The sequence below is a fragment of the Pelodiscus sinensis genome, chromosome 3 (assembly GCF_052426305.1).
Source record: "Pelodiscus sinensis isolate ZL-2025 chromosome 3, ASM5242630v1, whole genome shotgun sequence".
Taxonomy (NCBI): Eukaryota; Metazoa; Chordata; order Testudines; family Trionychidae; genus Pelodiscus; species Pelodiscus sinensis.
Genome location: NC_143054.1, coordinates 31,512,227 through 31,656,405, shown reverse-complemented (window position 1 = coordinate 31,656,405; position 144,179 = coordinate 31,512,227). Strand labels below are relative to the sequence as shown.

Here is a 144,179-nt window from a genome sequence, read left to right as displayed (position 1 = left end):
CCAACAGTCATCAAATAAGCACCAAAGACTGGAAAAAGGCAGCAGCATGGCTCCATCATCATTTGCATTCTACACTCATCACTCCCTCAAAAAGGCATTTAGATTGATCCCTCAAAAGCACCCAATCAGTTCTTCTATCACCCCTTTCCTCCACATTTGACAGTTGTCCTTACTTGCTTTTTTCCCCATGATGGAAGACCTTTTCCTCAGACAGATAGCTTCTTGACATTATTTCCACTGAGTTCTACTTTACTCAATCTTCCAAACCGCCTCCCCAGTCTTCTTTTGGACTCCTTTACGAGAGATTTATCACACAGGAAATGGAATCCTTGATCCAGCTAAGAGTTATAGAGCCTATACCTCTCAAGAAGATGGGGTTGAAGGTCAATCCTGGACCTCAGACAGCTAAACATCTTCATCCATCATAGGAATTCAGGATGGTTACATAGGCCACCACTGTCTCATCACTGAATGAACACGACTGCTTATGGTTCTTGATCTCAAGGATACATATTTCCACAGTGACATACACCCACCCCCCTAGAGTTTTCTATACTTTAGAATGGACATGTACCACTTCCTTTTCAAAATACTCTTTGTGCTGTCAGCTGCCCCAAGGGTGTTCATAAAATTCATGTCAGTGGTAGCAGCCCACTTCAGCAGATTCCACTATCACAGATTTCACTTCTTAGATGGCTTCTCAAGGGTCAGACCCCCCAGAAAGTACAGTCAGCAATGACCACTCCACTGGATCTGTTCCAGTTCATCAAGTAAATCCAAGAAAATCCAACTTTAACACACACATAGACCACAGAGTTTATTGGAGCAGCTTAGGATTTAACCAAGAGCACACTGAAAAGTTTCTGGACTCTCAAGGAGTCCACATTTCATATTCACTTGCTAGAACTATGGATTATCTATGATGGGCAGATGCTTCAAACCCATTATTCAATCCACTCAGATCCATGATCAGATTTGGCAACAACACTGCTTTACAAATCAACAGGGAGAAGCAAAGTCCACACCTCTAGGTAGAGAAGTGGTATGACTATGCACTGGATTAAACACCACTGTCTCTTCAGTACATCTTCCAGAGAAGCCGTGAATTTGCTGGCAGACAAGCTCAGCAGACATTTCAACAAAGATCATTAGTGAGGAGCACAGCTATTCAGTGGTCCAACAGTGTGGGTGCCCATCCTGGGACATCTTTGTTCTCTGATAATTATGAAATTGTGTGTGTCCAACTTTTAACCATTGCAGTCTTTTGGACAATTATAGATGTACAAACTCTTCCCTCAAATAAAAGAGATATGAAAGGCAGTAGACATTCTGCCATCTAGTCATGAGGAAAATATTTTTGTAGTAAATATCAGTGGAAATGTTTGTGAATGGTTAGGAAAATTTGCATGGGTTCAGTCAATGATGTGGGGAAATGGTTCATTCATCACACTATATTTTTCTAGTGAGTTGTTTGTATGCTAGGATGTTTTTAGAGTTGATGGAACTTTTATTATGAAGCCCCAAACCATGTGACTTTCTCCTGATTTCAGTTTTTGTTGCAGACTTGTAAATTTGGTCCTTTAAATTTGGCACAATCTTTGTCCCGATCAAGAGCATTAGGGGTTGATTCATGATTTTGAATTGAAGACATGTGAAGGTAAACCTCAGGAAGAAACTCTTGGGCTGTGCCTAGACTAGCCAGTTTTTCCGGAAAATCAGCTGCTTTTCCAGAAAAACTTGCCAGCTGTCTACACTGGCCACTTGAATTTCCACAAAAGCACTGACTTCCTACTGTAAGAAAACAGTGCTTTTTGCGGAAATACTATGCTGCTCCCGTTTGGGCAAAAGTCCTTTTGCACAAAACTTTTGTGCAAAAGGGCAAGTGTATAAAGCCCAGATTTTTTTTCCACAAAAAATCCCAGATCGCAAAAATGGTGATCCGGGCTCTTTTGCGGAAAAGCGCGTCTAGATTGGCACCGATGCTTTTCCGCAAAAAGTGTTTTTGCGGAAAAGCGTCTGTGCCAATCTAGATGCTCTGTTCCGAAAATGCTTTTAACGGAAAACTTTTCCGTTAAAAGCATTTGCGGAAAATCATGCCAGTGTAGACGTAGCCTTGGAGTACAAACCCATAGAAGTCATAGCCAGAGAAAAAAACCTGCATGAAACTTTACCCCAGTCCATGCCCCCCATCACATCTTAAGTGGGCTCCTCTTTTTCCCCATAGGTTTGCAGCCTGTCAATTGTCCTAAATATGCATCCGTGTTGTGTGCTTACTTGTAAGGGTAGCCCATTCCTGTTAGCAGTGTATATTTGTCTTGCCATGTTACAAGTTTAGCTTCTACCATGTGGGATCCTTTGACTGAAAAACAAAGTGTATTTCACTGCAATCAGCCAGACAGTATGTTGCCAGAACTATAACTTTTATTCATTGAGAACAATCAGAGGCCTATAGAGAATTCAATTTGGTACAATTTAGATGTGTAACAGTAAGCAATCTTTACAACAGCTGAGGGTTAGAGAATATGAGCTATAGGAAGGAGGTAGTCAGGAAGATAAATGAGTATGAATGGTTTATTAATGAAACAAAGCTCCTGCCAGAACTGGAAGATGAGACAGCAGAAAAGAAGGTCCAGAAGAGAAAGTTTAAGAAATAATTATTGGAGGAAGTAGCAGATAAAGGAACATGGATATAGGGAATGTTTGTACAGGGCAAGTATCAGAGCAAGCGGAAATACTAATAGATAAAATAAGCCTGGTTATTTTTGGTTGTGGGGAGTTTCCTTTGTACATTTTGGCTTATCTACATGGAAATTATTACACTGGAGTGACTTATGATTGTAAGCTGTGTTTATAGAAGATGCAAAAAAGGACAGCTATTGTAAGTTAGGGAAGAAATTAAAGGCTGGATCCTTCTCTCATTTACACCTGTTTGTAAATCTTTCACTCATTTCTCACCATTGAAATAAATGAGTTCCAATAATGTAACAGTCATGTAAATGAGAGGCTAGCCATATCCTTTGAGTTTTGCATGTGGCCTGTGCAACATGACAAAAACTATGTAATAGCAAGGGTTAACTGTATAGAGAAGGGCAAATTTCATGTTTCATTAGGGCATGTGGGTCAGTCTTGATATTAACACCATAAAGCACTCTCAATACACAGTAGAAATCTCATTAATGTCATTGCAATTTTGCTTACAAGACAGGATAGGATGTGATTCTCAAAAAGAAATGAAACCCAGTTAGTAAAGCTAACATTTCAGTAACATGTTGAGGAAAATATGATTAAGCTAATCTTTAGAAGCAACCCTATGTCTTCCCTTTGTTTTTCTTTTTCACCCATTTCCCATTCTTCCTTCTCTCTTTTATTCCCATCTTTGTGTGTGAGTATGTATGTGTGTTTCTCTGCCTTTCCCTGTTCTCTCTTGGTCTTTCTCTTCAATCTTTTGTTGTGATTTCCCCCCCTTCTCTTGAGTGGCACTCTCCTGCCCAATTTCTCCTGCCTTTAACATCTGCATTTCCACATCAAAAGCTATAAATGGGACACATCCAGCCCATTTAATTAGCCTCATTAACATGGGTCTTACAATTGACAGGTACTTCTTCTGCTGTTATATATATATATATATCTTGGTTTCTGTTATTTCCACTCCAATTTATCTGATGAAGTGGGTTTTACCCACGAAAGCTCATGATTCTTTATATTTTGGTTAGTCTCTAGGCTCTGGTCTACATTAGGGAGTTATTTTGAAATAACCCCACTTATTTAAAAATAATAAAAGGGAGTGTCCACACTACCAAGCCCATTATTTCGAAATACCAGGCTGGTTATTTTGAAATCTGTACTTCTGTTTTCCTCTGGGAATAAGCTTATTTTGAAATAGTTATTTTGGGAGTTATTATTTCAAATTTAATTATTTTGAAATAATTTCCTAGTGTAGATATACCCTCCGGTGCCATGGGAATACTCATTTTTTTTAAAGTTACAGACTAACAAGTTATCCCTCTGAGGCTTTCCCTCCCAGCAAATCTTGGTTTCCTCTCTATGGCTATGTCTAGACTACAAAGAACAATCAGAAACATAAACATACCTTTTCTGATTTACTTCCAAAAGAGGCTTTTCCAAAATTTGGCCCATCTACATGGAGCCACAGATAGGGAAAAAAAACCTCTTTCAGAACATCCCTTCTTCCTCGTAAAACAACATATTTTGTCAGAAAAGCAGACACATTCCTTGGACATGGCAGAGCTTTTCTGGGATTCCAGGAGGCATCCCAGAAAAGCTCTGCAGTCTAGATATACCCTATAGGTTGTACTCTGTAGAGAAAGCTTTATATATCTAGCAAATTCCTTGAGTTTTATGTTGGGTTCTAGGAATCTGCTGGGCTCTGAGGTGAGAGTGCCTTTTCTATTGGTTAGGGAAGTGAAGCCTACTCTGCAATGGAAATAATTGGAAATGTATCTCACACAGGCCAAAAATGTTACTCCATCAAATCTTGTCACCTAACTAATGGGGGAAAACCTACTATAGCAATATTGAGCAAATGTGCTACGTAAGTCAGTCTTTATGAAAATAATAATATATGGAGATATACCTATCTCATAGAACTGGAAGGGACCTTGAGAGGTCATCAAGTCCAGACCCCTGCCCTTATAGGAGGACCAAGTACCATCCCTGACAGATTTGCCCCCTCAAGGATTGCGCTCACAACCCTGGGTTTAGCAGGCCAATGATCAAACCACTGAGCTATCCCTCCCCCCATAAATGTTGACTTTGTTTCATTGCTCCTGTGAACTGATTTATTTGATACTAGCATTAAGCTCTATCAATTGCATGGAAGCTTTCCTGTTTTGAATAGTTAATAAAAAAGCACTAACTGTAAGTTTGGCTGTGAGAGTAAACAAGCTTGGGAAAAAATTGTTTTCAGTCGATGTAAACTGGCCCTCTTAAACAACTGCAAGCTAGGTAACAGTATCTAGCTAATCGAGGCAAACGTGGATTACAGTTATCCTTTCTGCTGCCCCATTAATTTTGTTTTCTGTTATTTATACAAAAAAAGACAGAACTGAGTCTTTGATTTTTGTGACAAGTCAGGCTACTTAGCAATATCTTCTTTTCACTGCTTTCCTTCACTCACGTATGCTTTCCTTCATACACATATGGTAGAGTAAGCTGTAAGCCGACGTAGCATTAAGTAGGCAGGTGGCGTGTGTCTGTATGCATATACATAAACGTTTGGTCATAGATTACAGTGGTGATTGCTGCTGCCACATAGTTGGTCTGAACTATTTCTGAAATGCTCAGAATGAATTTTGGTTCCATTAAAAATAATGAAACCAAAAGTGGAACAGATTTTAAAACTACAAATATGAAATGAAAATAAGCAGCACTGTTGCTGTCAAAAAGGGTCCTGAATGTAGTCAGAAATGGACAGGGTTGCTATATAGACAAAATTGTTATTATAGGAAATACAACGTAACAATAGGCTTATGATCAGTGCCAATGTACCTTTCTTCTTTCTACACACATGGGTCCTCCATTATGGGTGTGGCTCAGGTCTTGGCTCAATGCCATGGCTAAGATCCAATTCCAAGATCCATTAGCACTCTTTACCTCTTGAAACACCTTTACATCAGCCAGTGTTCATGATAAGGAAATTATACATTAATTTGCTAAATAGAATTTAAAATGAGTTACACCAAGATTGCCCTTGGCAACAGACCTGAACTGACCGATACTAACTGGACCCTAATATATTTTATTGTTCAGTGTCACTTGGCTTAATCTTACTAACAATGGTATTCATAACTTTAAAAATGTTTTTGAAAAAACCTCTCAGTCAACCCTTTTTATACAAACTTCCATGTTGTAATGATCTACTGAGTAATTTAGAAGTTAAATTGTATCCACTTAGCTTATACTAAAGGGCTGTGTCTAGACTGGCAAGTTTTTCCGCAAAAGCACCTGCTTTTGCGGAAAAACTTGCCAGCTGTCTACACTGGCCGCTTGAATTTCCGCAAGAACACTAACTTCCTACTGTCTGAAATCAGTGCTTCTTGCGGAAATACTATGCTGCTCCCATTTGGGCAAAAGTCCCTTTTGGGCAAAAGTCCCTTTTGCGCAAAGCTTTTGCGTGAAAGGGCCAGTGTAGACAGCTCAGATTTGTTTTGCGCAAAAAAGCCCCGATCGTGAAAATGGCAATCGGGGCTTTTTTGCGCAAAGACGCGTCTAGATTGGCATGGATGCTTTTCCGCAAAAAGTGCTTTTGCGGAAAAGCGTCCGTGCCAATCTAGACGCTCTTTTCCGCAAATGCTTATAACGGAAAACTTTTTCGTTAAAAGCATTTGCGGAAAATCATGCCAGTCTAGACGTAGCCGAGGTTGTTTTGGTGCATTTTCACTTAGCAGAATGTGATGTGGGTGAACCATCTATTACCTCTTCAAGTCAGCATATCAAACATGGCTGAATGAATCGTACACTCAAAACAAGTCTTGGATGAGCAGGAGTCAAAGCCCAAACTTCATGCCTAATCATATCTTCTCCCAAATGAATTTGGGAGACACAAAGATCTTTTCATAGGGTCTCAAACCTTCCCCTGAACGCGTATTTACTGGAGAGCTCATAAGGTGACATCTTCTTTATTTCTTTCCCATTTGCACTGAGAACTGTCCCTTGTGCTCTTTCAAAAGATATACATGCATTCAGTTACATCCCTAGGGTCTATTTTAGGGGAGACTGGTACAAAGTTAGAGAAACCCTTTATGAATGACCTCAAAGAAAGCTAAGCTTCCTTGTTACCACAACCTGTTTACCATCAAGTTTACAGCACATAGCAGCAACCTCTTCAAAAGAAGGCTCCAAGCTTTTCTACAGGCAGGAAATATGTTTGTGGTAGTCTTTGTGTGCTCACTCCACCATTCCCAGACTTTTTTCATTTTGAAGATTTTAAGTTCCATATGCTTCCTCTTCTCCCTTGAAAGCGCTCCCCATGCAGCAGTTAGCAGCAGCAGCAGTAGTGGTAGATATGTAGGTGCACCTAGCAGTCTTATGCTTAGTCTTCTTTGTCCCACTGTGTTTAAAACTACTGACCAGTATGTCTTTCCTATTAGTTTCAGAGGGGAAGCAAGTTATTCTGTAATTGTAAAAACTTAAAAAATCAATCAATAGTCTAGTAGCACCTTAAAGACTAACAAAACATGAAGACGGTATCATGAGATTTCATGGGCAAAACCCACTTCTGAAATAAGCCCTCCCCCCAGAGAAGTGAAAAAAACAGATTGGCAGAGACAAAACAGTACCCAGACATGAACTACTTCAAGACAGGCCAAAAAGAATAGAATTCCACTTGTCATCACCCACAGCCCACAACTTAAACCCCTCCAACACATTATCAACAATCTATAGCCTATCCTGGAAAATGACCCTTCACTCTCACAGGCCTTGGGGGAAAGGCCATCCTCACCTACAAACAACCCCCTAACCTCAAACAAATTCTTTTCAGTAATCAGGCAATGCACCTCCATCATAATCACCCAGGAACCCACCTCTGCAATCAGTCCTGGTGCCAACTCTGTCCATGCATCTACACAAGTGATTTCTTCACTGGATCCAACCACATCAGCCACTACATCAGGGGCTCATTTTACTGCACATCCACTAATGAGATCTACGACATCAAATGCCAACAACGCCCCACTGCCATGTATATTGGCCAAACTGGACAGTCTCTACGGGAAAGAATTAATGGACACAAATCAGATATCTGAAAAGGCAACACACAGAAACCTGTTGGAGAACATTTTAACCTGCCCGGGCACTCATTAATGCATCTCCAAGTTACTGTGTTGTTTCAGGCCAGTTTCACAAGCCAAATACACAGGGAAGAGTTGGAACATAACTTCATTTACAAGTTTAATTCTTATCAGAATGGAATGTACACATCCTAATGTCTTAACCAACCAACCAACCAACCAACCAACCAAACAAACAAACAAACAATGGAGGTGCTAATTGTTCTTACCAGCCTCTTGTAACCTGAACAATCTATTCACTGTCTTTTTTCTTCTTTTTTTCCTTCCTTTCCCCTCCCCCCCTTCCTTTATTTATTCTTAGATCTGGACTTTTATTACTATAGTCATCTGAAGAAGTGTGTTTCGCTCACAAAAGCTCATGATACCATCTACATGTTTTGTTAGTCTTTAAGGAGCTTCTAGACTATTCGTTGTTTAAGTTTTTCCATATTAGTGACACTCAATGTGCAATGCATGGAATCTTCAGAATTCAGAGCATTTAAACATATGGGCTACGTCTACACTGGCCCCTCTTCTGGAAGGGGCATGTAAATTTCACGAGTCGTCGTAGGGAAATCCGGGGGGATTTAAATATCCCCCGCGGCATTTAAATAAAAATGTCCGCCGCTTTTTTCCGGCTTTTAAAAAAGCCGGAAAAGAGCGTCTAGACTGGCCCCGATCCTCCGGAAAAAGTGCCCTTTTCCGGAGGGTCTTATTCCTACTTCAAAGGAATAAGACCCTCTGGAAAAGGGCACTTTTTCCGGAGGATCGGGGCCAGTCTAGACGCTCTTTTCCGGCTTTTTTAAAAGCGGCGGACATTTTTATTTAAATGCCGCGGGGGATATTTAAATCCCCCGCGGATTTCCCTACGATGACTCGTGAAATTTACATGCCCCTTCCGGAAGAGGGGCCAGTGTAGACGTAGCCATGGACAACAAAGCCCAAGGGAAAAGCCATCACACTAGAAGAGAAGAGGTGGTGGGATGTACATTCACAGCTATTTTAATGTAATCTAAGCTATTTTTCTCCACTGCAAATGACTGTCAGAGCGTTATTAAGAGCTGTACTATACTAGCCTAAAATTAGCATTGAGTAAAGCTTGTTTCAGGAGTGGGGGGTAGAAATAGAGGCACCATGGATTGTTGGTGCATTGGTCATTTCCATGTTTCCAACGAAAACACCTTTTGTTGCCTAAGATCATTTTGGAATGCATCCCCATGGTATCCCTCGCAGGCTACTTACTCGCCTCATGTTCAAAGTTTGTATCTTTTGTGGTGGCTCTTTGAAATTCTGACAGCCTGGCCTCCAAGCTGGCACTCTGCGTGCTAGTGACTGACATGGGAACAGAGCTTCCCCAGCTGTCTGTGCATCTTCAGTTAAATGAGCCCCTTGAGATGCTCCAGTTTTCTATTTTAGAAGTCCTGTTGGACTGCCACTTTTCAGTAAGCCTATGGACACTGCAGCTTGAAAGCAGAGAAAAACTAAACTCAGAATAAAAACTAAAGCAAATAACACGTTCCCACCTGCAGCTGCACAGAATGGCATCCACTCCATTTCTTGCACAGGCAGGCCCTGTAAGGACATTTTAATAAAATTAAACTTTTAAAATGCTCAGACTGGTTATGAGATTTTTTTTTTGGCCATCTGGAACCACAACCTGTCCAGTTTAGATGCACATATAGAGAGCATATTTACTCTTTTCATTGGCTTCCTGCCTGTCTTACTGATCCAATTGAGGTTTTCCATGCTGGGGAGGCTGCTGCGTTTTGTTTTGTTTTTTTATCCCTCTTGAACCTTTATAGTCTGTGCCATTTGGTTTGACTCTTGATACATTGTACAATTGTTCCCTGATCTCCTACACATGCTTTTAAAATGATGCTGCTTCAGCTGCGTTGACGCACTTATGTACGTGCTTGCCTTCAATTGTCTTGGTGTCACTGTTTTTAGAATGTCATTCTGGCTCACATACTGGAATTACTTCCACACTTTTGGGGGTCAAGGAGTACCTGGCAATTTTGTGGTCTGTTGATTCATTCTTTGTTGTGATCCCTGTGCATTTAAAATAAAAATGTAAAAAACAAATGAAGAAATCAAATTTTAAAACCCTAGTTACCTTCAAAAATCTAGATACAGCACAAACAATGAATTTAGAATTAAAATCCACACTGCCAGTCTCATGTTAACTCCTGCTCTTGTGCTAAGGTATCACAGCACACCCCAGTTATACTGTGATCAGTGCATGCCAAAATATATTTATAAGCCTGTGTTATCAATGAATTCAGTATTTTTGCTTTTAGTTTCAGACAGGTTGGCCAATTGTTCTTCTCCTCAGGTTTGAGGGTGAACTAAGATATACAGCCATCCACCTATGTTCTTGTCTCTTGACCCATGAGTACTTTTCCGGCATCACAAAAAATCCAGTGGTCCAGTGTGGAACCATATAGAGCCATGATGATATTTTCCAATATGTATCTTAGTAGTTAGTAGACCTTTTTAGCACATATATTTCATCTTAACATTCTTACCTGCCTGTTTTATCCAGGCATAAGTAACCTGTATGGATGGGTAGGGGGATTTTGCTGTCACTATCAATGACATTAATTTGCTGCCAGCAAATTTCTGCACCTTGGTGTTACAAAATATAAAGTAGCCATGTGCCAATGGCACAGGGACAATTTTTAGAGTAGAGGGTGCTGAGCAGTGTCCTCACTACCTCTGTACGTTCCCTTCATCACCCCAGACTGGGGCCACAGCTGCAGAGCTGTCACCCATGGCCAGGAACATAGCTTGATGGCCAGAGGCCAGGACCCTGGGCAGTGGCAGTCAGGCCAATGGCTGGGACTCTGGGCAAGAAGCTGGGGACCAGCACCCTGGAGCTGGCAGCCGAGCCTGGCACAGGGCTACAATAAGTCCAAAGCCAAGGAGTGCTGAAGCTCCCCCTGCACCTCTATTGCCCATTCCTATGGCATAAGCACAGTACACAGTAGAGGAATGTATCATATCTCAGACTGAAATGGATGTATTCCATATACTATGGGCATTTACTACAGATATATAGAATGAAGTGTTCCTCCCAACTCCTCCCATAATGGTATCTTGAGTGGGTGTTTCTAACCATTGTCATTTGCTATCTTTTTTATTTATTTTTTTTATTTTTTATGATTGGCTGGCCTGATCCTGTAAGGAACTACAGTAATTTAGGCAACTCATTTCAGGACTAAATTTGGATTTTGGTGGCACTTCTTTTTAACTCTTTGAATACAAAGACAAGAACAAGGTCTGATTCTGCACTCAGTGCAACCCCATTAATGCTGACTGGAGATCAAATACTTATCAAAAGATGTAATTTGGACCCAGAGCCCCATTATCTGGTTTTAGTTTTAGCAAGCAGCCATCGTACACCCTTGGGATAAAAAATAAATTGGAAGAGTGGACAAGGAGGAAATATTTCATACTCCTTTCTAATTTGTCCAGTGCATATGAGTTAGTTTCCATGACAATCACAAACATATGATATTTAGTTTTGACTCTCAGCTGCTGGAGTCTCTGACATTGTGGGTTTTTTTTGTTTGTTTGGGTTTTTTTGCTTAATAAAAATGTTCAAACTGTAAGCATCTTACTGGAGGCATAAACAACAACTCAATCAAGAAAAGGTACTTGCGACTTAAGCAGTATATTTGAGTTTTAGTGGATTTTTTGGGAGGAAAATGAAGTAAATTTTGGTGACTTTTTCTTAAATGTTCAAACTTTCACAAAATGCATTTACACACACAAAATCTGAGAGACTGCAATAAAATGTATTCTCAATTCTTACATTGCATGTTTTGTGGGTCTTCAAGAAAGTATGTTTTACTAAGGTACGTTTACACTGCATGGATATTTCAGGATACCAGAGGTATCCCGAAATAGCAACCCCACATCTTAACAAGCCGCCCATTATTTTGAAATATTTTCAAAATAATGGGTGCACTATTTTGGCATCCTGGTAACCCTCTTTCCATCAAGGTTAAGTTATGTCTTGAAATAGCACGTTATTTTGAAATTTGGCACTGCATAGACATGCCAAATTTCAAAATAGCCTATTTCAAAATTCAATCTCAGTAAGATACACAATTTGTGTAATGCAAATTGCATATCTTATTTTGAGTTTAGGGTGCTGTGTAGATACACCCCTAGAGAATAAATCAAGGAAGCCCAAGTTTAAGTACACAGCAACATTCTGTTCTCTGCACTGGACTCAAATAGAAATGGATGGGAATTATGTATAGAAATTGATTATAGCCTTAGGATCTATCATCTAAATGGACAAAAAATTGCTATTTGTTTATCCAAAAAATTCTCACTTTCCTATTTCAAATCCTTTCTGAAGAACCCATTTCTTTTCCCTTGTTATCTATAGCTGATGTTCATTTCTCACAACTTACCCTCCCTCAATCTCTATCTGAATATATCAAAAACTATAAAATATTCTTGCACTATAAGGACAATAAATTTTGATTATTTAACTTTCATCTTTCCATTCTCTTCGTGTTAATACTCTACCTCATTCCTTTGTCCAGATTCTGCTTCTCTTACTCATGCTGAAGATCACCCTGATTCACAAAGAGCCCCATTCTATTCAGTAAGGGTATGTCTACACTGCGCAGCTATTTTGGGATACCAGAGGTATCCCAAAATAAATACCCCACATCTTAACAAGCTTTCTGTTATTTCGAAATATTTTTCCTGGTGCGCTGTTTTGGCATCCCTGTAACCTTTGTTCCAGCGGTTAAGAGGTGTCTTGAAATAGTGCATTATTTCAAAATTTTGGTGCTGTGTAGACACTCCAAATTTCAAAATAAGCTATTTCGAAATAGAATTGAAATAAGATGCACAATTTGCATAGTGCAAATTGGGTATCTTATTTTGAGTTTAGCGTGCTGTGCAGATGATTTTGAAAGAAAATCGAAATAATGGAGGGCTTTTTCCGAAGTTAGTAAACCTTATTCCATGAGGAATAATGCCTCTTCTGAAAAAGCTCTTTCAGAAGAGGGTGGTGTGAGGATGGTCCACTGCTGCAATGTTGAAATAGCTCCTCACCAGGGCCATTCTAAAGTTATTCCTTTCCAATACCTCCTGGGGCTCTAAATCAAGATAGCGGATCCACTTAGGGGAGCCTTTCTTGGACTAATTTTGAGGCTTCCCAGTAGTGTGGTTGTTCTATTTCAAAATAAGATAGTCTGGAAGATATCTTCCGGAATAGCTTCTTCTGAAATAAGCTTGCAGTGAAGATGTATCCTAAGACTGTGTCTAGACTGGCCAGTTTTTCCGGAAAATCAACTGCTTTTCCAGAAAAACTTGCCAGCTGTCTACACTTGCTGCTTGAATTTCCACAAAAGCACTGACTTCCTACTGTAAGAAATCAGTGCTTTTTGAGGAAATACTATGCTGCTCCCGTTTGGACAAAAGTCTTTTTGCGCAAAACTTTTGTGAAAAAGGGCCAGTGTAGAAAGCCCAGATTTATTTTGCGCAAAAAAGCCCCGATCGCGAAAATGGCGATAGGGGCTTTTTTACAGAAAAGCGCGTCTAGATTGGCATGGATGCTTTTCTGCAAAAAGTGCTTTTGTGGAAAAGCGTCCATGCCAATCTAGATGCTCTGTTCCAAAAATGCTTTTAATGGAAAACGTTTCCGTTAAAAGCATTTGCGGAAAATCATGCCAGTCTAGACGTAGCCTAAGAGTGTACAAGGGGGATTGGCAGAATCAGGATCAAATGCCAGGCCTGTCGATGGTTGGGGGGAAATGGGGGCAGTTGCCCATGGGACCTGTCAATACAAAAGGGCCTGGTGGGTCTCAGCCATCATTGCCGCTACTACAGGATCAGCAATGGCATAAGCTCTGGGCCTTTAAAATCACTGCTGGAACACTACAGTTGGTTCTGATGGCTGCCTGGAGGGGCAATACAGTTCCATTCTTTCCACTCGAGGCCCCACTGCTGCTGGGAGCATGGAGCCAGCTCCCTCCACCTTGCCCAGAGGCCTGACAGGTCTGTTGGGTGCCCCACCAAACAACCTTAACTCTGTGTTAAAGTGACATAATGAAAGGGGAAAATATAATGTGTCATTAAAAATCAGTTGAATCTGGGACCATTACAATTCCTTAATCATAACTATATGGTTATTGCATGTCCTGTTATTACTGGACACAGTTAAGGTTATTTAGGTGCCCTACCTGTGCATTTCTATACCTCAATGTATTTTGATTGATTTTAAAATGAATCGCATCTCTGAATGCCCTAGGTCTCTAACAGTGCATTTGGGGATAGCTATAACATCGCTATAATGCAATTTTTGTCTGGTAAAACTATTGTTAGATATTTTAAGAAGTTCTAGCACCTCAACAGTTGGTGGCAGAGACTTGAAATTTGGCTGTGAGAATTCCTACATCACATATGTTCCCCTTGATTGTCTGGTGAAGATTGGCTGTAGCTTGTCAAATTCATAGGAGTTTAAAAATGTATTCCTTGTGAACATACTACAATATATAATATATTCCATCAAGAGACTGTCAGTGTTCTAGTGTGTCTATGCATGCATAGCTTAGTAAACTTTGTAGGGGAATGATTAATTTTTCGTATTGAATGAAAGAAATCAGAATGGGAACATAAGAGCCAAAGGTCCATCTAACCCAGTATCCTGTGTTCTGACATTGATCAATGTCAAGTGCCTCAAGGGAATGAACAGATAAGTAATCATCCATCCCATCTCGCCCATTCCCAACTTCTGGCAAACAGAATCTAGGGACACCATCCAGCCCATTCTGTAATAACCATTGATGATGCTATCCTCCATTAACTTATCTAGTTCTTTTATTAACACTGTTATAATCTTGGCCATCACAAAGTCTTCTGGCAAGGAGTTCCACAGATTGACCATGGGCTGTGGGGAAAAATATTTTGTTATTGTTTTAAATCTGATGCCTATTAATTACATTTGGTGATCAGTCTTCCCTCTACGATTTTCCATCCATGAGTGGAGTGAGTTTTGTCTTGTGCACCAATATTGACAGCATGTGTGCAGGGTGTACAGCCTCACTGTGGCCCAGCTCCAGCTGTGGCACATGGGACACCCCCCTACCCACGGCCAAGGCTGCTAGCCACTGGACGACCACTCCCAACACAGTGACTCCCACTGCTGCCAGGGACTTTCCCCAGCAGACCCACTGCAGTCTGGGACTCCCATGTTCCACCAGGGATGTGTGATGGCTGCATCGGTGTGGGGCCGTGGTGCTATTTTTAGGAACACTGCCATAGCTCAGGAGCAGCTGCGCTGTTGCCCTAGCAGCAGTCCCGGAACAGAGGGCAGCCATCCGCCATGCAGCCCAGCTTGTGGGAGCAGCTGGGGCTATGGCTGCATGGCAGTTGCTGGGGCTGGGACTACAGTGCTATTTTTAGTACTGCCTTCTGGGCCCTAGCAGCTAGCATGCAGCTGCCGCCCCAGGTGCTCCTGGGGGTTAGGCCATGTACCAGGTAGCTGTGGCAGGACCACAGTACTATTTTTAGTACCATACCCCCAGGAGCAGCTGTGGCCATGGCTACTAGGGCCAGGAACGCAACTGGGGTCATGGTGCTATTTTTAGTACCACAGCCCAGGCTCCAGTTCCCAGCTGCCATGTGATGGCTGTCCAGTTGTTCCTGGAGCAGGGCAGTCACCCACCACATGACCCTGGCCCCAGGAGTACTGGGCAGCAGCCCCGCAGCTCTATTGAGGAGGTGGGCAGAACTGAAACAAAGAACCCTGTTTGAGACCACTAGTTTTTGTGTTATCAGGGAGTATATAACATTTCCTTATTTATTTTTTCCATACCAGTCTTGATTTTATATTCCTCTAGTTGTCTCTTTTCGAGGTTGAAAAGTGCTAATCTTTATTAATCTCTCCTCATATGGAAGCCATTCCAGGTAACCACAGGTATATGCAGTATACAAGATGTAGATATAACATGGATTTATACAGAGGCTATGTGATATCCCATTTCTTAATGATTTCCAACATTCTGTTCACTCTTTTTTCCCTGCTGCTACACATTAAGTGGATGTTTTCAGAGAACTAGCCACAGTGACTCCATTATCTCTTTTGAGTGGGTAACTGTTAATTTAGACCCATCATTTGATATGTATAGTTGGGATTATGTTTTGCAATATGCATTATTTTGCATTTATTAACATTGAATTTCATCTGCCATTTTTTGCCCAGTTATCCGGATTTTTTTAGTTTCCTTTATAACTCTTTGCAGTCTGTTTGGGTATGTCTACACTACAAAGTTAGTTCGAACTAACTTTCATAGGCGCTACACTAGTGCTCCGTTAGTTCGAATTTAATTCAAACTAACGGAGCACTTAGTTCAAACTAGGTAATCCTCATTCTACGAGGATTAAGCCTAGTTCGAACTTACTAGTTCAAATTAAGGGCTGTGTAGACCCTTAATTCGAACTAGTGGGAGGCTAGCCCTCCCCAGGTTTCCCTGGTGGCCACTCTGGGCAGCACCAGGGAAACTCATCTGCCCCCCTCCCGGCCCCGGACCTCTTAAAGGGGCACGGGCTGGCTATGGTGCCCATGCCAGGTGCAAGCCTGCCAGCACCCAGCCAGCAGACCCTGCACCTGGCACGGATCGAGCCACCCACCCGATGCTCCCCAGCCCTCCCCCTCTTCCCAGGACCAGGCTGGCGGATCCCGGGAGCTTGCCCAGGACCGCAAGAGGCGGGCACTCGCCTGGGTTAGTGCGGGCATCGTGGACCTCGTCCACGATCTCCGCACTAGGCACAGGAAAGTGGCCGGCTAGGGCAGGAGAGCTGCCAGCCTGGCCACCCAGGAGCAGGTATGCAAGAGAATCAAGGGGGTCCACTGAGACCCCCGACCCTGAGCCCTGAGCTTAAAATGGCCGTCCTGGGTCAGACCAAAGGTCCATCTAGCCCAGTAGCCTGTCTGCCGACAGCGGCCAACCCTAGGGACCCTGGAGGGGATGGACCGAAGACAGTGACCAAGCCATTTGTCTCATGCCATCCATCTCCAGCCTTCCACAAACCTTGGGCAGGGACACCACTCGTACCCCCTGGCTAATACCACTCCATGGACCCAACCTCCATGACTTGATCTCACTTCCCTTTAAACTCTGTTCTAGTTCTAGCCTTCACAGCCTCCTGCAGCAAGGAGTTCCACAGGTTGACTCTTTGCTTTGTGAAGAACAACTTTCTGTTACTAGTTTGAAGCCTGCTACCCATTCCTTTCCTTTGGTGTCCTCTAGTCCTTCTTTATGGGAACTAATGAAGAACTTTTCTGTATGCACTGTCTCCACCCAACTCCTGCTTTTAGAGACCTCTATCCTGTCCCCCCTCCGTCTCCTCTTTTCTAAGCTGAAAAGTCCCAGTCTCTTTAGCCTCTCTTCATATGGGACCTGTTCCCAACCCCTGATCATTTTAGTTGCCCTCCCCTCTCCTAGCCTCCCTTTTCCCCTCTCCCACCTCCTTTTCCCAGTCTCCCCCAGTTTTGTTCAATAAAGACAGATTCCATTTTGGAAGACACGTTATCTTTATTTTGTACATCAAGAAGAGGGGCTAGGGAAGGGTAAGTGGCAGGAGGTGAGGGAGGAATGCGGCACGAGCCCCCGATGGGAAGGACTGGGCTGGCTCTGCGGGCTTCTGGGGGTGGAAGCTCTCCTGCACCCCCCCAATTGTCCCCTCCCCCCAGATGGCAGCCTGCGGCAAGTGCAGCCGCGCTGATGGCCGAGTGATGTGATGTGCCCAGTGTGGGTAGTCCGGGCAATCCAAGCCAGGGCTGCTTTGCAAGCGGGGCACCCCTGAGAACTGTCTGTCCGGGGTGGGGGTCAGGACCCTGTACGCACAGCCCTTGGCTAGCCTGAGACAACATCTCTACGCTCTAAGTCCTCCTCTGATGCCCTGCCGGCACTGCTTCCGGCCATCCTTAACCCTGGTTCAGGGTCCACGTAATGTGGACATGCTAGTTCAAATTAGCAAAACACTAATTCGAACTAGTTTTTTAGTCTGGATCCGTTAGTTCGAATTAGCTTAGTTCGAAGTGTCTGGATCCGAAGTGTCTCATTAGCATCCCTTTTCCGGAAAGGGATGCCAATGTAGACAAAGCCAGAGTGTAAGACAGCTGAGAATAATAGAGTTGGGTGGGAAGTAATTTTTTTGTCCTATGAAACTTTTTGAGATTAAAAAAACAATCCCTGTCCTGAATTAATTTTAAAAACCAAAAATATTTTTGGGTTCTGGAACTCTCCCCCCTCCCCAATTCAGTTTGGGTCAATCTGATGCCTCAGTTTGATCAAACACTTTATTTCTATGTTTATAATATTTTCTTGATATTTCTTTTTAATTCTAATTAGCTTAAATTTAAAAACAAACATTTTATTCAAATAGAAAAATTGGGATTTATTATTTTGCAAATATCACAATAACTTATTTTGACCATTTTAAAACTTATATTAAAAAAGAACTGAGAAATTCATCAAAACTGATTCCATTTGGAGAAATGCTTCAGTGCATATAAACTGGCATTTTTCATCAAAAAACACTTTGTCAGCAAAATAAAATAATAAAATAATAATAATAATAATAAACATCAGCTTTCCTGAAGAATCATAAGATTTATTTTCTTGCATATTATAACTTTGCAGTAGCCCCAATAAATAGCATTTATTTCATTTTTAGTCCTCTTCAATGTTCTTCTTATTTATTAATACTAATGTATCTCCTAGATACTTCCATCGGGCTCCATTGTACTAGACTGGCTGTGGACTGAAAATAAAATGATAGTCTCTTCCCCCAAAAATGTATGCAACTCTTGGACAAAACAAACAGAGATGGTAAAAAAGAGAAAGAGGAGGTAACACGTTTAGCATGGTAAGCAGTAGTCACATCTTGCCACCTGCCTGTACATGATTATTAGTCAAATTGAGTGGAACAATTTAATTAGACGCTTGCAATAGTTTATCATCCATACTTCTCTCAGGGCCTTACATTACACTAGAGCCTGAAAATGCTGTGATGCAACAAATTAGGTCTGCATTCATTTTTTTATTTTAAATTGACAGCTGCATCTTCAGATGCAAACATCCAGTTTGAGCCATAGGCTTCAGGAGCAGTGGTCTTTGGTTTTTATAGAGAATTTTTAAGCAACATTTGTTTCCAACATTCTATGGCTTAACAGAGGAAGGAACATCATCTATGGAATTGACTTCCTTGCTTTGGTTTTTCAAAACTCAAGTGTAATGAGCTTTCGGTTCCACTGAAAGCCTGACATTCTCCCAGGCTGTGTAAGGACAAAATGAATAGACAGATTGAGAGAAGCTTTACTTTGGTGGGACAGTGTTATTTTTGGACACTGAGTCCCAAATACTAATTGATATTTTTACAACAAATGTATATTCACCCAGAGAAATAAATGAGCACATTTTTGTTTACAACTCATTGCTCCTCTTTTCTTTACATGCAAAAGCCATATATAAATTCAGAGCAAAGGAGGACATTAGCTTTCAGGAATAAAGCTACTCCATTTCCATTGCTAGAGAACAGCAGATATCCCAATGGCTATTCAATTCTGTTTTAGCCTTGACTTAGTGACAATATTTCCCTGTCAGAAATTCTGCTCCCAATCTGTTTCAGTCTGCAGCACTCAACAATCATATATAGAAATGCTGTGTGGGACCACTCATGGGAGAAAATTTACTCAGCTTTTATGGACTAAGTAGCAGAGTCTTTTGTGACATGGAGTTTATTCATTTGAAAATCTTTCCCACCAGATCTGAAGATTATTACTTTCATTTTTACCAGTATACAGTTTGAAAACTCTCCACACCTCCTTATTAAAAATTGCCAGATTTGTACATGTATACTGAAGAAACCTGAATATATACAGAAGTAGCATTAGAAAACTAAAACATATTTCAGGAGAACAAAAAACAAAAAGGAAAAAAAATCTCTTCAGTTTCTCTGAGTTGAGGGATTTTTGTAGAACAATCTGTTTTCGAAGCCATGTAAATTTTATGAATCTGAGACACACTGATTCCAATAAGTCTTTGGGCTATAGACATAGAAAAGATACAGAATGTAAGGTAACATATCATTATGTATGAAGCTATCATTCAAATGTAGCTTGCAGTAAGTCAATAAACCTCTACTGTATTAAAGCAGCTGAAGTGTAGGAAATATTCATGCAAAATATGTTTATTCAATACATATGAAACCTATTTTTGTCTAAGCTTGCCAAATGTGCCTGAAATATATTGCTAATTTATCACAACAAACCCACTAACAATGCAATAGATGCATTAATGGAAGTGAGGAAAACAGGGCAAGGACAGGTTTTTTTTCAGGTGGTGTCAGAGGCCTTTCTGTTTATAGTGCTGTTGTAAAAACAGCCAACATAGTACTGTGAATGTGAAGATTTCAATTTCTTTTGAATTCCCTTATGGCAGAGGAAGCTGAGCCAGCTGCTTATGTGTGGTCTTATGCATTATTACCTGTTCTGAAAAAAAAAGTGTTTTCAAAGAAGTGGAGGACATGAATGCATCTATTGCATTGTTACTGGACTCCATGTGATAAATTAGCAATATATTTCAGGCACATTTGGTAAGCTTAGACAAAAATAGGTTTAATATATTCTGAATAAACATCTTTTGCATGAATATCTCCTACATTTTGGACACTCAAGGTATGTTCATACTACACCACTATTTGGGGATAGAGGGCGTATTCCAAAATAGCAACCCCATGTTTTCATAAGCCACCATTTATTTTGAAATATTTTTTTAAATAACTGGCATGCTATTTTGGCATCCCAGTAACCCTTGGTCCATGAGGTTTACGGGATGACTCGAAATAGTGCATTATTTCGAAATTCAGTGCTATGTAGACATGTCAAATTTTGAAGTAGCCTATTTTAAAATTCAATCCAAATTTGCATAGAACAAATTGTGTATCTTATTTTGAGTTTAGGGTGCTTTGTAGATGCACTCTCAGTGTCCATGTACCAGCTTGTCTATAGTTTCTGAGGCCCATATCCCCAAAGGTATTTGATCATAGAACCATAGAGCTGGAAGAGACCTTAGAAGGCCATCAAGTCCAGCCCCCTGCCCAAGGCAGGACCAATCCCAATTAAATCAACCCAGCCAGGGCTTTGTCAAGCTGGGACTTAAACACTCTAGGGATGGAGACTCCACTACTTCCCTAGGTAACCCATTCCAGTGCTTCACCACCCTCCTAATGAAATAGTTTTTCCTAATATCCAACCTGGATCTCTCCCACCACAACTTGAGACCATTGTTTCTTGTTCTGCCATCCATCACTACTGTAACAGCCTTTCTCCATCCTCTTTGGAACCTCCCTTCAGAAAGTTGATATCAAACTCCATTTGAAACCAGGAGGAATTAGGCTCCCTAGTACCTTTCAGAAAATGAGCCTGAGTCACTACGGACTTTTGTGCCTGATAGTGAATGTTGTATATCCTAGCAGGCACAGAACTGGGAGCTTTACATGACAATGCCCTTATGAGACAACAGGTAAATATTAGTATCCTCATTTTACAACATAGAAAGATCCACATGACATGACCCAGGGCATAGAAGAAGTCAGTGTCAGAGCTTGAAATAGGGTGCTGGATTGTGAAACATCAGTTGTAGCAACTTCATTACAGAACTGAGAGTAGCCATCATCCTTTGATAATGACTTCCTCTCACATGTTTGATTTGACCTCATATGGGCAGAGGCAACACTAAGTGCTCAAAAGAGAAGCTATCTGAAGGAAGCTTGCCGCTGTCTCAGCCCAGGGCTGCTCAACACGCAGCCCTTTTTGCGGTCCATAGTTTGTGGCTTGTGGTGCAGTTTAGGTTTATGTGGTGCTCAAGTCATGGCCCACGGGTGGGATCCAAAACAAAAAAGTAGTCAATATAATGGTCTTCTGTTGATATGCGTTTTAGTAGTTAAATTCCTGGACTGTTATTGCTCATTAGAAGTGCTGTCATATGAGTGGAAATTGAGTAAATATTGTGTTTTATTAATATCAGCAGAACTGATTTAAATAGTGCCTGTGTGTTGTGTAGTCTTGCCTTAATCTTTGTATTCATGCCCGTCAGTGTGAAAGAAGTTTTTTGCATGTATTTGCATGTATATGCAACCACATTTAAGTTGCAGCCCTCAACATGTGCTGTGAGTATCATTGTGGCCCCCAGGGCTTCCAAAGTTGAGTAGCCTTCTCTTAGCATGTTCAGTGACACTCTTTTGCTTATGGAGAACCTGCACCACTTCCTACTGGTTTAATGGGTGCCTCCTTGTCCCAGTCAAAGTCAGCAAACTATTATATTTCTCTGTGGCAGCTGGCTTTGGTTTAAGACTCTCAGAAGTGCCTGGCTGTAATGAGGAAGCTATGCTGGTGTCATTGTTAGGGCTGGTCCCTTGCATCACCTGGGGCTCAGAAGTCTGCTTGGCAGAAAAATGTCTCCATCTGCTGCTACTATAACCATTTCCCTTCAGCATGTGGCCATGATACATAAAGGCTGTAAGGCTGTAAGTACATTATATAGAAGACAGTACTTACCATAGCAAGGAAACCAAAGCCTTTCTTCAGAGCCCTGCTACAGAGCAAGGACCAGTTACAGCTACGATCACGCACACAGAGAAAATCAAATGTAAATTCTTCTCCCAGCCAGTAAATTTTACAGTCTTTTAGTGTTGCTAGGAAAGACACAGCAGAATTTTTTTTTGTGGTCCTGAAAGGAAAATGTGTAGAATTTGTCTAAAATTCCCTAAACCAGTTTTTTCTGCAGAGACATAAGTGTCTCTTAAGCCACCCTCCAGAATAGATTATTAGAATTACCACAAAGAAAAAAGCACTACCTGCCTGCTTGTAGATATTATGTCAATATTTGAAGAGAACACACAGAAACTCATGTAATCTACTATATATTTGGGAGAGTTTGTTCGTCTGTGAGTCTATTTTTTTCAAGAAACCCTCCTAAACAGCAAGAGCTAGGACCACCACATTCATTATACAGCTTCCTCTTAACATAACTTAAAGCAAGGTCAGGGTTTGGTTGTGCCAGAAAAATGGGATTTACCTGGAATGGGATTGGTTTTCATAAAACCATACAGAAAAGAGACAGAATGACCAGGCTGAAGAAAGGGGCTGACTGAGGGTACACTCCCCTGCCCAGTCTGAGACTGCCCCAGCCCTGAGCCTCCCACTCCTCAGGCACTTGTTAGGGAGGTTAGGGGACTGAAGCTTTCTCTCCTCAGTTTACATGGGAATATTGCTGCCTGTTTCCCTGTGTCAAGGAACAAGGGGGAAGTGGATAGTTTGCTGCATTCCTCACTCTGGTTGTGAAGTGCAGAAGTCAGACAAACTTGGACCTGCCCCAGACATGGGACATGTATCCCTCTATGGCTGGAGATGCAGTGGCCATGGAGGGGAGCTTCTCACATGGCCCCAAGGTGCTGTAGTGAGAAAGGGTTGCGGTTGTCCTCTCTCCCTGGGGCAGCCTGCATACTCAACCCCTCATCTCCAGCCCCACCCCAGAGCAATGATTTAAATGAAGCATGTACATTTTCATTTTATTTTCAAAAAACAAAAATTAACAGTTAAGTAATTAAGAAGTAAAGGATTCATGCAATGCCAGGTAAATCTCCTAGTTGAATATATTATTTATTGTGAATTATTATTGTAAGAAAGTGCTTCTATGGCGTTAAGGAAACTTGGAGAAAGGTCCAAATGGAGAATGGAAAAAAGAAGTGCTACCATCATGAAGTAATTTCATACTTATTAATTATTTGCTTATCGGTGTAACATTCTTTATGTGAACTTACAATGATATTACATTGTCTTTCGCTGTGTTAATTTTTTAGTGAAGGAGTAGAAAACAAACAAGCCAACCATTTTATAAAATCCAATTTTATATCTCACTCAATGGTTGTTTCAGAGAACATTCTGACAAACAGAATGCATGGGACCAGGGGCAATTTAATTATAATTTCATGCGTATGGAGGTTCACCAGATGGCAAATATCTTTGCTGCAAGAAGAAATCCTTGAAGACAGAGAATGTACAAGGTTCATATGATTTGATATTTTTATGTGTCTGATGTTAAATAGAACTGGAACTAATGGTGAATGACCTAGTAAGAAAGGTTCAAGGGTGAGGAAAAAAAGATGTTGCCACTGGTGAGGCCCCTTAATTGTCCTCACATTTTTCCCTCTGAGGAAACACATTATTAACTCCAGCCCGGGTGTTCATACTAGAAGGGTGGCATGTGACTAGATTTAGATAATGTCAATAATAACCTGTTTGTACAAGACAGAATCCTCTTAACATCTGTCAATAATTTAGTCACTGTTTTCCCAGGGGGGAAAAATATTTTCCTGTAAATGACTTAATGCCTTGAATTATACCATGCTATATTCCATACATCATTGTAACAATCTACTGCTACATCCCGTATTGCTTTACATCTATGTTGCAGCCTGCTGAATGTTAAAGAATGTTTTCCCCCTCCCCTTTTCACTAAGAATTTTAGACTCAAAATAGATGTGAATCGGAGGCTCAATTTGAATTTATCATGGAAAAATCATAAATCAAAGCACCAGTTAGTTCAGAAGTAAGTAGGTGCAATTCTCATTTACTTGTGGTGGAATAGTATAAGCCCATTCCTGACCCTGGGCTCTGATGTGGATGTATCATGGAGGACACTAGGTCCTGAACCTAAATAAAGCTTGATAAATACTGCAAGAATGTCTCTGTGGCTATTCATTAAATACTTTAAATAAATTAATTTAGACTGTTTTTGCATACACACCCCTTTCAGTTCACTTTCCAAACCAGGTTTCTGGAAGGAATTTTGAAATAAAAGAAGTGTAACAGACAAAATCAAATTAAAAATGCTCTCGAAACCTAACTATCTCTTACACTCATCCAGCTAGAGAACAGAAACATACCCCGAGACCTTATGGGTATTTGCATACAGCTATGCTAGATTTTGCACAGGATACAAAGTAGAATCATGACAGTAGCTACATGGTACGTTTGCTCTCTCAATAGCTTCTCCAATTTACACTGGTTGGTAACAGCTCTCGAGGGATTACTCTCTCATTCAGAATTTACCAGATTGCATTAACATTCCAGCCATGCCCTCTCCATTCAAGGCATGCCCCCCAGCATTGTTCTTATGTCCCAGGTGGAGTGGTGGTGAGGGTATTGACACAGAGCCAGACTACACCCCTTCTCACTCATTCTTCAGTGCACAGGGTAGCCAAGGTGGATCAGCATTACCCTCATCCAATGAGGATCTTTAGGTGTGGATAGCTGTCCCCAAAATACAATTCTCAGAAACTTTTATGCAGTTGTTAGAAAGCAGAGAGATAAAGAGCTCAGAATTCAACCTTGAGAGGAGGTATGAATTATTATAATACCTAGTTTATGATGCTCAATGATATTTTTGTTTCCCCCATTGGTATCTTTCACTCAAGTCTTTTGGCCTTTTCCATTCTCCTCCATACACAAGGAACACCCTTCTTATTTCAGTGGATCAACTATCCAGCTTGCTGAAGAAGCAATTCCTGCTTTACACAACACCCAAAACGCACTGCAACAATTACAGGGTAGCATAGGATGGATACACTGCATAAAGAGGCTATAGCTATACTACTGAATCATAGTAAATTCATTACAATGATACAATATTTACCCCTTCATAAGAGCAAAATAGCACTAATATTCAGAATAAGAGTACTTTCCGGAACAAATACTCTCACCAGTGTGTGATTTAAATTTTGGCAAGCTATACAACACTGCATGAAAGGAAAGCAAGATTAAGAGTGACTTTCTCATTTTGAAAACTCACTGCTACTTTTAAACAATTCAGTTTTCCACATATCCAGTTGATTCTTTTTTAACTAGCACTTTTTTGTTGAAAAGAGCAAAGTTTCTTATTTATTTTTAGAAGACGAGCAGAGCACTGGATGTCAGGGACAGCTGGAGTGTGTGGGATGTGGCATGCTATTTTTTCTCCTCCACTCTGGGAATGCAGCAGATGGGTGGCTACTCTATTATATCAGAGTCCATGTATGGTATCTTCCAGCTGTTACCCACATGATCAATTCTACTATGGGCAAAAATAGTTTGTGCCTGTATGCCCACATTTCAAAATGTTGGTTGCTCCCAAAAACACTATTGCTAAGCTGCAGATTCACATCTGTCTTGTTTTACTGTTGGAAAAGGAAATGTGTGCTTTAAAAAAGAAATACAAATGCTTTTCATATAATTTCTAAGCCTTATCTTTGCATTTACTCTTGTAGCAGCTTACAGTCACCTCTATTCTAGTAATGCTATGTACACTTTAAAGGCATAACCAGGCACAGAACATTTGCAATATATCAGAACTTTAAAGCAATGCCAAAGAGAGTAGACAGAGGCAACAGGGGAGGGCATTATTCAGCCTTCCCTAAACAGAACCAGTGTCAACAGCATTTTTTAGGAGAACTGAGCTAGGAACATGGAAATTAAATCTAGATCTGCCCTCTGAGTGAAGGTGCTGCACACTAGAGCTCCTTAAACATAAATCCAATGCTCTTACTTGGCCTGCCACAAACGGCCACTTCTACACATGACTATTTTAAACCAGCTCCCAACATACCCATTCCATCTGCTTATGGGCATAATGTGCAGAGGATACACTGAGGCCATATGAGGAAGACCTTGCCTGGCCTTTTGAAATCAGCTGAATGACTTCATCACAAATAAAGCCTTGTCATTACTGGATAATCCAAAGATCCCTGCTTCTGTCTAGACATTCAGTATATTGAGGCCTGATCCAAATCCCATTACAATGAATGTGACTCTTCCCGTGGACTTCTGCAGGTGTTGGATTAGGTCCCTAGTGCTAAAAGAGAGTTATAAAATATAATGTAACAATATTAGCCTGGAATTTCCCTCTACCCCCACACCTTTTCCCTCACATATTCTTTCCATTTCCTCAAATTTAAAAGTGTTTACGGTTTGGAATATGTGATGTTCACCATCTTGAACAACACACAGGGACCTGGAGATCTGAAACAAATAATCTTTACCTCCTGAATCAGAGAGCCAGGGTCTGTACCAGACTCATATCTTCTAGCACAGACAGGGACATGTAAGGCACAGAGTTACATACTTCTGGAATCTCCTCTAAAACCTCTGAAATCCATACCAGCTGGAATCCTAGTCAAGACCCCAATTACCATGATGCCTACCATATTGGCCAACACACAGAGGAGTGAAATGGGGGCTTCCAGAGGTGTAAACATAGATCTTCATAATTTCAGCTAGAAAGCCAGACTCTGAGCTGGGGCTTATAATAGATCCATCCACTCAGTGCATCAGAGGATAAAGCCTAACACATATAAAACCAGATATGCGCTATCTCCTGTTTCAAACACATTATGGGACAGAGCCAGTGTAAAAATCTGGTAGAAGTTTCTCCACTGACAAGCAGGTAGTCAGGGTGGGTGCAGACTTGATTTTACAAGTACATCTGTTCTGTTTATTTTTGCTTCTTTGCAGCATTATCAACTTCTGCTCCATATGGATAATCCATATTGTGCCTTGGTGAAATGATACCACATTATGCTTTTATGCTTTTATCATCAAACACTACTCATGAAAAAAATCACCAGGTTTGCTTAGGTTCATCTGTTCAATTTATTTTCCCAAAACTTTATTTTGAATAAAACACCTACAGTAAATGTGATTTATGTAAATGAATAAAACAAAACAGTTATATAAGCTTTTGGAATCATTCATGTTCTTTCTGTTGCTATAAAACAATAAGAAATAATTTAGCAATATATTTTCTTTGGATTATTTCATTTCTGAAATCTAATAGTTATAAACATAAAATTATATGGCAAATACAGTGGCTTTAATATTTTTTCTGCTTGTGTTTTTCAGTCTTTCCATATAGAGAGATTCAAATATTTCAAGGCATTTTATTTTTAATTTTCTTTCAGTCCCTTTTCAAATGCCTATAGCAATCCTCCCTCTCTCTCATCTTGGGAGAACAATCTTTCTCTCTTGTCCTCTATTGCCTATATCCTCCCCCGCCAGATGTAACTCTGTTTTTTCCTGTCTGCTTTTTTCCCTCCATCTTTTTTCCTTAGGCTCAGTCTTGCGTAGTGCTGCCTTCCCTCAGTTCTCACTGACTGCTGTGCAATTCTGGAGTATTCTGCCCTTTGTATTTCCAGGAACTGTCTTTCCTTTCTCTTGTGTTTAAAATAATAATATTAAGTATCCAAATGCAATGTAGAAAAATAATAACTTCTAATTAATACAAAAATAACAATAACCAGTGTTTAATTCATCTGTACACAGAGAGAATTCTCTGTGAACTATGCTATATCTTCACAATCTTCTGTGAGAATGGCTCAGCATGTAGCTTCACCACCAGAGAATAAATTGTGACTCAGAGTTACAATTCTTCCCCATGTCCCCAGTTTGCTTTGGGGGAGATGTTACCTCCCCCTTTTGGTGGAGTAACTTACTCCCTCTTGAACCCCCAGCCAGCTACTACTTAAGGGAGGAAAGGGACAGAGTGCTCCACCTAGGTCCTGTTCCCACTCTGCTCAAACCCCACCCTCTCCCTGCTGTCTTTCTTTCTATTCTGACATGCAGAATATTCCTAATTAAAAGCACTAAATTTGGGAATAAAAAAAGTCAGTCACAGAGTTTTTTGATATACCCTGAAGTTGGTCAGAGATTTATTTGCAAAAACTTTGTATTAAGGGTAAGTAAGTCAGCTGTCCTGGGCTGCGTCTAGACGGGCAAGTTTTTCCACAAAAGCACCTGCTTTTGTGGAAAAACTTGCCAGCTGTCTACACTGGCCGCTTGAATTTCTACAAGAACACCGATGATCTCATGTAAGATTGTTAGTGTTCTTGTGGAAATACTATGCTGCTCCCATTCAGGCAAAAGCCCTCTTGCCCAAATGCTTTTGCGCAAGAGGGCCAGTGTAGACAACGCGGTATTGCTTTGCGCAAAAAAGCCCCGATCGTGTAAATGGCGATCGGGGCTTTCGTGTGCAAAACCACGTCTAGATTGGCATGGACACTTTTCCACAAAAAGTGCTTTTGCAGAAAAGCGTCCATGCCAATCTAGATGCTCTTTTCTGCAAATGCTTTTAACGGAAAAACTTTTCCATTAAAAGCATTTGCAGAAAATCATGCCAGTCTAGACGTAGCCCTGGTGAATACAACATTAAATTATTCAGAAAGAAATAACAAAATGTTTTTTAAGTACATTAGAAGCAGGAAGCCTGCTAAAAAACCTGTGGGTCCCCTAGATGATCGAGCTATAAAAGGAGCAATCAAGGATGATAAAGCCATTGCGGAGAAACTAAATGATTTCTTTGCTTCAGTCTTCACGGCTGAGGACGTTGGGGAGATTCCTGAATCTGCACCGTCCTTTGTGGGTGATGAATCTGAGGAACTGTCCCGGATTGAAGTGTCATTAGAGGAGATTTTGGAACAAATAGAAAAACTTAATGTTAACAAATCTCCGGGACCGGATGACATTCATCCAAGGGTTCTAAAAGAACTAAAATGGGAAATTGCTGAGCTATTATCTGTGGTTTGTAACCTATCCTTTAAATCGGCTTCCGTACCTAATGACTGGAAGGTAGCCAACGTGACACCAATATTTAAAAAGGGCTCTAGAGGCGATCCTGGCAATTACAGACCGGTAAGTCTAACTTCAGTACCGGGCAAATTAGTCAAAACAATAGTAAAGAATAAAATTGTGAAGCATGTAGAAGAACATAATTTGTTGGACAAAAGTCAACATAGTTTCTGTAAAGGGAAATCCTTACTAATCTGTTAGGAAAGTCTTACTAATCTGTTAGGGTATGTCTACACTACCCTCCTAGTTTCAACTAGGAGGGTAATGTAGGCATACCGCACTTGCAAATGAAGCCCGGGATTTGAATTTCCCGGGCTTCATTTGCATAAGCGGGGCTCCGCCATTTTTAAATCCCCGCTCGTTCGAACCCTGTGCCACGCGGCTACACGCGGCACGAACTAGGTAGTTCGGACTAGGCTTCCTAGTTCGAACTACCATTACTCCTCATGTTTTACATTTTCACTGTTTTACATTTTCTTAATCTGTATTTCTAAGCTGATTTTATATTTTAAATGTAGTCTTAAGCCTTCATGAGGTAATCATTCCAGCTTACTACATACAGTAAAACTCCAATAGTCCAGCATCCAATAGTCCGGCACTCCTGATAGTCCGGCATCAAAATGGCAAGAGCCTAGTGAGTGAGCTTCGGCAAAAAATTAGTCACAAGGTAACAGCGGCGGCAGCTCAACTGAGCAAAAAGGGTAAAAAAGGCTTAAAAAAACTAAAACATTACAGTATACTGTATACAGTATGTACAATAAAAAGGGTTAAGAACACTTTATATATAGTATATAATGTATACAGTATATATATAACCAGTTTATAGTAACTCCTGATAGTCCGGTTTATCTGATAATCCGGCACCGCCTAGGTCCCATAGGTTCCGGATTATCAGAAGTCTACTGTATTTAACACACTGAAACAAAGACATTATTTTAAATTAATCAGAGTGGATGTAGTGTATTCGTAACAAAGTTCATTGCTTTTAGAAAAAGGGAACACTAATTTATTCTCCATAAGAATATATATGTTATTGAAATGCTATATTTTTAACGTATGCTTGTTAAAATATTTTTCTAAAGATTTTAGGCATTACAAAGAATTTCATATCTTACTAAGGTACTGATTTTGGTGGAGGGTTCTCTTAAAACTAGTTCATCAAATAGTTATAAATAAAGAAAGGGAATCTCATTTGTCCAGCTATCTGGAATAAAAGGGAACATGTCCCTTTAAGGGCTCTCTTCAACAAGGGGATAAAAAAAGGAGAGTAAGGATGGAACAAAAGAACAGGAAGACTTTGAAAACAAATATTTGTACAATAGTAATTAAAATAAAATGTGCATTTTACATAAATATGGTATTTGAAGAATTTATTTAAAATATGTCTGATGATCAAAGTATTTAAGGCTAAAGCTGAGTACTCAGATTGTGCATCTAAAAATCATGCAAGGAGTTTTTAGAGTTGTGATTTTATAATCTTCAGCAACAACCTAGTGAAATGTTTAAAGCAGATTTTAAGCTAAGGTCATATAGACATTTTAGACTAATGCACAACGGCTTTTGTCAGTAAATTCAGATGCTGACAGTATATATAGTCAGGTTGGCACATGCCTCTTAAATGGTTTCATTACCACTTAAATCATTTTTGATAAGATCTATGTTATACTAAGAAGTCTGGTAAGGCTTTTCACTTTTAAGATAATAGATCTACTCTGGGGGGAAGACTTTCACCAAGCTGCAAGAACCTGCTATGGAAGTAAGAGGTGAGAAGTTGAGCAATGAGACCCAGGGAAGCCATTGCCTCCCCTTGCTTCTAATACCCACTGCCCATGAGAGTCAAGGCTTTTTCCATTCCTTATCCCTCTTTATTCCCTCCCTGCTTTGCTGGGGGAGAGATGAGCTGAGCAGGTGCTGCTCAGCTTTGCACCATGGCCAGAATCACAAGGTTAGAATTGAGAGAAACAGTCCAGAAAAACGATGATGGGTGTGGAACAGCTTCCAATTGAGGAGAGATTTAAAAAATTGGGACTGTTTAGTTTTGATGACTAAAGAAGGATATGAGAGAGGTGTATAAAATCATGAATGGGATGGAGAAAGAGAATAAAGAAATGTTATTTACCCATTCACATAACACAAAAGCCAGATCTGGCCCAATGACATTAATGAACAGCAGGTTTAAAGCAAACATAAGGAAGTACTTCTTCACACAACACTCAGTCAACCTGCATAGCTCATTGCCAGGAGATGTTGTGAAGGCCAAAAGTATAATTTGGTTGAAAAAAAGAATTGGATAAATTCATGGAGGACAGGTTCATCAATTGCTGTTAGCCAAGGTGGTCAGGGACACAACCCCATGCTCCAGGTGTCCCTAAATGTCTGACTTCCATAAACTTCGACTGGATGACAGGAGATAGAACACTTGATGAATTATCCTGTTTTGTTCATTCTCTCTGAAGCAGCTGGCACAGGCCACTGTCGGAAGACAGGATACTGGGCTAGATGTACCATTGGTTTGACCTAGTTTGGACATTCTTACATTCTTAAATGAATTACTGCTGTGACACAGTATGGCAATTTTTATTTTCCTGCTCTCTAGACATTAATCTGAGAAAGTAGAAAACATAGCAGGGACTCACTCCTGATGCAGAACGTATCATAGCAACAGGAAATGGATACTTGGGTGAAGCAGTGATTTGATAGGGTTTTTTTTTATTGCCATAGTACAACAGGAAATTGTGGTTTTAAGCTAAAAAGCAGTCACGGCGACATGGATATACTAGTTCTGATCTGTACCATGCTCTTCTAATGTCACCTAGAACAGTAGTAGGTGGGTACAACAGCTACCAAGCACTTATAATTAGCACTTCTGTTTAATGTTTAGTCCATTGGTTCATAATTCATCCTCAGCACCATTTCAGGATTGGCATTTCATAATAGTGTAGGGAATATCAATCATCCTTTTCATTCTTTATACAGCAACTGAGGCACTCTCAGCACTATGGATGTAAAATAAAATTGCATCAGTTAACCGGTCAAATGTTAGGTTTAACTGGTTCGGGGCTAGAGATTGCTCCAGCAATATGGGGAAAAGCAGGCTGGGGATATAGCTGCACACTGCCTTTACACAAAATGGGAGTTTTTGGTATTCAAAACTATGTTTTATTACTCACCTGTGATATCCATCTATGGGGCATTCCCAACATAGCCAATGTTGTTAATTACTCTTTCAATGCAGATGCTTTACTTTCTGGTCCCTAACTGGATGATGAAAGATTTATAGAGTATTGATGAGTCAAATATATAAGCCCAATGGGAATGCATGTATTTGTTAAATCATCCACACACCAAAATTTTGTGTCTTGGCAAGTCCTAAAGAATACAAATGCAGCCGAATTGAATGGCAGCCTTAGTATTTGAATTTGTGTGTGTGCTTGAATATATCCTTCTGGAATTCAACCAGCTCTACTATGGTATGTAATATGCAAAGTGAAAAACAAACAAACAAAATGTGTCTGTCTTTTCACTACCCCGTATTCCTCCATCTCCCCCACTCAATATACCACTGCTCTGTTTGGCAGACATTCATTTCCCTCTCCCCCCATGCTTTCAAATATTTCTTCTTTTCTCTCCCTTTTTGATTTGGTGTCACACAGAGACACTGACTTCCTAAGTTTGGGGGGGGGGGTGAGGGGTTCTTGACCCCTGATCTGCTCCAGGCCCCTCCCCTACTTCACTCCTTTCCGCAAATCTCCACTCTGTATCGCCTCTTCCCACCCTGTTCCACCCCACTCTGCCTTTTCCCCCACATGGCCTACCCCCTCCCTGGTCTCTGCTCCTTCCTCTCCCCAGCACATCCTCATGCTGCTGAACAGCTTATCAGGAGGGCAAGAGAGGCAGAAAGGAGGAGGAGAAGCTGATTTACAGGGCATGCTGGTGAACTGGAGGGGAAAGGGAAGGAGCTAATCTGCTGAGTTGCTAATACACATTGAGCACCTATATATTTTTTGTATGGGTGCTCCATCCCCAAAGCACCCATTGAGTCAATGCATTTGGTCTCACATTCATTCTTTTCTTCTTTTGGTTAACTGGCCCATGTGGAGCCTCCTGTTCATGATCTTTCCTACTTGTAGTTTTATCCATCATCTTTCTTCTTTTCAGTGGCTCTAGTGGCTATTTCTACCCCTCCTGCAGTTTATAAAAACCCTTCAGAAGTTTCCTTTTCCTTTGAAGTGCCAGGTATCAGAAAACAGGGAATCCACTATTCCATTGTGCTGGCCATTTCTCGCAGACCTAATTTATACAGTAGAAAATTACAGGATTGTGTATTTGTTTCTTTGAATAATATCCATTTAATTCAGAACACTGCCTGGAAAAACAGTCACTGCAAATCTGTATGATTTCTATAAAGGTATGCTGCTGACTGTGATGAAGTGATCATGGATTCTTAGATTATAAAGCCAGTAAAGACCACAGTGATCTTCTGGTCTGCCCTTTACAACCTAGGCCATAGGATTTTCCTGATTTAATTCCTGTTCATCTCTTTTAGGAAAAATACTTAGCCTTGATTTAAAGATTTCTGGTGATTCCCAGGGGTGAGGAATCAATCATAGCCTTCAGTAAATTGTTCCAGTGGTTCATTACCCACATTTTAAAATGTGTGCCTTATTTCTAGTCACCATATGTCTAGCTTCAGGGTCTAGCCATTGGATCTTGTTATACTTTTGTCTACTATATTAAATACCTAATATTATTGAATGCTAGTTTCCCACATAGGTACTTATAGATTGTGATCAAATTACCCCTTAACCTCTTTAATAAACTAATTAGACAGAGTGCCTAAAATCTTTCTCCGTAAAGACTTGTTAATCCTTTAGTCATTCATGAGGTTCTTATTGGAACTCACTGCAATTTGTTAACATCCTTCTTGAATAATGGACCCCAGAAGTAGACACAGCATTCCACTTGCAGTTGCATCAGTGCCAAAGACAGAGGTAATATAACCTCTAAACTCCTACTTGAAATTCCCCTTTTTATATATACGAGGATCACATTAGGCGTTTTGGCTGAAGTCTCGTGCTGTGCTCTCATGTTCTGCTAATCTTCCCCCACATACACGTTCTTTAAAATGGAATGGCCTGAATTTGATCCATTCCTGAACACTTCTCTAAATTCTGTTATTTCATTTTCAGATACATCTACTCTAGTAGGCCCTACAGTCTGAAGGCTGAACTTATGTCTGGATTATGGAGAGCTGTGCTGTATGTGTGTAAGAGGAAGGGTGCGCAAGAGCCAGCCAGTTAGGACTGACTCTCCTTCTAGTATCTACAAAGCAGGAAAGGAGTACAGGTTGAACCTCCCTGGTATGATACCCTTGGGATTGGAGTGCTAGACCTGAGGAGGTCAGGCATCCAGGCTCTCCTGGGGTGCTGCCCCTGAAGAACCTGCAGGCCTGACCTCCTCTGGCCCACCTGCCTGGCTCTGCTGCTTCCAGCCTGCTCTCAAGACTCTCCTCCTTCCCCCAGGCCCATGCGAGATAGCAGCTGCTCCTGGGCTTCTCCAGTCCCACACACAGTGGCAGCTGATCCCAGAGTACCACAGACCTGCCCATGCATAGCAGCAGCTGCTCCTCGGGTTCCCAAACCCAGACCCAGTTCTCCAACCCTATGCACAGTGGCAGCTGTTCCCAAGATTCTCATCCCACACACGGCAGCATCTGTTCCCAGGGCTCTTTACCCTCAGATCACTTGTCCTGCAGGCTGCCACAGAACAGACTGGCTACGCTCCCAGACAGTCTCAACAACTGCAGCTGGAGCTCTCTGGTTTAGCAACACTCGTGGTACTTCTGGACCACAGACATTGCCGGAGCTGAGTGTCCCAGACAAGAGCAGTTCAACCTGTAGTAACATTGTACTCCTCTCCATACATGCATGCACACATATGGTAACAGAGCAATAGCCCTTTACAGAAAAGTTTCAACTACTTTTAAGAGAGGGGTTTTTTTTCCCATGACTTTTTTAGTTACAACTGACCTAAACCCCAGTGAGATGTCTAAAGAATCAGTGCTGACAGGACAGAGAAGGACAAAAATTGATTTTGAAAGCTAGAACAGTTGTTCCGTTTTTTTAAGATTACTAGAGGGACAATACATTTGGTATTGGTAAAATTGACCAGTAGATGTCACAATTGTTCCATGAAAATACACTTGTGAATGCATTTTGTGTGGCTGTAAATAAGGTAGTCTTCAAAGAAAGAAGATCAGAAAAGTCAGTTTGGGGAGTGATCTCTAATGATTTCCTGTCTGTTTGGTCCCTGAAACATGTTCAGATAGAATCCCTGAAGGCACCATAGCTATGCAAGTAATGTGACTCCACATCTTCCTGCTTGAACTGTATCATCATGTCAATTTTTCTTTCAAATCAGTCTTCCTTTGTTATACAGCAAGTACACAGTAATAGCCTTAGACTGATTTACCTTAGAAACCATTCAATTATCACATTTTACATATGTAAACTGAAGAAAACCATTAAGATTTGGGACTGATTTTTCTGAGGCTTACATTTTTTTCTCTCTGCCACATTTAGCCTTTCAGATCGATACTTCTGGACAACAACCTTAATAGAGGTCAAGTGCTTTTTTAGCCACACAATTCTTTCAGGTGACTTGGAGAAAAGTGCTTAACTCAGAAAAGACTTTAGCAGGAATTATTTCTTGGACTATAGAAAGCTGCTGAGTATTCCCATTCACCGAAAGATTTCCTGATATCATCAGCCCACGCTTTCCTCAGTCCTCAGAGGAACTCTAATTTCCTCTCATGTGGCCTCTGTATCGCAAGTGAGGGGTTTTGTGCTTTATTTATTTATTTTTTTAACATTTCAAATACTTGACAGCTGGTGATGGTTTTCCTTCCGCCCAGAGAAGGACTTTTTAGATTTCATAATGGAGTGCCAGTGCTGCCAGGGCTTTTTCTCTCCAGCTGTGAGAGTGGCTTTTTAAAATGACTCACAAAAGCTGCTAGCCAGCTGCTTCACCTCAGCCTTCACAAGGGCTCTGCATTCTAAACAGTGGTAGTGCTGACTTACTTTAGAAGGGCTCATTTATTTGGACGTTGCAGATGTATTCTGCACACAACCGTTGCTCCTAAAGAGACCTCCATTCAGGCAGGTGAGTCATGGGCTTACATCACTGCAGGTGGTGACTTAGTGTAAATGCTGTGAAAAGAAAGCATCCCATGGGTTAGTCAGTAATCCTTGGACCCCCTCCAGGGAGCACACAAAGCAATGTATGTATGCTATGCTAATTTGAAGTTACTGTCTGTACTGTATGTCTTAAGACATCTTTAATATCAGTGTCATTGGTGTCATTTTTCAATATGTCCCAAGCTTTGCAATTATCAAATACAAGTGAATAAATGCAATGCAAATGGTCACAAATCAAATACAAGAATGATAGCAATTAGAGATTGGGAAGATCTCCTAGATTATCTGTTCTAGGCCACCTCAGGGGTGTTCCCTACAGCATATTTTCTAGTTCACAGGTGTGGAGAAAGATAGCTATGCTGACATTTTTCTAAAGTCACCTAAGACTCTAAAATTTGGTCTCTGACAAAGAAAATATAATTTTAAAGTTTGGGTGGTGGCCTCATTCTTTTAAGTAGATTAAAATTAAATATCATCATCTCTATTTCTCTGCACGGTATGTGGTGTTCCTTCTCTTACTGTGCTAGAGTTCCTTTTTGTTTGTTTGGTTGGCTGGGTGGTGGAGGAGAAGGAACGGAAGGGATTGATTAGCATGTCTAATTCTCATTTGATTTTAAAGGTTTTGATTTTGTCCACACTTTAAAATAAATTAAAAATCCTGTGCCACAGCTTGTAAGACTTTCAGTTAGAACTTAAGTCCAATTCAAATAACAACTTCTTTACTTTGACATTGATGAATATGAAATCTTGTGACTATGAAATCTTGATTGGATGACTCAAAGTCACCAGCGTGATTTAGTGCTGCCTGCCCTAGAGTGCTCATTGGACTGCATCCATTAATGTTTTGTTCTGTATCTCCTCCAGGCCTGTAGAGAGTAGTCTGAGACTAAAAAGCCTCCACACTTGGACCATTCAGTCAAAGTTGCATCAAGTACTTCTGTATGGTTCGTTGAATGTCTGTACATGGGCCTGTTTCATTATGATTTTCATCTAACTAGCTTTCTAGTTGAGCTGTTCAGAATCTTTTCACTAAAACAATTTTGACAAAAATATGTTTCTCCCTCATTACATTTTCCACAGTTTCGGATTTTCAATAACATTTGTTTTTTAAAACAAAGTGGTTTTTTTAACTAAAAACTAGTTTTTTGAAGTTACAACTGTTTAGTTGCTGGGTTTTAATTGAATCTCACCATCCCGAAAAGCATCTCCGGGAAAGAAATAAAATAAAATAAACCATTTTCCCTGAAAAAAGGTCATTGGCATTTTTCCATCTGCTCTACTGTTTACCACTGATGACGCTACTGAAGCTACTGAGCAAGGAAAGTTGTATTTCACGATTAGTAATAATTTGTACTGCAGTAGCTCCTGCAGAACCCAACCAAGATTAAGCCCCCCTTGATGCTAGGTGCTGTACAAACACATACTAGGAAGAATCCCTGTCCTGAAGATCATATGATCTAAATAGAAAAGGAAGGCAAAAGTTGGGAGAAATGGAATACTATTGTCTCACCTGTGAAAGGGGGAACCAAGTCATAGAGAATGATAATAACATACCCAAGGTCACATAGCAGCTCAGGGTAGAACCGTAAACAGCAAATATCTCCTGAGTCTCAGGCTAGTGTCTGGAGCACATTGCCTACCCAGAGTAATATAGCTTGAAAGGCTATGTGCAGGCTAGTTAGAAGAAGCTTTGTTACCCAGGCACTGTCATTATCATTGGTGAAGGATCTGCTGATATACAAATGTAAACGCTCTATTCTTTTCCTCCTGTGTCAATAACTGTATAAACTGTTCAGTCCCTTTTCTTCCACCTATTCCTGAAGTAGCTCATTTCTGTCTGGTAAATATAGAGTTAAGAAATCTCAAACTACCTCAGCTCAGATCCACCTTGACCCTAATCCACAGTCAGATCAGTGCAGAAGAATCCCTGAGCCTGTGCAGAGTCCACCTGAAGTTAATGAAGCTCAGCACAAATGCCAGGGTCCGCACACATGTCTCTCCTTAGGCCTAGTTTGGGATTTTAAAAAATGCCCAAAATGTGATGAAGATTCACCAAAAACATTTGCCTTGCTAAGTGAAGATATGGGCTGAGTGGACATACTAGAAATGACAATCAATTTTTTGCCCTCAGTGTAGAAAAATAACATTGCCTACGTGCAATGCCCTGCTATTTGTTTTACAGTTACAAACTAAATATACACTTCAGTAATCTCACACCTTCTTCTAAGCAGCAGCCCTAAACCCCTGATATGTTGGCCAATCTCTCCTACCTCTGCTGACAGACCTGGTGAAACAAACAAGCTTTGCAGAGTGCCCTGAGAATTGACAAATTCAGGTGAGTTTGGACCAGGAGGGCATTTTGGAGTCCCAGGGCTCTAATGGAGTATGTCCTGTCAGCACCCCCTCTCAGTCATATAAAGGCAGATCTCACATCACTGTCTGCACTGTGCCAGACTCTCATGGGGAAGGAGGAGGTCTCAAAGGCAGAAGGGCTTCAGAGCAGTTAGGATTTTCTAGGTATAAAGCAGCAGCCTCTGGAGGTTCTCAGATAGGTGCAGGTGCCAGAGCACAGGTATCATGTGCTCACTGTACGATACACTATTTATCAAGTGCCAGTCTCTGAATCAGATTCAGATGCCACCTCTGTAAAACATTTTAAGCACCCTTTGTACAATATTAAATTGAAAGCAATAGAAGCATTAGCTGAAAGCAGCAATAGCAGTATTCTGATGCAACATCTTATTCTTCATTTCCTAAAATAACTTAAAGGGAATTGTACTAACCTTAAAAAAAAAGACAGACTTATAATTTAAAAAACTGCACGATAGGAAGTTTTGTACAGATTCCATGAATTTCTGTCTTTGAAGCGCTTCAAGTTACGGTTTGTCAAGGATAAACAGATGCAGTTGTCCTATACAGTATACAGCTGCTGCTTTATACCTAGAAAATCCTAACTGCTCTGGAGCCCTTCTGCCTTTGAGACCATCTCCTTCCCCATGTTACATTTAAAAAAAATTCTTGATCTTACACAGGTTTTTCTGCTTTCATTCTTTAGTATGGCATTTCTTTTTTTTCCAAATGCAAACAAGTAGCAGCCTACACTAGTTTCTAGAAGACTTTTTAAAGACAATCATACACACCCTGACATGTAAATAAGTGATTTTTCTTTTAGATGGTGCACCATAATCAAAAGTAATTGCTTAAAAAAATGTGATTCCTAAATATTTTTACAGTCCCAGTTGTTCAGCCTTCTAAACTTGTGGATAATATCAAGGACAAACACTACCAAGTATATATATATACCAATACAATGATTAGATTGGATACCACAAGAGACATTCCCCTGGCATATTGGTTAGAACTCATTTAAAGCCAACAAAATGGAGTGGATCAATGGATATTTCATTATAGCAAACTCAGCTGCAAAATAACAAAATGGACTGCACTTAGCCCTCCATCTCACAAATGCCTGATGCTGAAAGGGGAAAACTGGGCCTTTTTGGTTATGTTGTTTATTTAATTTGTAGGAGCCTAATTGCCTTTTAGAATGTAGCAAATATTGGAGGTTTATTCTTTGGCTTTTTTTTCCCAGAAGAAACATGGCACATTGTATTCAATGTGACCTACTACGGCAAAAAAAGCTCTCTGTGTGGTTTTGCTGAACACCCACACACAAACACCTTCTATAGAATTTACAATAATAAGTCATTCTGGCTATGGAGCAATGATTTTTCAAAACAAACCTTAAAAACATATAGTATGTGTACATTAAGCTCTTTCTTGAAGACATTGTTTTATTTTGTTTTATAAATAGAATTCTTTACACTTGCATGACAAATTTCAACAAGTAGCTGAGGAATCATCATTGAAGGGAGATGCTGCTGGTAGTATTTCACAGGGATTAGAATAAGACCCAACATTGTTGAATATTTTTGTCAATGGCGGAGTCTGGAAGTAAAATATTAGAGCATTGCTGCTATCACAAGGATTGACAGAGCGAGGTTTCGACAGCCATGTAAAGCAATCTGGATCACTTGGTGACCTGGGCTTGTTCAAACTAAATTTTGGGCTCCTTAAGAACTTTGTCAAATGAAAAAATATGCATCTACTTATAGAACAAGGTACTGTCCTGGAAAGCAGTGACACTGGAAAGGACTCAAGAGTCACACTGGACAAGAAACTGAACTTGACCGCTATGACCAAGAGGGTAAGTGTGATTCTTGGCTTTATATATAGGAGAGTAATGAGTAAGAACTGGAAGGTGATTTTATGTCTGCATATGGCATTGGTGAGACCAACACTGTAGTGCTTCATACAGTTGTGATGTCCATATTTTTTAAAAGATATTGAATATTTGGAAGGGTACATAATATAGCCACAAAAATGACCCAACAGATGGAGAAAATGCCTTACAGTGTGAGAAACTTAAGCATTTCAATCTTTTTATCTAATCCAAAAGAAAATAAAGAGGTGACTTGATTATGATGTATGAATACCTTCATAAGGAGAAAATATTGGGTGTTAAAAGGCTTTTTTAATAAAACAGAGAAAGGTATAATCAAAAACCAAGGGCTGCAAGCTGAGAACAGGCAAAATTTGACTACAAATAAGGCAAGCATATTTTGCAGTGAGCAGGTCTGCTGACCAGAGGGACAAAGAGGGCAGCTGCCCTGGGGCCCAGCAATTTAAAAGGGCCTGCAGTTCCTGAGGCCTCACCTCTTTTGGGATCCCTTAGCTGCCCTCCCCTCCCCTCAGTTTGCCCAGGGCCTGGTGGAGTCTGTCAGCTGCACAGATAGTGAGGGTGATTAACCACCAGAACAAACAATCAAGGGAAGTTGAGTATTTTCCACCTCTTCAGACCATATCTAGATAACTTTCTGAAGGATAGCTTTAGCCAGACACACGTTTTTTGACTCAGTAGAGGGGTAACAGTGAGAAGTTCTACAGCCCGTGTTATACAGGAAAGCAGATTTGAAGATCTAATGGCCCCTTCTGGACTAAAAAAAAATCTATGAATGTATGACTCTTCAAGGTATGTTTCAAATATTAATTAGTATAACCATTAGTATTATTTTTTTTTCCATTTTACAGGTGTGGCAGCTGAAGCACAGAGAGATTAGCATTTTTTAATATGGCCAGTTGACATTAAATACCAAAACCATATTTAGTCTCTTAAATAAAAGTGAATAAGAACTGCAGGCACTCAGCTTCCCTACCAAATCAAGGCATATAGATAAATGTTTGGATATAGAATGAGGTGCTTAACTAACTTTAGGCACTGAAGCCTGAAAAGTGCCCTAAATAGTTATCATAAAATCACACATCTATCTACTCAGTGACAGAATCTGGAGTCCTGATTCCCAGCAGCTGACTCTTTTTTTTTTAATGTATATTCTTCAGTTTTGTTGGTCTTATATTTACTAGCTCAGATTGCCCTTTAAATTGCAGGAAAAAAACACTGCAGAAAGTAGAGATAAAATTCCAGACATTAAATACACCTAGTACACTACAACTCTAAAACTCCTATATGGATGAATTTTGAAGCTCACTATGTTTACTATAATGGAACTGTATAATTATATAGTTCACTTATGCAGGGGTGACACATTTACTCATAAAGCAGATTAACTCCTTATCTTCATAAAGTAACATTTCACTTGTAGCTTAGAGTAATTGATGTTCTTGCACATTAAAATGCTACCTAATTATTTTTATTTTTCTATCCTAGAGGGAGAGAAATGGAAGCTGTTTAATTTATGAAGACATTTTTGTATTAGGTTAATGCCAAACTATATTATGTTCAGTTAGTTTGTTGCTAGATTGACTCCCTCCTACTTTTATAATACTTGTAATTTGGTTTAGCTCTCTGTCTATCTATCATGGAGTGTCTTGTTCTGTCAACATGTTGTTAAAACATTCCCTAAAGGGAGCATTTTGTAGTTCACAGGATCCTCTAGTAAAGAACATAAGAATGGCCATATCGGGTCAGACCAAAGGTCATCCAGCCCAGTATCCCATCCTCCAACAGTGGCCAATGTCAGAGTCCCCAAATGGTGTGAACAGAACAAGCAATCATCAAGTGATCCCTCTCCTGTCATCCATTTCCTGCCTGTGACAAACAGAGGCTAGGGACACAATTCCTACCGATTCTGGGTAGTAGCCATTGATGGACTTAACCTCAATGAATCTATCTAGCTCTTTTTTGAACCCTGTTAAAGTCTTGGTCTTCACAACATCCTCTGACAAAGAGTTCCACAGGTTCACTGTGCATTATCATACTGAAATAATATATATTTGAAATTAAATGTCAATACATTTTGATAATTTGCATTCTCTTCACAGGAGAAATTCGGAAGTTTTTTTTCTTTCAGAGATGGCTATTGTAGATAGAAGCATTCAGCATCATATGCAAATGATCAACGATGAGGATTTCATTTTTTGCTTAGCTTTATTGCTAGCACTACAGTAATGTCTAGAGATGCCATCCAAGAATGGTACACCATTGTGTTAGGCATAGTTTATACACACAGAGTTAGTCCAGCCCCAAAGAATTTAAAAACTAAAAGGGAGAATTGAAGAATAGTGTATTCCAAGCATACTGATCAAGAAACAGAGGTGCAGAGAGATTAAAAGATTTTTCCAGTCACACAAGGCATACAGATAGTTCGGAATAACTACGAAGTTCGAACTATCTAGCCCGTGCTGCGTGTAGCCGCGCGGCACGGGGTTCGCACTAGCCGGCTTTTAAAAATGGCGGAGCCGGCTTTATGCTAATGAAGCCCGGGAAATTCAAATCCCAGGCTTCATTAGCAAGTTCGGTATGCATACATTACCCCGCTAGTTCGAACTAGCGGGGTAGTGTAGACATACCCTACCTGTTTCCATAGACAAGGAAGTGCAAAACATTTGTAAGAGGTGTCAAACATCTCACGCTAGAATGGATTATTAGTTCTAAATTTAGAAATGTGGTAATTCAGATTTCTGTATCTTCAAATATATTATTGACCACTGAGGTAATTTATACCACTAATTGTGCTACCTGACTAAAGTTAAAGTGGGAATCATATGAGCCATGTCATAGTTATTGACTTCCTCGTCAGTTAGAGGAAGAATCGTCCAATTGTTATGGTGGTAGATTGGCACTGAGGAGATCTAAGTGAATTGCCTGCACTGCCATGGCATTTTTGTTTGACATTGGGCAAGTCATTTAGGCACAGAATCTCAAAAAGCAATGTAAGTTACAAGTATAATACCATTAAGGATATGGGCCTTAGTTTCTCATCTGTGAAATGATGGTAATAGTGTTTCTCTCACTGATAGGGCTGTGTCTAGACTGGCAAGTTTTTCCGCAAAAGCAGCTGCTTTTGCGGAAAGACTTGCCAGCTGTCTACACAGGCCGCTTGAATTTCCGCAAGAACACTGACGATCTCATGTAGGATTGTCAGTGTTCTTCCGCAAATACAATGACTCTCCCATTCGGGAAAAAGCCCTTTTGCACAAATGCTTCTGCGTAAGAGGGCCAATGTAGACAACGCGGTATTGTTTTGCACAAAAAAGGCCCGTTCACGAAAATGGTGATCGGGGCTTTCTTGCGCAAAACCACGTCTAAATTGCCACGAACGCTCTTCTGCAAAAAGTGCTTTTGCGGAAAAGCATCCATGCCAATCTAGACGCTCTTTTCCGCAAATGCTTTTAACAGAAAAGCTTTTCTGTTAAAAGCATTTGCGGAAAATCATGCCAGTCTAGACATAGCCATAGATGTTTTGAGAATAAATATATTAACATTGCTAGGTTCAAAGATATCACAGTGCTGGAGGACATATAAGTACCTTAAATATATTGGCATATATGTCTGGTCTTCTGGGAGTAAGAAGGAGCCACTGGAAATTGCATATTGCACAGCAAATAGCCCCAGGAGAGATCATGATTACTTAAGGTACAATATCCCCAGAGTTCCTCCCAAAACAATCTAGACATAGAAGAAAAGAAATCCATTATGAGGAACAATCTTCTTCAGATGTAAAGCCCCAAACCTGCAAATGCTTACCCACATGCTTAACTTGTTGTCTGTGAATAATTCCAATGAAGTCAAGGAGACCTATTCTCATTAAAAATATTAACCGTCTGTATGTTTGCAGAATTGGGGCTTGTATCATTTGGAATTTTGCCATTTACTTTAATGGGTCTGACCCAAAGTTCTCTGTAATCAGTGGAAAGACTAGCATGAAAAGAGCTGACCTATCACAATGGAGAAAGAAGCATCAATATAAATAGTTTTTAACACTGGGGATGAAATATAAACCATAGCAAGAATGAATTGCCTGTATTGGTGTGTGTTCATCCGTATGCCTTTTCATCTTCCCTAATTAGGATGAAAATGCCTAATCATATATATAGTAGCCCAGTGTCTGAGAGTCTGTAATGCCGAAATGCTGGCTGTTCCCTCTGGGCGGTGCTGTTGCCCGAAATGCTAGCTGTTCCCTCTGGGTGGCGCTGTTGCTGAAATGCTGGCTGTTCCCTTTGGGCAGCCCTTGCTGCATGGGGAGTGCGGGGCCCAAATGGCCGCTTGCTCCCCTGTGGCACAGAAGTCAGCCGAGCTCCACGGATGGAGGCAAAGGGGGGTGGGGTGGTGACGTGCAGCATGACAGCGGCTCCAGGCCCCACCCCCTGGCCGTGAACGTCACCGCACCGCCCCCCTTCGCCTCCCACCGTGGCGCTCGGCTGACTTCTCTGCCATTCAGCCGGGTCGCCACGTGGGAGCAAGTGGTGCAAGCGGCCATGCAGCACGGGGAATGAGGTGCCCAAATGGTTATTTGGGCTCCGTGGTCCCCCGAGTGAGAGGCAGAAGAGGGAGGAGAAGAGAAAGAGAGAGACAGAGAGAGAGGCAGAAGGCGGAGGAGAGAGAGAGGGGGGGGAGGCAGGAGGAGAAGGAGAGAGAGAGAGACGGATGGAGCGAGAGACTCAGGAGAGAAAACCAACATGGAGGAGAGACCTGAAAATCCCATCTTATAACGGGCTAATTGGCTAGTAAGGTTATAAAAATCTACCATTTAAAATATCTTGTATAGTTTGTATTTGATTATTGTTTCCTTTATCTCTTCATTAAATCAATACCTGTTACCATTTTGATTTTTAAATCTAATTTTACAAGACAAAAACATGTTTTCATCATTTAGACATTTCCAAATTGTTTTCATTAGTTTTCCATTCAGCCACATTGCAGTTTTTTTGCTAGGTTTGTCAGTTAGATGCTCTCTGTTTTTCACTCTTTCAGTTTGTGTGCACGCACACACATGCATACACACACACAAACAAACAGACACACACATTCTTAATTTGCTTTGCTTACCACAATTTTAGTATGACATATGGTGCTAAATTTTGGGACTTCCACATTTTAAAATCGAAAACTTTAAACACTTTGATGTTGGCAATAGTCAGATAAAACAAACAACAACAAAAGTTTCTAAACCATTTTAATGATAAGAGGGAGACTTGTAGGTTAGGGAGACTTATAATTTTTCCATTAGCTCAACTTCAGAAGTTTAACCTTCATGGAGATTAACAAGCTAAAAATGTTGATTTTTTTTCAATTGCTCCTGTCTTCTTTTTGTTTTAATGGGAAAGAAGTTCTCTGCCTCCAGTCTGTAACTCTACTAATGTGCTGTCAGTCAGAGATGACCCACCACTCTTGATAGCACAAGAAGCAAGGAGTTGATAGGACAAGAAGCAATGGGCTTAAATTGTGGCAAACATGGTTTAAGTTGGATGTAAGGATAAACTTAAATTTAGCCCTGAAGTAAATTGCCAAAGAGGATGTGGAATCTCCATCACTAGACATTTTTAAGAGTAAGTTAGACAGACGCCTATCAAGAATGGTCTAGATTATACTTAACCCTGCCATGAGAAGAGGGGACTAGATGAGCTCCAAAGATCCCTTCCAGTCCTATGATTCTGTGATTCTATGATAGTGATGCCTTTGGGCCTTTTTTCACTCTCCCTGCACCTTACACAGCTTCTCTGAGCCAACACCAGCTTACCCTCCTCCCCTCACAGCTCCTTCCCTACAGACTTCTCCTATCACACCTCCTCTGCAGGTGCAGAGTGGGCTTCAGGTACCTACTGACAGGCAGCTAACTGTAGCTGTGGGAACAGAAGGGATGGGACTCAGCAGGCATCCATAAATCCCCTGACATGGAGCTATGCTGCCAGCCCCATCTCTTTTCCCTGCTCCAGGTATTTCCTAATGGGACTCAGTGGTAGCGCTAGGTCCTGTGCCTTTTCCATGTCTCCAGATGTGCTTGCACCCTTGCATAAATCTGAGGGGCACACAACTTTGCATGACCCCACAGTGCATCACTTCTGCTTTCAGTGTTGAATGTTCCTAATAGTGGGAAGATTCCCACCAGCTTGGAAGGGCAATAAGCACAGAAAAAGGCCTGTCTCCTTCTGGAAACAATGTTTCACACTTGATTATTGTCAGCCTGGGAAGTATCTGAGAACCAGGCCTGGCTTTGGCAGTATAATTATTCAGGGGAATTTAAATTGTCATATAATAAAGACTTATTCTAAAGCCTTCAGAGTCTTATTAGGTTCAGATTCAGTGCAGGGGGTTCTAAATTCCAAGGTCATTTTTCTTTTGGTAATACTTTGCTACTGATGCTATGTGACACAGCTTTATCTGTAAACCAGTGCTACACCTTTTAAAGGCATGCTTCTTATTTTTCCATTATTGGTCCAGCTACAGAGCTTCTCTCTAGGATAAAACTGGTATGAAGGCTCCCACTCTTATGAGGTCAATTTCATCCTTGAGCATCATATGCTCAAGGTGATAGATACCTTAAAGGAAGTGGAGAGATGACAGCCATTTGCACTATTAACTTACATTAGCTCTGGGGAAGAGAATACTGTGTCCTTTCAGAGTTGATGTAAAGTTCTCACTCCAGCGTGCCCTCCTTCTGAGCTGAGATAGGACTACTGATTTTACCAAAGTTCCTGCCAGGTTGTTGAGCAAAATTTCATCTGTATTAGATAGGGCATATTTTGAGAATTATTTAAAACATGTTTTCTTTACCCAGTGGCATTTTCCTCAGCAGACTGCCATGGCATCAAAGACACTATTGTGGTATATAATACACAAATACATCTTGGAACTTCTGGAAATTATCTTTTTGACCTAGTGTGACACAATCATTTAGGGTGCATCTACACTGCACACGTAGATCGAAATAACATACACAATTTGAGCTAGGCAAATTGCGTACCTTATTTCAATCTAATTTCAAAATAGCTTATTTCAAAATTTGGTGCTGTCTACACAGTGTCAAATTTTGAAATAAACTGCCATTCCAAAATGTCCCTTAACCCTTGTGCAATGAGGATTACAGGGATGTTGGAACGATGAGCCAGTTATTTCAAAATCTATTTCAAAATAATGGACTGGTTTAAAAGGCGCAGAATTTCTATTTCAGGATACCTCCAGTATCCAAAAATAGTGCATACCTTTAGGCTGTGTCTACACTGGCATGAATTTCCGGAACTGCTTAAAACGGAATACTATTCCGTTTTCAGTTTTTCCGGAAAAGGAGCGTCTACATTGGCAGGCTGCTTTTCCAGAAAAGCCCTTTTTCCGGTAAAGCGTCTGTGGCCAATGTAGACACGCTTTTCCGGAAAAGAGCCCCGATCGCCATTTTCGCGATCGGGGCTTTTTTTCGGAAAAGACTACTGGGCTGTCTACACTGGCCCTTTTCCGGAACAGTGTTCCGGAATAAAGACTTATGCCCGAGCGAGAACAGAATAGTTTTTCCGGAATAGTGGCTGATTTTGTACAGTAGAGCGTCGTTGCTTTTCCGGAAATTCAAGGGCCAGTGTAGACAGCTCGCAGCTTATTCCGGAAAAGCGGCTGATTTTCCGGAATAAGTGGCCCAGTGTAGACACAGCCTTAGGTTAATAGGTTGGGTTTTTTTAAGGCAAAGAGTTACAATTAGATCAGCTAGTCTATAGAATTTCATCAAGCTCCTCCTCAGTTGAGTTCAATAACTTGTTTTGACTAAAGCATACCTTCCAGAAAAGCATTCAGTCTCAATTAGAAGACATCAAAAGATGGAGAGTCTGACACTTTGCTTGGCAGTGTTACAAATTCATGCTTTACTTCTCATTTGAATTTACCTGATTTAACCTGCAGCCATTGGTTCTTGTTAGGCCTTTCTGTGCTAGATTAAAACACCCTTTAAATGCCTGGAATATTAAACCATAATGATACTTATATGCCATAACCAAGTCACCTCTCAATCTTCTTTATGACAAAATGAACAAGTTAATCATCTTAAGTCTTTGGTTGCCCTCTGATATGTCTAGCCCTCAGATATGATTTGTGGCTCTTTTCTGCAACATCTCCCATTTTTCAGCATCCTTTTTAGTATCTGTTTTTCTCTTTTTATCAGTACACAAAGACAACATGTTAAGTAGGTAGAGCTATGTCTACACTGACCCTCTCTTGTGGAAAAACATATTCAAATGAGGCTAAGCATGGAATATCGACATGCCTTATTTGCAAAATTAATTAGGCTCCATTTTTGCGCAAGAGTCTTTTGCGCAAAAAGGAGCCATCTACACAGCTCCTTTTTGCACAAAATCCCCCTCTTGTGCAAGAGCCGTTCTTCCACATTTTTTTCCAGAAGAATGGCTCTTGCGCAAGAGCGGGTTTTTGGGGGGTAAAAAGGCGCTGTGTAGATGGCTCCTTTTTGTGCAAAAGCCCCTTGCACAAAAACAGAGCCTCATTAATAATGCAAACGAGGCCCGGCGATATTCCACGCTTAGCCTCATTTGCATATGTTTTTCCGCAAGAGAGGGGCAGTGTAGACATAGCCTAGAGGAGAAATTTTTGAGGGGTAACTTCATAGAGTTTGAAAATATACTATCTGAAGCATTCTACAGTGTACTTAAAATATGAATATTGACTACAATTTTGTCAGGTCATAGGTGTTTAATCAGTTGCCACGTGCTTGTATTATGTCCTTAGGTGGGGATTGTACTGTTTCATATCTTCACACACAGTGGATCCAGTCCACCTAGACATTCTTTCTCTGATATAAAAGGGGTGAGTCAGCCACCTCTATGGCACTCACTCTCTTTCCCCCCAATCACTAAGGAAGACTCTTCTCTTAACTAGAGACCAACATGGAGGCAGATCAGCTGGGGATATAGTGGGTGGTTGGAAGTGAAGACTGGGGGATATATATAACTCACCATCCAATTTATTCTTCTCACTTTAATCTTGTATGGAAGGAATGACCATTTAAAGCATAGATACATAGATATTGAAGCTAGCTTGGCCTCCTGGGCCTGTGTTTTTGTGTTTGTGGGTGTAAAATCAGGATGATAATACTGCCCCATCTCACAGAAGTGTTTTGATCTTTGACTAATTAATGTTGATGATGAGTTCCAAGATCTCTGATAGCATGACAACTTATGCCTTAAGTACTTCACCTTCTAAATACTATTATGTTTAGCATCATGAGATTGATGTATGCTTTTTTGCATGATGTTTGAATAGAATATTTTCTTTTTCAGCTAATGGTGTAATAAACAATCTGGGGTGAATTAATAGGAGTATTGGAAGCACAACATGAGAAATACCGGTAATTCTTCCACTCTATCCCACACTGATTAGGCCTCAACTAGAGTATTGTGATCTGTTTGGATCACAAAATTTCAGGAAAGATGTGGACAAATCGGAAAAAGTCCAGAGAACAGCAACAAAAGTGATAAAAGATCTAGAAAACATGACCTGTGAGGAAAGATTGAAAGAATTTGGTTTGTTGAATTTGAAAAGGAAAAGACCGAGAGAGGGCATGATGAAAGCTTTCAAGTACCTAAAAGGTTGTTTTCAAGGAGAAAAATTATTCCCCTTAGCCTCTGATGATAGGATAAGGAACAAAAAATTTAAATTGAAGCAAGGGAAGTTTAGATTGGACATTGGAAAAAACTTTCTAACTCTCAGGGGGGTTAAGCACAGGAGTAAATATCCTATAGAGGTTGTAGAATCTTTATCACTGGAGACTTTAAGGAGCAAGATTGACAAACTTCTATCAGGGATAATCTAGATGGTGCTTGGTCCTACCATGAGTGCAGGAGACTAGACTTGATGACTTCTTGAGGTCCCTTCCAGTTCTCATTCTCTGATCATATGATTCAGTACATTTTTAGCTGAGTCATTTTAAGTTTTTGTTTTTAATAATTCTTCTTTTAGTCAAGAGAGAGATTCCAACTGAAAAAAAAGCCACACAGTAAGCTCTTTCAGTTTAAGACTGTCAGAGGTGTGGGGCTGGATGCTGAGGTCAGTAAATCTTTACATGGGGGCTGATGTCCATCCACGTGGATCCAATTAGAGTGTGAGGGCCTATGAAGATATTAGTGTGTCACAGGACTCACTGACTCCTGCAAGGTTACGTTTCCCCCAACTTTTGTTCAGTTTGCTAATGTTGTAAAACTATATTTGAACTCTGTTTCTTAAACTCACCCCCTCCCGGATTCTAAATCAGCATGGGAAGGTGGGAAAGAACAATGCAAAAAAAGCACCAACCTGATAGAGTACCATGGGGGGAAATAAAATGTGGAGCAGAGGCAGTAATAGTCATTCTGCCCTTCAACAGTGGGCTACAATAGAAGTTAAAAATTCTAAGTACGAATTAATCACTAATCACCTTGACAAAGAATAAAATCAAGAGGAAAAAATAAAGTTCAGAATTATTTTAATGTCCTTTTGTAACAATATTTATTGCACCAAGGCTGAGTAAAGAAGCTGGGACCTACCATTGCTGCTTTAGAGCAGCAACAACCATTTGTGCTGATGTTTTTGCTTACATTTTGAAGCAGGTCTACATAAAAATATGAAAAATGGAAACCAATCCTCTTCAAATTAAATTTCTTTAAAGGAAATAAAACACAAGTGAAAATAAATGAAACAGCGCCATTATTTGGATTATCTTTAATCCACTTTGTCCTCTATATGAAATGCAGTATAAAGACATCTGCCAATATTTTAAAGGCTTCTGCTTGTGTCTGAATTATGTTTTTAAATTAGACCCTAAAGCTGCATTCTAATGCATTACTTTCATTTACTGGAGTATGCATATACTATCATACTACTCCCATGACATCCTTTATTTAATCAGTCTGAGAGCTGTGCAGACCCATATCCATTCCCACATAAATCTCTGCCAAATACTGCTGACTTTTAAATTTAACCTCTCTGGCAGTGCATGACCTCCTTGGGAACAAAAAATAAAATGAACAGATATTTTAGGAGAAGAAGCAATCTTTTTGGATAATCAGTGAAATGTATGCAAATTTATCTAGTTTAGAATGGAGGTGGTGTCCTTGTGGTGCACAGGAACTGCTGCAATAAACAACTTTAGCCTTTCCTATTAAAGGTTAAGGGGGAGTGATTGATATGTTTGACAAAGAAATGTAAGGTCAGGAGTAATAAAGGCAATCTGTTCTTTACCCAAAAAGTACATGAAAAGCAGTAAGTATGCTGGATATTCTCTAGTTGTTTTTTGGTGCACCTGCTATTTCAAAATAATAGATGGTTTTGAGTCCTACTGCTGCAGCTTGTGGAAATAGCAAGTGTCACTGTCAACTCACTGTATGCTCTGACAATTGATCTCTGAAAGGACAGGTATGTTGTAGGTGGTTCCTAATGTGCCAGTTTCCAGTTCCCTAATGAATGACGAATACTTACTTCCTCCAGGAGAAGTCCAGTTTATATCTAGTTAAGTAGCACTTTGTTCCATGAGTTGTGCCATTGACTTAGCTGGAGTAAGGTACTGTTGAGCAGCGAGTCAGGATGTCAGACTCTAACCCACAACTGTATTTTGTCTAAGTCTGTGATTCCAAGAAATATACAATAAGGATGTGCCGTTATGTCTCTTAAAAATGGCTGCTGCTAATGTTTTAGGGTTGTGCACATACCCACTCTAATGGTGCATTGGATTAATGATAGATTCCATGAAGTTCTGCTCTTTGCTCCCTCTCATAGGTATTAAGGAAGCAAGCAAAGACTAAATATTTTATTTCTAAACTCCATTCTTGTTCTCACCTTTCTATCAGCCTTTAAACCAGCTTGTTATCTCAATTACACCTGTGTCAATCTGATATAAATCCTTCGAGAGTGGACTCAGGACAGTCATTGGACCAACTTCAGTTGGTGAAAGAGAGAATCTTTGTAGCCACACAGAGCTTTTCTTCAGGTCTCAGAAGGTTATGCCCAGCATCACAGGTAAATGCAAGATAGAACAGATCATTTAGCACAGGTAGTTAGCACATAGTATAAGGGACCATTCATGGTAGAGTGGCCCATTAACTCCTCTTCAGTTATAGGAAAAATAGAGAGAGGGTTGTGAGTTACAGATTTTTGTAATAAACCATAAGTCCAGTGTCTCTGTTCAGTCCATGATTTTTAGTTTCTAGCAGAATTAAGGATGTTAACTAACGATTAATTTACTAGTCGAGTAGTCGATGCACTTGCGCATTCCTCCTTTGAAATGTGCAAGAGCCCCCACTGGGGCTCTTGTATATTTCAAAGGAGGAATGTAGAACTCCACGTGCAGCCCAGGGCCAGAGGGAAGTCCTGGTGACTCCAGGCTGCAAGTGGGAGTGCCATCTTTGAAATGTACAAGAGTCCCACAGTGGAGGCTCAAGTGCATTTCAAAGCGGAAGCGCCCTCATGGAGCTTGGGCTTCATGCTGCACTGCAGCTTTGAAATGCCACGTGGTATTTCCGCAGAACCCAGGATCACCTGGGGTCTCCCCAGCTGACCCTGGATTCCATGCGGCATTTCCCCAGAACCCGGGGTCAGCTGGGGAGTCCTCAGCTGATCTTGGGTTCTGCAGAAATGCTGCACAGCTCCTGGAATCAGTCCCCAGCTGACCTTGGGCTCCACGCGGCTCTGCTGCTTTGAAATGCCATGGCAGCATTTCAAAGCAGCGCAACACAGAGCTGTCCCCGAGCTCCATCCAGTACTGCCCCTTTGAACCATTATGGTGGCATTTCAAAGGGGCAGCGCCACACAGAGCCTGAGCTCAGCTGTGTGGCGCTGCCTCTTTGAATGCCACCTTGGCTCACTGTGTTTTTGGAATGTTTTTGCACGTCTTATCCTTGGGGAATGTTTTTTTGCTTTTTGTACCACCATGATACTATGTTCGCATACCACTTCATATCGAGATGTTTGTGTAAATACTCTGTAACTAGCACATCTTTCATGGATTTCTGTAATATCAACCCCATTCTTGCAAGATTCTATGATTAGATCTTGCCTCATAACAGGTCTCTGAATCCAGGGCCTATGTTTCAAGCTTTTTCTTTATGTCTCAGGCCCTCTTCTCTCCACAAATGAAGCAATTCAATTTCAAACACTGTTCCTTTTGCCTCTTGCAGCCCAGTGTGAAGAGGAAATATGCAATGGCTTAGCTGGATCCCTCCATTTAATCATACACATTTTTAGCATAATAAAAAACTTACAGATTCTGTAATCTCACTGTGAACATTGCAAAGGTACTTTATCCGCAACTGTTACTCATTCATCTTATATTCTTCTTTTTTTTTTTTCCAATTTGTTCCTGCCTCCATCTGCCTGGTTCATTTTTTCTCTTCCTTTGTCCCCTTACATTCTCTCCTTATTTCAATTTTCTTCTTCTTCTTCTTTTTTCTTCAAAGCACCCTACTTCAGGAGATAAAACAACCTAAAGGAATGATCCTGATTGCCCGTATTTTGTGCTATCCTGGCCTCCTCAGATCCACTGTCCCTGGGGAAATAAGAATCAGTCCTTTGGGGAGCTTTATATTCTGAAATTTCTTTTCACATTCAGCTCTCAGAAAAAGGGTTGTGGCATCAACCATAATACATATCCAGGCAATGAACTGCCAGGTGCCAGAAAATTGTAGGCCAAAGGGAAAGTATTATAATCTGTGATTCCATCTGGCCCATGCATTTCCACTGGCCTTGCTTAGAGATTGTCAGAACTGTTCATTAAGTTTGTTGTGAAACCAAGTGCTTAATATCAGTAATTTAGAAGGTTCAGTAGGAAGTTAAATTGAGTGAAACTATTTTTGAATGACTGAGGCAGTTTCAGAGAAAGAGCATATCTGGGAAGAGCTTCATTTTGATGCTGTACCATGAATCCAAAAGTATTTCTAGTCTTTTTCTATTAAGAGCTTCACTGTGCTATGCTGAAAAACTTGTAAAAAGCTGCAGTGCTGACAAAAAACATTTATTTTTCCAATAGGCTACCAGCCACCACCACATTTCAGGAAACCCTTGCAATTTGCAGAATTCCTAGTCACAGTTCCGCATATTCGTGGGTGTCTCCAGGCTTGGGGGGATTGCAGGAGCGGGGGACCACAGGGAACTAAACCTGGATCCTGAGTTCCTCGGTGCTATTTGGAGCCACAGTGAGTTCAGGAGCCACAGAGAGCTCACCACGGGGGCCTGAAACTGAAGAGAACTCACCATAGTTCCTGGCAGCTGTGATGTGTTCCCCATAGCTCCTGGTCCCCCAGGATGTGTTCCCTGCAGCGGCTGGGAGTCGTGGTGAGTTTAGGAACTTTGGGGAGCTCACTATAGGGACTAGGAGCTTAGGGAACTCATTGAAGTTCTTGAGAGCTATGATGAGTGTCCAGCATCTCCCTGTTCCCCGGTGAGTTCCCTGTGGCTGCCAGGAGTTAGGGCAGTGATTCCCAACCTTTTTCCCATGGAGGAACCTCTAAAATAATTTTCCATATCTCGAGGAACCCCTACCTATGAAAATGTTTGCTTGGCCAGAAAAATTAGACAGCAGGGAGTGCAATTCAATTACTGCTAAATTATTGTCAAGAAAATATATTTGTAAAGAGCTGTTATATATATGTCAGCTTACATTGTAAGAAAAAAAATTATTTATTCCACGATTTCTCGCGGAACCCCTGACGATGGTCTGCGGAATCACAGGGTTCCACGGAACCCTGGTTGGGAAACACTGAGTGAGTAAGCTCACTGCAGTTCTCCCATTGGGCTCAGGAGCTGCAACTCCCAGTACTCATTAATATTGCCATGCAAAGTGATGCCAGGAACACATCCACTGTGAATGGCAAGGGTGTCCTGTACTTAAAATGACTTGTTCAGCAGGAAGCTTGCTTTGGTGTTTCTTGCTTGCTATGTGGTTTTATTATAATGTATGCACTGTCCATTTTGAGAACATGTTTGCATGTAGACTTTAAGTATTGTTATTTGTTTTGTCCATCCGTTTTGTCACAAATTGACATCTAGCTTTAAGATATCTGAGGTAAGGATGGTATCAACTTTATCTATGTGTGCAGCTTCTAGCACTGTGGACCTCTTCTTTGACAGGAGTTCCAAGTGACCAAGCCACCATATTACTCATTCTAGTTTACTATTAATATAATTATTATTGACTATAGAATAATAGCAATGTAATTGGCATCACAAAATGTCATGATTCCTATTCATCAGCAATTCCTTACGAAAAAAAGTTCTAAAGGCTGCCAAAAGAGGCGTCACACAGAGAAAATTCTGACAAATAGACAGACTTTGTTAACATTGAGGAGAAGATTCACAAGTCAGTATGGTGGCTTTTGAAGGTCCTAACTGCAAGGGCATTTTTATGTCCTCAAATGGAGCCCACTGGAGTCCATGGTGTTCCTTCAGTGCAGAGATCCACATGTGCAGAGGTCATTGAACGAGACAGCTTTAGACTGTGAAGTTTTTGGGGGCAAGAATTATACAGCACTATGGAGCCCTGACCTTGACTGGAACCACAAGGAACTACTGTCTAATACATAGAATCAGTGCTAATATAAATATGAATCACTGGTGTGATGGGCACAAACATGCAAAGTACTATCATCCTCTCATCTCCCCATTGATATAAACTCCCACTGAAATCAGCTGAGACCTATGGGTGATCAGCACTTTGCAGGATCACCATATGCCATACTGAGTTCTGCAGATGAAACTGAAAGAGGAGAAAGTCATCTGACCCTGATAATATGAAGCATATTAGCTGTAGAGGAAAGGTCGGACAATAGGAAAGATGCATTGGAACAGCTGTTTTCTGTGTTCCATAGAATGTCAGATATTCAATTATTTCCATATATATTGAAGTTGTTGCTGTGAAAATATGGATTACATAGAATGAGAAGGCAGCTTTAAAGGCCTTTCTTGTGGAAGAAAAAATCTGCAGAATTTAATAGTGATGAAGCATATACATTTGTAAAATGACTATCTGAGGCTACATCTAGACAGCGGCACTATTTTGGGATACCGGAAATATCCCAAAATAGCTATTCCATGTCTTTAAAATGGCCATCGGAGCTTTCTTGCGCAAGAGAGCGTCTACACTGGCATGGATGCTTTTGCGCAAAAGCAAATCTTTTGCGCAAAGGCACATGCCAGTATAGACTCTCTCTTTTCCGTTAAAAGTATTTGCACAAAATCATGCCAATCTAGAAGCAGCCATAGTGTACCATAATGTTTACAAATCAAAGGTCAGGTAAAGAGGGTGTTTAATCACTCTCCATATCTACCTTAATCACTTTTATGAGATATGGACCAAACAAACAACAAGCAAAACCCCAACAACTACTGAGCAGAGTAAGATATTTGGGAAATATTTTCTTGCCAACAAGAAGAAAGAAAAAGCAAAAGATATCCAAAGGAGCATAAGCATTGGGCTGTCTGCTGATGGATAAGTTTCAGTAGTAAATTAGCCTGTTTTGTCTTCCCAGCTGTTTAAAGACTACAGTTTTTAAGAGGTAATTAATATTCATTTTGTGGAAGCTAGTGATGAGTTAAGGAAGCTAAGTTAGGGTACATCTACACAACAGAACAAAAGTCAATTTAAGCTATGCAACTTCATAGAATCATAGAATCCCAGGGCTGGAAGAGACTTCAGGAGGTTATCAAGTCCAGCCCCCTGCATAAAGCAGGATCAACTAAATATTCCCAGCCAGGGCTTTGTCAAGCCAAGACTTAGTATAGTATAACAATAGTATTAGTACCCCGTTTTGGGGAATATTTGCAAATAGGAACATGTGCAAAGGTCAATACTTTCAAAAACAGACAAATATTTAGAAATCCCTTAATCAGTGGTCTGGTTTTCAGAAGTACTGAGCAACTAACAGCTTCCACTAATGTCAATGAAAATTAGTGAGTACTCAGCATTCTTTAAAATCAGGCCAGATAAGTATTTGAAAGTTTAACTTTCAGCTTCTATTTTTATGAAAAACATACCCTCACATTTTAGAAATGGGCCCCAAGAGCAGACGTTTTGACTATTCGACCTTCGATTCAAGTAGAAGGCCATCCTTTCTCCTAATTAAGCTATGTAAACCATTTGCAAGGAAAGGTTCATTCTGTTAACTTAGCCTTTTTGTCTATTTCCTAATTATCCATGAGGCAGCCATTTTTTCCAGTTTGTTTACTGTTCAACATTGATTAACTAATGCTGTATGTAAATAAATGTAAATGCAGTTCATTCCTGAACTGTTTGCTGAAACTGTTTATAGTTTATGAGCAGAGATTTTTCAGCTAAGGCATACAGTCCAGGATTCTTTTTCCTGATTGGATGAGACAGTCTTTCTAAACAAAGGGGGTCCAGATTAGGTGATTGATTCTCTTGAGAGGGAGGTAGGAATGCATTAAGGAGTGAAGTGAAGCAGGGGTTTGAAACTCTAAGAGTTTTAGGGCATTATAAATCTTTTCCTTTCTGTTTTTGCACAAAAAAGAGCAATATTTGTCTACTTAGATGGAACCTAGATTTAAAGATGCCTGCATTCCTTAGTGACACAGGAGGAAAAAACCTAAAGGAATGGAAGCAACATTTGCTGATTGTTTATGTTAAACTTCTAGAGCAGGAACATTTTACTGAAATGCCTGTAGGAATTTAGCAAAATAATCCAGTCAGCCCCATTGTTCCAAATAGCCCATCTAATCCTTTCAAGCCCACATTTATGCAGTATTTTAGACCTGAATTGGCTAAAATATCCTTCTGGACACTTCTGCTTACCTGATTCTCAAAGAGATTGCACGTGTCAAACCTTTTCAACTTGTTAAGTGGATCTGGGCTAGTGAGGAGTGGGAGCACCCCAATATTTATTGATACAGTTGTCCAGATGTTACCACACACATTTCATGATCCATTATCTTCTCTGTCTTTTCTGCACTTCCTCTCTCTTTATCCCAAATCAGCTCCCATGAACATCCCTATAAATGAACACAAGAACAGACACACAGGATCAGACCAATGGTCTGTCTAGTCCAGTATCTTATCTTCTCATAGTGCCCCATGCTACAGTGGGACTGAAAAGAACAGATGACCTAGTCATCCATTCCCATCTTTTGGCAAACAGAGGCTAGAGACACTCAGATCATGCCATAGCACCCCTGACCATCTTGTCTAGATGCCATTGATGGACCCTTCCAAGAAATATGAGACATTAAAACATATCACAGAGCTAAATATATAAAGTAAATATCCTTACATTAAAATCTAATAAGATCTCAAGCACCATTGCTAGAGAATGTATCAGTGTTCACAAGCAAGAAATATAAAGATTTCAATGACTTGTTGAAGTGTTCATAGCTAACTTTCCCTAATTGTAGGTGAACTCCCAGTAAATTCAATGAGGAATCCTGTGGCACTTTAGAGACTAACAATTTTATCAGGGCATAAGCTTTTGTGGGTAAAAACCACTTCCTCAGATGAATTGGTGTAGCCTTGTAATTTTGAAGGTAATAAGTTAGTTATAATGAATGTATGTTATAGCATAAGGTTTGGATTAAATTTAAACATGAGATGTAGGTCTCGGGCAGACCAGGAAGCTTTGTTAACTTAGCTCCTGCTCTGTTTGATGTTAGCATTTTCTGATGTTAAAATAAAGGGATGCAATACTGTAATGCATAGAGATATTAGTATTAGACCAAGCCTTGTAATAGATAGAAAGAAGTTTAATGTTTGAAAGACTCTGTAACTTTGTTAAAGTGACTAGAAGTTCTTTGCTGTAATTGTGTAAATGTATTGTTTGTGTGAATGAGAGAGAGAGTGTTTTAGGATAGACAAGTCTGAAGGCCACTGCGTGCCCAAGTGGTCAGACAAGGGGCCGGAAACTCAGACGCACCAAATAATTATCAACTAAGCTAAAGCACGCTGAAGACGCAAACTGGACCAAGGCAGATTGACGAGCCCTGAAGTTAGTGGCAAGCATCACTTGATAGGGAACCAATCACAAGTTTTGCCAGAAGACAACACCCAGGAGGGATCGACAGCATACTAATATCAGACGACTGCAAGAACAACCTCCACATAAACATACATCACAGAAAAACTGATTGTGATGCTGAGTGACTGATAAAGACCTGACAAGGCAAAATGCATTAGATTTGCAAAGAAGGAAAATCCCATAAAGTACGGGTGTCCTGTATGGTTCTTCATGTTCTGTCCTGCTAAGACTGTGGAGCATCAGTCCAGACTGACAAGAACCCAGCACCTTCCTCACATGCAACCTATCTGACCAATAGGTTGGGCTGAGCAACAGACTGGTAACTATTTCATCAGCAGTATGTGTGTGTGTGTGTGTGTGTGTGTGAGAGAGAGAGAGAGAGAGAGATAGAATGAGAATGCATATGCTGCTTAGTTATATTATCAGTGAATGTGGCGTGTTATCTTATCCTCCTGAAAAGATCCCATGTGCTTCTTTTAAGCATAACATTGGAGCAGAAATTACAGAGGCAGGGGAATATATATAAAACTACAACAAAGAAAGAAGTTATCAAGAGTTAATGAGGTTAATTAAGTCAGGGTGAATGTGGCTCATTCACTACAGCTGATGGGGAGCTGTGAATATTAAGAGAGGGGAAGTTGCCTTTGTAGCATACTAACCAATTTAAATCTTTATTGAGGCCTAATTGGAGTGTATTGAATATGCAAATGCATTGCAACTCAGCTGCCTCCCTTTGTAATCAAATTTTGAAATTCCTTTGTAGAAGGATGGCCACTTTCAAAACCATCACAGAATGTCTAGGGAGGTTAAAGTGTTCCCTAAAGGTTTATTTATACTAACTTTCTGATGTCTGATTGGTGTCCATTTATTCTTTGATGCATAGACTGTTCAGTTTGGCCAATATACATGGCAGAGGAACTTTGGCAGCACATATCACATTAGTGGATATGCAGGTGGATGAGACCCTGAGGGTGTGATTTATGTGGTTAGCTGTGATGGTGTCACTTGTACAGATATGTGGACAGTGTAGGTAATAGGGTTTGTGGTATAGAAAATTTTCTGTGGTATGTCATGTGACTGCTGTTGAGTATTTGTTCCAGGTTCGAGGGTTGTCTGTAGGCGAAGACTGGCCTGTCTCCCAAGGTCTGAGAGAGTGAGGGATCATTTTCTAGGATAATTTGTAGATTGTCAATGATGCGCTGGAGGAGTTTTAGCTGTGGGGCTGTAGGTGATAATCACTGCTGTTCTGTTATTTTCCTTGTTGGGTCTGTCCTGAAGTTGGTCACTGCTGGGTACTTGTCTGGCTCTGTCAATCTATTTCTTAATTTCTCCAGGTGAGCGTTTAATTTTTAAGAATGTTTGATAAAGAGCTTGTAGGGGTTTGTCTCTGTTGGAAGAATTGGGGAAGATACAATTGTATCTTATGGCTTGGCTGTAGATGATGGATTGTGTGATGTGTTCTGGATGGAAGCTAGAGGCGTACAGGTAATGATGGTCAGTTGGTTTCCAGTATTGAGGGGTGTTTATGTGAACATCATTTATCCATACTGTAGTGTCCAGGAAGTGGATCTCTTGTGTTGACTGGTCTAGGCTGACATTGATAGTGGGAATGTAATGGTTGAAATCCTAGTGGAATTCTTCAAAGGCCTCCTTTCCTTGGGTCCAGATGATAAAGATGTCCTCAGTGTAGCAGAGGTAGAGGAGAGGTATTAGGGGATGGGAGCTGAGGAAATCCCAAACTGAGTCTGTTGTGCTACTGCTGTACCAACTCAAAAGTGCAAGCTATTGAACTGCACCATTGAACTCTAAGGCCTCAAACTTCATGTGTAGCTTGTCCTTCTCTTCCCTCATGCCAGGAAAAATGTTCAGATTGGTATGTAGAGCAAATCAGTTGTATAGTGAAGGGAGGTTTCATGTTAAGCAGAAGGAGGAATCTGTGATGGTTCCCTAGCCAAGGATGGGCTAATGGCAGAGACCTCCTAGTTTCTCTAGGGGCTCAAATTATTATCACAATAATAAAGTGTGTGAAGTGGTGTGAAGTGGCTGAACTATCCCTGCCAGAAACAGCAGAAGATCAGTGAATCTTCTCGGATTTTAGCCCCTACTTTGTCATTCGTAGCAGGCACCTGAAAATGCAGAGGCATGTGAAAAAAAATTACATTAGATACAAACACACCACAGGTGAGAGGGGGAGGAAATGCAGATACATACAAGAATCTAAACTTGGATGTGATTTTCCACTGCAATGGACCAAGCAGAAACGCAGACCTGAATAGCTCAGAACTTTTGGTAATTCTAAATCCAGGGATGAAACTTGTGGGTCACTCACATCTACTCATTTTATATAGGAAGACTATACTTGATGAAAGTCAGACTCATTTGTCATCCTCTCTGTGACTAATTCTTGGACTTCATCTTAATCACAGGCAGTTTATTCATAGGCATTTTATTCATAGGCCAGAAGGTGTGATCAAGTGACCTCCAAAACCATAGCCACAGAACCTTATCCATCAGTTCCTGCTTCCAGTATATATATATTTTTTAAATCTTGATTGAGAATGCAAGTGAAGGAGAATTTACTAGCTTTTTTTTTGCATGTGTTTGATGTTATTTTAAATATTAGTCACGCATCCAGGCTTCCATTTTCTGATTGCATTCATACAACTAAGGAATTACATTTCTCTGGTTTGCCACTGGAAGATGTAAATTATATGGTCTCCATGTGACCCAGCAGGAATTACTTACCCCAAGTGAGGGGAATAGAGAGGCATTCTACCGCTACTCCCTTCTTTGGTAGAAAGAAGGCAGCTTTATTATGTGCCCGAAGCTCCACTAGTTGAGATAAGCTATGGGAAACACATTATCATCATTTACCCTGTCTGACCAGGTGATAATCTCTCCCCGCTAGGTGCCACAAATTTTTTTAATTCTGCTGGTCTCCTGCCTATTCTCCCCATAGAGTTGAAGGATATTTCCCTTTGCTCTTTGCCAACACAGCTTTCCCATTTTGGCACTATTTTCACTCCTGGGCCTTATGTCAAGTGGCATGTTGCCTGGACAAGAGGTGACTACAAGTTTGCATCTTAGCCAACAATCCCAGCTCCCACACAAGACATTATGACCATTGCTGCACAATTCATCACTTATATCTTGATTTCCCCTTTTACTCTCATGCACCTAAATACAGGGGCCTGAACTTTGAGACATGCTGGCCAGAATCCAAAGCTTCCATGTCTAAAATGGTCAGAAGTGAAACATTTCAGGCTCAGAGGCCTAAAAAAATCTGTAAAAAGCTTTCTTGAGAAATATTAATAACTAGAGAAGAACAGTTAATCATTATTGTCTGAGATTGTAGTATCTGTTGACACATCTCACAATACGCTTCCTGCCTAGTGGTTCTTTCCCAGCTTTACAAAAAAAACAATTTCCGTATATTTCAACTTACTGTATAAAACTCAAAAGATGCTACCACATGTCACATTGCATTTTCTTGTACAATCTGTATGAAAGATCATTAACCAGATAACTTTTCACAGTAGTCATTCTTAAATCTCTGTTTTATCCCTTGTTTTTGTGTTCAGGAAATGGCATCTGATGTGATACAACTCTTTCATGCCCACTCAGTGCATTTCATATTGTTTGCTGGATTAGGCTCAGGAAGGGAGCAAGGCAAGAGAGTTGACTGTGAGCATTCAAAATACAGAAGAAGAATTTTACAGATGTACCCACATTGAAACAGACAAGACCATGTATCAGTTTGATAATTCATTTTGGGATTTATAAGATCAAAGGTCAAGATCACAACAAAATTAGCTGGTTTCTTTGTCAGGGCTTAGTAGGCAGAAGGTGGGGGGTATGTATTGTGAGCACTCTCTAGTTAAACTGTTGTACTAGCACAAAACATTACTGCATTAGGCTGTAGTCTGTAATCAGTCCCAGCTGGAAGCTCATATCAACATTACTATTCATCTTGCCAGTTCCCTGTTAATCCTTTAAAAGGGTAGGTAAAATAGGACTGGTGTCTTATATTACATAGGTGGATTTATGGAACCCAGCTATTCAAACATTTTACTCTGACACAGTTTACAGTCCACACTCTTTTTATTTCTGAAATGTTTAATTGGTAGATTTACAACATGCAAAATAAATGACAAAAGGCTCCATTGGAAATTTTGTCTAATTTTGGAGTGTTGTTCATGGTTTTAACATCAGGCTTCTCTCTGTTCACTTGGCAAATGTCATCCTTTGAACCCAAATAAAATTCTATATATAAAAATAACTTTTGGAAAAAATATTTGGAGACAATAATTTTAAAATGTATAATTTTCCAGGACCTCTAATTTTATAACTCCCCATCATCAACATCTACATGAGACCACATGGAGAGGTGGTTGAGATGTACTTTACACAAATGCAACCACCACTATCACAGTTATGTCACTAGGCTTACAAGAGTGACACCTGGCTGAAAACAACTCAAATTAAAGCAAGATAAGAGTAGTATAATCCTGCAATCAAAAAGGGACAAAAATCACTGGGACTTATCCGTCTCTTCCTCTGGAAAATCTTTTTTTGTCTGCCTCCCTTGCCCCAATCTAAGTAGTGTGAAGCCTTAGCATCCTGCTCAATTCGTAACTTAAGTTTAGATGTAGAATAAATGATGAAGAAACCTTCATCCCCTTGGGATTTCCAAGGAAACTTATCATCATCTTTCCATTGAGAGACACGAAATATTTGTTACTCCTACATTGGATTACTGAAACTCACAGTATCTGAAACTGAGTACACGTGTTGTTCGGTGGCTCCAGTGTATGCTTAATACATCTTCCCACGTCCTTGACGAGTTGTCCTGTGGATTATTGTAAACACTTCATTCTTATATTCCAATCCCACCACTGATTTCAAGTCTGTGTCCATTATTATTTCAGAGCTTTGATTCTGAATGTAAAATCTATCAAGGGTTAGGAGCCCTCAGTGATAGTGTCCCTATCTGTGACATCTCTGGAGAGCTGCACTGCTCAGCTGTAGTGCAGTTTCCAAAGACCAGCACAAAACAAAACCCTCCTCTGTGACAAAACCTTTCAATCAGACAAGCATGATTTTTTAAGGAATTTTTTTTCAAAAAGCTCTTCTTGACCTGGGGATAAGGAAAAAAGGCAGAAAACTCAATAACATTGAGTGTATTTGGGAAACACATATATTCTGGTAGTGTATCAGAAAATCCTAAGCACAACAGACAGAAATATATTTTGTAGGAATATAGCTCTGAATGGTCTAGTTACATACATAAACAGATATCAGTCTATCAATTTTATATGCAGTTTGGTTCAATGTTACTTTTATACCCACTACTTATTTTCAATCTACAATAGCTAATGCCTCAAATGATTGTTTTTCTGAAGATTGCTTCTAGCAGAGATGTAAGATGAAAGCAGATCAAGGTTTAACTTAAAAGTCTGAACTCAATATAGAGTATTTCAACCCCATAGCCATGGGAAGTAATGATCCTTTGATCGTTACAACAGATAGAGCTCTTTGGAAGCTAGAATGTGTGGAAAGAGACTCTGAGGTTTTTATGAGTCCAAGTACCAGTGGATTCTCTAATGGAAAGAAACATAATTGCATCAGGTAAATGGGATACACTATTGATTTTTGAAAACACTATCATATTAGAATCTAAGTGGTTTTATAAACAGCATTTCTTATTATGGCACAAAATATTTTATTTCCTACTTTTTTCTTCATTGAATACTATGAGGGTTTTGTCTCCTGAATGACATCAGAATCCCTATTTTACCTTTGACCTTGGTTTTCCAGCTGAGGACTTTGTCCTAGTAATAGCTTTGAAAAAAAATCACCCATTTATAGTGAATCCTGCTGTGTGGATTTCTTTAACAGGATCTAGGTGATCAACTAATCTGTAAAAAAGTCTCAGAGGGGTAGTCTGCAACACTAAAAAAACTTAAAAAGCAACAATGGTCCTGTAGCACTTAAGGGTACGTCTACAGTGCAACATTATTTCAAAATAACTTAGTCCACGTCTACACAGTAGGCAATTATTTTGAAATAATGTCAAAATACTGTCAAGCTGGAGGACTTCTCCTTCTATCTCCTGTAACCCTCATTGTACGAGCAGTAAAGGAAGTTGGAGGAAGAGTGTTCTATTTCAAAATAAGTGCTGTGTAGATGCTCTCAACTTTGAAATAAGCTATTTTGAAATAAACTACGCAATTGACGAGGCTCAATTTGTGTACCTTATTTCAAGTTAAGCCCTGCTGTGTAGACGCACCCTTAGGGACTAAAATAATACATAATTAGCATCATGAGCTTTCGTGGGCACAACACACTTCTTCAGGTAACAAATATGGAGCAAGGGACCCAGAGTTTAAAATATAAAGCAGAAAAAGAGCAGAGAGGGGAGGAGAAAGAAAGGGGCTTAAAAAAAGGGGGGAAGAAGGGGAAAACATCAATTAAAGTGTCTGTGCTAAATGAGGTTAGGTAATAGAGTAGGCTTTAAGTGCCTGATACTTAGCTTTTGAAGTAATTTGGGTGTTGAACTTAAGGGCCCATCCAGTTCATGAACCCTAAATTCAAGCCATGCATGATAGTATCAAATTTGCATATGAAGGCTAGTTCCGCAGATTCTCTCTATAGTTGATTCCTGAAATTATTTTGTAACAGATTAGCCTCCTTTAAATCCACTTAAATCTGGGCAAGTTAAAATGTTTTCCAAGAGGTGTTTGTGTGTTACCACTTAAAATATCTGATTAGTGTCCATTAATTCTTTGTTGTAGAGACTGGCCAATATACATGGCAGAGGAGCATTGCTGGCACCCGATGGCATATATCACATTAGTGGATGAGCCTCTGATGTGGTGGTTTATGTGTGATGGTGTGGCTTGTGTAGACGTGTGGACAGAGTCAGCACCGGGGTTTATTGGAGGGGCGGGTTCCTGGGTGAGTATGTTTGAGGAGTGTTGCATGGTTGCTGGAAATAATTTGCTTTAGGTTAGGTGGTTGTCTGCAAGCAAGGAATGGCGTGTTCCTCAAGCCCTATGAGAGTGAGGAATCGTTTTCCAGGATAAGTTGTAGATTGTTAATGATGCGCTGAAGGGGTTTAAATTGGGGGCTGTAGGTGATGACTGCTGATGTTCTGTTATTTTGTTTCTTGGGCCTATCTTGAAGAAGCAAATGCCTGGGTACTTATCTGGCTGTGTCAATCTGTTTTTTTCACTTCCCCATGTGGGTATTTAATTTTAAAAAAATGTCTGATAGGGATCCCATAGGAGTTTGTCTCTGTCTATGGGATTGGAGCAAATCTGGTTGTATCTTAGGGCCTGACCATAAACAATGGATCAGGTTATGTGTCCTGGATGAAAGCTAGAGGCATGTAGGTAAGTATAACAGTCGGTAGATTTCCAATATAAGGTGGTGGAGATGTGGCCATCATTTAATAGTACTGTAGTGTCAAGGAAGTAGATCTCTTGTGTGACCTGGTCCAGACTAAGATTGGTGGTGGGGTCAAAGTTGTTGAAATCCCCTTGGAGAAGTGGGTCACAATTGCCACCTGGAAACTTGCCACCCCTGACAGTTACTGGTCGTTGAGCAACCAGTTCGGCATGGAGAAGTCCACATTGGGGCTCTTCTGATGGAGGTAAGGCACTCACAGGCTGCAGTCCCTGCATGGGGGAGAATGGGGAGAGAGTACTGGAAAAGGGGGACCCTCAGGAAAGGGGAGGCTGGGAGGGTGCACCTGAACGTCGAGCGGCCCAGTATATCAACTGCAAGGCCTATTTTTTTATGGAGCTGCAGGCCCTGGTCAACCACCGTGGACAGTTCACGGACGTTTCTGTCAGATGGTCTGGCAGGCAACTTGAGCCTTTATGGCAAGTTGGAGGCAGGCACATTCTGCCCCCGCTGTGACTTTGCTGTTGGGGACATGCAGATGCCACTGTGCATCGTGGGGGACATGGCCTACCCCTCATGCTGTGGTTAATGAAACCCTATACCAGCCACCTGAATGGCAAATTGGCTTAGAGTTCCATATATTAAAATATCTCATCCAAAATGTTCTGCAGTACTAAACACTTTCAAGACGTGATAAACATTTATATATATCCAGTCTTATTATTTTTACTGGATCATTCTGATACAGTTGGATATATTATTTGTTCATTGTCTCAGAGATCTTGGAAAGTTTCCTTCTTTTTAAACACTGAACACATCTTTATGCATACAATAATATTAAATCCTGAATATGAAAACATATGTGTCTTTTGAACCATGAGATTATCTAGAAAGGATGGATTTGAGCCAGTCTGTTCGCAATGTGCAATCAAGGACTTTTTTTAGTGAGGTTTCAACATTATTTCTTGTGCTCTGTTACATTTTGTGATATATTCAATAATGTAACATTCAGCACCATTTATTTACCATTTTATCACATAATTGTGAAATATTTTTACTGAAAATTAGTTTGTTCCCTATTGAAATCACCATTTATTTAATTACATATGTAATCCACAGATATAAGAATCATTATTCACAATTTCAGAGCTAGGAAAGGGACATAGAGATTGAGCTTAACACATTCAAAATTTAGTGCCTTGAGTTAGGGTACATTTAGACTGTGAGGATCTATCGGAAAAAGATACGCAAAATGCCGATGCTTTTGTCGGCAGAGACTTTTCTGAAATTTGACTTATCTAGACTGGGCCAAATTTCAGAAAAAAAACCCCTCCTTTAAAAGCCTCCTCCTTCCTCGTGGAACAAGGAATACAGGGGCTTCTGAAAGAGTGTGTTTGCTCTTCCGTAAAAAAAAGCAGAAGAGCAAACGCATTCCGTGGATGCAGCAGAGGTATCCTGAAACCCCCCCACAGTCTAATCATACCCTTAGGTACCTAAAATCCATGTTGTGAATTCATTGAGAATCCCTGTTGGCTGCAGTAAGGTTTGTGGCTGCTCAGCATTTCTGGGAACTAGTTTATTAACTTAAGTTTCTGAACATGCCCAGTTTTTTTTTACCTTCCTTCATATGTCAGGTTATTTATACTTTTTATCCTTTTTTGTTGCTCACCTCTGGACTCTCTTTAGTTAGTCCATATCTTTCTTAAAAGAGCCGTAAAATAGACATAATACTCCAGCTAAGGCCCCAGTTCCAAGTAGGGTGGACAGTTACCTCCCATGCCTTAAATACAACAGTCCTGTTAATATACTCCATAATGACATTAGCATTTTTTCATACCTGCATCGCATAATTGATTCATATTCACTATAACCCAATAACCTTTCAAAAGTACTACTGCTCAATCACTTTTCTGCATATTGTAGCTTTGCATCTGATTTTTAATTCCTTAATACTTTGCATCTATCTTTAATTAATTTCATCTTGTTGATTTCAGAAAAATTATAAATTTCATAAAGGTCATTTTGAATTCAAATCCTGACTTCTAGAGTACTCACCACCCCCTCTCAACCTCATGTCATCTGCAAAATTTATAAGAATGCTCTCCACGCTATTATCCAAGCCATTAATGAAAAATAGTGATTAGTACAGGACCCAGACCTGACATTTGCAGAACTTCACTAGAGCTGTCCCTCTGTTTGACATCAATAGCTATTCTTTGGTCTGGTCTACTCCCTGGTCTTTTTGACCTGTTTTACACCTGTCTTATATCAGTTTAATCTAGAGTAGACCACTTTTCCCAAGTGTGCTTAAGAGAATGTCATGTGGGACTGTTTAAAAAAATATACTAAAATCAAGATATATCATGCCTACTACTGTTTCATATCCACTAGGCCTGAAATCCTGTCAAAGAAGGAAATTAGGTTGGTTTGGCACGATTTGCTATTGACAAATTCATGCTGGCTATTTCTTATATAATCATATTGTATCTAGGATTAATTAAACCAATAAATAAATAAATAATTCTGGTATCTGTAAGGTTTTGAAGTTGGACTGATTAGTCAATAATTTTCTGGATTCTCTTGTTCCCCATTTTAAAGAGAGATATGATGTGTGCCCTTCTCCAGTCCTCTGGGACCTCACTCATCCTCCATAAGTTCTTAGAAATATTCACTAACAGTTCCAACATTGCTTCAACTAGCTCCTTAAGTACCACAGGGTGAATTTCATCAAGCTCTGTGTATCTAATTTTTCTTTAAACTCCTGTTGCCTATTTTGGCTTGTGCTCCTTGGTCACAACTTACCTTTTTAGTGAAGACAGATGCATGGTAAGTATTGAATTCCTTAATCTTCATGATGTTGTCCATTATTAGTTCTCATTTCCTGCAAAGTAGAGAACTTACAATTTCTTATCTCTTTCTCTTGTTTCAAATGTATTTATTCAGAGTTTTCTTATATTTTATGTCACTTGTTAGGTGTAACTCATATTGTGCCTTCGCCTTACAATTTTGTCCTTGAATACCTGTGCTATGATTTTGTACTCATTCTTACCAATGCAAAGATCATACTTTTCTGGGGTATTTGGATAAACTGCATTATAGCTGTAGTTGGTTCCTCCTCCTCCTAGCTTATATTTAATCATGTCTAGATTATTTGCAGGTGTGGAAGATGTTCAAATTAGTGCTAGTGGTGGAACCACTGTAAGAGGACTGATGGTCCCTGTGACATAGATTTTTAACATTATTGACTGTGTCTAGTTTTGTTGTGTCTAAATACACCACTACTAATATTGTGCCCATACACTATTACTACTATTGTACATGCATTGCCACATTCAACTGAATAAACTAAGAACTCTTCATCTTTGAATTATAGACCTTCTAAAATTGACAGCTAATTGAAATGTGCCTCTTGATAGGGATGTGTGCTTTTGAGATAGAAGGATCTGAGTTCATAACATTCATGAACCAAGGCCAGAAGGAACCATTGTGATCTAGTCTGGACTCCCATATAAAACAACCATAGAATTTCCTGAAAATGATTCATAGACCATATATTTTATAGTTATAGTCCCTCTGCAGCAAGGTATTTCTGAGTGACTGTTATGTGCTACTCACTGGCAACCAGAAAGTCCTGGGGGCATGGAGTCATTAGTATTCAATATTTGATTCTCCAATTTGACTCCATTTTTCTCCATCCACAAAACCCAGCATTCTCAAACTTCATTGCACCAAACCTGCATTCAGAAAAAGAAAAATTACTATATGACCAAAGGAGAGGGGAACCAAAGCCTGAACCTGCCCACATCCTGCTACCCTGAGCAGGGGCTAAAGCCCAAGCCCGATGGCTTCAGACCCAGAGGTGACTGCCACACAGAGTTAACTCCTCTGGTTTCAAATTTGGCTCCAGTCGGTAGGACTCAGACTTTGATTTCAGACCTTGGTCCCAACAAGTACAACGCCAACCCTGGAGACTCCATTACAATGGAGTTGCAGCTTGCTTTGGGGTGTCGACTCCCACGTTGAGAACCACTGCACTGCACCAAGCCCTAAACAAAATGCACTTGTTATAAACAAAAATATTTTTCTGTAAATGTGGAAGTGACTTGAAATTCAGGCTTATCTATTCTCTATACATTTTATTGCAAATCATGTCACTATATAAAAGTCATAGCTTATGGGATCCTGCATCATTCAGTTCAACTTAGGTTGCATGAGGTTCTTACTATTGTCAGAATATGAGAACAATAAAGCTTTGTGGAAGCACAAAGGAAGAAAGAATGCCACTTACAGGAAAGCAAGCTTGTCATTTACTGTAGAAAACCAATGATTAGATCACAATAGCAGCAGAAGCTTAGTGATTTGCTTTAATTTTTTTTCAGCTAGCAGAACCCAGCACCTGGACAATGCATTTTCCACCTAATCATCCTCAAAGAAAGGATGTTCAGTTTGACAGGTCAAAGATACCTCTACAAGGAATTATGGGTTTTCATTTTAAGAATGCATAATGGGTGCTAATTTGCTAGTTAGGACATTCAGGAGCTGAGTTTCAAAGCACACAGCTTAAATCTTAAGTATTCATTTATTGCAAGTAAATTAATCAAAAACTGTTTTGCACTATAAAAAGACAATACATGATACATTTTAAGGCATATGTGATGTAATTATATATAGTAGCCTTTTGAAGACTCTAGTGATTTGTTTCCTCCTTGTATTAACTAGAATGTTAGATATGTTTATATAGGTTTATATTTCTAACTAAATGTTTTAACTGTGCAAAAATATTCTATTTTTCAGTGACTGAGGGAGCAGTCACTTCAATAGAAATCTATACTATACTGTGATTTTTTTGTTCAAAGTGAAAAAATAAGCTCAACATTTAACTTTATATGCTTGCAGCTTTATACTAGCATGATTACAATTTAATGATGTAATCCCAAGATGCCTCTTCCTAACCAGCTCTTTTGTTGCTGTTAGACAAAAGACTGATTTTTCTAGATCATATTAACCTGATGGAGAAGCGCCATGTTATGCGTAGAATATTTCCCACCATTTCTAATAACTTCACAAGTCTTTCCAGAAAACATGTGCAGATAGTCAAGTACCTGCTGTTGTCAATTATAGAACCAGAGTTTAACTGGAAAAATCTGTTGGGTAACTGATAAAAGTGTATATTGTGCTGAATGGAACACATTTTGTTTATGACTTTTCACTTTATGATGAGTGAGTACTATTACATCATGCATAGCGTGCCAGCAGCAATGTCACATCTTCTCTGCTTCAGAACTTATAACACATGCTGAGAGGCACACGCTATTTGTGGGAATGTACTTCAGTACAATGCCTGTAATATTACATGAAAGGCAGGGTTTACTTTGCTTTTATTTGTAAGCATTTTATCACTACCAGAACCTCACAGAGTTGAGTTAATTAAGCCTTGGAGAGACCCTGTGAAGGAGGAAATACTAATCTCTCATTTTAGAGATGGGGACATATCCCAAGATCACACAGCTAGTCAGTTGGAGATATAGAAGGGGGAATACTCTTTGGGCATGTCTACACTACGAAATTATTTTGAAATAATAACTCCTGAAATAAATATTTTGAAATAAGTGTTATTCCTCATGGAAAGCTGAAATTATTATTTCAAAATAACGAGCCTGTTATTTCAAAATAATGGGGTTGGTAGTCTGGATGTTCCATTTGTTATTTCAAAATAAGGGGCATTATTAGCCCTGGTCTACACTTGGGATTTATTTTGAAATAACCCCCCCACGGTAAAATTTATAAGCAGAGTATCCACAGTACCAGCTGCTTAATAACCGGCTTCTTAATTTAAAATCTTGTAATCCTGCTTTTCATCAAGAGTAACTCTAATTCCAAAATAGTTATTTTGAAATAATGGTAGTGTGGACGCTCCAGTGCCGCTATCTAGAAATAACTACTCCCTAGAGTAATTCGAACTGATTACTCTCCAGTGATTGCTAGAGCTCTAAGTCCAAGGTAGCGCATCCACATTAACAGAACCTGCTTTGGACTAAATTTGAGACTTCCCTGTAGCGTGGACACACTATTTCAAATTTGTTAAATCATGAGTTATTAAGTCGAATTTACTAACTTTGAAATAGTTTCCTAGTTTAGACATGGCCTTAGTGGCTCCCTGAGGTCCAGGAGGCAATGCTGAGGAATGAAAAGGAGCTGGCTGTACCTCCTTAATTTTTGAGGCCTGTTCTATGCCAGCTCAGCCTTAATGTGTTTCCAAGGAGCCTAAGGATTTCTCTGAAGTTTTGCAGTCTGGCTATCTGTCTTATGTGGCTGACTGCCAATTTGGGATTGCTGAAGCACAGCAGTGCTGCTTTGGCAATGCTCCCACCTGCCTCATACATGTCCCAAGCGTGGGATGTTGTATCTTAGGAGCTAGCTACACTTACTGCATAACAGCTGTGAACTTCCCCAAACTGGAGCACTCTGGAAATACATGGATGAGGTGATCCAATGGCTTTTCAGCTTTTTTATGGGGGCAGAGACCTTACAGGCCATTGGCAGTTGGTATAATGTAGAGCAGCCCTAAGGACTGGATTGGCAAAGAACCAGCCCCAGGGTATTATAAAAGTAGCTTAATGTTGCCTTTGCCCTAGCCCCTCCCTGAGCAATAACAGGTTGTGTGAGCATGTGCAGTATTTTTAACATTACAAAAGCTTTGATGTTCCTCTTTCAGATTTTCTATCTAAAAATGAATGGGAAAAAAATCTTACACCCTCTGAACAAATACTTTTACGTTAAATCTCCCAGTCAGCTAAATTATTAACCTATGAATGTTATTGTACTTGAAATTCTACATTCCAGCTGATACTACTGCAACATAGAAATTAGTAATGGTAAAGACTGTCTGCTTGTTCCTTTCCTGCATCTCTGTGTACATCATAAAGGCTTATTCTGCCTCTGGTTTTTGCATACTTCTCACAGACGAAAATGATTATCATGTCCCCCCATGTCATTGTTTGAGCAGGCTACATATAATTAATAATTTTAATTTTTTCCTCATACATCTTTCCCTCTAGTCTTTAATTGTATTTCTATGTTCTGAATTTCCTCCACTTTGACAACATTTTCTGTTCCTAAGTGTGGTAGAATACAGTATTTTACCCAATTTTCACCAGCGTCATCAAGAGAAATTAATTCTTCCCTGGCCCGTGAAGAGATGGCTCTTGGTATGCTGCCTAAAAACAGATTGACTTATAGCTGGAGTACTGTGTCACAGGCAAAATCATATGTATGCTGTGCATTGTCATGCATAGGTCTCTATTGACCTTACTGCTTTCTCTTATCCTCTTTCCTAATGGGGAGACACTTCCCTTGCAATGACTATATATCGGGTTATTTTATGATAATCATATTATCTTAAATTTTACCAGTATGAATCTCATGTTGTTGTTTCCTGTTCGTGTTTCTAACATTTTTATGTCCCTTTGTGTTATTTCTCTGTATTCACTGGACTTCAAATCAAAATTTCAACTTCAAATCTAGCGCTGAAATAGTTCAATCACTGAATATTACTTAGACTGCAGGCTCTTTGGAATCGGGCCAGTCTCTTTATTCTTCACCCAGCACAATGGGGTTTTGGTTCATGATTAGGGATCTAAGTTGCCACCACAGCACAAATTAATGTCTAATCTTATGACTAAAGGATTCACATTATTTTTACTACTTTTTTTTTCTCCTCAGGATAAAATTTAATGTAAATCTGGTGACAGTCAAGATTTACTCCTACCTTTAAACTTTCAACCATCCAGAAGATGTTGCAGTTCAGGAAACTTCTGAAACTCCTCTAAAATATCTGAACTGGCCTCCTATAATTACTATAATTGATTTGTTTTAATGGTGTGTTACATACCACTGCATCCTTTCTGCTGGGTGCAACAGACTGAAATCACTTCATGATATTTGATGTGATAATTGAACAATAAGTAAAGATAATTAAAAACAGAATGACAAAATACTTGGAAGACTGTGATACAATAGGATCTAATCAGCATGATTTCTCTAAAGAAAATTATGTCTCATTAATATCATAGGGCTTATCTACTTTAACACTTTGTTTGTGGCAAGCTGGGATGTAAATCCACCCGCACTACTGTGCTGCAGTTTAAATGTATCATGCTGCCACACACTAAAAGTTCCCTACTGAGCTTGTAATACACTGCTGTTTAAAAAGGGGGTAGATCAAAGTGCACTAAGGAATCTGTATGTGGCACCAAGATCCACATGAACACTTAGGACATGTCTACACTATGGAGAAGATCAACCCTCTTCTACCATTTGATTTAGTGTGTCTAGTGTAGCCCCCTCCAAACTGAATGCTGAGAGCAGCCCCCACCGGTGTTCAATACTCCTCATTCTGTGAGAAGTAAGGGAAGCTGACAGAAGGATGTGCTTCCATCAGCTTTCTGCAGTGTAGATGCTGCCAAGGCTTTGCTTAAGCTAAGCTGACTCCAGCTACTCATTTTGCATAGCTGGATAGTGTACGGGTAAGCCGACTTTCCTGATCTAGTGTAGACCAGGCCTGAGTGTCAAAAAGCAGATTAGATTTGCAACACAGTTTGCTGTAAACTATTTGTGTAGACAAAACAGGTACACAATATGTAGATACAATAGTAGATTAAGGAGAATCAGTTGACAAAATTTAGACTTTTTGAAAAAAACTTTGACAAGGTTGTGACAGGTTCAGTCACAGAGATCCCCTTGTGATTCTCACTTGATGTCCTGAAATAGTACAGAGCCAACCTTCCTGCCTTCCTGTACACTACCTTTCCTCTGTTTTGCTAAGCCAAGCCCTTTGACCTCCTCCAACACTGACACAGAAATGGGGTTACAGCCCTATGCAAAATACTATAGACACTGTGATAAAGTACCTTACCCTAACAGTAGTTCTAATAACCTTTCACAGACTGGAAAGCCTCCCAGTCTGGGCTTGATACATCACCCTGTTAAATCTTAGATGTTTCCAGCAGTCATCTTGGAGAGTCCTGACATCTGGAAGCAACTACTGTTGTTTGGCTTCCTACCTTCATATACATTTTGCCAAAGGCAGGAATCCTTTGAGTTCAGTTTAAACTTTTTTTCACTTTCAACAAAAAATTACAACATCCAAGATGAGTTCCAGCATTAGGTGACTTAAACGCCTTTTCTTGTGGGTACTCTCAACCTCTTCTATGGACTGCTCCATAGGAAAAATAAACCGTTTACAGGAAAAACTTAAAAAACAACAAAAAGTCTAGTAGCAAGACTAACAAAACACATAGATGGTATCATGAGCTTTCATGGGCACAACCCACTTCTTCAGATGACTGGAGTATTAGAATTCCAGATCCAAGAATAAATAAGGGAAGGAGGAGGGGAAGGAGGAAAAAAAGAGACAGTGAGTAGATTGTTCAAGTAATTATGAGAGGCTGATAGGAACAATTAGCACCTCCATTGTTTGTTTGGTTGGTTAAGTCATTATGCTGTGGAAGGTAGTGTGCGAGTCAGCCAATATCCCAGTTCATATTATTTGCATAAGAATTAAACTTGTGGATGAAGTTAAGTTCCAACCTTTTGCTCTCTGTATTTGGCTTGTGGAATTGGTCTGAAACAACAACAGGGTGACTTGGGGATCCATTAATGAGTGCCCAGGCAGGTTAAAGTCTTCTCCAACAGGTTTCTGTGTATTAAGGGAAGAAATGGGTTGAGGCACAGGAGAGAATCTCACTACGGGCCTTGCATGAAATTCTCCCTCAAGGCCTCTCTGATGAACACAGCCTCTCTGATGTACTCTCTGAGTGGCACTGGTGTCTGGATGCTTGAATTCCTGGGCCAGACATGCAGCCTCAGCCTCCAACCCTGTCAGAAAAGTCTCCTCCTGGCTTTCACAAAGGTTATGGAGCACACAACAGGCCACCATCACGAATGGGATGTTGCACTTGCTAAGGTCCAACGAGTAAAGTGAATTTGAACCTTCCCTGGACCTCCCCTTAAACAGCTGAACATGCATTCGATGACCATGCAATACCTGCTCAGCCTGACTTTGAAATACTCCTTGGTGGAGTCCAGGATGCCTGTGTAGGGCTTCATGAGGCAGGGGAATAAGGGGTAGGCTGTGTCGCCCAGGATGACGATGGGCATGCCCACCTCCCCAACTCTGATGGTGCAGTAAGGGGAAAAAGTGCTAGCATGGCATGTTTGGGAACATGTAGGAGTTCTGGAAGATGTGGACATTTTGCACTTTTCCCAACCAGTCGACGCTGATGTCAGTGAAATGACCCTTGAGATACATGAGGACCTATGGCTCTATAGAGAAGTACCCCTTTCTGGTGATGAAGTCCAAGGCATGGTGGACAGGAGTCAGGATGGGGATGTTTGTGCCATCTGTGGTCTCCCTGCAGTTGGGGAATCCCATGGTAGCAAAGCCATCCATAATGCAGTTCACGTTTCCCAGAGTGACAACCCTCCATGTCAGCACTTGGCCTTTGCTACTTGTATGAGCATGACCCTGACTGTGGATTTTCCCATGCCAGACTGGTTCCTGATAGATTGGTCTAGCATGGTGAGCTTCCACAGGGAAATGGCCACATGCGTCCACATGGGGATGGCGTGCTATATGCGGGTGTCCTGTTGCCTAAGGGCAAGGGCGAAGCACGTGTAGAGCTCGAGGAAAGTGGCCTTCCTCATGCAGAAGTTCTGCAACCACTGCTGGTTATCCCATAGCTGCAAGATGATGCGGTCCCACCAGTCCAAGCTCATCTCCCACCGCCAGAAGAGGCATTTCACAGTATCCAGAGGATTGAGGGGCACGTGCAACAAAAGGGTGTTTCAGGACCAGGGTGAGCAAGGCCTGCAGTCCATGCGGGAGATTGTCTACAAGTCCTGGTCCTTGTTCTGTTGGAACAACATGTGGGAAGTCTGGAAGGACTGCGCCATGAGGGACAGCACGAGGCCTTTGAGCCTGGAACTGCTTTGCAGCAACTCTGGCTCCATGCCGTGAGTGCTGTGGTGTCTCAAGGGCAACCAGAGCACAAGAAGGCACATACCCACTGGGTCCCTTTTGTGTCCCATGAGGGGGGAGGCAGTGGAAGAGCGGCTTGTGAGACGCAGTTGTAGAGAGGGGGCCCTGAAAGCATGTGTTGCAGCTTGCCTGACCAAGCAGCCACAGGAAGTATCTGCCCTCCTGGTGCCCTCTCCAGAATGCTTCCCAGGGCTCTAAATCCAAGGCAGGCTCCAATCAATGTGGGCATACTATTTTGGACTAGTTCTAACTAATTTAGATGCTTCCTCCTACTGGGGATATGTTATTTTGATTTTGTTAAATCAGCAGATATTAAGTCGAATTTAGTAATTTAGAAATAATTTTCTAGTGTAGACATTCCCTAAGGCCCCACAGAACTACTCGTTGTTTTTAATACTTCATCTTTCTAACTTCAAATACAGGAATAATATATGCACAGAAATAGAATATATACATTCAGCAGATAACTTTTCAAATGGTACCTTACAAAGAGTATTTTGCATAAAGCATCTTCTAATTATGCATATTCATGAGCAATTTCAATAACGAACACAAAATGTATAATCAAAAAGATGATGTTCAAGAAGCTACTAAAGAAGCTAACTAGCCTTTGGTTGAAAGGTGAAGTATTGTCACAGATCAACAACTTACGGGAGACAAAGCAAAGAATAAGATTAAATGATTAATTTTCAACATTGCAAAAGTTTAAAAGTGCAGTCTTGGGATTCTCCCCAGCAGGATCTGTATAGCTTAATATGGACATGAAGCAATGGGCTCCTAGTCACTGTGTTGTTTCAGGCCAATTCCACAAGTCAAATGGGATTAAACTTCAGCAAGGAAAGTTTAGTTTGGACGTTAAGCAAAACTTCCTGTCAGTGTGGTTAAACACTGGAATAAATTGCCTAGGGAGGTTGTGGAATCTCCATCTCTGAAGATATTTAAGAGCAGCTTGAATAGACCTGGGATGGTCTAGAAGGTGCTTGGTCCTGCCGTGAGGGCAGGGGACTGGACTCAATGACTTCTCGAGGTCCCTTCCAGTTCTAGTGTTCTACGATTTTGTGATTCTATGTTTATTAATAATTTACAAAGGTTAACAGAAATGTAGTTCAGTTGCCACATTTACAAAATACATAACTTTTTTTTTTCAGTTTTGTCAGGACCAGATAGGATTGCAAAACTTCAGCAATCCTGAAACAATCCTGGTGAATGGCAATATCATAGCATATGAATTTCAGTGTCCACATTGGAGGTTAAAAATCAAACTACTGATCAGCTTTCAGAGTTTTGAATTAACAGTATCAGCTCTAAAAGGTGTTGAGTAGTTTGAGTTATTCTTTCCCAGTCCCTCCTGGGGCTCTAAATTGAGATAGCATTTCTACATTAGGGAAGCCGGCCTCTGACTAATTTTGAGGCTTTCCTGCAGTGTAGATTTGCTATTTTGAAATAAACTATTTCTCAATAACTATTTTGGAATATTTTATTTCAAAATAAGCATGCAGTGTAGACGTACCCTAAAAGAATACTTCATACAATGTATAATTAAACTGTGGTGCTCTTTCCCATGGGATGACATTGAGATTAAGAACTTGAAAAGATTCAGAAAGGGATCTGTTATTTATGTGGATATTAAGACTGACCAGAATTCAAAAATTAATCATTAAAATGTAGGAAGGAATATTGAACCTGGTCCTTCAGGACTTTTCAATTTCTAATTATTACAGAGACATTATGGGTGTGTCTAGACTACAGGGTTTTTTCTACAAAAGTTGGCTTTTGTCAAAAAAACTATATCTCCGTCTACACTGCCACTGCATTCTGTTGACAGTAAGTCGACAGAACGCAGCAGTTTTGTCGACCGCGGTAAACCTTGTTTTACAAGGAAGAACACCTTTGTCGACAGAGATCTGTCGACAAAAGAGTGTGTGTCGATGCCGGGAGCCAGTTCTGTCGATTAAAAAAGGCCTCCAGGAAGAAGCCCTGGTAGACAGTCTAGCCTTACTCTCAGGGCCTTTACGTGTCTAGCGTTTACATATGCAGCACCTCTGTGGTTCCTGGCCGCAGCATCTTAAAGACACAGATACCCAGATAGGCATTGCTGTCCACAGCTAGCCAAAGCACCCATGCCAGCCATGTCCCAGCCTCAAGGCACCCCTGGCCCTTCGTGGGACAGAGACGAGGACCCACCCCGGGGCACCAAAAAGCGGGCACCAGCCTGGTTATGGCCAGAAATAAAAAACCTGCTGGAGCTCTGGTCCCAGGAAGAAATCCTTCAAGTCCTGCAAACATGCCGCAGGAATGCTGACATTTATGAGCGCCTGGCCCAGGGACTGGCTACCAAAGGGCATCACCCCTGCACCATGGCACAAGCGAGGGCCCAGGTCAAAGAACTGAGGCAGGGATATGTCAAGGCCCGGGACCAGAGCTCCCACTCCGGGGAAGCCCCACAGAGCTGCCCTTATTATCAGGAGTTGGAGCAGAGCCTAGGCGGTGGGGAAGCCCAGACTCCACTGCATGTGGTGGAGTCCGGGTTACCCCACCACATCGTGGACTGTCCCCTGAAGGAGGAAAACCTCATTGTATGAAGAATAAAGGTTATTCTCTCGAAATAACCGTGACTTAACAGCATCTGTTTTTTCGAAATAGCACTATTTCGAAATAGCGCCATAATGTGAATTTGCAAATGAAGCACGGGATATTTAAATCCCAGCTTCATTTGCAATTTCGAATGTCTTCATTTGCATCCCTCTCTTGAAAGAGGGTGCAAGAGTAGACATACCCTAAGTTACTAAGCAAAATAAAGGAAAACATGCCAGCTAAGCCTAATACACTAAGCCCTGGCCTACACTAGAGAGTTATTTCAAAATAACCCCCCTTATTTTCAAAATAATAAGCAGAGCATCCACATTGCCAAGCCCATTATTATAACAGGCTGGTTATTTCAAAATCGGTATTCCTGCTTTCCTTGGGGAAGAAGCTTATTTCAAAATAGCTATTTTGGGAGTTATTATTTCAAACTTAGTTATTTCAAAATAATTTCCTAGTGTAGACATGCCCTCAGTACATGTGGTACCTTAATGTGACTGAATGACAAAGGTCTCGAAGTAATAACTTCTTGTTAGTTGATGCTTCAATTAGGTGCCAAGATTCAGCTTTTAAACTTCTTTTACCAAGTGTAGTACTTTTCCATTTTGGCTGACATCACTTAAGCAAAGCTATTCTGCCTTTTGATAGGCGTGCTACAAAGGCTTTTAACATTGTGGTCACTTTGGGTACATCTAGACTACATGGCTCTGTCGACAGAGCCATATAAAATAGTTTACTCGGCATAATCAAAGAATAATCCCCGCTTCATTAAATAATCCCCGCTTCATTAAAATAAAAATGGCCACTGAATTGTTCCAATGATCAGCTGATCCGGCACAGCATGGCAGTCTAGACGTGGTGTGGTCGACAAGGGAAGCCTTTGTTGACGCTCCAGTATGCCTTGTGAAATGAAGTTTACGGGCTTCCCTTGTCAACCGCGCCATGTCTAGACTGCCACGCTGTGCCAGATCAGCTGATCTTTGGCACAGCGTGGCGGCCATTTTTATTTTAATGAAGCAGGGATTATTTAAATCCCCGCTTCTTTGACTGTGCTGAGTAAACTGTTTTACATGGCTCCTTGACTGAGCCATGTAGTCTAGACATACCCTTTGATTCACAAGTATTTTTTCATTAACATTAGATTACAAAAAAATATCATTTGATCATCTCTGGAACCTACAAAACTCTGTCTCAAAAGGACACCGCATTGTTAATTCTGGGCTTTCTTGTCTCTCTCCTGAAAAACTGCATTTCTTTGTTCACAGGCCTTTCAAAAACTTTACAAGTTACAATTTATCCATAATTCTGAAGCTAAAATGCGAACTGACTTAAGAACTTCTTTTAAATGTTATAACACATTTGAGACCCTTAGACTCACTTCATTGAAATTTTGTGCTAATGTAAAGATTCTTCCTCTTTACGAGGTTCTTTAGCCAACAAATCACTTTATTTTTAGACACATAAACCCAAAAGCTAATTTACCAAGTAGGGACAGCTATATCTGGCATTGCCCATATATAAGTATTTTTGGAGCTGATGGCTGAATATGTTCTGATGGGATTACAAACTGTGGATCTAAATTACCTGAAAGTTAGGAGTTAATTCTGGCCAAGAGAGGGGAAAGGAAGGATGAGGTATGAACCAGTTGTGAGCCCATGGAGGTACAGAGACACTGAAAATTCACTGCCAGGCACCACCTGACCCATTTCTCATGGCATGCACAACTTGTTTAAATGCTCTTGTTTCTTTGATTGTTTTGCACAGCTTGTTCATCCACTAATCCACCCATTTGGCTCTATTGTTTTGTCTAGAGTAGCTGATTGTTTGTCCTTGCCATCATCACTGACTGCTGTTACCTCCCCATACACTGGATACATCTGTACCCATAGCTCAAAGCATGGATGTGCCCATTACCATTTTCTTTACTTGATTTCACCACACTTTTCCCCTGTGTCACTCACCACTTTTCTTCCACCAGCACACTGATATATGGGACATGCAGCACATAGAGATTATATAATTTGCCTGTGATCACATAAGGAATCTGTGACTGAGCTGAAAATTGAAGGCAGTTTTCTTGAGTGCCTTAGACACTTAGTCATTTTTCCTACTCAGTTTACTCACTTTGTATGGGTTCCATTAAATAACATGAATGTACACGATATAACATAACACATAATATGACCCCATATTTTCCATTCTACTCAATTAATTTAAAAATCACATTGCTATAATGTGAGGGAATGAACTTCCAGTTAATAATAGCACCAGTAATAGGGCTCTTCACTGGCCTGGGATATAGGTGTTCATACCCTCAAAATGGTGCTCCATGGTCAATGTGGATTTAGTACCAGGTCAACTTTTTCAGTGGATGTTACTCGTTCTTCAGTGCTGTCTGCCCCAGTGTAATCTCCTCAGGACTAATGATCTCATAATGTGTTCAAATATAAATGAGTCATTCTATTTTAGTAGCTAAAGTCATCTGGATAGCAAAACAAAGTCTCTCTAGCGATGAGAACGGCACTGTGCTGCCTAAAAACAGTCAGTATGGTCAAGCTGAGTAAGTCCTTCATAGCCAATGTAACTTTAGCAGACAATGTTCTTCCTCCCTCTGGGTGCTCATATCAGGTTTTGTACCAAATACATTGGTGTCAACTAGTGATAGAAATGTAGCCATGTTAGTCCGGTGTAGCTGAAACAAAATACAGGATTATGTAGCACTTTAAAGACTAACAAGATGGTTTATTAGATGATGAGCTTTTGTGGGCCAGACCCACTTCTTCAGATCAAATAGTGGAAGAAAATAGTCACAACCATATATACCAAAGGATACAATTAAAAAAAATGAACACATATGAAAAGGACAAATCACATTTCAGAACAGAAGGGGGATGAGAGGGTGGGGGGGGAGGGGAAGGAAGGTAAATGCCTGTGAGTTAATGATATTAGAGGTGAGGAAGGGTAGATGTCTGTGAGTTAATGGTATTAGAGGTGATAATTGGGGAAGCTATCTTTGTAATGGGTAAGGTAGTTGGGATCTTTGTTCAGCCCCCCGCGGAGAGTGTTGAATTTTACCATTAATGCCAGTTCAGAGGATTCCCTTTCAAGTGCAAATGTGAAAGTCTTCTGAAGATGCATGTGATTAGGTCATTGAGACAGTGTCCTTTCTGGTTGAAATGGCAAGAAACTGTTTTTTCTTTGTGATCCTGTCTAATGTCTGTTTTGTGGGCATTGATTCTTTGTCGAAGTGTCTGAGACGTTTGTCCAATGTACATAGCAGACGGACACTTTCGGCACATGATAGCATAGATTATATTTCTGGATGCTCAGGAATATGTATTCTTGATCTTATAACTCGCTTGGTTAGGCCGAGTAATGGTGTCAGCAGAGTGAATATGTGGACAAAGCTGGCAATGGGGTTTGTTGCAAGGGGAAAGTACCAGGGTTGGTATTAGTGTGGTATGTCCTGTGGTTGTTGGTAAGAATCATCCTGAGGTTAGGTGGTTGTCTATAGGAGACTATGGGTCTGTCTCCCAGAGCTTCTTGGAGTTGAGTGTCCTGTTCCAGTATAGGCTGTAATTTATTGATAATGTGTTGGACAGGTTTAAGTTAGGAGCTGTAGGTGATGACAAGTGGTGTTCTATTGTTGGTTTTCTTGGGTCTGTCTTGTAGTAGACGGTTTCTAGGTATTCATTTGGCTCTTTCAATTTGCTTTTTTATTTCTCCGGGTGGGTAGTTGAGGTTTATAAATGCTTGGTAGAGATCCTGAAGTTTCTGGTCTCTGTCAGTGGGATTAGAGCAGATACGGTTGTATCGAAGGGCTTGGCTATAGATGATGGGTCGTATGGTGTGTGCTGGATGGGAGCTGGAAGCATGTAGGTAACTGTATGAGTAAGTGGGTTTTCTGTAGAGGGTGGTGTCTAATTTTCCATTGTTGATTTGTACTGTGGTGTCCAGGAAATGGATCTCTTGTGTGGAATGGTCCAGGCTGAGGTTAATGGTGGGGTTGTTGAAATCTCTGTGGAATGTCTCCAGTGTTTCTTGGCCATGATCATAAAGATGTCATCGATGTAGCGTAAGTAGAGAAGAGGTGAAAGGGGGCGGGAGTTGAGGAAACGTTGTTCTAGGTCAGCCATAAAGATATTAGCATACTGTGGGGCCATGCGTGTACCCATGGCTGTGCCGCTGATCTGGAGGTATAAGTTGTTCTCAAACTGGAAATAATTGTGGGTGAGAACAAAGTTACATAGGTCTGCTATCAGGTTGGCAGTGGTGTCCTCTGGGATAGTGTTTCTAATAGCTTGTAATCCGTCTTCATGTGGGATGTTGGTGTATAGTGCTTCTACATCCATGGTGGCAAGGATGGTGTTATTGGGGAGGTTATCACTTCTAAAAATATTTATATAATTCATGTTACTTGGAAAACAGAAACAAACACAGAAAAGAAATGGCAATGGAAAGTTAAAATATGGATGAAATTAGCTTAATTACAGTGAAATTCCTACAGGGTTATATTATGTTCACATTGATACCAAAAGGGCTCACCATGATTAATGTTATTAAATTGAGTGCCAAAGGAAATGATTGTTGTTCTTTTATAGAAAAAAGTTCTCATTAACTGTGTAGCAAAATGAAATAATGCACTGTAGGTGCATTAACATTTGTAATTAAATGGATATCCTATCAGTGAAATGTGCAAATAACTTCTTTGAGATTATTTTGCCATCTTTCAAATTAATCCTCAGCCCACCCCCATCACCCACCTCTATGTCTATCTGTTCACCAGATCTTGATAATTTCATCTAAAAGAAAATTGACAAAATAAGATGTTGTCTTCCCTTTCCTCCTACTCATTTTTCCTTCTTTCCTTAAAATTTTCGTCTCCTTCTCTCTGACACAGGTCCTCTTGTAACACCCTCCATTTGACCCAGTCACCAAATCTCGTCTTCCAATCTCCCTCACACACACTCTTATCTTTTACCTTTCTCTACCCCTTAACTTCTCACTCTCCTATAGCTCTTTTCCCTCAAATACAAGCATGCTTTAGATTGTCCCATTAAAAAAAAAAAAAACCTTGATCCCACTTACCTTTCAAATTACTGCCACATATCCCTTCCATCTCTAAACTCACTGAATGTGTTGTTTACCATCTTATCTGCAATTCCTCTCCTTCGGTTCCATCCTAGATTCTCTCCCATCTACCTCTACTCTCTCACTTCTCTGAAACGGCTATAGACAAACTCTCTAATTATGTCTTCTTAGCAAAAACTCATACTCAGTGCTCTATTCTTATCATCCTAGACCTATCATTGCCTTCAGCGTTGTCAACTATGTTCTTCTTGTTGCAAGCTTATTCTCCCTTAGCTTCCATGGTTCCCTTGCCTCTCTAATAACTCATTCAGCCATATCTGTCAGAGGATACTCCCCCTCTCCAACTTTCTGTAGGGATTCCACAGGGCTCTGTCCTTGGCCCCCTTGATTCTCCCTTTTCACCTTATCACCAGGAAATCTAATCAACAAACACGAATTCAACTACCATCAACTCATAAGATCTACCTCTCTGCCCTAGACTTCTTTCTCTTTTTCAATCCAAACTAAAAGCTTAGGCTATCTCTTTGACATGTTATGAATGTCTAGCCATTAGCTCAAGCTCAACCCAGCTAAAATAGAGCTCTTAATCTTCCCCTCCTCTTGTCCCCTTTCCTCCAGGGCTGACTTATCCATTAGGCACAGTAGGCACAGTGCCTAGGACCCACGATACTTTTAGGGGCCCATGAAAATGTTTTAATTTCTTTTAAAATCAGAAGGAAAAAATGAACTTTTAGGGTTGAAGAAAATGTTTTAATTTTTTTCTCCCATCAGAAAAAAATGAAACTTTTAGGGCCCACAAAAATCTATTAAATTTTGCCTAAAACAGAAAAAAAAATGTTGAAGTATTTAAAGTTATATCAAAAATAATTGTTAATATTTTTTTTATGGAGGAAGGGGCCCACGAAGGCAAAAGTGCCTAGGGCCCACGAAAGTCATTGCGCGGCCTTGATGTCCTCCTTTCATGATCACTGTATACAACCCCACTGGCCTGATTATCTTTCGTGCCTATAAGCTGGGCATTATCTTCAACTTAGAATTCTCACTAGATCCTCACATTTAAGCTATGTCTAAATCTTGCAGAGTCTTTTTACATAACATCCCTAAGATGTGGCCTCTCTTAACCATCCACACTGCAAAACTCTCGTCCTGGACCTTGTCACCTTATATCTCAATTACTTGACAACAGTTAGGCTGCTGGTGTGCTGAGATGACCAATATGGTCTCATTTTTTTTCTTACACTCCTTTTGTCTGTATCAATATGTTGCCTCTTTTCTTGTATTTGCATTGTGGGACCTTTGGGATAAGAACTGTCTTTTTGTTCTGTATCTGTACAGTGGCTAGCACGGTTGTGTCCATGATTAGGGCTCCTAGGTACTAAGATCATACAAATAATGAATAATAATATTTCTAAGAGACCTGTATTCTTGCTCTCTGTATTTAATTATTCATATTTCTGTCATCAACTAGGAAGAAAATGACACAGTTACTGTATCACTGAGCTAACAATTCTGGTACTGCCATTCAGAAGTCATATGTACTCTTCTGGCTAATATCTTTGTATTATAGGTTGACTAGTAGCATTTTGCAGCAGTTAGCCTAGATTTGGATTGTGTTAGTTTGTCACCGGTTATATAATTTTGAATCAGTTATGTTAATCTGATTGTTTAAACTGCAATAATGAAAAAATAATTCATTATGGAGCAGACAGATTTTTAAGATGTCATTTCTCCTCTGAAATCAATGGAGCTATGATAATTTATATCAGCTAAAAATCTGCCATTATATTCAAGCTTCTCCTAAAACATATTATACATTTACAGTACTAGACCAACTGTTCACAAGATAAATACAACACTAAAAGCAGGCTGTGCCCACAAAAGCTCATGATACCATCTACTTGTTTTGTTAGTCTATAAAGTGCTACTAATCTATTTGTTGTTTTTTCAGTTTACTAAAAATATAGTAAGAGTAAAATCCTGTCCCATGGAAGTCAATAGGATTTTCCTATTGATTTCAGTGGGTCCAGGATTTCACCCCAAGTGTGCGAAGAGCTATTTCTGAGAAAAGGTGAGGGATCAACTTTCCAAACCCAGCAAATGTAGATCAAAACCAGCTCCCACAGATCCAACAGGAGATCCAAGAACAACATGACTTTTCCATTATACTAACTTCTAATATAGAAAACATATAATTTTTCATTTAAAACATAACATGAAGAGCAGCATACAGAACAAATAGCTGTGATACAGTTACATACTTTAATCAGAAACAGAATTTTGGATTACTTCTGTGGAAAGAGTGGATATAATCAATGATCGTCACCGCCCCAAAATGGAAATTAGGGAGCAAAACCGATCTTACAGTAACCAAGATGTCATTAGCTAGTTAGAATATAGCTAAGAACAAGATCTGCTGGTGCAGAGATGTGACCGAGACCTTTTATAACCAAGTTGTGCTTTCTGGTTCCAATTTTTTAATCACATCTTGAATCCATAGAGGGCTTAGCCCCATGGAAATAGGCTTACCACAATAAAAATGGCAAAGTGCATATATCATGAACAGTATAAAACACAATATATTAGTGATAAGATTTTTTTTAAATGCCATTCTCAAAATTATGTGATTGAAAACTTATTCAGCCCAGCTCCAGAGAATGATTTCAAATCTGCTTGCATCAGTGAAGAAATAGCCAAAGTCCAGCGCAGGAAGGGCCAACAAGATGTAGCTAATTTTTAACATGTACTCTGACTTCTCCTTCAACTACTAATAAAAGAGTAGAATGAAAGACAGCGGAATGGACTATGTTTGTATTGAGCAGCAGGTTCTGGCCTGCTTCACATGAAATCCTATCTATGGATAGAAAACACTTGCATTGCAAGTGTGAAAAATCAAACCTGTGACTTGAACCTAGAGGTTTCAGATAGCAAACTGCCATAAAATAAGCCAGTCCAGCCTCCTTCAATTCCACTCTCACTAATGCTCAAGCTTTTCAGGACAGGGATATCAGTCTTTAGATAGATAGATAGATAGATAGATAGATAGATAGATAGATAGATAGATAGATAGATAGATAGATAGATAGATAGATAGATAGATAGATATACCCAGGACAAAACATGAAAATTACATATAAGCCATAGACTTGTCTGTATCAGGAGTTGAATTGTCTTGAAAGGGCAAAAACACAATTCTTATTTTTCAACATAACTTTAGGCTACTTTAGTTAAATAAAAGAGAACAAAAGATTACACCATCGAAGAGATATGTGTGCATCAAAAATGTCTCCCAACAAATGTATTTGTTTGGACAAGGCCTAAAAGTCAGAAAGATGATGAGTCACTTAAGATGATGAGTTATATGGAAACTAACTATCACAGCAGTTCTGTTCTTGAACTACCATCACCACTTTACAAATCAATATGTAGAGGGTTAGGAAACAGTGTCTGCAAATATATTACCTGGACAATGTGAAAATGTGGGTGAATAAAAGAGACATCCATTAAAAAACCTATTAACCATCAAGTCTAATTGACAAAGGTGATCAAGAGAAATATCCAGTGACTGGAAAAAGTATAGAAACAACCTAAAATGAGAAACAAAATTCCACAAAGATATAGCGAGGGAAAAATAGAAACACAACTTAGTTATTTACCAAATTAGTCTTGTGTTATATGAAATTCTAGATGTTGCTAATAATCAAATCAGCATCATATTTATACTATAAAGGGGCCCTACTGACACATTGCACAGTTTGTTATTTTTTTTTAAGTTTACACTGGCCTCAGTTATGCTTTGGACAACCTCTTAAGAAACTGATTTTAGTCTTTTTATTTAGAAAGATCATTTGCTTAAAATACAGACTTCTCTTTCTAAAGCCTAAGCTGGAAAAATACAATTAATACAAGAAAATACTATAGAGATGTTAAGCCACATTTTTCAGTATGTTTCAGCTGATTTTAATCACTCTATATAATGCCAGCATAAACCTGGTTGATCTGCCACTTAAAGCAGGTTTACAGCATTGCTAAAGTGGTACAAAACTGCAAGATTTGACCAGGGAGTTGGGACCAATGACTAAATGTGGGAGGAGCTGACTTGCATAAAATAAAACTTCCATTAAAATTCTTTCAAAAAATGAGACTAGACTTGAGTTAAATTCGTCTAGGGTAGGGAGGTGAGGTTGTAATAGTTCTGTTCCTCTCCTGGTGAGTACAAATATCTTTTTATTGATGAATCATAGATTATCCTCCTATACAATCTGTCTGAAAGACTAGCAAATGTTACTATTCATGAGGTTAAATAAGTTATTATTGTTGTCATGTTTGTTCTTAATTTTTGTCTGGATTAGAAGCAGAAGTACCAAGATTCTCTGAGATGAGGTCTTTTTTTCTGGTATTTTTGATACAGCTACACCTGAGAAATTCTGCAAAGCTTACAGGATAGACAATTTCTGTCATTTGTCACTTTATCTATCCAACTCATCCAGACTGCCCACATGGTGCTGCAGGAGGACGACAACCAGCTCAGGCTGGGGGCCCCTCTTGATCCAGGCCCTGGTGCTTTTCATGTACCAAATTCCCTTCTATCCTCCCCTGCCCATCGTGCAACACCACTGGTGGGGCCGCATCATCATGCAGCAGTGAGACAACCAGTAGTGGCTCCAAAACTTCTGCATGTGAAAGGCTGCCTTCCTGCAGAGCTGCAACTGGCTTGCCCCTGCCCTCAGGCAATGTGACACCTAGATGAGACCCACCATTCCCCTGCAGAAGTGGGTCACCATGCCGGACAGCTAAAGCTCTGTTGGAAACCAGTTTGGCACTGGGAGATTCATGGTCAGGGCCATGCGCATACAGGTTTCACTCTTTTAATAATTTATTCGGAGGGTGGTGAAGCACTGGAAGGGGTTCCCTAAAAAGGTGATGGAATCTCCATCCCTAGAGGTTTTTCAGTCCTGGCTGGGATAGAATAGTTGGGGTTGGTTCTGGTTTTGGAAGGGGGTTGGACATAGTGATCTCCCGAGGTCTCTTGCAACCTTATGATTCTATATTTCTATGATTCTATAGGTGGTAAGGGCCAACAATGCCATCCTGTTGTGGAAGGTCACCACCCTGGGCAATGTGGACCCAATTGTCACTGGTTTTGCCGCCATGGGCTTCCCCAACTGCAGCTGGCACCCACATCCCTATCTTGACCCCCAACCACCGTGCCTCCAAATACATCAGTAGGATGGAGTACTTTTCCATCATGCTGAAGGCACTCGTGAAGCACAAGGGATGGTTCACAGACATTTATGTCATGTGGTCAGGGAAGGCATATGATGCTTGTGTTTTCCGGAACTTGAGCCTCTTCCACAGGTGCACACAAGCACTTTTTTCCCCGATTGCACCATCAGGGTTGGGAACATTGACATGCCCATGTGCATCCTATGTGATGCAGTCTACCTCTTGTTCCCTTGCCTTATGTAGCTTTACATTGGCAGCCTGGACCCCACCAAAGAACACTTCAACACCAGGTTCAGCAGGTGCTGCATGGTGGTCGATGTGCCTTCAGCTGCCTCAAGGGGAGGTTCCAGAGTCTCCCCCTGTTGTGTGCTCCACAACCTGTTGTGTGCTCCACAACCTTTGTGATGACTACAGGGAGACTTTCCCGTCAGGGTGGGGGGAAGAGGCAGAGTGTCTGGCCCGGGCTTATGAGCCGCCAGACATCTCTGCCATTTGGTGAGAACATCAGGGAGTGGTGCTCACCAGGAGGCCTTGAGGAAGAGTTTCAGAAAAGGCCACCTGTGAGATTTTCCCCTGGACTTCCCCATAGGGGCCTCTTCATTGCCCCTGTGTGCCGATCTTCCCCCACCCTTCCCTTCCCCAATCTTCTCTTCCCAACTTCTGCCCCTCCCCTGAAGATAAGTTTTTGTTTGGAAAACACAACTCTGATATTTTTATTTGGGGAATATACAACAGGGGAGGGACTGGGGAAAGAACCAGGGAGGGGGCAGAGGGAGAAGATGGGTAAGGGATTCAGAGATGGGGCTCGGAATGGTACCTGTCTCAAGTACATTGTGAGGCTTCAGCTGTCTGAGAAGTCCCACTGCCACATGTTCACAGGGTCCCTGAAGCCCCTGGGGGGATTAGGAAGATAATCCAGGAGGGTGGGGGTGCTGGGAGCTAGAGGCGGAGAATTGGGCATGGAATTGCGGGGGAGGGGCTGGGAGGTGGCTTGTGAACCACTCAATAACAGCAACCATGCACTCCATGATTGATGTTACTGGGGAGCACATGGCCTTGTGCTGACACAACAGCTGCTCCCACATCCTCCTCCTCAGCTCCCAGTCAGCCCAGCACCCCTCAAGGTTCCAGCTGAGGGAATGGAGATAGTCAAGATGTTCCCGATGCAAGTTCTCCCGGGGTCACCTTTGCCTATGGCTCTGTAGGGGTCAATTGCAGAAGAACTCTGTACATGTGAAGTATAGGGGTGGTGAGGCCTGCACTCCACCCCTTTTACCATTCCCCCCCTTCCCTACTACTGATGAGCCAGAAGCAAGACTCTAGGAACATACGCCATTGTAGCAAGAATGAATTGTAGGGCGGGAACATAACAATCTTGTTTACTTAAATGTACTGATCATGTAAACAAAGTCAAAGGACAAGCAGTACAGTTGAGCCATACTGTAACAAGCAATGAATAACCCCCAGAAATTTCCAGCCTGCCACAAACAAGGTAGAGACACAGTATTTAAAGCTGCACCAGAGCACAGCAATTTGGACCTCACCGATGGCTTTGGGTACCGGCGCCTCAGAAGCTGAGACAGTCTCCCACTTCATCCGCAGCTGAAACAGGTTCCCTGGCAAGCAGAAGGGATGTAATAAATGTCACTTTTCCTATCATGTTGTTCTTTTCATTAAGGGGCACAGCTGATAGCTGTCAGGAAATAAACTGCTTGTGTTTGACAGATACTTGTGTAGTGTTTTTTGTCCTTTGAGAACCTAGTGTCGGACCTGAGACTCACTCTTGCCAGCAACAGGCTCTCACGAGGTTGGGAAGATCACACGTGAGTTGGTGGACACACCACACTCATAGCTGGCCCAGCTATGAAGAAAAGTGACAAGGGCAGTCAGGGGAGGCCCGTGGATGTAGGCAACCTCAGCAGTTGCCTAGGCCGCCGTGTTTAATGTGGCGCCCGATGATGACATCACACTATTGAGGGCTATGGAGGCGGGGACACCAATCATGCATTCCACCTAGGGTGCCAGTTGCTGGCAGCTCTCCTCAAGCTGCTCCTGAGGGCAGTCATCCCAGGCAACACTATGCTTGAAGCCTAGCCCTCATTTCTGAGCTGACACAGAAGATCTCGGTTCAGACAATGGTGATGTGCTTCGAGCAAGGCCATCTGTTGCCTAGACAGTGGGTACTTTCCTGCAGGGGCATAGCTGTCCCAGGGGAGCCTCACTATGCCTACATCCTGGGGACAAGCAGGCACAGGGCTGGCAGGGCTTGTGTGGTACCACAATCCCTTACCCTTCTGCCAGCAGCTTTAAAGCCTACAGGAGAAGGGGAGCAGTGGAGTTGTCAGGTGTGTGGCCAGAGTGGCCACAAGGTCAGCTGTGAGAGGCCTCTGGAGGCCAATTATTTTGAAATAGCAGCAGCTGAGCATCCATGCTAACGCTATTTCAAAATAACAATTTCAAAATAAATGGTATTCCTCATGATAAGCAGGAAATAATGGGCTTGCTGTGTGGACATTCACCTTGTTATTTCGAAATAAGAGGAATTATTTTGAAATAACCCCCCAGTGTAGCCATGCCCTTTGTGAGCTACTTGTCCTTTCTCACAGCACTCATTGACTTGCTATAGATGTTTTCTATCTGTTTGATCAATGTCTTGAGGATACCATACTCTTTTCTACCAAAGACTGTCAAATTTATGAACTGGTTATAAAAGGTTTGGTTATATTCTATTTATTTCACTGATATCTGATAATTAGTTATTGTGCTGAACTACATGCTGGTCTCAGTCGGGCCTGTTTCTAATTCTCTTTTTGCAGCATCTTGGTTCCCAGAACACTCACTAAACTCATTTCTCTGTAAATGCTAGCATTCATTCATCTCCTTTTTTACAGATTGGTACTATTATAACTTTCCCTCTATTTTCCCATTTTGGCATTTGCTTTCACTTGCAAATCTTGTCGAATAGCTTTTGCATTGCCTTTACTGTGTGGTCCTTGCCTGCTTGCAACAGGTCTGTGGTTATGTTGTCATTTCCTGGTGCCTTTTCCTTTTTTCAAACTCTCTGTTGAGGCCTTTATTTTTTGTTCTTAGAATTCTACTATGTGCTCTCCTTAATTTGTACTGGGAAGCATCTACATTGTTCGGCATGTTGTACAGTTCTTCAAAATAGTCTTTCCATTGCTTATTCTTTGCTTATTCATCCTCAGTTATTTCCTCACCACTGATAAGTTCAGCTTATGTCTCACTCAATTCTCGTATCTTGTGAGACAATTCCTATGTTACATTTATCGTTATGTTTTCAGTTTCTTTATACTGTTCATTTATCCACTTGTTTCTGTCTCTCTTCACTTTCCATTTTTATCTGTCTGGTCATCCTATTTTACTCAATTCTTAGACTTGCATCTTCCTTTTTATTCTCTTTCAGCTTCTTAATTTATCATTCAACCAGGATATGGCTACACTACAGAGGGTTGAGGTTTTTTTTTTGAAAAATGGCCATTTTTCAAAAAAAACCTTCACTTATGTCGATACTGCAATCACATTCTTTTGAAAAAAAAATCGAAAGAACAGAGGAGGGTTTCCAACATCGGTAAACCTCTTTCTGTGAGGAAGAAGACTTTTTCCGAAAGAGCTCTTTCGGAAAAAGGTGTATGTGGATGGGGAAGAGGGAGTCCTTTCTCAAGAAGAATAAAGAGGAAAAAGCACAAGTGTCCTGGTGGCCACTCCGTCCATAGTAATCACAGCTTTAATGTGAGATAGCATCCAGCTTTTGCTGTGTAGACACTCTCTTTCGGAAGAAGTTTTTTCGGAAGATCTCTTCTGGAAAAGTTTCTTCTGAAAGAAGCCTGCAGTCTAGATGTAGCCCCAGACACCAGCAACAGAAAAAAATTAATCAGAAACATATAGCAGTTTAAAGCTCATGCTACAGCCACTTTAAAATGAGAACATGGACTGCTTCTCCCTTGAACTCTATTAGGTGTTCAGATGACCCAAAATACAATGAGGAGGTGAGACAACAGCTCCTCCCCAGCATGCAGAGAAGGCTAGGAATACAGGTGTAAGCAGTTTGCTCCATCCTCAGGGAGGGGTTTCCTATACATTCCCCCCATCTGCACATAAGGTAATTTAAGGAGGAACTGTGTATCCCTGAGGTGCAATCCTCTTTTACTACTGGAGGATGGTGTAGCTTTGTACTGTCCCCTATTGAGGGCAGTGGCCAAATGCTACAAGATTGCCCTGTGTAAGGGACTGCAGGAGCTGGCCCACAGTTATTGAAATGCCCTAAGCCATTATTGCATACAGTTTATTTTTATAATTGTAGCTTATGTGGAGAAAGAAACATTTGATTTCATTTCATTTTTCAAACTTGAACATTACTTTTGTCCAACAAGGCTCATCCTTTCATTTGCTTGATAGAAGTAAAGGAATTTATAGACAATTGAAAATTGTGTTGAGCATTCAATAGAAATAACAATACAGCTGAGGAATGAAAAAAAATTATAAAAAAGCAGATATTTTCTTTGCAATTTCCCATCCGATAGGCTATCCTAGGCTACATCTACACAGCAAAACTATTTTAGGATACCACAGTATCCCAAAATAGCTATCTCACATCTTTACAGCAAGCCTGTTATTTAGACCTTGCTATTCCGACATCCCTGTAAACCTCATTTCACGATGAGTAAGTGGCGTTTCGGAATAGCTCTTTATTTCAAAATTTGGCACTATGTAGACAGTACCAAATGATGAAATAAGCTATTTCAAAATATCTTATTTTGATCTATGGTGCAGTATATGTGCACCCCACTGTTATAGAAAACAGAGAATGAGCATGTATAATCTTTAGATAATTGTCACAGACCAAAAAAGGAATGGGTAATCATTTAAAATGCTACATTTATCGAACAAGACTTTTGCAATATCAAAGTACATTTTTATGTCATGTTGCACCTCAAATTTAGGCTTTTTTTTTTTTTTTTTTTAAAAAGCATATTAGAAAGCAGAATTCACCCTAAAATAGCTAAATGCCAATTTGAAAGCAAGACTATAAATCAGATTTTTGTATAAAAAGCTTGCTTTACCACTGTGGGTAGGTATAGACTACATGTCTCTGTTGACGGAGCCATGTAAACTAGTTTACCTGGCATAGGTAAAGAAGCAGGGATTTAAATAATCCCCGCTTCATTAAAATAAACATGGCCGCCGTGCTGTGCCAATGATCAGCTGATACAGCACAGCGCAGCAATCTAGTTGTGGAACTGTCAGCTGAGGAAGCCTTTGCTGACTGATCCCTTACGCCTCATGAAACGAGGCTTACAGGATCGGTCCGCAAAGGCTTCCCCAGACGACAGATCCACGTGTAGACTGCCGCACTGTGCCGAATCAGCTGATCGTCGGCACAGCGCAGCAGCCATGTTTATTTTAATGAAGTGGGGATTATTTAAATCCCCGCTTCTTTGCCTATGCCGGGTAAACTAGTTTACGTGGCTCCGTCGATGGAGCCATGTAGGCTAGACATACTCTATGATAAGGGATCAAATTCCATCTCTCATTGGTAAGTCATTTTCTTTGACTGCCTCAACTGTACCTGTGAATTCTATCTCATTTGCAGTCCATGAATTTATACCTGCAATTAATTTGGCCCAATATTTGTCAAATTCTTATGGCTTATGCTGGTGTACACTTGATATTTTACATATAGGTAGATGAAAGCCTGAAGGCTGTACTGAAGCCAATTTCAATATAAGTGAACAATGTAAAAATGAAGGATGATCCAGTGGTTCAGGAACTAGACTGGGTCATTGAATAATTGGCTTGCATTCCAAGATTTACATTAGGCTTCTTGTGATTGTCTGGACAAATTACTTTAACTTTCTGTTCCTCATCAGCTAATATCACACACACACACTAGTCCCTTTTTCAGACCCTTCTTTTTCTTGTCATTGTTCTTTATGTGCTACTATTGTCCCCAGCAAAATGGTTCTTTAAACTCAGAGGATAATTGAAACTTAATAATAATTTGCCTGTTTATATAGCTGAAAAATAAATATAAAAATCTGTAAGTGTCAAGAAAGAAGAAAGAAAATTTGTAGGAAAGTGACTGTCATTTCATTCTCCAGGATTTTCTCTCTATGGGTTCAGAGGAACAAGAGTGAAAATGTGAATTAACTCCTTCTACCTGAAAGATAATACTAATAATAATTTATTAGCTGTGTGCACAAACACTGAAATAAGTCTTCTATGATCATTTGTGGATCATCTTTGTTTTTGCTTCCAGATCCACTGATACCATTTTTTAAAAAGTGGCACTTTGAAGATATGGATGAATTTACTGCAAAAGCATCAAGTACGAATTCCCCAGAAAATCCATTTAAACAGTACACAAAATTAAACTGGAAAAATATACTTGAAAAACAATATAGAAATGGGACAAAATTTATTGAATTTTTTTCACAAAATGAAATTCTCATTTCTTTCCCAAATTGGTTAAATTGAAAAACTAAAATTCAAAATGACTTTGCATTTTGAAATTAAAATTTGAAACTTTTAATTCTGAAAATATAAAACAGGACATTTTATAGGTATTTTTACATTTTTTAAAACAAATTTCAGCATGGATACAATTTTACAAAATTCAGTTTTATCAAAACGGTGTTTTCAGATGGAAAACTTACAATTTCTGACCATCTCTAATAATAAATAATATAGGATGATAGTATTGTTAAGGCTTTTATCTTCTATAAGCCACATTCAATAGAGAGTAGTAGAATCACACACAGTTTGGTCAGCACTGCAGCTTGTGGAGCAGTATTTAGCCACTGGAGGGTAACTTGATAACACAAACTTGAATACTTGTGATATTCCACTAAAGAGAGGACAGTGATTCATTATAGATATATAAATATAGTGAGAAGGATACCAAGATTCAATTGGCAGTTATGAAATCATTCATTGTAAAAAGAAAATCAAGTCCTGTGCAAGTCTACAAAACAAGCTCAAACAGAACTATGTCTGATAAATGTTGTTACAATTAAAAATCAGACACGTGGTTGGCCATCCACCATTCTACAGTTACAGGGCTAAATATGTGCCAAAATATAAATTCAAAACATTACAGATGGGCATATATGCTAGATAATTGTGTGTTCAATTTCTTACTCATTAATTATCTTTTCTGCACATTTTTCTAAATGGCGCAGTACTGAAACACTATCTCATAGTACAGTGTCAGTCCTCTTCCAGTCAGGTATCCATTTTCTTCTTGATAAACTCTACCACAAGAAAAGGAATCCAATCCATTCACATATCCTTTTCACACTAGAACAAGCTATATGAAGAAGCAACAGGTGTCAGATATATCAGGAACAGAAGTCAACTCCCAGGAACGGGAGTCAGATATTGAGCAGGAGAGTTTAGACATTAAGACTTGGATGCTGATCTGACTTAACATAATGATGTAAAATTATCCACTGAAGTCTGAGTTTAATGACTTTATATATTCCTTAGAATGTATGTGGTATATGCACGTTGTAAACTGCATGTGATATTGTTTGTGTACATATTAACAAGATATAAGATGAAATAGAGAAATTAAATTAGTGGAAGAAGACGTAGGAATTTCCCATTAGTATAAAATTACAATATTACATAAATATTACAATCAAGAATCAGGCATCAAACAATTGGGATGAAAGATCATATGTATCCTTCCTTCCATATGCGAAACAAAATTCAGACTCTACTTAGTTTGATTTCTATTGTCTCAGACTTACTGTTTTCCAATGTATATCTGAATGTACAGCCGCTCCCCGAGTTACGACCACCTCCACTTATGACCATCCACACTTATGACCAAAACGGTCATAAATGCAGATCCGAGTTACGAATGGTGATCCGTGCTTACGAACAGCGTGGTCGCCATGTAACTCTGTGTGATCCGAGTTTCGAACATTTTGAGTTATGGACCAAGTGTTGGTCCGTAACTTGTTCATAACTCGGGGAGCAGCTATATATCTGAATTGCTCTCTTTCTTTATTTCAGGTGAAGGTAATATACCCCTATAGTGAAAATTATACCCCTATAATTTCAGGTGAAGGTAATATACCCCTGCAAATACCTATAACGTTTGTATGTATTGTACAGGGATAATAGTGAGGCTGTTTCAGAAAGCAGTAATATGAGTATCATTTTAAAAGGTTGATTTAAAACAAAGGGACAAACATCATGAAAGGAAAGAAGAATAATGTTCTTTTTGAATTCTGTTATTTTTAACAATTGAGTTTAATTCATATCAGCTTCCATGACTTCAGAATGGACCCATTAATTCCTACAACATCTAAAATCCTGTACTGTAGCTGTCCAAGGCAAACCTTTTGATTGACACCTAATTCCTAATGAGTGATTTCTTCTGCCTGTCACCTGTTATTTGATGCCTGGCACCTGACATCTGACCTCTGATTCTTTGATGTATGTTGTCTGATGTTGAAGGGTGAAAATGGCTTTGGATTCTTCTTGTTAGAGATGGAGTATAGCTAATGAGAGGGATAACTGATGAGCATGGATACCTGGTGATGTCTCTCATGGAATGTGTATACTCTAAATGGCTTCAAGCTGTGAGACACAAGACTTCCATGTATGACAGTATAAATTGCTATTAATCTCTAGTTCTCTTGTCCACATATCCAATGAGTTCATCTAGCATCCATCACCATAGGATTTAAGTGCTATCTAGCAGTCTCAGAAAAGACCCCAGAGTGTCCAATACAGCACCCATTGCTCACTCAGCTGTAAAATGATAAGCTTGCTTTGGAATTCATCTGTGTGGCTCTTTGCCATCTATCCAGTTCTTTCCAGCTGGAAGCACATACCATCACAATAGAAACCAGGTGCCCATTCCCTCAATGCCAAATGTCAATCATTCAGCCTACAAGGGAGGCCCACGGGGCAAACTGCCTAATGCCAAATTGCATGGCCTCGCCAAAATTCCATCAGCTCAAATCCTAAAATCGAGTCCTCTTGCCTCTTAAAAAAGCATTAGAACAAGAAACTTCAGACAATCATGTTTACCTCCTCCTATGCAAACTTCCCCCTCACACACAAAGCTTTAATAGAAGCCTGTTGGGAAGAAATGTAAACAGGGAATATTATATCTCCCAGTTAGACAAGAATGCAGCTATATTTTTAATTGTTACATGGAAACAAGTTGTTGAATATTAGAAAAAAATATTTCAAATTGCATGATTTACTTATGATAGAACAACAGACCTATCTATTAAGTGCAAGTGATGATGCAATTCCTTGGAAAGTTACTCTGAAATGCATATGAAATGCTGAGCTTGCCAACTCTCGACTTTCTGTGTAAGATTCATTCTAATGGTTTTACTACACTTTAGTTACATTTTTATTTCTGTGCTGCTAAGCTTTTACTTCATCTGTAAATTCCATATAATTTGACTTTCAGTCCATGAATTCAATTAATGTGATTTTTGCACATATAGCTCATATAACTCCTTTTCGAACTCTTTTCCTGAAAGTCCTGCTGTGAAAGTACCTTGAAGGTGACTATATTTTATATAAACTTGTTACTACAAGTGTTCACTTTTTCTGCCAGCTAAATCACTGAGAAAACCCACAACATGAGGCAAACAACCATAAATCCTTAAGGCCATTGAATTCAGTGAAGCCACTCTGATGATCAGATCAATAGATATTATTTATATTGGTTTCCCCATAAACCAATAATTGCATATATTGCAGGAGACAGTTGCCATGTTCACAAGCTGAACCATTGCCATGGACAATGTTACCAAAAATCTGATGCTGAATATTTCAAAATGTTGTAATGCAGGGATGGATAAGAGGCCCATGAGCTGGACTCGGTTCTTCAGGGTTAGCCACTGGCAGGCTGCTAGACACTTTATTTACCTGAGCATCTGCAAGTACTGCCACTTGCAAATCCTTTTGGTGCTGTTCAGCATTCCTGGCCAGTCAGACTACGAGATAGAGTGAGGGCTGTGCCACCACTTCCTGCAGCTCCCATTGGCTAGTAATGGTGAACTGCAGCCAATGAGCGCAATGGGTAGCCATACTCATGGACACTCAAGTAAATAATGCATGTGGCAACCTGCAAGGGGTTAAGCCGAGTGAACCATGTGTGGCCAGTGGGCTGCTTATTGACAACCCTTGCCTAATCTAACACCCTAATATAAAGTCTTTCCAACTGACTTTAGTGATTCTAGCTGGATTGGGCTGGTAGTTTTTCAATATTCAAGGGCATGCTGTAGACTACTTGCATCCTAAGTTTTTATTTATCCATATAGACAACTTTCTATGTGATACTGATCTTCCTTCTCACTATACTGAAAATAAATGATTCAGCTGCATACATCTAATGCCTCATATCAATTACTCACTTTCTGAAGACCATCTATATTATGCAGCCTGACTTCCAATGATTTATTTTTAAAGGAAGAGCTATTAAAACAATTTAAGGAGGAGAGAGAAAAATGTTCTCCTTGACCACTGTTGCTAGGACAAGAAGCAATGGGCTTAAATTGCAGCAGGGAGGGTTAGGTTGGACATTAGGAAAAACTTCCTAACTGTCAGGGTGGTTAAAAACTGGAATCAATTGCCTAGGGAGGTTATGGATATATTTAAGAGTGGGTTGGATAAACATCTATGATCTAGATGGTGTTTAGTCTTTCTGTAAGGGCAGCACACTGGACTTAATGATCTCTTGGGGTCCCTTCCAGTTATAGTATTCTATGATACTATGGTTCTGTGATTAAGAAGCCACTTGATCTGAGGTAAGTGACTGGTCTCTTGGGATTGGAAGCAACCTGAATATTTTGTGACTTTTGGTGTAAGTGACAAATTATCACTAAGTCCAGCTTGCCTGCATGGCAGACAGGCTGAAGAACCTAAGGGGACTGTCTGTGACTGCACGTTACAGTGATCCAGGAGTTCATATTTATCACTAGTTTGGTGAAATCTAATGATATAACAGACCATCAGTTTGTGTGTCTGCGCTGTTTTTGTCAGTATATACTGAGGTAGGTACTGCTAGTGGTGAGCCACTACTGGCAGGTGACATCATGATTAGATGGGAGTATATTTTCACTCTCATAGAATTATTGAATGTGGTAACTGAAACTGTGACTCAAGTCAGACTAGAAAACTGTGTGATGTTTTTTCTACTGTGTATCAGCAACCAGTTCTTAAATTCCAAAAATGAATTGTGCTTTGCCACCCTGACCTCCATCTGTTTCAGTGACTTTAAATGGTCACCACTAAGTAGTTTAGAATTTAGGTTTTACAAACACTTAAAGTTGAATACTTTATTATAAGATAATGGTTTTGTCTAGCTCCCGATGGAGGCAATGAAAATATAGCATTAATTTTAGTGCAAAGTGGATTAGGTCTTTAGTAGATATCCTACTTCTGCTTTCTTTCTATTAATTTCCACATATATTTTGTTAAATAACACAGTCATACTGTAGGTCCCACATACAAAGAAAAGTGCATTTTTATACATGTTGTAGTTTAATAGAACAGATAACTTTGGTTTTGTTAGAGGCTAAAATTAACTCAGATTCTATTGAAATAAACAAAAGCAAGGAAATATAGAGCCAAAGATTTTGATTCTTCACCCTGTTACATGGATTTAATGTCAGCCGAATTAAATTTTCTCCAACTTTTACTCACCTTGTATCTCAATTTCCTTGATTCTTCTGAGTCAAGCAAGAATTTCACTTCTTGAATATAGAAATTTTAATATAGCTTTGCTATTTGAAGTTATTGTTTCCTACTGTGGCTGTTGTGGAATCATTCACACCTGTAAAATGTGGGTGTTTTGTTACCAAAACAGAATGGTAACACTTACTTTACAGCCAGAGACTCCAGCCAATAGATGAAGGCAGACAAATCAGAGAGAAATGGCTGTACTGAGGGCAGGGGTAAAATGGGGCTCTGCCGGACCCAGGGCTGTTCAGGGGAGGCCCAACACACTCTGGGGGACTAGGATCCAGGTAGTGCCTCTTTGGGGAGAACTGTGGAGAGAAGACAACCAGAGATTCTAACCAGTTAGTCATGGGCAATGAGTAATGTAGGCAAGGGAAGACATTTTCTTCCCAAAACTGCCTACATGTCCTGGCTGCTGGGGTAACTTGGGGTTGGGGCTGTGGCAGCCTGGCTTCAGGGTGGGGAGAAGGCTGAGGCCATTACATGGCAACCCTGGCACTCCAGGTGGCCAGGAATGATTAGGCTGGGGTTGGGTGGAGCTTGGCTCCATGAGGGGAGGAGGATTGCTAAAAGAGCAGAGCCTTGGGAGGAAGGGGCAGGGTTGGGACTTGCCTTCTCCAGCTGGGCCTTCACCCACCACCCAATGCAGTTAGGACAGAAGTAGTCAACACAGTGACTTTTGAAATTAAAGTACTTTCTTCAGGTTTCATTAGATTCTCTCTGCCCTATTTGGCTGTCAGTGCCTTCTGCCTCCCCAAGCTCTCTGAGTCTTCTTTCTTCACTTCCCTCCAGACCTATTTTCTACCCTTCTCTCTTTTACCCTGCCTTCCTCACTCCTCTTCCATTTTCCTTCCTGTGAGCTAATCCCTTCCTAACTAACCCTCTCCCCAAGAACAGTGGAACTAACATGGCAGCTGCTTCCAACTCATTGTTCACTTTGCTTGTTGGTCTACTCTTTCCCCCTCCTTGCGACTGTCTTATTTACTTAGACTGTATGATTGTCAGGGCAGGAACCATCGAAGACTGTGTTTGTACAATGCTTAGCACAGTAAGACTGTTCTCAATTGACCCTTATGCACTCACATAAAAAACATGATCAATAATAACAGATGTAAATAACCACAAGATGTGCAAGGCCCTGCAAAATCACAGTGCAGTATGTTCTTCTGAGCTTAACTCTGAACTACCTTTTCAGTTTGGAAAGTACTGTTGGTTTGCAAAGGTCATGTTTACATCTCAGTTTATTGGAGAAGAATAGAGAGAATCTTATTTGAGTCAGATATTTGGGAGGGGGGTTCATTGTGTACTCTGAACTACTTTAATAAACCCTTCCTGACTCTGAGTTAGAGGATGTGGTTTCCATCAAAGACCTTTTCGATAAGATAACCAACAAGAGCAGAAAAATACACCTACGCAGTCACAGGTGCTTTCAGATCCTCCTGCTTGCTATGAACGGGCAGCCCAAATATATTAATATTCTTTCTTGACTACTGCACAATGAGCTAACTTGGGCCGACACCTGTGGGGTTTTTTTGTTCTTTTTGTTTTTTATTTTTTTTTTCTCAGAACACGTACAATGGTAAAATATGCATGATGTTAAGGAGCCAATTGCAGTAGAAGCCTATATGCTTTAGCTTGACCAGATAGAATACACGTGCTTCCATGTCTAGATACACACAGCCCTTAAATACCTCCTCTCTACTAAGCCTCTTTATTCAAGAACTTAAAGGTACAATGGTAATAGATTGGTGATTGCTGACATTTTGTGGTAGTTCCATACCATTGGGAAGTCTTTTCATTCCTCTAGAATCAAAGTGTACAGCAAAGCCACATTTTTACTGGCATTACATATTCTACCACTCCCAAACTAAACAAGTGATATCAGTAAAAGTGCAGTTTTGCCAGTATAAGCTGCATTTACCTTAAGGGCTTCTCCCAGCTCTGATCTTCCAGTCAGAGATCAGATCCTTCACTGATAAAGCTATGCCTGTAGCAGTCTATAATGCAGGCACAACCTTGTATGGGTATCTACAACACAGAGCCCAATGAGACCCTCATCTCACCTGAGAGACCTCTAGTTACTACCACAATACAAGGAATACCACTCTTCCAGGTTCTATAGTGTACTCATCAAACCATCAGCCACCTTTGCAATCCTGACAGTGTAAACATAAGTGACTTTGTCTACAATTTCTATTATTCTGTCTCTAAACAGAAGAATGGGGTAGTTTATTCTCCTTCACAGTAGATGGAAGCATATTTTGATTTTCTTTAACAATTTCTTAAGCATCTCTGAGGCTAAAATAAACTACAAAGCTTTCCTATGCTAAAAAAAGCCAGGCATGGGGCTACAGAAATCTGTCAGTGCATTTGCAGGAGGAACAAACAGAATGTAATGTAAGCATAATGGAATTTAGAGTGACATAGAGCTGTGAACAGCCTTATGTTTTCTTGCCTGGTGTGTACAGTACCAAAAATTCTGTTAAGTTCTTTAGCTTGCTTATCACCAGGATGTTTCTCTTTGTGTTCTTCTGTTAACAATGCAGGAACCACAGATGTTAAAAACTACATTTGTCTTACCACTGGAAAAAGTGACAGCGATGCTATTATAGTCTTGTATGTGTCTACCAAAAATTGCATCTAAACACTGAGTACAGTGCAAAAATTGAACTCCATGTTACAATAGTCCCTGGAGGCCCCAACTGAGGCTGGGTCTCCTTAATAGAAATTACTGTGCAAAAACAATAAGAGTTAGTCTTCATTCTGAAGAGCATACAATCTAAATAGAATGGACAAAGACAGAGTGGAAAACAGACTACCACAGTAAGACTAGCCACAGTAAGACATCATATTAGTGGTGGAGCTGAGACTAGCACTCATATTTTCCATGTATCAGTCCAGCACGTTAGCCACTGGACCATACTACCTCTCATTGTTTAAAAAAATGCTCTGTAGTACAGCACACATGCCAATTTCAACAGTTCCTAACACAATTGTCCACATAATAATAATATAAAGTCTCCTCTTCATAAGATTATAATAAACATGTCTTTTATATAAAAAATTCAGATACACATGTTGCTTAATCTATTTGTGTAAATCTTGCAGAGATTTGTGAATATTGTAAAACTTGCTTGTTTGGGAGGTTTGTTCCAAGTTCAAAATTCAGCTAACCAAAAGTTGGCTCAATTTCATGGGAGCTCAAAAGAATGTATGGATTCAATATAAAACTATGTAAAACCTTGCTATGCTCTGGAATGAACTCACACAGGAAAATGATCAAAGAAAAAAACACCTATCACCTATGGGTGACTCTTTTCAGAAAGTGATCATTCTATGTCTGACCTATCAGTCCTCCTCCTGAAAGGAAACCTGCACTACATTTTTGAGAGAGAAGGCTGGGAGCTTAAATTCATTATTCTGATAAACACTAAAAACCATGAACTGAAACAGAGAAACTGGGTATATGTTTTATTACAACAATCTATAATCCGCTAACCCCATCTTTTTGTCCTAACACTGCAGCAGTGTTAACCTTATATGATCCCTTATGTGCTAACTATTTACACTAAACAATCTGTTCTCCCAACTTGCATTTAGTTACAACAAATAGTCTAGTAGCACCTTAAAGACTAACAAAACATGTAGATGATATCATGAGCTTTCGTGGGCACAACCTACTTCTTCAGATCCTGTCATCTGAAGAAGTGGGTTGTGCCCATGAAAGTTCATGATACCATCTCCACGTTTTGTTAGTCTTTAAAGTGCTACTAGACTATTTGTTGTTTTTTAAAGTTTTTCCTGTTACAGACTAACTCGGCTACCCTTCTGAAGCTTTTGCATTTAGTTGTTATGCTGGAAATACCTTTTCCAGATCTGAAGACAAGTTCTGTGTAGCTCAAAAGAGCTTGTGTCTCTCACCAACAGAAGTTGGTCTAACAAAAATATTTTCTGACCTATTTTGTCTCAGTAATATGCTGGGACCAACATAGCTACAAGTACATTGCATACATGTAAAAGATGACTATTTTGGCTGAATTTCCTTTTGAGTCCTGCAGTTTGTTTTGAACTCAATACTTGTTACTATATTTGATTGTTACTATATTTTTTATGATTATCCTTTCTTTATCTGGTTCTCATCTTCATGTCTCTAGGGATAGTGATACTTCTCAAGGACAATCTTAGTTCTTCTTTAGGCCAATCAGTAAATTTGAAGGTAGCTTCATTCCCCTGGGTTCTGAAAAGGACTGATTTTTTTTAATTTTGAAAATTTCCATGGATTTTTTTTCCAATTTCATTTTATTTTTGTAAAATAAAATTTTGGCATAGTCTAAAGAAGGGCCAATTTTAAAAGCATCGTATTGAATCTTGAGGAACCAAGATTGGCTGGTCCAGATATAGCCAAATAAAACATGTTTAACTATCGGGGTGAAAATATCTCTTTTCATGGCCAAATAGAGGCCTAAATATTTTGTGGCTGTAACTGGGATTTAAGCAAGTCTTTGGGCTAATCTTTGCACAGGAGTAAAGCAAAGAAGAAAACACAGTAGAAGACCAGTTAGATTATCTACACAATCATTCTGCCTAAGCAGATCTCCTTGTCAAAATTTATTTGCCACTTTCTTTTACAAAAGATAAGTAAAATTGTTGACATTATTTTATGGAAATATGCTGTCCTTTACACTTTTAAAGTGCAGGTTGCAAAAAGTTGACAAAATTATCTGAGAACGAACTAGATCTACTAAATTTGTAATTTTTCACTGTTCCTCATCCTTTTCCTGTTCGGTTTCTCAACAACATATTAGCTGCCACATTACTATATCACATAAACAAGGAAAAGTCAATCCTAAATCCTAAGTTCTCTGAAAACTTCCACACAGTGTGCAGCGGCGGTCAAAAAGGCAAATAGGATGCTAGGTATTATTAGGAAAGGGATAGAAAATAAGACCCAGAATATCTTACTGCCCCTGTATAAAACTATGGTATGCCCACATCTTGAATACTGTGTACAGATGTGGTCTCCTCACCTCAAAAAAGATATTTTGGCCTTGGAAAGGGTTCAGAACAGGGAAACTAAAATGATTAGGGGTTTGGAATGGGTCCCATATGAGGAGAGGTTAAAGCAACTGGGACTTTTCAGTTTAGAAAAGAGGAGACTGAGGGAGGATATGATAGACGTATATAAAATCATGAGTGGTGTCGAGAAGGCCGATAAAGAAAAGTTATTTATTAGTTCCCTAAATAGAAGAACTAGAGGACACCAAATGAAGTGAATGGGGAGCAGGTTTAAAACTAATAAAAGAAAGTTCTTCTTCACACAGCGTGTAGTCAATCTGTGGAACTCCTTGCCAGAGGAGGCTGTGAAGGCTAGGACTATAATAGAGTTTAAAGAGAAGCTAGATAATTTCATGGAGGTTAGGTTCATAAAAGGCTATTAGCCAGGGGATAAAATGGTGTCTTTGGCCTCTGTCTGTCAGAGGCTGGAGGGGGATGGCGGGAGACAAATCGCTTGATCATTGTCTTCGGTCCACCCTCTCTGGGGCACCTGGTGCTGGCCACTGTCAGTGGACAGGATACTGGGCTAGATGGACCTTGGTCTGACCTAGTACGGCTGTTCTTATGTTCTTATGTTATGTTCTAGATGAGCCATAGAAAACCACAGAATCTGCAGAAGAGAAAAGATTTAGCTGAATATTTCCTCATAAAGCCCGAGATTATACTTAACCTGCCAAAGAACAGCATTTGTAAAACCAGTGGGAAAGTAAACTGAACCTATTCTGCACTGGTCTAATCAAGTGATCTTAAACCTTTGCTGTCTGACAATTCCTGCTAGTAATCCTTTGTAGGAAAGATCATATAGGAGTGTGTTGTGTTCAAAAGCCCAATTCTTTAATGATTAGTGAAACAAAAACCAAGAAGGCCTTTGAGGCAGGTTTTGTATTTCTAGTCAAAATAGATGAAGGAATAGACACCAGTATTATTAATATGGCTAAGTAAAGATGCTTTTTAAAAAGAAATGAGAAACATGACAGTTTTTCACCCTGTCCTGTGAACGTGTGCCACCATTTGCTTTTAATTTTTGCAACCAACAGTACGGAGATGGGATCTGACATGTAACTTTTTTTTTTGATCAACTACAAAGAAGTTTTCTAGTGTCTGTTGAGCTCAGCTAGTAAGCACAATTTATAAAACAATGAATGACTAACCCCTGTAACCATTTTAATGACCCTAAAATAAAGTGCTTAGAGCAACATCTGTCCTAGCAGCTGGGTTCTCTGCATGAATGGGCAGAGAGACACATTGGGACAAATTCTGCTCTCCCTTTTGACAGAAACAATTGCTGCAGATCATTTTTATCGTAATCAATTTAGGTACAGTTTCTTGGAAGCCATCTGTGTAGTGTTCATAGATTGTGCTTAAGAATTTCAATGTGTATATTTTTGGTTGCTTGATGTAGCATCTGCTAATGACCACATAAGTTCCACTTTTTATGCAGAAAGCTGTTTCCTTGTAAAGGGATTAGTAGAATGACTACTTGATTTTATCCTTTTAACTATCCAATAAGTTGCTGCAGCTTGAATGACATCCACCACAGAGTGCAAGTTGCAGAATTAATTGCATTTTTGAGCTGCAGTTGAAGTCATAAGAATAATAGAGCATTAGCAAAACATTTTATTATATTTGTCTCTCATGTTAATAATTCAAAATTAATACAAGTTTTGTATAAGCAGTTTAAGCTAAAGAAGGGGGAAAATGCCTTTTAGATAACAGCTACTTTTTCAGTTCCTGCTGGGTTTTCATGTTGTTCTTTATAAGCTTTTGTTTAATGATATTCTTCAACAAATCAAAGAGTTAAAAGGAATACAAATGTATTTCAGTTGCCAGGGTTATTTATTAATTGTTTTAAAAGATAATGATTTTGAAAAACACTAGAAAATGAAAAAAAGAGTTAATCTTTTGAAGGTGAAAATAGTATTACTGGAAGAAATATTGTCTACACTGTTTTACATAAAATAAATGTTTTTAATTTTTTTAAATAAAAAATAATCTGAGTCTAAATCTTCTCCTTGGTTAGTATAAAAACACCTCCTTGCTTTATGAAAAATATTGAAGGTTAATTCATAGACTACAGGGTTTTTTCATAAAAATTTCTGTTTTCTGAAAAAACTTCACTTACGTCCACACTGCAATTGCATTCTTTCGAAAGAAAATTGAAAGAATGCAGTGATTTTTCCAACATTGATAAACCTCATTCTACAAGGAAGATCTCCTTTTCCAAAAGAGCTCTTTTGGAAAAAGTTATGTGTGGATGTGGAAGAGGAAGTTCTTTCGAAAAAAGAGGCCTCCAGGAAAAAGCACAAGTGCTCCATCCTTGCAGCAGGACCTTGACCACATGGCTCTGACTGCCACAGGTCTGTTGACAGATGGCAGAGCCACAAGCCCCCCGAGATCCACCTGGCCCTTCCAGGGAGCAGCCCCAGGGGTCCCAGGACCCACCCACAGGCACCAAATGCTGGGCACCTTCCTGGATCAGGCCAGAGATCCTGTTCCTCCTGGAGATGTGTGGGGATGAGGAGGCCCTGAAGGATCTAAGCTCCAAGTGCCAAAACATGGACATTTATGGCCAGATGGCTGAAGGTCTGACCCACAGGAGACACTACCCCCGAACCCTTGACCAAGTCCAGAGGAAGGTCAAGGAGCTCCAGCAAGAGTACGCCAGGCTAGGGAGCACGGCTCTCGCTCCGGGGCAGGAACACTTTCCTGCCCATACTACTACAAGCTCCACCAGTTACTGGATGGTGGGCAAGCCCTTTTCCACATGTACTGGTGGACTTGGAGACACCCGTGGTCATCTGGCTGGAGCTCCTGGAGGAGGAGGAGGATGACGATGACGGACATCATGTGCAGGAGGAGGAGGACACCAGCAGTGTCGTCACCCTCAACCTGGAGCCAATACCCCAGGTCTTGGACATCTCCCAGGCATCAGCTGACACTGGGGAGAGATCATCAGGTGCGTGCAGTCAGGTTGTCACACATACAAGGTGGGGGCGATGGGAGCACAGGGGATGGGGTGCGATCTTCGCTCAACATGCTTGGCCTGGACAGCATGAAACTGACGGTGCATGTGCAAGCACGTGCAGCAGCAGTGTGCACCACATGGTCTCAGGAACCAGCCCCAGAGCACACACAGGATGCTGCTCACAGCCAGGATGGAGGCCTCACACACGTCTGACCACTGGGAGGGATGTCCTCCCCCCGCCAGCTACTGCCGGAAGCAGGCTGGGCACAAGGGCACATGCATGACCCCACATCGACTGAGGAGTGCTACACATAGCACACGGCCATGCCTGCATGAGCGAGGCAACACTCGCTCCCATGGACAGCACTGCCCGATGCAGGTGTATATGCGGGCCTGGTGCAAAAAGTAAAGACACCAGTTTAGATTTAAACAAAAACGTTATATTTTGTGTTTTATATTCTAAGTAACTGGGGCAGAGGGGGGCTGAGAACCTGGAGGGGAAAGGGAGGAGGAAGGAGGAGGCTCAAGGCTGGGAGTGGTGCATGAAGCGCCTGCAAGTGCACACAAATATTCAGAAGAAAGAAACCAATAGATTTTTTTTTTAAATTACATTTTGTTTTATTGAAAGATGTTTGTGAAAGGGGCTGGGAAGCCTTCATACCTATGCTTGCTGAGTGTTGATACCTGAAAAAACAGACCTAGAAGGAGCCAGCTTTTCAAATGATTCAAGGGGACTAATTTTTAAAATATACAATAGAAAAACCTACTTTTAATGCTAAAAAGTTAAGCAACATTTGTTTACAGGTAAACACTGAGGTTAGAGGGGTTAGGAAGGGGAAGGAGTGGATGTGGAAATAACAGAGTTAGAATCTACAGCTGGGAAGAGCCAACAATTCTCCACCATTCTGCCCAGTTAGATCACAATGTCCTAAATCACTGAGGGTATGTCTACACTAGCTCGTTAATTCGAGCTAGGTAGGCAAATCAGGCAACCGGAGTTGCAAATGAAGCCCGGGATTTAAATATCCCGGGCTTTATTTTCATGTTCCCATCCGGCTGCCATTTTTAAATCCCTCTTAGTTTGAACACACTGCCCACGGCTACACGCGGCCGTTTAAAGTTAATCTGAACTAAATCCTTAGTTCGTATTAACTGTTACACCTCATTCCACGAGGAGTAACAGTTAATCCGAACTAAGGACTCTGTAGCCGCGGGCAGTTTGTTTGAACTAAGGGGGATTTAAAAATGGCGGCCAGACGGGAACATGAAAATAAAGCCTGGGATATTTAAATCCTGGGCTTCATTTGCAACTCCAGTTGCCTGATTTGCCTACCTAGCTCTAATTAACGAGCTAGTGTATACATACCCTGGATGATTTGTAGGTGAAGTGTGTTCCCTCTCTCTAACATGAGAAGTGGTTTGACGGCATTTGGGAACAATAGCAGAACTCATTTGACAAATTGTGCCTCTCAGGATACCTGGTAAAAAGGTAAAAGAACAATTTAAAACAAAATAATTAAATGCCAGGAAGATCATGACATGACAGGGTCTCTCTAGCCTAGAGTTTGCAAAGGAAATAATGTTTCACTAGTCTTAACAATTCCTTGGACATGTTAATAAAATAGTGGCTAACAAAAAATGGTAGACAAAATTTCCATAGATTTTTCAAAAGGCATTTGATGTGAAGGTCCCATACAAAAGTACTCAAAGAAAATGAGGAGATGTTGTAAGAGGCAAAGTATTGTCATGGATTAAATCTGGATGAGAACAGAAAACAGAACAGGAATGGAAAAGATTAGCAATTAGATACAGAAAGGTTCAATACTAGATTGGTATGCCTGAATGTATTTATTATCAGGAAAGATGAGCAAAATTAGGATACTCAAATCCAGACATTACTGAGAGGAATTTCAGGGGTGAATGGATAAAATAATGGTTGATGAAGTCTGATGTTTCTAAATGTAAGGTAATGCACGTTGGGGGGTGGAGGGAGGCACATTTAAACTACTCATACCTTACTGGGTTCTAAATGAACTACCTTACTGGGTTCTAAATGAACACTATCAGCAATATCTTGGGCATCACTATGGACAGTTCAAAGAAGATCTCAGCTCAATATGTGGCTGTAGTCAAAAAAGCAAATAAGATGTTAGGATTCTAAGGGTTGGGGTGGAGAATAATATGGGTAAAATATAATGTCCTATAAAACAGTGGTGTGGTGTCATCTAAGAAATTGCATGAACTAGTGCTCACTCATAAAAAAGATATTGCAGAGAGGTTCAGAGAAGAGTGACAAGAATCGCATGCATGGAACAGTCATATGAAGATACTTTTAAAAAACGAGTATTGCTTATGTAAGAAAACAGATGATAAGGCTCATGATAAAAGTATAATAACTAATGAACTGGATAAAGTAGATAGACATGGAGCTTTTGTCCTTTCCTCATAACTCACGAATCAGGACATTAGGTCTATGTCTACACTGCAACATTACTTCAAAATAACTAGCGTTATTTCAAAATAAGATAGTAAACATCTACACAGCCAGCATAATGTCAAAATACTGTCAGGCTGGAGCACTTCTTATTCCAATTCCCATAACCCTCATTTTATGAGGAGTAATGGAAGTGAGAGGAACAGCATTCTATTTAGAAATTAGTGCTGTGTAGACAGCACCAAAACTCAAAATAAGCTATTTTGAAATAAGCTGCACAATTGACGTAGCTCAATTTGTATAGCTTACTTGGAGTTAAGCCCTGCTGTGTAGATGCACCCTACATGATATTAAAAGGTAGCAAATTAAAAACTGACAAAAGAAACTACTTTTTCCACACAATGAGTAATTAAACTGTGGAACTCATTGAGATGTGATGTCATTAAAGCCAAGAACTTAACAAGATTCAGTGGGGAAGCAGCATATTTATATGAATATCAAGAATATTCAGAGTTATAAAATATTGAATGACAGAAAAAAAGTACTGGATGTGATGGGGAAAATCCCTCATGTATCAGGGTTTAAACCAATCTCTACCATTAGAGGTTAGAATAAGAGAATTCAATGGAGGGCAGATTACCCTACATCTGCCTATTGTGGGGTTTCTTGCATCTTCCTCTGAAGTACCTGTTTCTGGTCACTGCCAAAGACAAGATACTGTACTAAATATATCATGCATCTGATGAAATATTGCAATTTCTATCTTCCTAGGCGTATAATAACATGCAAGATGGTGCAAAATATCCTGTGTCATCCAGATCTTCTGAGATTTTAAAATAGTGAAGTGGATTGATGTGAGTTGTTGAACAGTCCACTGCTGAATGAACTGTTTTGAGAACAGGTGTCTGTGAGGAGAGAATTCAGTATTCAGATTTTTTTAATAGCCTCATTCGTTGGAAATGTATGTTGGATATGTCTGATCCTACATAATTAACATTGGACCACTGCCTCTCCAGCTTGACCATTAATTGTGATATCTGCTTGCATCCTGTATTTATTAGTTGTGCCAGTGTACATGTATTTTTATTTGTCATATTAAGGACAAGTCTGTATTCCTCAATAACAGTTTCTATATACTCCAAAATTTGTTGCATTATGTTGATGGTTGTACCAAAGAGTATCACGTCATCAGGATATCTAAGATCAGTTAAAAGGTGTTCACTAATGGAGAATCCATCTTCCATTTTGTCAAAACCTTTCAAGGTTTGTCTTGTAATAAATTCTATGTATATGTTAAAGAAGCTAGAGGGAATAAAATGTACCTTTGTCCACACTCAGTGGAAAACCACTCTCAGTCCCCTACTGCTGTTGCAACATGGTTTAATGTTGGTGATAGAGATTTATGATGAATTTAATTAAATGCTTTGGAGTCCCATGGTTACAGTATCTTGCAAAGATAGTCATGCTGGATTTTATTAAAGCTTATGATCAACAGATGTCAGAACTGGATCTGAACTGGCAATTGAGCTGAGTTTGGTACCTTTCTTACTTTATCTGAACTGGTTTGTCCATCTCATGTAAAGTAAGCTGCTGTACCAAATAAAATAAATCTTCTGTGTAAAAACAGGAGTGGGAAACCTCATGGCCTGCACACAGTTCATCATGATTAGCTGTCAATGGGCCACCAAATGGTTTGTTTACCTGAGCATTCACAGGCATGGAACCCTACAGTTCCCAGTTCACCATTCCTAGCCAATAGGAGTTGCAGAAAGTGGTGCAGGTGAACATCATCACTTCCTGCAGCTCCCATTGGCCAGGAATAGCATACAGAAGCCACTGGATGCTGCAGAACTCCATGCCTGCAGACACTCAGGTAAACTGCCTTGCAGCCTGCCAGTGGCTAACTCTAATGAATCGCCTGTAGCAGGTGTGCAAGAAGTTCCCTTCCCCTGGTTTAAAATATAAAATAGTGACCAACTACAGAATTTTCTCAGCAGTTTCTTCAGATGATGATAGCAAGGATGATAAGGCCAACTGCTGATATCCATCCTATAAACAGCTGATGTTGAACTCAAAGGCTACGTCTAGACTACATCCCTTTTTCGTAAAAGGGATGTAAATTAGACGTATTGCAATTGATAATGAAGCGGGGATTTAAATCTCCCTCTCTTCATTAGCATAAAAATGGCTACCGCTTTTTTTCCGCACGGACCTTTGTCGGAAAAAAGCGCCAGTCTAGACGCTGATCTTGCAGAAAATAAAGCCTTTTCCGAAAGATCCCTTATCCCTTATTGCATAAATAGAGGGATAAGGGATCTTTTGAAAAAGGCTTTATTTTCCGCAAGATCAGCATCTAGACTGGTGCATTTTTCCGACAAAGGTCCATGCGGAAAAAAAGCGGCAGCCATTTTTATGCTAAAGAAGCAGGGGAGATTTAAATCCCCACTTCATTAGCACTTGCGATACGTCTAAATTACATCCCTTTTACGAAAAAGGGATGTAGTCTAGACGTAGCCAAACAGTATATGGTGGGAAAGAGAGTTTTAACATATTTCAGTTATATAGTTTCCCTTTGTTTCCATAGAGGAAATTGATACACTCAAGGCCCAGCAGCTGAGAGGCATTTTATGACAGGACTGCCTGGTATCATTACACAACACTTCTACTGTATTCAAAATATCATGCAGTAGATCACAGTACTGTAGATGATATATTTTTCTTCCATTCCAATCAAACTACAATAACCCACTACTCCAAAAAAAGCGGATGGTGCCAAGAGTGCCTGTTAAAACAGTGGTGTACAAACTTGGTCATTTGGTATGTACAGGACCTAATTTGGAGTTGGACAAAGCAGTATTTTACTTGAGAAGAATGTTTTATTTTAATAATAATAGTCTTATACCAGGATTAAAAATCTAATTTGTCATGAATCAACACTAATGGCTAAACCACTCTCATAATCTTTCATTCGCTTTTCTATATGAAAAATGTCTGCAATAAATGAATAATGAGCCATGTTTTATACTTTATTACATGTTTTACTAGAGTATTTACTGAAACAATAGTAGTTTTGACTAGATCACCTGCATACAGATGAATCATGCTTTTGGTGAAACTTAACACTGGTCATAACACTTGCTGTTTACTCTATATTTTCAAGGGATATGATTACATAAAGCATGCATGGTGTTTTACTCTATTACTTCCATACAATATGAATCACACAGGCTATGCATGATGAAGTTTCACAAGAAACCTAAATATAGCTGGCAAAATGTTTCTCATATAGATTTCACTATTCCCAGAAACACAGTGGTGAAAACTTGTATTTCACAGAAAACAACTGAAGCTTGGGCTTCAGAAAGGGACTTATGATTGGCTTAATGGTGGTGTTTTGCATTGCCATGCAGGGGACTCTAGTTTGATCTTCAGTGCTAGTTTCATTCACTAGGTCAAAAAAGGCTGGGAAAGTAGTGGATGCCACTTTCTCAACCCTCTGAAGAAAGCTTTATGTCAGTCAACAGTATGGCTGCATCTAGACTGCTTTCCTCTTCCGAAAGAGGAAATGCAAATGAGGAAAGAGGAAATTCAAATGAAGCACAGATTAGCATATTCTCATACTTCACTTGCATATCCTCTTCTGATCCTTTTTTCAGAAGAGTGTTTTTTTTAAAAAAGCAGTCTAGACGGGAGTTTTAACACAAAAAAAAACTTTTTTGAAAGAACCCTTCTTCCACAAAAAATGAGGTTTACTGGGAAAAGGATCAGAAGAAGATATGCGAATGAAGTATGAAAATATGCTAATCTGCGCTTCATCTGCCTTTCCTCTTTCAGAAGAGGAAAGCAGTCTAGACGTAGCCTATGTGTACTTCACCACAGCTATCCTCGTCTTCTCATCCAGATTAGATTATGGCAATCTGCTCAATTCTACTTACAGCTACCTTTGAAGAACAGCTGAAATCTTGAAGTTGACCATAAGTGCTGGGATTGTGAGTTAAAATAACTAGCAAATTATTCAAAGTGATTTTCCTCTCCAGTGTTTACTGGCCAGACACCCCTCCTCCCACTGTTGATCTCTTCTTGGCATTGGGTTATCCTTAGCAATGATATTGTTTTGTGGCATAAGTCCCCATCTCATCTCTCTTAATCGTTTCATGTAGATATTAAAGAGGAAAAAGAAGGTTGGAATTCTGTGACTTCGAATGATGACAGATTTTGCTGACAAGAAGTTAATGCCCATCACAATACACTAAGCTCATAAATAAAATGAACCATTCATTTCCTACAAAATACAATAATAAGTGCAGTATGATTAATGCTGTCAAAGGCCTTATCTGAGAGGAAGAATTTAATCAGAAAACTGTGAATGATAATTGGGAATAATTTAATTAGACCTTACTAGATGCCTCAAAAGCTACAAACTCACAATTGAGAAGGATGTGCTAGTTAAAAAAAACCCACCTGGTTTACAGGGGAAATAAATAGATAGATGTTATAAACACGGGAAGAATGGGGCAGCTGAAAGTAATGAATTTAAACAAAAAATAAGAAATTGTGTAAACTGTAAAGGGAAGGCAAGAAACAAAAGGAGAAATCGATGGCCAGCAGATTTAAGGAAAATAAAGAGGCATTTTTAACTACAATACAAACAAAAAGAATCCTAGCAATGGTATTAGTCCATTACTAGATGGAAACAATAGAAGTATTAAAAATAATGCAGAAAGGGCAAAAATGTTCAATAAATATTTCTGTTTGAAGAAAATCTAGGTGATATACTCTTATCAGATAATGAAGATAATACTCTTTCAATTCCAAATTTTTGTAAAAGGATAATCAGATTCACCTAGTAGAGTGGGTTGCACTCACCTCTTGTGAGTGCTCACTGGTCAAGTGCGTGCGTGCGTGCGTGTGTGTGTGTGTGTGTGTGCAGCTTTTCTCATTTTCTCATTTGCTTGTGGTGCCACATGCTGAGCACTGCACTTGTCAGGCTGGTCTCTGGGCCAAGTCACCCTCCCTATCTACTAGCCAAACAATCCCCACCTGGGATATACAATCTAAACAGTTCAACAGGGCCCATCATAGCATCCTTGTTTGATCCAGCTAAGTTGCAAGGTTCCCATTCTGGAATTCAGCAGCTCACTGAGGTTTCTTCCCTGGGAACTCCTTGCCTCTACTTAAGCCCACAGTGACCCCAGCCTTTCTGCTGAGAAAACTCTCTTGGACTCAGTTCGCTAACCACAGTCCACTCTGAGGCCAGGTCTACACTAGACCTGGAAGGTAGACTTAAGATATACAACTCCAGCTACATAATGTAGCTGGAGTTGACCTGCCTTTAGCCAAGCTTGGCACCATCTTCACAGTGTGGGGCTGATGGGAACGAACGCCCCCATTGGCTACCCTTACTCCTCACGACTTCAAGGAGTACCGGTGCCACTGGGAGTGGGGGGGGAGGCACCTCAGCATTCTATTTAGCAGTTCTTTACTAGATCTGCTAAATCAAACACCAGAAGATCAGTCTCCAGCATGGTAAGTATAGATGAGGCCTGAGTCACTTCGGCCGTGTCTAGACTGGCCACTTTTTTTGGAAAAGCAGGTGCTTTTCCGGAAAAACTTGCCAGCTATCTACGCTGGCCATTTGAATTTCCGCAAAAGCACTGATGATCTCATGTAAGATTGTCAGTGTTTTTGCGGAAATACTATGCTGCTCCCGTTAGGGCAAAAGTCTTTTTCCAAAAAACTTTTGCGCAAAAGGGCCAGTGTAGACAGCAGAGATTTGTTTTCCGCAAAAAAGCCCCGATCGCAAAAATGGCAATCGGGGCTTTTTTGCGGAAAAGCGCATTTGGATTGGCCACGGACGCTTTTCCGCAAAAAGTGCTTTTGCGGAAAAGCGTCCTGCCAATCTAGATGCACTTTTCCGAAAATGCTTTTAACGAAAAACTTTTCCGTTAAAAGCATTTCCGGAAAATCATGCCAGTGTAGACGTAGTCTTCCAGTAAATACCTGCTTAAACCCTTTCAGCTCCCGCAGACAGCCCTGCTAGCAGCTGCTCTGTCCAGCTTATCAGCTCCGGTAGCCATCCAGGAGCATCTCTTGTTTCCCCGCTCCTTGAAAGCAGACTGAACTCATTCTGGCCCTGCAGTTCTTTTTATATGAGCCTACTGGGTCTTGATTGGCTAATCTCTGCAGCCCTTCTTATTCATTTTATCCCACATAGTTGTTCCAAGCAGCTTGGAGGACCTGTCCATTGCTCTTTTTAGTGGTGAATACCTCCAAAGCTAGTCTACCCTGTTACATCTAAATAGCTATAGACCTATCAGTCCTATATCAATTCTGGGCAAGATAATGGAGTAGCTGATGCAGGTCTTGATTAATAAAGAATTAAAGGAGGATAATGTAATTAAGGCAAATCAATATGGGTTTAGGAAAAGAGATCTGCTTACAATAACTAGATATCTTTTTTGGTAAGATTACAAATTTGGTTGATAAAGGCAATAGAATTGAAATAATATATGCAGACTTCAGTAAGACATTTGATTTAGTACCACATGACATTTTGATTAACCTCCCCCCATATAGTATAAAATTAGCATGGCATAGTAAATGGATTCAAAACTGGCTAATTTATAGGTCTCAAAATGTAACCATAAATAGGGAATTGTCATCAAGAAGATACATTGTCTATAAGTGCTTGAAGGGACAAGTTCTTGGCTCTAGTCTATTTAGCTTTTTTTCACTGATGTGGATGAAAACATAAAATCATTATCAGTGATTCAGGATAATCTGGATTGCTTGGTAAACTGGGCCAAAACAAAAAACATGCCTCATAATGTTTATAAATATAAATGTATATACCTAAAAGCAAAGAATGTACTTACAAAATTTGGGACTCTATCCTAAGAAAGCATGATTTTAAAAAAGATTTGGGAGTCATGGTGGATTATCAGTTGAACATAAGCTCCAATTGTAATTCTGTGGCCAAAAAGCATTAATGCAATCTGAATAGGCATAAACAGGGAATATCAAGTAGGAAACGAAATTTTATTTTCCCTCTGTATTTGGTACTGTGCAACTGCTGCTGGAACACCACGTCCAGTTTCGGTGTCCTCAATTCAGGAAGGATGTTCATAAATTGTAGAGGGTTCAGAAAGAGTCACGAAAATTATTAAACAATTAGAAAATATGCCTTATAGGGTATGTCTACACTAGCCCCCTAGTTCAAACTAGGGAGGCTAATGTAGGCATTCGAAATTGTAAATGAAGCCCGGGATTTAAATATCCCGGGCTTTATTTGCATGTTCCCGTCTGGTCGCCATTTTAAAATTCCACTAGCCCGAAGTAACTGCCCGCAGCTACATGCGGCAGTGAAACGGTAATTCGAACTAAGTCCTTAGTTCGAATTAACTGTTACACCTCATTCCAGGAGGATTAACAGTTAATTCAAACTAAGGACTTAGTTCGAAGTATAGTTTCACTGCCGTTTGTAGCCGCAGGCAGTTACTTTGGGCTAGTGGAATTTCAAAATGGTGACCCGATGGGAACATTCAAATAAAGCCCGGGATATTTAAATCCCGGGCTTCATTTGCAATTTTGAATGCCTACATTAGCCTTTCTAGTTTGAACTATGGGGCTAGTGTAGACATACCCCCAGGGACAAAGAGCACAGTTTATTTATCTTAACAAAGACAAGACTAAGGGATGACTTGATTATATAGTCTATAACTTTCTGCATGGGGAACAAAGATTTAATGATAGGCTCTTCAATCTAGCAGAGAAAAGCATGACATATTACATCATCTGGAAGTGGAAGCTAGACAAAATCAGACTTGAAATGAGGCATAATTTCTTTATAGTAACTAACCATTGAAACAATTTACCAATGATTATGATGGAGTCTCCAACACTGACAATTCTTACATCAAGAGTGGGTATTTTCCTAAAATATGTGCTCTAGACATTATTTTTTCTAAGTCCTTTCACCAATGTTATACATGAGGTCAGACTACATGATCCCAGTTAGGCCTTCTAATTTGGTAATCTATGAATCTAGGAGCATGAACATAGATTTTTGCTACCTAACTAAGGTCAGCAGAAGGTTGCCCATGAGAACTATATTGTATTATGTGCCACACCCTGGATGAAAATATACAAGGTAGTTAATAAGAACATTTGATTATTTTAAAGTCACCTTTGTCCCCTATTCACCTGACCCTCACTTCCCTAGGCTTCCACTGAGTACTCCTCCACTGGTTTGGCGATCTGGGGCCACTTTCTTTTGGCAAGATTTTTAAATGCCATTATATGAGCCGTGGTGTATTTTTATCTGCAGGTGAATTTTGTGTACCAAGATGATAAGCTACTGAAAAAAGCCAAAAGAACAGTAAATGTAGATCTTAAAAATATATCAGTTTTTATTTGCAGTTTTCACTGGGTGGCTATAATTATACATAAAACACAAAAGATGGAGGACCTAATTGTTTACAGTAAGATGCAATGTTGAAATATATTAAATAACACAATATACTTTCAAAAATATAACAGGAACCACCAGGTGGTGCTGTAATACATAATCTTGTCTTTCTTAGCATGCAAGCATATTATGACTCTTGGGAAGAGATGTCCTTGTGTTGTTAGCTTTGGATTATGACAAATCTTGTGCAGAGACAGCTTTCAGGAGCAATGGTGCAGGAGGATGTCTCTCACTTGGTCTCTGATTAGAGTGCATTCTTGAGACAAGAATTTCTTCCTGAGAATCTGGCACTGGAATTGGGTGGAGATTCCTGGGAGAAAGGATTGTCTGCATGTTGTTTGACCATCTCATTTCAGAACTGGTGTCATGTAAAAAAAAAGGTACACTTACGGTGTCCCCAGATTTTGTACCAGTGATTTCTCCTCCAATGAAAAGGCAAACAGAAAGCCCCAGCCATTTGTTACCCCTCCGCAGATGGGAAACACTGATACCAAAGAGGGGACAGTAGACCTGTCCTTATAGCCCTGAAGAAATAGCTGCTATGGCCTGAAGCCAAACTTTTGAGGACTAAAAAACTGCACTCGTATATCTTCTACAAAAGAAAAAATACGTGTGTCATGTGGAGGCCAGTCCAGTCTCTCTGAGGCAGTAAGAAAAACACATGATGGAGGCCTTTAGATGTAATAAATAAACAAATAAGCATATAAACAAATAAATAAAAATAAATACAGTGCATCCAAGGAACTATAAAGACTTAAAAAATAATAGATGTATGTTCAATAAAGTATATCAGAGCTCAGCTAACAGTTAAGAAATTCCTTCCAGGAACTGTTCCTATTGCAATTTATGAAAGTACAACCTAATAAGCCCTAGTTTGGGATCAGGGTGATTAATAATTGTGCAGTGCCAAATACACAATGACTTCATGTGGCTAATATGATGAGTTTAGCACATGCAGATCAAGCTAGATCTGACCAGAACTGCAATCATCTTTTGGTTAATGGAAGAGGTGGATTCTGTGTAGGAAAACTAATTTAGTAATGCTATGTTGTTAGGTCAAATTTGGTGCCAGATTTTGGCTTTGTAAAACAAACAAACAAACAAAAACAAAACAAAAAAATTGCATGTCCTTTACAGGAAATTCTTGAGAATACCAATGTAAAAGAATAGAGAGTAACCAAAGTCCTATACCAGAAAATCAGGAAATGGACTTGAATGATAGCCTTTATAATTCAGAAAGCAGTTAGTTAGTGAAGTGCCATAACTTAATCACAATAATTATCAGTAAAGAAAGTAACCACAGTCCTTCATTGTATTATGCACACATATTTTAAAGTTAGGAAACGTGGAAGATTGTTGGGCACAGAACCTTAGTAAAAAACTGGTCACTTGTCTGTGCTTGCATTCATTTGTAGATAATACTGCTAAGAGTTATTAGTTTAATAGGATATTGATTTTTTTTCTGTCTCTAAAAAGGTCTGCTGACACATCCTCTTGGGAGCTTAATGAAAGGGTGAAGAAATAAAAGCAACCTACAGCTTTGATCATTCAGGGCCAGAGATCCATTTCATCCAGAAAGTATCCTCTCAGGAGATCCTGAAAAGGAATTCCATATGCTGAGGGACTAACAGCCCTGCATGTGATGATGTCCAAAAGTCTAAGGTGAGCATGGTCCCTTAACAGAGCTTACAGAAGAGAAAACCACAAAATGGTTACGTAGGAAAAGGAAGAAAAAGAAGGCAGTTTTTCAGTCATGTGGTGGAGGGAATACTACACAAGGAAATTAAAGCTACAGGCAGGGAGGCAGCTCCTCTGCTGAGGAGAAGATAGTGATGTAGTGAGGGTGATGCTGGGATATATGAAACTATGGAGTAAAAAGGAGAATAAAATATTTCAAGATAACGTACTTACTGGAATCAGAGTTGAGGGAATGATTTACGCTGCTATTTGATTTAACAATTATCTTTTCCAGCTACATAGTTTGAGCTGTAGCATGATGCCTATATATCTGTAGAGAGTTATAAATGGGATGGAAAGCTACAGAATATGGGACCTTGCTTACAGTGAAGTGATGGAGGGGCTGCTTAGAGCCCCTTGGAACCATGCCAAACTGAAAAGCAAAATGAGGATGATCTCCTGCCTCAGATAGCAATTACCTTCTGTCTAGCTGCAACAAAACAATTGCTTCTAGAGATGAGTTACCACTTCAAGGCTCCATATGGTTCTGAAGAACCCATTCTTGCTGTTAGAATGGGGCAACTATTTTCAAAAATATTTCTGAGGGAGGCTCCAATGTGGGTACATCTACACCACAAAAGAAAGTGTGATCACAACTTGGGTAGGCATACCTATGCTAGATTTGGTCTAGCCCAGGGTTCTCAAACTTCATTGTGCCATGCCCTGTTCTGACAACAAAAATTACTACAAGACCCCATATGGGGACTGAAACCTGAGGCTGTATGAGACCCATTGTCCGGGTTGGGGAGGGGCACCAAATCTGAAGTCTAAGGGCTTTCAGCCCTAGGTGAAGAGGGGGAGAGTGTATTGTTGCCTGAGCCCCACCACCCAGAAATGAAGCCCTTGAGCTTTGGCCCTAGGAAGGAGGTCTCAGATTTTAGTTCAGTCCTGGATGGGCAGGCTTGGGCTTTGATCCCAGGCAGCAGGGTTTGAGCTTCAACTTTGACTCCAGGCAGTGGGGTTTGGGCATGTGTAATGCTATCCCTCGCAGCTCCCTTAACACAGGGTTGCGAGACATTTGGGGTCCTCACCCACAGTTTGAGAATCGGTAATAAAGCTAATACAAGGTAGATCTCCCTGGTCTGGCACCATGAGATTTGCCAGACTGGGGCAAGTCTCCTGCTACCAGCCACCAAGTTCATTGCCTGTTACTGGCAGGCTGGCCCAGCAGGCACCTTGCCTCGCCTTCCCCCACAACTTGGTTGGAATGCTTGCCTAAGCTGCTGGCAGCTCCCTGGGTGTCACAGGCTTGACTCCTGCTCCGGCCCCACTTGCTGTGGGCTGCCACGGAGCTCCAGCCTGTCCCCATGTTCCCAGGGGCTGCTGCAAGGCTCCAGTCACAGCCCCATACTCTAGAGGGATGCCCCAGGGCTATGGCCCTGCTCTTCTGGAGGCTGCTGCGGGGCTTCTGCCCCCTGCCAACATGAGCTTCTGTGGGGCTCTGACCTGGCCCCATGCTCTGAGGAGTTGCTTCAAGGCTCTGGCCCTGCACTCCTGGAGATTTCCAGGAGAATCCTGACCCATGCTGCTGTGGGGCTCCCGTCCGAGCTCCACGTTCCCAGGGACTATTGAAGGGCTCTGGCCCCATGCCCTCGCAGGCTGCTAGGGGACTCTGGCCCTGTCCTGTGCTGTTGTGGGCTGCGTGGGGCTCTGACACCATCCTGCCTCCAACTGAGCTGGTGACCCCTGATTTCCCTAGCTCCAGCTGTCCCTCCTGCCCTTAGGCTTCTAGGCTCTCTGGTCCATGAGTATCCATGGTCCTACCAGATCATGGATGTTACCAAACCAGAGAATGCTGGTTTTCGGAGGTACGACCTGTAAAGGAAACAATAGGAATGAAGATATTGTGGCAAGCATCCCATTGCAGGCCAGCAACACCACTATGTAAACAGAATCCCTCCTGGTCTTACACTGGGGCATCTGGCTCATATTAAAGTCAGTGTTGCTGTGTCCTCACAATCATTGTTACCCACACTAGCTAACTTAAAGCTAGTATATGTGTTCCTGCCTTTGCTACAATCACGTTTTCATTGGGGTCTTCACCTTCATCCTCCAGTTCAAATCATACAGGCAAACAGGGGACTAAACATGAATAGCTCTGGATATATCTCAGGATCAAAGTAAAATCTTTTCTTAAAACGGGCAGTCAGAAAGCTCAGCCAAGTGTAGTCTTTTAGCTTGCCTATGGTTCTAAGACAATGTTTTTGTCATAATGGGAAACAGGCATACATTCCAGAATCCTCCCTCCCCACTCTTTGGGAGCAAACCCATCCTTGGCACAGGTGCAGTTATCACCACCTGCATGAAAAACGTTTTGTGGGAAAACCCTGGGTTAAGACATTGGCATCACATCACCATTTTGCTGTCTTTATATCCTGAATGATGGTGCTTTGCTGTCCTGAAGTATTGCTAATGTCCTGATCATTTTAGGGAGCTTCTTATAGGCTGGGTTTTCCCTAATTTGGAGCTGTAGTCATTCAGGCAGATCTCTCCAACACAACACATTCTGCTCATAGCCCTCTTGTAATATCCAGTCCATCTTATTTTTAAAGGGGCCATTTCCATTCCTATACTTACATTTTGACATATTTATTATTAGAGATCTAGAAAACATGATCTATGAGGGAAGACTGAAAGGGGACATGAAAGCTGTTTTCAAGTATCTAAAAGGGAGTTACAAGTTACAAGGAGGAGAGACAAAAATTGTTCTCTTTGGCCTCTGATGATAGGACAAGAAGCAATGGGCTTAAATTGCAACAAGGGAGGTTTAGGTTGGACATTAGGAAAAATTCCTAACTGTCAGGGTAGTTAAACACTGGAAAAACTTGCCCAGGGAGTTTGTGGAATCTCCATCTGGAGATGAGCTAGGGGGTGCTTGGTCCTGTCATGAGGGCATGGGACTAGCTATGATTCTGTGATTAACAAAAATACAAATGCAATGAGAAATATTCACCAATTGTTCAAAATTATATCTAACCATACTTTGATTTATAATATAAAATACATCTATTTTTACATCTCTCGTTCAGGGCTCTCATGTGCACATGGGATTGCTTAGTCAGCAAGCAACATAGGTTAATGTTTCTGTTTTGAGGGATTAGACCAAAGCAAAACGCCAAATCTTAAAAGCAATTACATGGAATCAGGTGAGAATAATACAAGAGTGTCCTTTTGTCTGTTTGAGTGTGTCTTATAATTGCTAATTTGCCATGGCTCACCTTTGTTGGCCTATGTTTTAGGGTGTTTTGTGGGAATCTATTTGTTTTTTTTAACCCAATGTAGCCTCACCATGGTGCTCACTTTACTTTGGTGAGTGAGTAAAGTTCATGTTTACACTGTGCCATAAACAACTGAAGAGAACTCACCTGCACAGTTCTGAGTCACTAATCATTGTCTTTCTGTTCATTATGCATCTGACATCTCAGAAGTGAAATGTATATCTTTTCCCTCCATCATATTTAGGTTCAATAGAAGTCCCATCCTCACCATCCAGTACAAGCTGGTTCATGGCCACATTTTGTAAGATATAAAAGAATAAATGGTTTATACATTTTTGAGAGGGCTATAGAGTAATCCTCCATCAGCTCTGCGCACTAAATGTACTTACCATGCCTCTGTCAGCAAGGAAATTATTTCAGACATCTGGCAGAGGGCAGACTGTCTGAATATGTGTGCATCATGAAATACTTCTGGAAATGTAGAGCTGACATTTGTCATTGCCCACACCTGCGTATTCAGGGAAGAGAAAGAATTCCTGTCCTTGATTTGTGCCCATATCCTGTGCAGGTGCACAGAGAGGGATATGTGCACAACTGATATGTTCCAGGACATTTGAAAAATTAGTTACGTTACAGATGTCAAATGCAGATCACTGTTGGAACTGCTCATAGATCCACTGACAGAAATAGTTTTTGGACTCTACAGAGCCCAATATCAGTACTTTTCCCCACTCTTCATTTATGTTTCCAGCATTATTAATTTCAGAGTTAGCCTTCAAAAGGAGCACTAGGGCTGAATGTTGGTTACTGGGACCACATGTAAAAGCCATGGGTTGTTTGTGGTCCCCCTACACACTTTGCAATGCATGCAGCCCAGGTCTGTGGAGTCTCTTGAGTTTTGGAAGGATGATTGACTGATTTAATACTATAGGGAGCTGACAAGCTTCTGTTAACAGTCTTAAGGCTGCCACATGTTCCCCCTATATCCAACTGCAGCTGAATAATAGGTTGCAGGTTTAAAACAAATAAAAGGAAGTACTTCTTCATGTAATGCACAGTCAACCTGTAGAACTCCTTGCCAGAGGATGTTGTGAAGACTTGGACTTTAACAGGACTCAAAAAAGAGCTAGATAAATTCATGGAGGATAGGTCCATCAGTGGCTATTAGCAAGGATGGGTAGGAATGATATCTCTAGCTTCTGTTTGTCAGAAGCTGGGAATGGGTGATGGGGGAGGGATCACTTGATGATTACCTGTTCTGTTCATTCCCTCTGGGGGCACCCGGCCACTGTCAGAAGACAGGATACTAGGATGGATGGACAATTGGTCTGACCCAGTGTGGTCATTTTTATGTTCTGAACAAGCTCCTCCTCTGTGTTGCCAGTGGGACTTCTGGCCACAAAAGAGACAACTCATTGAAGAGGCCTGACATTTTTCTGCATGGACTGTTCTTTCGTTCACCACTCTGTCTCACTGCAAATATCTGTGATAGGATGTACACTTGCATTTACCGCTTTCACACTGTTATAATGATCTTTGTATAAACTATGCCTTGTGAGGTATCATTTGAAAATTCATATTTTGCAGGTCAATATTGTCCTGATAATATATGTGTGCTAATATTGCATGTAATGTTATAAGATTCTTTTGTATGGTGTTTCTAAGAAATATTCCAAGTCTAGGGAATGGCCAAATCAGTTCCTTGGTGATGAGTTAAAAACAATCTACTTCTTAGAAAAGAAACTACATTAAGTTCTCATCCACACATTCTGATTGTCATCATGTTCTCTGTGAGTGATGTTGCTCAAAGAAGGGAGAAGACTACAAAATGGAAGGCCAGACCCTCAAAAAGGATTCTTACCTTCCTCTCTGGCCACAGCATTCACAATAGCTGAAGAATAAAAGATATCAGATTGGATGGGGAGAGGATCCTAACTGAATAAATTCAGCCAGTAAAATTGCTAAAACACATAGTCAGAGTGTTTGCTTTGGATTTCCCCAAATTTCTTAAGTGAGACACAAGTCTCTTACTTTTATTTTTCCTGTAACCAATTCTAACTTTTCTGCCTCATTACTTATGCTCACTTGAAATCAGTATCTTTGTAGTTAATGAACTTGTTTTATTGTTGTATCTAAGCTAGAGTGTAGACTGGGCAGTAGAAGATATACATTTTGAGGGCAAAAGCTGGGACTGGGATTTCTTGGAGGTCACACTACAATAAAAAAAGCCAATGTGAGTCTGGTAGGCTACAACTCACACAGATAAAGCTGGGAGTAACTCACATACTGGCAACTATGTGTGAGCATAGTCAGACAGGTGCTTACAGCTTCAAAAAGATACACCAGGTTACAGACCAATTGGACACAACTACTCCTTAGTGTCTATCTCTCACTCACAGTGTCCATCTTGTTCCCATACCAAACTATCATCAAGCAAGTGGCAATCTGTTCTGTTCCTGTCCCACTGTGGTGTAGCACTAACCTTTGCATGTCTTCTGCCCAGTGAAAATCTCCACGATGAATGTGGTTATGTTACCTAGGGATTAACAGACAAAAAGCTGGACGAAGTTAAGATAGAGAGGAATTATTAGCTCCCTAGGTACTTACAGTCACACAGGGTGCCACAGTTAAACTGTGGTAAAAGTTTTGTACCCATTAGAGAATATTGAGTTCCTGAAGATAATGTCTTCCCCTTGGAAATGGTTACAGGCCTGATTCTTCTATATGATGAATCAGTTCCCCCAACCTGCATAAGGTTTGTATCAAACACTTCTACAGGTTGGACCTCCTTGGTCTGGCATCCTGGGGACTTGTGTGGTAGCAAACCACAGTTTGCTGGACATGGGGAGGTCAAGATTTTTCTCTGGGCTGTGGGTGTCCCTGGAGCCTGGCCTTCCCTCCCCACTGCTGGCCCCATGCTGGGGCTCCCAGGATCAGACTCGGAGAGCTGGGATTCCCACTCAACCCCCACCAGCCTCTCTCTGCTGGGGTTCCTGGCTGGGCCAGGGATTCCCACTGCCACTGGGGTTCTGGGTTAGCCTGGGGATCCCTCTGGCCTCAGTCTCCCTGGGAATCCCCCTGCCAGCCACTGGCCCTGCTTCCACCAGGATTCCCAGCGGAGAACTCCACTCACCCACTGCTGGCTCAGCCACTGCCTGGTTTCCCAGCCAGGACTGGGGATTCTTTTCAGCCACGCAGGGGCTCCCTAGCCAGGGGAAGCCCCGGGCTGGACTCTCCACCCACAGCAGCACCAGCCCCTGCCAGCCCAGCTGAGGCTCCCCAGCACCTGCGGGGTTCCCAACTGACTCATGCTTCTTGCCTACATGACTCTCTTGTCCAGCAACATCCATGGTACTTCCTTCCAGACTACGGATGTTGCCAGACCACAGAGTTCCGGATTTGAGAGGTTCATCCTATAATCTGGTATCAGATCCTCATGCCAGGATTACTCTGATGGTAGGAGTCCTATGCCTGCAACCATAGGTTTCGCTTACTGATCTCAGAGCCAAATTGGACTCTCATCAAATACAAGCAGCAGGATGCAATATTGTGAAGCAAGTGCACTGTCAGAGAAGCACTACCTTCAGGAGAAGCAATAAAGCATGTTCCTTTTGATTTGTCCCTGGTAGATTTCTAGGCAATAATAAAACAAGTCTGGCAGTCCCATGATTTTTTGATTGGGTGTTCACAGTGGTGCCAGGTAGCTGCTTCATCCCCTGGAGATCTTCAAAGAGCTGTCAGGTAGAGTCTTTATCTCTCTAAGCCTACATTCTTCTCAGTAAATCCAATTTCTGCTGGAGGTCCTGTGTACCACATGCATCAGAAGGATCAAACTAATCCTTCTGTCAGCAGCTCTCAAATTAGTTGACATGGGTAACACCATATAACCAAGTCGAGTGTAGTCCCTGGGATAGGTCACAGGACAGGACTCAGGAGACTGATCTGACGTGTGATCTTGAAGAGATCACTTCGTTTCTTTGAGAGTCTGTTTCCCCTTCCATCTAGATACTAAGTATTTCAGAACAGGGATAGTTCTTGCTCTGTTTTTAGACACTGGGGCCTTGACTTCAGTCGAGGCCTCTAGAGTCTGCTAAATAATAAATAATGATGGGTATGTCTACATGACAGCATTAATTTGAGTTATCTTAATTCGAGTTAGTTAATCCGAATTAAGATAATTCAGATTAACGTGTCTACACACAAAATTCGGTTCGAATTAGCATTTTGCTAATTCGAACTACCGCGTCTACGTAGAGTGGACACTGAATCGGATTTAAGGCTGGCCGGAACCAGGTCAGGCAGGGCATCAGGTCAGGAGTGTCTGTGTGTGGCTGTTGCCCGAGGCTATCTGAGGCTTGGGCTTAAAGGGACACACACACACACCGGCCAGCTGGTTCTCAGGTGTCCTTGCTTGCTTGCCTGCCTTGCTGCGGGACAGCAAAGCATTTGTGTCTCGGAGTGTTTTGGTTGCCCTCCTTTGAGACACTATAGCACTCTGCAACATAGACCTGGGCACTCTGGGGCATTTCATGGACGCGTTGCCATTAGCCTGGCTGCAGCTGCTGCAGGCTACCATCCAGGACATCCATCTGGGGGCTGTCAGTATCCAGGAAGCCCTGTAGGAGAGAGTCCTCCCTGAGGAGCATTCAGAGCCTCCCTGGTCTGCCCCACCAGGCGTTTGTGCCTCATTCCTCCCTCACATCCTGCCACTTACCCCTCCCTAGCCCCCCCTTCCTAATGTCAAATAAAATAAATGTATTTTCATAAATGCAAACTGTGTTTATTTCACAAAACTGTGGGGGAGGGGAATGAAACCCTGGTGAGACTTGGGAAAGAAGGCGGGAGAGGGGAAGAGAGAGAGTGGCAGAGGGGAGGGGGCACCTGGGAGGAGGGACCTGGAAGAGGGAAGCAAGGGGAGGAAGGGGGAGGAGAAGCTCAGGGTTGGGGGTCTTGCTGGCCCTCCTGTCTCGCAACACTGCATGTGCGGGGCCGTCAGTGTCCCCGGGGGGGGAGCAGGTATGGCAGGTAGAGCAGGAGGTGGGAGGGGAGGAAAAAGTGGGAAGAGGAGCAGGAGTGGGAGGAAGAGTGATAGCTGGGGCAGCCACAGGGGCTGGAGTGGCAGCAGGCACCAATCTGTGCACCAGGGTCTGCAGGTGATCCCGTATGGCACAGCCCTGGGCAAGCAGCTCCTGCAAGCCCTCCCGCCACAGCTGCAGGTCTTCCTCCACCCAGCGCTCCTGACAGCGGACCTGCCTAGCATGTGGTGGGTCATCCTGCTGGCCCAGGTATGGGAGGCTGTCCTGGGCGGGGTGGTGTGCCCTGCACTCGTAGCTGGTGCAGCTGTGGAGAAACCAGAGACATGCTCTGCTATCCCTGGGGATACAGTGGGTGAAACCCAGCCCCCCTCTGCAAGGCGAGGACATCAGGTCTCTGCACCATCATGTCCTGCTATCCCTGGGAGTGTGAGCTGGCCCGGGACTGCACCCATGCCCTTGTGCTGTATATAGTGTGGGTGTGTGGAGGAGAGGGGGGAAGGGGAGATGTGCCTTGCCTCTGCATAGAGGGGGCTTCTGAAGGGAGGGCATTGAGCAGTGTCTCTCCCTGGGGTCAGGAGCATGTCATGTGCCTTCATACAGACATGCGTGTGGGGTAAGAGGCCAGGGCCCCTGTGTGGCAGGTAGCTGGGGCCATAAGCCCCGGCTGGCACGGCACATGCACAGGTTCCTGTGTGATCCGTGGTCAGCAAGGCCCACATGTGCAGTCCCTGGGCTCCCTCTTCCTCCCATCCCCCCACCCCGCCTAAGGGGACAATGATGGCACTCACACGTCAAGGCCTCCCAGCGTCAGCTGACACAGGAGACAGGCTTGCTGGCACAGCTCTGGGTTCCGGGGTGTGCGGCACACTCCCTCCAGGCTCCTGGGACTCCTGGCCATTGTCCTCCTCCTCCTCCTCCGTGCCCTGGTCAGGTTTGGCGTTACTCCTCGTAGAATGAGGTTTACCAAACTTGAATTAAGTGCCCCACTATTTCAAATTTAATTCAAAATAGCGGTTTGCTTGTGTAGATGCTATGGAAGTTAATTTGGAATAACAACTGTAATTCTGAATTAACTTTGCAGTGTAGACATACCAAATGATAATAACAGAGCTGCTTAACCAGGAAAACTCCAGAAATTAATTATTGCAACATGCAGTAGGAGAGACACGCCATTATCTCTGGTGGCTGTTGCAGATCCATAAATGACATGTAAGCGCCTGAAAGCTTAGAATTATGGGGTACCCCTCTTGCTGCAGAATGCAAATGCCATTAGTAATAAGATGGTGTCTGTCTCCCAGCCTCTGCTGCTCTTTATGTACTGTTTGGAGTGCAGGGGAGGGGAGAGAAGGGAGTGTATCCTCCCCTCCCCTATAAGAACTGGGGGAAACAAGGAGTGGCATTCCAAAGATCAGCTATGGAAGGAATAGACATTTTCACCCTTTTGAAGACTCAGGCTTCCATTCAGAAAAATACTTAATTTTCATCATGAAAGTCCTATTAAGTTCAATTACTCTTCAACACATCCTGAATAGAAATTCTTTTCTGTATCATGGCCTCAGAAAAGGAGGCAGGGGACCATCCAGCCCTTAGAGTTGGGAGGAAGGCACTGTAAGAAGAGCCTGTCTGAAAGTTTTGGTTCTACACTCACCTAGATCTCAGTGCAGCCCTTGTGAATGCAACCTGTTCTGAATCTTGTTCATAGTAGCCATACGACTTCAATCCATGAGGAATTGTGCAGATCTACAATGGTTGCTGAAGTAGGGTACTATTCTTCCTTCAGTAACTCTGAGGCACTTAGCAATAACTTGAATGTGAAAAGCACCTAATGAAAACAAATTTGATTCTTTCTCCATTGTGTAGAGCTTGTGGCTCTGGATAAAATATTCCATTTTAATCCATTGCAGGGGTCATTAACATGAAGAAAACACTATCTGGCATATTTCTTTTGATGGCAATTCACTTCATGCATAATTCAGACTAACTCAGCATGATCTAACATACACTGTAACACTTCCCCACCCCTCTTTTATTTCCCCCCAAAAATGTTAAGGGGATGGCAGGGGGATTAGCTCAAAGCTCATCTCTACATCAGGGAGCAAATGTTCCACCTGAATTCCAGGTAGGTTTTGGCAGATGGAAATAAGGTAGTAAACTGAATGTACCAACCAGCTATGCACACTGACTGCATTATTTTGGGGCAGCTGAACTGCTTTTACTTAAAGATAAGTGAATTTGGTCTTCCAGATTTAAATGTATATTTATCTGATTTTGCCCTTAATTTCCTGAACAAAATTCATTTAAAAATGAACAAATGCAACTAAACACATCCCAAAAAGATACAGAGGAGAAAGGTAAGGAAGAGAATAGAAATTATTAAGATTGCTTGTATTGTGTATATACAAAGGCTGTGTCTAGACTGGCCAGTTTTTCCAGAAAATCAGCCGCTTTTCCGGAAAAACTTTCCAGCTGTCTACACTGGCCGCTTGAATTTCTGCAAAAGCACTGACTTCCTACTGTAAGAAATCAGTGCTTTATGCGGAAATAATATGCTGCTCCTGTTCGGGCAAAAGTCCCTTTTGCGCAAAACTTTTGCGCAAAAGGGTCAGTGTAGACAGCTGAGATTTGTTTTGCGCAAAAAAGCCCCGATCGCAAAAATGGCAATCGGGGCTTTTTTGCGCAAAAGCGCATCTAGATTCGCCATGGACGCTTTTCAGCAAAAAGTGCTTTTGTGGAAAAGCGTCCTGCCAATCTAGATGCTCTTTTCCGAAAATGCTTTTAATGGAAAACTTTTCCGTTAAAAGCATTTCCGGAAAATCATGCCAGTCTAAACGTAGCCAAACTGTTTTATTATAGTCACTATGTACTGTATATACACACCGTGCTATATATTGGCACACTTTGCATTATCTGATTTACAGCAGTATGGATGATGCAGAAAGCCAGGGTCCCATTAATAAGGCTTAAGAGGTACTTAATTGTTACCTAGTCTGTATGTTCATCATCTGCACTGGGCCAATACATTTGTTTTCCATCATATTCACAGACAATGAACCTGACTATATCTGAAGAAATTCTTAAAAATGGAAAGAGGCTTTTTTGTAAGCTATTTCTTCAGTTTTGTCCCAAACCCGCTGCCTCTCTACACTTCAATGTACCTTTTGCACCAGGGAAGAAACAAAACTAAGTTGTGTATAAAAAATACCAGATATAATTAAAGAAAAACAAAGGAATTTCTCAGGAGGTAGTTATAGCAAAGTGAAGTAGTTATGGCAGAGTTATTCCATTTCAGGGAGGTTGGTCTCATACCTATGTGAATCCTTTTCAGAGTGGATGCAGAGATGGCATATAATTAAATCCCAGACCTGCACAATTTTTAAACAGTATGGCTGATCAGACCTGGTCTGGAACTTTAAAGCTTAGGCCCAGCCCTGAGAAAACCTCTACTTGGAGGTGCTATCAGAGACAGAACTGGCTTGAGCTCTTGAGGTGGCTTCTTTGTTGTCTCTTTCACTGGATAACAGAGGAGGCTGTACAGAAGCCTGAGCAGACTCAGTTTGAGCTGCCTGATCATTCAGTTAAAAAGAGAGGTGTGCTAGTCTGCTCACCCTGCTAGTTAGAACTCTTTTCTACAATTAAACCTTTTAGAAATCATGATTTTATATATAAAATGTACCAAGGTTTCTAGCACAGACTGGTTTTACTTTTTATTGGTGAAGATTTCACACTTTTTGAACTCTGCAGTCAGCGAGAGAACGATGCCATCTGGCTGTCTTGAATCAGTCGTGTCCTGCTCCTCTTTATGCCACAACAAAGTGCATGGCTTTTAGGCATTTAACACAGATTCCCAGAGCTACCTTTGAAAAAGTGAGGGAAGAGAGCAATCCAAAAATTCCAAAAATCTCTGATGTTCGGCAAGTGCCTTGTATTCCCTATGAATGCATGCACAGCATTTGCCAGTTTCAGAAGTCACCGAAGCATATACTTAGCAGAGTTCCAATCAGCTCATCTTGTGGCAAGTTATCTCCCACTGCAGCCTTAACTAGGAGATTTCTGGCCTTGCTTGAGTGACTAAATTGGCCATAGAATTTTCATCCCACCCCTAATATTATTTCTGAATTCCATTATCTGACAGGCAATCGCCAATGAGCAAGTCTCAGCAATTTACACAGCATGACGAGCCTATGTATAACTATAATTTTTATGCTATTAATCTAGCTTTTTTGTTTTGTTTTGTTTTTTGTCTTTTTTTCATACTGGCACTATTCTCGGAGAGCAACATGGCTACACTGCTGAATGATGAATTATGTATTGTCGTACTGTTGTCACATCTCCTGCAATATGTTGTCTACAGCAGGGATCTTTCACAACTCTTTTAATACTAAATCCTGCATGTTGTCTGTTGTTGCTATTTTCTGGTGGGCGTGTAACTCTGGAGATAAAAATGGCAATAGAGCTGTGAGGGGTTTATGAGACTGAACAAGTAATTGCCTTAGCAAAAGGAATGCACACATGATGCCTGTACAAGTGCTTCAGAGGATTTGAAGATTTCTGGAGACAGAAAAGCAGAGAAGACCCGATATTAGCTAAAGCTCTGCAAGAATTAAAAGCCCACCTGACTTCAGGACAGTACTCAGAAATATTATATTCATTATCATACATAATCAGAGACATTCTACTGCAGATGCTTCCTGAGCATGGGCAGGACCCCTTACAACAAACAGCACCAACCCTCCCAGCTTCAGGGTCCTCTACTCCAGGATGAAATGACTCAGACTCATTCTATTCTTCCCAGCCATCACCTACCACATAGCAGTGTGCTTCTGGCCTGATACCCACTCCTGTGATTCACCTACACACCAATGAACTGTCCCCAGCCCATTACTTTCCTCATACTGGCTGATCTGAAAGGAGGTGCCCTAGCCAAGAGTGCCATTTCGGGCACATAGGAAGGGCAACAGCCATGTGCTCCAGGATGCCGCTTACTTTTCATCCCGTTTCCTGGATGCTAAGGGAGTGAGGGGAAAGGGCTTGCAATCTATGCATTCCTCTCACACCCGGCTGGTGAGCTCCCCTTCACCAGTCAGATGTGAGATGAATGCACGGAATACAAGCACTTTCCCCTCCCTTAGTGTTCAGGGAATGGGATGAAAAGCAAGCTGCGTCCTGGAGCACACGGCTGCTGCTCCCCCTATGTGCCTAAAATGGCGCCCTTGGCCCTAGCTCTGATATTCTAATCTAAGGGTTCTCAAATTTCATTGTACTGTGACCTCCTTCTGTGAACAAAAGTTACTACAAACTCCAGGAAGGGGAACCAAAGCCTGAGGCCTCCTGAGTGCTACGGCCCCCCGGGGGAAAGCCAAAGCCAAGGCCTGAACTTACTGCTCCATGAGGAGATGCCAAAGCCCAAGAGCTAATGTGAGTCTTGCCACCCAGGGCTGAGGTCCTTATGCTTCTGCTGTGGTCCTGGACTGTAGGACTAGGACTTTGGTTTGGCCCCGGCTGGAGGGAATTGGGTTTCAGCCCTGGGCCCCAGACCCTGCCCCAGTGATTCCATTAAACAGGGATTGCAGTTGGGGTTCCCTCTAATCTGCATGGCAGCACAGCTTCACAGGCGATTAATCAGCCCCGCCCAGTCAGAGGCTCAGGGCTCCCTGCAGGGATCTGAATGATTGAGTGGGGCTGATTAATGACCTGTGAAGCTGTGCTGCAGGGAAGCTTAGATGGAACCCTGGTTGTGGCCTGTATGAACCCACTGTTTGAGAACCACTGTATCCATGGGAAGTGGGGATGTTTCTAGAGATATTTTTAAAGTGCATAACTCTGACTGAGTAGTTTATTATGATTCATTTTCAGAAGTTCAGCATGACACCTGGAATATGCATCTCTCGTAAGCTACAGCAATCCACGTGGAGCACTGAGGTAGCAGTTCACATTCAAAGGGACCTAGTGGGACCTAGTAAAGACCTGCTACATTGAACCCTGAGGGTGCCCCCGTCACTCTGTTGTCGCGAGGAATAAGAGAAGTTGATGGGAGCGTTTCTCCTTCATCCTCCCTCTGTGGAGACAGCACCTAGCTCAGCTTAAGCTGACCTTTCCCCCCCACCAGTGTTGACTTGGCCTGATTGTGGAAGTACAGTAAAAACTGTTTTATCTGACAATTCACCAACTGGAAAGCTCTACAAACCAGCCTTTCTGATCTTGAAGAGGTTGGTTTATAGACTGGTTGATACATGGCCAGCAGGCTCCCTACCTGGATCTGGGTGGCTCTCTGGAAGTGGCAACATGTCCCTGCTGCTCGTACGTGGAGGAACACTACTGCATCTTACCCCAAGTGGTGTGTCCACAGCTCCCATTGTCTGGGAACTGGATCAAGTACCCCAAAACCCCTCCCATATCCAAGCCCCCATCCTGGAGCCCCTTTGTACATCCCAACCCCCTCATCCTTAGACCTACCTCAGAGCCTGCATCAGTGTTTCCTCTAAGATTATCCATCAGTGACCGGAATAATTTTGTCTTGTGCACTAATATTGATGTCATGTGAGCTTGTTCTGATGTGTACTACTGTGGCACTCACAAGTTACTAACAAAATTACACACACACATGGCACGCGGTTTGTGGCTCCTCCAGCCTGGCTACTGCAGCAGCCTCCTGCCACCTGTCTCATGGCTGCACAGCTCTGCATAGGAGGTGGTTGGGGTGGAAATTTTTTCTTTGCGTGTGTGCAAGCACACAGATTAGAGGGAACTCTATCCTACATCCCCAGCTGGAGTTCTCATCCTCTCCTGCATTTATTTTGGTTAATTCTTAGTTAACTAGAATGTTTGACTAACCAGCATCCTGCATTTCCTTAACATGCTGGATAACAAAGCTTTTACTTTAAAGGATTTAAAATTCAAATCCCGGGCTTCATTTGCAAGTGCGGTATGCCTACATTACCATCCTAGTTCGAATTAGGAGGGTAGTGTAGACATACCCTAACAGTTGAACATCTAGCAGGCCTGAGCAACCTAATTGAAGTGTATTTACATAACTTCACCCAGGATTCCTTTCCCATTCCAGCTGGCTGTAATGGAAGCATTGATTCGGACCCTGCTTGCAGAAGTAAATACCTACACTAGATAATGAACTGAACATCCATTTTTCAGGCCATAATAGGTCAGAACTGAAGTATATTGGCAAAACAGAAGTATGTGAAGAAATTAGTTCATAAACTGCCCCATTAAACCAAGTTGGCTCTTACCTGTACCATTAGCCTCTGACTTTCATGAGGAGAAGATTCCAAATATATTCACCTAAACAAATGAAAGATATACATACCTAGGAGTTTTCCTGTCACCTAATTATAATCTAATACCTATACAGAATCACCTCAGCAATATGGAGTTAATTCATCCATGATATAACTCCTTTTGCTTCAGTGGACTTACATGGGAGAATAATTTAGTGCATATACCAATATACTTGCTGATTGGAGTCAAGTGTTACATAGAATACCTTGCACTGTAAGAAGGAACCAATGTTAATATATAGTGTCATTTGTAAATGGAAATGTCCTTGATGATAAACAGAAAAAATGCAGTACAGTGGAAGCCACTGAATAATCAACATTTGCCAATTGTTCTCATATAGTGATTGAAGACACAAAAGTTCCTCTCCACCTAGGGGAAATTTGTGATATTCTCAGTTATGTGGTAATTGTTAGTAAATGTCAGCTTCTTAAAAGTAAACTCTGTAATATGTTTCTTATGTCTAAATGGAGAACTGTTTGATTACATGACCATAATTCAGCTAATTAGACTGTGATTAAGACACTAGAGTCTTTAGATAAGAAAACAATTCTCAGAACAAAATCCTGCTGTCTGTTCATATAGACAATTATTAGAAGTATAAAAGTGCAAGACACAGAAAACAGTTTAATTACCTACAAACAACTTAAAAAGGTAAAATAGTGTTATACAGCTGTATTATTTTTTCTGATACTGTTCCTTGATGGTTCTGGTAGCAAATATCCACCTCTACTGGATTCCCACCTACTGCAAAACTTACAGTCAACTACTGTGGAAAATTTTTCTAAGTATTGTCAACATGGAAATGTTAGATGAAGGCTTTTCCTTTTGTTCAGCTTCAATTTTACCAAATGAGAGAAATTAGCATTAGAAATAAATTCCATTATAGATCTGAGATAATCTACTCCCATGTAAAATGTAGTAGGCAGTACAGTTCTTCCAGGTTCATTTCAGGTATTTCAGCAAAGCTCTAGTCTCCTAGATAATAGATAGTTAAAAATGAACTCTAAGTATAGTGTAGTGTAAGTGTGTAATAATATGTTTATGTTCAGCTGGGGGAAAAAAGTAAGTGAAAAGAGTAACAGTTAACAGTGTCACCTCCTGTTGTGCCCAAACTGTGAGATGCAGCAAGTAGAGACAGTCTGCACAAAATTAACCAATAGCTGATCCATGGTAGCATAGATTCAAACCTGACTACAAAAGCTTGTACCCTCTCCCACCTCAGCTATGCTTGAATTTAATGTTGCAAAAACATGACACATAATAAATACCTGGAATTATTAAAAATAGGTAATTTGTAAGGAAAACAGGTTCATTTTAACTACAAAAATGCCATTTAAGAGCAGCTACATGAGAAGAACACCATTTCCTGCAGCATCCATTGGCTGGGAATGGTGATCCACGGCCAATGGGAGCTTGTGATTGCCATACCTGCAGAGGTGAAGATAAACTAAGCATCTCTCGGCCAGCTAGCAGTTTGCCCTTACGAGCCATGACCCAGAGTTTGAAAACCCCTGCTGTAAAGGATTCTCAGGCTAGAGAATGTGACTGCTGTATTTAAATCAAATATTTATTAATTTTATTTAAAGGAATACTTCTCTACAGGTCTCAGTACTTGCCACAGGATTAAATAATAAATCAAAAATAAAATTTATTATCTATTTTGACTAAAATATAAAGAAAAGAAAACAAATAAAAGAGCCTACAGATGAGAACCACAGTGGAATGGAACAGAAATTTTCCCAACTGAAGAACTCTTCTGCTTTTCAGTATAAGTAGGGTCTGAATCAATGCTTCCATTACAGCCAGCTAGAATGGGAAAGGAATCTTGGGTGTGGTTATGTTCATGCAGTTTGCTTAGATCTTCTAAGTATTCAACAGTTGTTATGTAAATACAGTTCACACTGGAATGAGAAAGAAATCCTGGGTGTGGTTGTATAACTACAGTTCACTCATATGTCTACACTACCACCCTCGTTCAAACTAGGGTGGTAATGTAGGCAACCGGAGTTGCAAATGAAGCCCGGGATTTGAATTTCCCAGGCTTCATTTGCATGTTGCCGGGCGCCACCATTTTTAAATGTCCGCTAGTTCGGACTCCGTGCCCCGCGGCTACACACGGCAGGAACTAGGTAGTTCGGACTAGGCTTCCTATTCCGAACTACCATTACTCCTCATTCCACGAGGAGTCCGAACTACCTAGTTCGTGCCACGTGTAGCCGCAGGGCACGGAGTCCGAACAAGCAGACATTTAAAAATGGCGGCGCCCGGCAACATGCAAATGAAGCCTGGGAAATTCAAATCCCGGGCTTCATTTGCAACTCCGGTTGACTACATTACCACCCTAGTTCGAACTAGGGTGGTAGTGTAGACATACCCTCAGTTTGCTTAGGCCTGCTAGATATTTAATTTTTAGAATGGTGTTTTGCCTATTGTAACCAATTTGATTGTTGTGGAGTCACAAACTGTGTTAACCCTAATGCAGGAATTGTAAGATATGACCTCCAATGCTTGCAGGTATTGGGAATGCAGAAAAGTCAGACTGTGTTTAACTCAATTCAAAGGAGAAAAAGTGTCAGTGTAAAGGATCTCAGATGGACCAGGCTTCCTCTGCCGAATTCTGAGAAGTCAACTGTGGGGAAGGATAGAGCTCTGAACTACCAGGTATGAGCTGTAAGACTGGTTCAAACTGTTTCTCTCCCCTCCATCCTTCCCCACCCATTCTAATGATAAAATTCAAGCTCCATAAGGAGTCTGTTTATTATTTTCAAATTTTATTCCAGTGGATTCTAGAATCTTTTGGCTGGACTGTGCTGTGGTCCAGGAGCTGAAATCACTGAGAAGCTGAAATCACAGAGAGCTGAAATCACTGGGTTTGGCCCAAATCCAAACCCACCACCAGACCAGGAGTGCCCGGCAGGAGTGGCCAGCAGAGTGGCCAGCAGGTGGCTGGCAGGAGCAGCAGTAGGCAGCTGGCAAGAGCATCATGTAGATGACATTGCCACATGTTCAACGAGGGGAGACATCACGATAGCGTACCTATGAACTCCTGGTCTGCACTGACTGGACAGAACCATGAGTGGGGTGTTTGAAGTGAGGGAAAGCACACTATATGAGTTGGGGGTTGCACTAAAGATCTTTAAGCAAAAGACTCTGCCCTGTGGACTTTGGAGATGGTACCTTTCTTTGGGGTTTTCTCTGCTTATGTTACGGGTTTTCCTTGTTTATGTGTGTTTCCGTAGGTTGATGCTAGATTACTGTTATTAAACAGACTGTTTCTATCTCTGACTCAATGCTTACGAGAGGGGAAGAATTGCCTCTAAAGGCACCCACTGTGTAGGTTGGAATTTTCACAGTTTAATGGCTCAAGACAGTTTGGTTATATTGCTGAAAGAACCCCCTTAGATACTGAACCTGGCCCTTATGGTTGACAACTGCTACCGGCTGGCTGATAACAAAAAAAGGTCATCCCAAATTCACAGAAAAAACTTTGGGGGAAAAAATAGACTGCAACAAACATGCAGACAAGGGGGATCCAGTAGATATAGTATACTTAGATTTTCCGAAAGCCTTTGACAAGGTCCCTCACCAAAGGCTCTTGTGTAAAGTACATGGTCAAGGGATAAGAGGGAATCCTTTCTTGGATTGAGAACAGGTTAAAAGACAGAAAACAAAGGGTAGGAATAAATGGTAAATTTTCAGATTGGAGAGGGGTAACTAGTGGTGTCCCCCAAGGATCAGTCCTGGGACCAATCCTTCTCAACTTATTCGTAAATGATCTGGAGAAAAGGGTAAGCAGTGAGGTGGTAAAGTTTGTGGATGATACCAAACTGTTTAGGATAGTCAAGACAGAAGCAGACCGTGAGGGACTCCAAAAAGATCTCACCAAACTGAGGGTATGTCTACACTACAAAGTTAGTTCGAACTAACGGACGTTAGTTCGAACTAACTTTCATAGGCGCTACACTAGCGCTCCGTTAGTTCGAATTTAATTCGAACTAATGGAGCACTTAGTTCGAACTAGGTAATCCTCATTCCACGAGGATTAAGCCTAGTTCGAACTAGGTAGTTCAAATTAAGGGGTATGTAGCCCCTTAATTCGAACTAGGGGGAGGCTAGCCCTCCCCAGGTTTCCCTGGTGGCCACTCTGGCCAACACCAGGGAAACTCTACTGCCCCCCTCCCGGCCCCGGACCTCTTAAAGGGGCACGGGCTGGCTACGGTGCCCGTGCCAGGTGCAAGCCTGCCAGCACCCAGCCAGCAGACCCTGCACCTGGCACGGATCGAGCCACCCACCCGATGCCCCCTGGCCCTCCCCCTCTTCCCGGGACCGGGCTGGCGGCTCCGGGGAGCTTGCCCTGGACCGCAAGAGGCGGGAACCCGCCTGGGCTAGTGCGGACATCATGGACCTTGTCCACGATCTCTGCACTAGGCTCAGGAAAGTGGCCGGCTTGGGCAGGAGAGCTGCCAGCCTGGCCACCCAGGAGCAGGTGTGCAAGAGAATCAAGGGGATCCACTGAGACCCCCGACCCTGAGCCCTGAGCTTACAATGGCCAACCCTGGGTCAGACCAAAGGTCCATCTAGCCCAGTAGCCTGTCTGCCGACAGCGGCCAACACTAGGGACCCTGGAGGGGATGGACCGAAGACAGTGACCAAGCCATTTGTCTCGTGCCATCCCTCTCCAGCCTTCCACAAACCTTGGGCAGGGACACCACTCCTACCCCCTGGCTAATACCACTCCATGGACCCAAACTCCATGACTTGATCTCACTTTCCTTTAAACTCTGTTCCAGTTGTAGCCTTCACAGCCTCCTGCAGCAAGGAGTTCCACAGGTTGACTCTTTGCTTTGTGAAGAACAACTTTCTGTTACTAGTTTGAAGCCTGCTACCCATTCCTTTCCTTTGGTGTCCTCTAGTCCTTCTTTATGGGAACTAATGAAGAACT

General features: G+C 40.9%; 1 long non-coding RNA gene across 1 annotated transcript; it reads left to right on the top strand.

The window, feature by feature from the left end:
* The first annotated feature begins 40,408 nt into the window (after nucleotides 1-40,408).
* LOC142827779 (uncharacterized) lies at nucleotides 40,409-141,242 on the top strand. The gene is made up of 3 exons (XR_016349127.1): nucleotides 40,409-40,884; nucleotides 123,433-123,618; nucleotides 137,801-141,242. It is a non-coding gene; the product is annotated as an uncharacterized LOC142827779 (long non-coding RNA).
* Nucleotides 141,243-144,179: the final 2,937 nt, after the last annotated feature.